The 144,179-nt window shown below is 44.1% G+C and overlaps 1 protein-coding gene across 1 annotated transcript; it reads left to right on the top strand.

Moving 5' to 3' along the window:
- Window positions 1-29,780: 29,780 nt before the first annotated feature.
- On the top strand, window positions 29,781-108,283 carry LOC143815673 (polymeric immunoglobulin receptor-like). The gene is made up of 11 exons (XM_077295174.1): window positions 29,781-29,885; window positions 71,713-71,812; window positions 79,269-79,613; window positions 80,486-80,818; window positions 87,428-87,754; window positions 87,848-88,159; window positions 88,372-88,474; window positions 101,598-101,713; window positions 103,990-104,109; window positions 104,206-104,228; window positions 105,578-108,283. The coding sequence occupies exons 2-11, from the start codon at window positions 71,758-71,760 to the stop codon at window positions 105,653-105,655; spliced, it is 1,812 nt and encodes a 603-aa protein (XP_077151289.1). The 5' UTR covers window positions 29,781-29,885; window positions 71,713-71,757; the 3' UTR covers window positions 105,656-108,283.
- Window positions 108,284-144,179: the final 35,896 nt, after the last annotated feature.

The following is a 144,179-nucleotide window of genomic DNA, read 5'->3' as shown; positions in this document are numbered from 1 at the left end:
TATCTACAGCATTACAGAATGCTGTAGATAAGCCCCTGATGCCGGTGGGCTTAGCTCACCTTCCATTTTGGGGGTGACAGGTTCCCTTTAATATTTTGTTGCACAACCTTTTGAGGCAATCACTGCAATTAAACGATTTCTGTAACTGTCAATGAGACTTCTGAATCTCTCGACAGGTATTTTGGCCCACTCCTCAAGAGCAAACTGCTCCATTTGAAGTTTGTGTTTGAAGGTAGCTTTATCCAGACAGCATGTTTCAGCTCTTTCCAAAGATGCTCAATAGGATTTAGGTCAGGGCTCATAGAAAGCCACTTCAGAATAGTCCAATTTTTTCCTCTTAGCCATTCTTGGGTGTTTTTAGCTGTGTGTTTTGGGTCATTATTCTGTAGCAAGATCCATGACCTGTGACTCAGACAAAGCTTTCTGACACTGGACAGCACATTTCTCTCTAGAATTCCTTGATAGTTGTGAGATTTCATTGTACCCTGCACAGATTCCAGACACCCTGTGCTAGATGCAGCAAAGCAACCCCAGAACATAACAGCCTCCTCCATGTTTGACAGTAGGGACAGTGTTCTTTTCTTGATATGCTTCATTTTTCCATCTGTGAACATAGAGCTGATGAGCCTTGCCAAAAAAGTCCAATTTTTGTCTCATCTGTCAATAGGACATTCTCCGAGAAGCTTTGTGGCTTGTCAACATGTAGTTTGGCAAATTCCAGTCTGGCTTTTTTACTATTTTTTTTCAAAAATGGTGTCCTCCTTGGTCGTCTCCCACGAAGTCCACGTTGGCTCATACAATGACGGATGGTGCGATCTGACACTGATGTTCCTTGAGCTTGAAGTTCATCTTTAATCTGTTTAGAAGTTTTCCTGGGGTCTTTTGTTACCATTCGCATTATCCGTCTCTTTGATTTGTCATCAATTTTCCTCCTGCGGCCATGTTCAGGGAGGTGGGCTACAGTCCCACGGATCTTAAATTTCTGAATAATATGGGCAACTGAAGTCACAGGAACATCAAGCTGCTTGGAGACGGTCTTATAACTTTTACCTTTAACATGTTTGTCTATAATTTTCTTTCTAATCTCCTGAGACAACTCTTTCCTTTGTTTCCTCTAGTCCATGTTGAGTGTGATACACACCATGTCACCAAACAGCACAGTGAGTGTCTGTAGCCCTATATACAGACCCACTCACTGATTCAAAGATTGTAGACACCTGTGATGCTAGTTAGTGGACACACCTTGATTTATCTAGACACCTGTGATGCTAGTTAGTGGACACACCTTGATTTATCTTGACCCCTTTGTCACATTTTCAGGGGTACCATCATTTCTGTCCAGGCCTATTTCAAGAGTTTTTTTTTTTTTTTTAATTCTGTGCATGGTTGAAAAGCAATGTCTGACTTTCATTTGTTCATTTTCATAGATCTTTTATTTATTATTACTTTTGTCAGTTTCAAAGTTATTTCTGTGATCATTGTGGGTTTTTCTGTCATTAAACGAGGGGTACCAACAATTTTGACGATGTGTGTAGATATGTGTAAGTTCTGCTTTTCTATTTTAACAAATAAAACAACAAAATGTCTATTCCAATACTTAAAATAAATACATATTTAGGAATGATTGTTCCAAAGTAGGAATTAGCAATACATCACAAACTGTTATTTTATTGGGAACAGTAAATGTTAAATTAGTGACATTTTTTGTATGCACCTGAAAAAATTGGAAAGGAAATTCCTGATATGATAAAACCAAAAGCAGTGCTATTCTTCGTTAAAAACTGGGGCTGAGCAGCAATATTAGAAACAGCCCAAAGTCAAAGATACAGTGCCTTTCAAACATATTCATACCCCATTCACTTTTCCACATTTTTTCACATCACACCAACAAACTTAAATGTGTATTTAATGGGATTTTTTTCTAATATACCAACACCAAGAAGCAAGTATTTGTGAAGTGTAAATGAAGTTATATATGGTTTTCTATTTTAAAAATATAATTCTGAAAATCCTGACATGCATTTGTAATCAGCCCCCTGATTCAATACTTTGATTGACCGCCTTTCACTGCAATTACTGCTGCAAATCTTTTGGGGTATGTCTTTAACGGTTTTGCACATTTAGAGGCTGACATTTTTGCCTATTCTTCTTTGTAAACTCACTCTAGTTCAGTGTAATTGGATGGAGAGTGTCTGTGAACCGCAATTTTCAAGTCTTGTCACTGAATCTCGCATAAAAAATTTCATAAAACCCCCATAAGATACATTTAAATTTGTGCATGTAACATGAAAAAAATATAGTAAGGTTCATGGGGTATGAATACTTTTTCAAGGCACTGTATGTCATGTTTCTTAAAAAAAGACAGATTTTTCCATTTTTAATTTTTCTTTCCTTTCTAGGATGAAATCTAGAGATTATCAGATGATTTGACGAATATTCCCAGAGATGTGCTTGAATTTGAGTTTGCATGGAAAACTTCCTGTCTGGTGCCGGTACCCAAGACTTCTCCTGCAACCGTAAATGACTATCGTCCTGTAGCCTTAGCATCTCATGCTATGAAGGCCTTGGAAAGATTAGTTCTTGCTCACTTAAGACCGAGGGTTAACGCCTTTATTGATCCCCTTCAGTTTGCTTACCGACATAGATTGGGGGTGGATGATGCTATTCTTTCCCTGTTACATAGTGTACATTCATTTCTGGAGACTGACGGAACCATGGTGCGAGCGATGTTCTTTGATTTCTCGAGTGCATTTAATTCCCTGCAGCCACCTTTACTACACAAAAAGATGACTGATATGAAGGTGGAGGTGGGGATGAGAAATTGGATAACTGACTACCTATCAGATCGGCCACAGTTTGTACAGATGGGAGCAGTTGTGTCAAGCAGATTACTGAGCAGTGTAGGTGCCCTCCAAGGAACGGTGCTTGCACCCTTTCTATTCACACTGTATACATCAGACTTTCAGTATAAATCTGATCTTTGCCACCTTCAAAAATTTTCGGATGACTCCGTGGTTGTGGGATGTATTAGGGGAGATCGGGGGGATGAGGAATATAGAAGGGTGGTGTCGAATTTCGTGGATTGGTGCAATGGTAACTATCTAAAACTAAATGCTAAGAAAACCAAGGAGCTGGTGGCCAACTATAGCAGGATTAAGTTGGAATGCTTACCGATCACTATTGCTGGTCAGGAGGTAGAGCAGGTGGAGAGTTACAAATATTTGGGGGTCCATTTGGACAGCAAACTGGACTGGAGATGCCATGCAGAGACTGTCTACAAGAAGGGGATGAGCAGATTGTATTTCCTAAGGAAACAGGTCTTTTAATGTGTGCAGCAAAATGTTAGAAATGTTCTACCAGTCTGTGGTGGCAAGTGCCATCTTTTTTGCAATCATATGCTGGGGTAGTAGTGTGCGGGCCTCTGATGCTAATAGGCTGAATAAGCTTATCAAAAAGGCAAGTTCTGCTGTGGGCTGCAATCTGGACTCTTGAGGAGGTAGTGGAGAGAAGAACTCTGAAAAAGTGTATGGCAATTATGAACAATAATGCACATCCACTATATGAGCTATTCATGAGACAGAAGAGCACCTTCAGTAACCGGCTAATACTTCTGAGGTGTAAGAAGGAAAAATATAGGAAATCGTTTGTGCCAACTGCTATGGGGATGTACAACAATAACATTAGGGTTAAATCATCAAAGTGAATGTCTACTTTATTCCTTCTACTTTTCAGTTCACCCGCGATGTATGTCCTATTCTAATGTATAATGTCCTTCTGTCAACAAACTGTCATGTCAAGTAATTCATTTTATGATTCTTATGATGTAAGTTGTGCTGCTATGATACCATAATTTCCCACGGGATCAATAAAGTGTATCGTATCGTATCGTTGCACTAATTTCCTGCCAGTAGATTATCCCAATTGTACATTCTGCTTTACTATTGCTATCTGACTAGTGTTCTGTATTATCAGCAACCCTATGTGTTTTGTCATATTTGGCTTCAATATATGGATAGTTCCCTGATGAACCCCAAGGACCACTGGGGGAAAACATGTCAAGACATGAATTTCTGGAACCTATAAATTTGACATAACAGCTAATTAGAAGTGTTTACAGAAAATTGTTCCATTTTGGGATTTATACTGTATATACAGTGGGGAAAAATGTATTTAGTCAGCCACCAATTGTGCAAATTCTCCCACCTGAAAAGATGGGAGAGGCCTGTAATTGACATCATAGGTAGACCACAACTATGAGAGACAAAATTGAGAAAACAAATCCAGAAAATCACCTTGTCTGATTTGGCAAGATTTATTTTTCAAATTATGGTGGAAAATAATTATTTTGTCACCTAAAACATGCAAGATTTATAGCTCTCACTGACCTGTAACTTCTTCATTAAGAGGCTCCCCTGTCCTCCACTCATTATCTGTAGTAATGGCTAGTGTTGAGCATTCCGATACCGCAAGTATCGGGTATCGGCCGATACTAGCGGTATCGGAATTCCGATACCGGGATTCCGATACTTGGCGCGTATCGGATACCGGAATCGGAAGTTCCATGATTCAAAATTCAGAAATTCAGCCAATGAGAAAGATTCCAAGTGTGGGCACATCCTGTTTAGCATGGAGGGCATGAAAGTACTGGCAAGGCTGTGATTGGCTGCTGAAATGATGTCATGATGCAGTTTAAAAGTCGCTGGCGCCATTTTGCGATCACTCTGCTGTGAATTCAGTTAGTGACAGGACGCTGTTTGCTGACTGAGGGACAGTTTAGAGATAGCGATTTGCTTCTTTGTGCTTTCCAAAGGCTAATTTAGCAACCGCTGTGTTCACCTACTATTCACCTTGCTTTTGCCTTGTAGCGCTGTTTTCACAGCGATCTGCAAGGTCTCTCTGTGTGTGTGTGTGTGAGTGCAGCCCACTCTCTAGTCTGAGTGCAGCCACATAGGCCATCCATAGCTGGTTGTATTCAGTTCAGGGAGGGTGGTTCATTGCCTCATACTGTCCTTTTTTTTTTTTTTTTTTGAAGTAGTGCAGGCTGCTGCACATTTTTTCAAATAATTCCTATTAGTGTCTTTCCACCCGTCTCCATCTAATTTGTGGAAAAACACTACATAGGATAAAGTAGAGGAGGGTTTTTGGGCCTTGCAGCGCCGTTTACGGCTGTCTGCACGGTCTCCGTGTGACTGCAGCTCGCCCTGTAGTCTGTGAGCAGCCGTAGCTTGGTTGTCTCCAGCTCAGGGTTGTTCACTGCGTCATACCGCCAAATCAATTTTAATTTTTTTTCAAGTACTGTAGTCTGCTGTTAATTAATTTAAAAAAATCCTATTAGTGTCTTTCCACCCGTCTCCAGCTAATTTGTGGAAAAACACTACATAGGATAAAGTAGAGGAGGGTTTTTGGGCCTTGCAGCGCCGTTTACGGCTGTCTGCACGGTCTCCGTGTGACTGCAGCTCGCCCTGTAGTCTGTGAGCAGCTATAGCCTGGTTGTCTCCAGCTCAGGGTTGTTCACTGCGTCATACCGCCAAATCAATTTTAATTTTTTTTCAAGTACTGTAGTCTGCTGCTAATTAATTTAAAAAAATCCTATTAGTGTCTTTCCACCCGTCTCCAGCTAATTTGTGGAAAAACACTACATAGGATAAAGTAGAGGAGGGTTTTTGGGCCTTGCAGCGCCGTTTACGGCTGTCTGCACGGTCTCCGTGTGACTGCAGCTCGCCCTGTAGTCTGTGAGCAGCCGTAGCTTGGTTGTCTCCAGCTCAGGGTTGTTAACTGCGTCATACCGCCAAATCAATTTTAATTTTTTTTCAAGTACTGTAGTCTGCTGCTAATTAATTTAAAAAAATCCTATTAGTGTCTTTCCACCCGTCTCCAGCTAATTTGTGGAAAAACACTACATAGGATAAAGTAGAGGAGGGTTTTTGGGCCTTACAGCGCCGTTAACGTCTGTCTGCACGGTCTCCGTGTGACTGCAGCTCTATCCGTTGTCAGTTCAGCCCCCAAAAAAGAAATAAATAATAAAGTTCACCAAACACACCAGTTACACCACTTTACATTTGTGTAGGCCACATTAACTCATATTAAAGTCTAGTCCACACTTTAGCTAATTAGTGTTTCTTATACCTGTTAGGAGGAGTTTTTCAGGAATAAGCACACAAAGCCGTTAGTACTTTTCTGCTTTTCTTTATCAGTCAACCACGATGAAGAAGGCAGTGAGTAAGGCACGTGGGCGTGGGCGCGGAGCAGGGAGGGGACGTGGGGATTCTGTGCCCGCTGCGGGCACCGGTGACTCATCAGCACCCACTTTCACGAGGGAACAGTCGTTCATGCGCAGCTTTGTCGCCGAGCGCCGTACACCGCTGCTGCGTGAAGACCAAATTGAAGCCGTTGTGGGATGGATGGCAGCTAATGCATCAACTTCCATTAGTGCCACATCCTCTCAGACACAGAGCACTGGAGAGCAGCCATCTGTCTCTTCACCACCTGCCAAATTGCCCAGGCAGACAGAGAGCCCAGGACAGGAGCCGTCTCTACTTCTGTTCTCTGAATCTCTTGGCTTGGAAACAGGGGGCCAGCCAAGCAGCATTGGAGAAATGGAAGAAGAGGCAGGGTGCAGTGATGCCCAACAGCTTTTTCTCTCTGAGTCTGAAGAGGCGGGTGGGCCAGTGGCTCCGTTCACCACATCGCAGGCCGCATCAGCTGATGATGACACTCAGGTGCCACTTACTGGTGCGTGCTCTGCTGCTGAGACTACCCGGGAGGAGCAGTTGGGGGCAGAGGGTAGTGTGGATGACGAGGTCCTTGACCCATCTTGGCGTCAGGGACAGGAAGGTGGTGGGAGCAGCTCTGAGGAAGAGATTCCCCGTACGGTCCAAAGAGGGAGAGGGAGGGGGAAGACTGCGGATCCTGCAGCCTCCGCTTTGGCACCCGTAAGGAGCATGTCTCTTCCAAAAGTCAAAAGGGGGGCTCCCAAGACTTGCAGTGCCTGGTCCTTTTTTGACACAGTTGCAGATGACATTTGCTATGTCAGATGCAAGGTGTGTCATCAAAAAATCAAAAGAGGTCAAAAAGTCGCCAACCTCAATACCTCCAACATGTGGAAACATGTGCGCAACAGGCACCCGGCGGAGTTAGACAAACACACTGAAGAGCTAGGCCAACCAACAGCGGCAGCTACCACCTCTTCAGCTCGTGTTGCCTCTTCCTCTAGCTCACACGCAGCTGGTTCGGCTTCCTCCCAGGATCGCCGTGGAAGAACCTCTGGCCCTGTTGTCCAGAGACCCGCTGTAATTCCACCCGCAGCACCACTTTCCCAGTCAACCACACACTCCCAGCCCAGTCTACAGCCATCGGTAGTACAGGCATGGGAGAAAAGGCGGCCTTTCTCGTCAAACCACCCACGAGCACAGGCTCTGACTGCAGGCATTGCCAAACTTCTGTCACTGGAAATGCTGTCATTCAGGCTGGTGGAGACTGACAGCTTCCGTGACTTGATGTCATTGGCAGTCCCACAGTACAGTGTGCCCAGCCGCTTTTACTTCAGCAGGCAAGCCGTCCCTGCCCTGCACAAGCATGTGGAGGGACACATAAAACACGCGCTACTGAACGCCGTCAGTAGCAAGGTCCACCTCACCACCGATGCGTGGACCAGTCAACATGGACAGGGGCGATACCTTTCCCTCACTGCCCATTGGGTTAATGTAGTTGAGCCGGGTACAGACCGTGCGAGTGGCGCAGGACGTGTCCTGCCCACTCCAAGGATTGCAGGAATCCATTCTGTACGCATTGACTCCTCCTCTTACACCAGTTCCTCAGAATCATCGCTGCAGGAGCCGTCACAGTCCACCTCCACATGGACCCGTGATGAACGTGTACCTGTTACGACCGACATGAGCACAGCCGTGGCCAAACGTCAACAGGCCGTCTTGAAATTAATTTTTTTGGGGAATCGTAGCCACACAGCGCAGGAGCTCTGGAATGCCATCAAGCAGGAGAGCGATGTGTGGTTTGAGCCAGCGAATCTCCAGCCAGGCATGGTAGTGTGTGATAATGGCCGAAATCTGGTGGCAGCCCTGGGCCTCGGCAACCTCACTCACATCCCATGTCTGGCACATGTGCTCAATTTGGTCGTGCAGAGTTTTTTGAGGGACTATCCGGATCTTGATGCACTGCTGCACAAGGTCCGCCTAGAGTGTGCTCACTTGCGGCGTTCCAGCACGGCAAAAGCGCGCATTGCGGCTCTGCAGCGCCGACACCGCCTGCCGGAACATCGCATCATATGTGACCTACCTACCAGGTGGAATTCCACGTTACATATGTTGGAGCGGTTGTGTGAGCAGCAGCAAGCTGTAATGGAGTACCAGCTGTATCAGGCGCACAAAAGTCGCAGTCAGCGCCGTACAGACTTCACAACCACAGAGTGGGCCACTATGAAGGATGTCTGCCAGGTTTTGCGTCCCTTCGATTATTCCACGCGGATGGCGAGTGCAGATGATGCACTAGTCAGCATGACTGTCCCCCTTATCTGCCTGCTTGAAAAATCACTGCAAGCGCTAAGGGATGATGTTGTGGAAGAGGTGGAGGATGAGGATTCACCACTTCCATCATCTTCTGGACAGTCAGCGCCACGTGGTTCCTCACAAACGCGTAGGCAGGGGACAGTTTGTGAGGAGGATGAGGAGGAGTCAATGGAGGAGGAAGACATCCGTCCAGAGGAGGGAGTTACACAATTGTCCAGTACTCAGTGTGTACAGCGAGGGTGGGGTGATGACGAGCGGGCAGAGATCACGCCTCCAGCTGGGGACAGCGTTTCTTGGGCAGTTGGCAGTCTGCAGCACATGGTGGATTACATGCTGCAGTGCCTGAGAAACGACCGCCGCATCGACCACATTCTCAACATGTCTGATTACTGGGTGTTCACCCTCCTCGATCCTCGCTACCGGGACAACGTAGAAAGCCTCATCACACCGTTGAACCGGGAGCGAAAAATGCGGGAGTACCAAGACACACTGGTCAGTTCCATCATCTTCTCCATTCCAACTGAGAGAAGTGCTGCTAGTGCATTCCAAAGCAGCTCAGTGCGTCCAGGCAGTGGTGGAGGCTCTGCACAAAGAGGGAGCAGAAGCAGTGCCTCTGCCCAAGGCAAGACCAGTATGGCCCAACTGTGGCACAGTTTTGTGTGCCCCCCACAAAAGTCTACACCATCACAGACGGCTCCAGTCAGCAGGAGGCAACGGTTCCGTCAGATGGTGACAGACTACATGTCTTGCCCTCTTGCTGTACTCCCAGACGGCTCTTCCCCTTTCAAGTTTTGGGTCTCAAAGCTGGATACATGGCCAGAGCTAAGCCAGTATGCATTGGAGGTGCTGTCTTGCCCTGCGGCCAGTGTATTATCGGAACGTGTCTTTAGTGCTGCAGGTGGTGTACTAACTGACCGTCGCATGCGACTATCCTCCGATAACGTTGACCGGCTTACTTTCCTGAAAATGAACAAGGCCTGGATCTCGCAGGAATTTGCCACTCCTCCTCCTGATTAAATAATTAGGTCACTGTATACGTTATCCAGGTCTCCTGTTGTGTTCATCTTTCAACCACCTGAACTTACATTCCTGGGCTCCAACAACGCCAGTTGAGGCTCAGAAGTGCCATCTGCACAGTCAAAACATACGACCCAGTGTTATTGGGTTTCAGTAACGTCAGCTGATCCCCAGCTGTGTAGCCGGCAATGTGTCCTGCGACCGCCACGCTGACACAACTGAAATGTAAGGGAACCTGTCCCCCCCCCCCCCCAAGGCGTTTGTTACTGAAAGAGCCACCTTGTGCAGCAGTAATGCTGCACAAGGAAAAGGTAGCTATTTTCATTATGCTCCTTGCACACGCAGAACTTAACACTTATAAAATGTGTCCACTGATACCGTAAAACCGTCCCGGAGGTGGGACTTTCCTTCGTAATATGACGCAGCACAGCTGTCATTCCTACCCCCTCGGCGCCGTGCCCCGGCTCCTCATCGTTGTTTGATTCCGTCCCGGAGCCTGCGCTGTTATGTTATCCCTTGGCCAGGCACACTTAGCGCTGCCCATCTTCTGACATCATTTGGTGTCAGGCTGGCTGCGCCTGTGCGGCCGCGCTGTCCGAGAGCCCGCCTCGCAGTGTGGTCTAATGTAATCCCACCGCGGGCCTGGGATCAGTGGCCATGCGCAGTGCATATCCTCGCCTCTCGCTCCACTCCCTACGGCTTCTTCAGACTGTGCGGTGCCAGCTGATCCGTAATAGCATGCCACGGCCGTGGCAGCGCACAGTCTGAAAAAGCCGTAGGGAGGGGAGCGAGAGGCGAGGATATGCACTGCGCATGGCCACTGATCCCAGGCCCGCGGTGGGATTACATTAGACCACACTGCGAGGCGGGCTCTCGGACAGCGCGGCCGCACAAGCGCAGCCAGCCTGACACCAAATGATGTCAGAAGATGGGCAGCGCTAAGTGTGCCTGGCCAAGGGATAACCTAACAGCGCAGGCTCCGGGACGGAATCAAACAACGATGAGGAGCCGGGGCACGGCGCCGAGGGGGTAGGAATGACAGCTGTGCTGCGTCATATTACGAAGGAAAGTCCCACCTCCGGGACAGTTTCACGGTTTCAGGGGACACATTTTATAAGTGTTTAGTTCTGTGCTTGCAAGGAGCATAATTAAAAGAGCCACCTTTTCCTTTTGCATCTTTTGAGCTGCACAAGCTGGCTCTTTCAGCTACAAATGCCTTGGGGGGGGGGGTTAAAGGTTCCCTTTCTCCAATCAGGCTTCGGCCTACATTGTGTTCCTCTGCTTCTACTGCTGTCCCTGGGCTCCAACACCGCTAGTTGTTGCCTGGTAGTGCTGTACGCACAGTCAACAGTCGCTCCTCTGTTATTGGGGTTCAGTAACGTCAGCTGTTCCCCTGCTGTGTGTGTGGCAATCCCTCCAACCTCCTCCAACCTCATCCAAACTCCTCCTCCTCCACCTGTCCCTGGGCTCCAACACCGCTAGTTGCCGTCCAGAAGTGCTGTACGCACAGTCAACAGTCGCTCCTCTGTTATTGGGGTTCAGTAACGTCAGCTGTTCCCCTGCTGTGTGTGTGGCAATCCCTCCTACCTCCTCCAACCTCCTCCTACCTCCTCCTCCTCCACCTGTCCCTGGGCTCCAACACCGCCAGTTGCCGTCCAGAAGTGCTGTACGCACAGTCAACAGTCCCTCCTCTGTTATTGGGGTTCAGTAACGTCAGCTGTTCCCCTGCTGTGTGTGTGGCAATCCCTCCTACCTCCTCCAACCTCCTCCTACCTCCTCCTCCACCTGTCCCTGGGCTCCAACACCGCCAGTTGCCGTCCAGAAGTGCTGTACGCACAGTCAACAGTCCCTCCTCTGTTATTGGGGTTCAGTAACGTCAGCTGTTCCCCTGCTGTGTGTGTGGCAATCCCTCCTACCTCCTCCTTCCTCCTCCACCTGTCCCTGGGCTCCAACACCGCCAGTTGCCGTCCAGAAGTGCTGTACGCACAGTCAACAGTCCCTCCTCTGTTATTGGGGTTCAGTAACGTCAGCTGTTCCCCTGCTGTGTGTGTGGCAATCCCTCCTACCTCCTCCAACCTCCTCCAACCTCCTCCTCCTCCACCTGTCCCTGGGCTCCAACACCGCTAGTTGCCGTCCAGAAGTGCTGTACGCACAGTCAACAGTCGCTCCTCTGTTATTGGGGTTCAGTAACGTCAGCTGTTCCCCTGCTGTGTGTGTGGCAATCCCTCCTACCTCCTCCAACCTCCTCCTACCTCCTCCTCCTCCACCTGTCCCTGGGCTCCAACACCGCCAGTTGCCGTCCAGAAGTGCTGTACGCACAGTCAACAGTCCCTCCTCTGTTATTGGGGTTCAGTAACGTCAGCTGTTCCCCTGCTGTGTGTGTGGCAATCCCTCCTACCTCCTCCTACCTCCTCCTCCTCCACCTGTCCCTGGGCTCCAACACCGCCAGTTGCCGTCCAGAAGTGCTGTACGCACAGTCAACAGTCCCTCCTCTGTTATTGGGGTTCAGTAACGTCAGCTGTTCCCCTGCTGTGTGTGTGGCAATCCCTCCTACCTCCTCCTTCCTCCTCCACCTGTCCCTGGGCTCCAACACCGCCAGTTGCCGTCCAGAAGTGCTGTACGCACAGTCAACAGTCCCTCCTCTGTTATTGGGGTTCAGTAACGTCAGCTGTTCCCCTGCTGTGTGTGTGGCAATCCCTCCTACCTCCTCCAACCTCCTCCAACCTCCTCCTCCTCCACCTGTCCCTGGGCTCCAACACCGCTAGTTGCCGTCCAGAAGTGCTGTACGCACAGTCAACAGTCGCTCCTCTGTTATTGGGGTTCAGTAACGTCAGCTGTTCCCCTGCTGTGTGTGTGGCAATCCCTCCTACCTCCTCCAACCTCCTCCTACCTCCTCCTCCTCCACCTGTCCCTGGGCTCCAACACCGCCAGTTGCCGTCCAGAAGTGCTGTACGCACAGTCAACAGTCCCTCCTCTGTTATTGGGGTTCAGTAACGTCAGCTGTTCCCCTGCTGTGTGTGTGGCAATCCCTCCTACCTCCTCCTACCTCCTCCACCTGTCCCTGGGCTCCAACACCGCCAGTTGCCGTCCAGAAGTGCTGTACGCACAGTCAACAGTCCCTCCTCTGTTATTGGGGTTCAGTAACGTCAGCTGTTCCCCTGCTGTGTGTGTGGCAATCCCTCCAACCTCCTCCAACCTCATCCAAACTCCTCCTCCTCCACCTGTCCCTGGGCTCCAACACCGCTAGTTGCCGTCCAGAAGTGCTGTACGCACAGTCAACAGTCGCTCCTCTGTTATTGGGGTTCAGTAACGTCAGCTGTTCCCCTGCTGTGTGTGTGGCAATCCCTCCTACCTCCTCCAACCTCCTCCTACCTCCTCCTCCTCCACCTGTCCCTGGGCTCCAACACCGCCAGTTGCCGTCCAGAAGTGCTGTACGCACAGTCAACAGTCCCTCCTCTGTTATTGGGGTTCAGTAACGTCAGCTGTTCCCCTGCTGTGTGTGTGGCAATCCCTCCTACCTCCTCCTACCTCCTCCACCTGTCCCTGGGCTCCAACACCGCCAGTTGCCGTCCAGAAGTGCTGTACGCACAGTCAACAGTCCCTCCTCTGTTATTGGGGTTCAGTAACGTCAGCTGTTCCCCTGCTGTGTGTGTGGCAATCCCTCCTACCTCCTCCTACCTCCTCCTCCTCCACCTGTCCCTGGGCTCCAACACCGCCAGTTGCCGTCCAGAAGTGCTGTACGCACAGTCAACAGTCCCTCCTCTGTTATTGGGGTTCAGTAACGTCAGCTGTTCCCCTGCTGTGTGTGTGGCAATCCCTCCTACCTCCTCCAACCTCCTCCAACCTCCTCCTCCTCCACCTGTCCCTGGGCTCCAACACCGCTAGTTGCCGTCCAGAAGTGCTGTACGCACAGAGCCAAACACCTCGCCAATGTGTTAGTGGGGTTCAGCACCGCCAGCTGTTCCCCTGCTGTGTATACGGCAACGTGTACTGCGACCGCCACGCAGACACAACAAGTTAAATGTAAGGGAACCTGACCCCCCCCCCCCCCAGGCGTTTGTTACTGAAGGAGCCACCTTGTGCAGCAGTAATAATGCAAAGGGAAAAAGTGCCTCTTTTCGTGATGCTCCTTGCACATGCTGAACCTAACACTTATGAAATGTGTCCCCACACAGCGTTAAACCGTCCGGTAGGTGGAACTTTCCTTTGTCGTGTGACGCAGCACAGCCATCATTTTTACCCCCTTGGCGCCGTGCGCCCACTCCTCAGCGTTGTTTGAATCTGTCCCGGAGCCTGCGCTGTTAGGTTAGCCCTTGGCCATGCACACATGTTGCGCTGCCCGTCTTCTGACCTCATTTGGTGTCAGGCTGGCTGCGCCTGTGCGGGTGCGCTGGTCGAGATCCCGCCTCGCAGTGTCGTCTAATGTAATCCCACCGCGGGCCTGTGATCCGTGCCCGTGCGCAGTGCATATCCTCTCCTCTCACTCCCCTCCCTACGGCTTCTTCAGACTGTGCGATGTCAGCTGGTCCCTAATAGCATGCCACGGCCGTGACAACGCACAGTCTGAAAAAGCCGTAGGGAGGGGAGTGAGAGGACAGGATATGCACTGCGCACGGGCACGGATCACAGGCCCGCGGTGGGATTACATTAGACGACACTGCGAGGCGGGATCTCGGCCAGCGCACCCGCACAGGCGCAGCCAGCCTGACACCAAATGAGGTCAGAAGACGGGCAGCGCAACATGTGTGCATGGCCAAGGGCTAACCTAACAGCGCAGGCTCCGGGACAGATTCAAACAACGCTGAGGAGTGGGCGCACGGCGCCAAGGGGGTAAAAATGATGGCTGTGCTGCGTCACACGACAAAGGAAAGTTCCACCTACCGGACGGTTTAACGCTGTGAGGAGACACATTTCATAAATGTTTGGTTCCGCATGTACAAGGACCATAATTAAAAGAGCTAAGTTTACCTTTTCCAGCATTAGTGCTGTACACAATGGCTCTTTCAGCTACAAACGCCTGGGGGGGGGGGTGTTAAAGGTTTCCTTTCAACTTGCTCGAGTGCAGGCTTCGGCCTACACTCCGCTCCCCCTGCTCCTCCTGCTGACCCTGGGCTCTAACACCGCCAGTTTTTGCCCAGATGTGCTAGCTGCACAGAGAAAAACACCAGCCAATGTGTCAGTGGGGTTCAGCACCGCCAGCTGTTCCCCTGCTGTGTAGCCGGCAACGTGTCCTGCGACCGCCACGCAGACACAAGAACTGAAATTGAAGGGAACCTGTCCCCCCTCCCCCAGGTGTTTCTATGTTTTACAGCTACCTTGAACAGCAGTAATGCTGCATGTGTTCAAGGTGGCTCAGAAACTTATTCTCCTTGCCCATGTTGAAGTGAACACGTCTAAAATGTGTCCTCTGTGACCATTAAAACGTCCCTCAGGTGTGATTTGACTTTGTATTGACACACGCAACAAGCTCCTTGGTAGCGCTGCCCGTCTTCTGGCATCATTGTTTGGCTGGCTGCGCCTCTGCGGCCGCCCTGACCCACACAACGCCCCTCGGTGTCTTATTTATTGGGACTGCGAGGGTGTGATTGATGGGCAGGATCAGTGCATCAGTTCGCCTGTCCCTCCTCTCCTTCCGCCTTCTTCGGACTGTGCGGCTTCATGGCCGTGGCATGCGATAAGGGATCAGATGACGCCGCACAGTCTGAAGCGGGTGTAAGGACCCGAGTGTGAGAGGCCAACATATGTGCTGCGCCAGGCCCTGAATCCCAGCCCCGCAGTGTTTTAACAATGTTAAGACACTGCGGGGCTGGGATTCATGGGCATCGCGAACCGCACCGGCCGACATTACATGATGCCAGAAGATGGGCAGCGCTAACGGCGCTAGGCCAGGGGATAACACGACAGCGCAGACTCCTGTACAGCAAATAACAACGCTCAGGAGGCTGCACCCAGCACCAAGGTGGGATTCTTGACATCTGTGCTGCGTCTCATTACAAAGGGAACTCTCGCCTCCATTACACAGTTTGACTGTATAAAGGGCTAAATGTTATACGTGTTCCATTCAGCGTGTGCAAGGAGAAAAATTACAAGAGCAACCTTTGACTTGCGCAGCACTACTGCTGCATAAGCTGTGGCTCTTCTACTTTCTAACCCCTGAGGGGGGGTTAAAGGTGACTTTTGAAATCGGTTCAATTAGGCTTCGGCCTACACTCTGCTCCACCTGCAGAGCCCGGGCTCCAACAACGCTAGTTGCTGTCCGGAAGTGCTGGCTGCACAGAGCCAAACACCTCGCCAATGTGTCAGTGGGGTCCAGCACCGCCAGCTGTTCCCCTGCTGTGTAGCCGGCAACGTGTCCTGCAAAAGCCACGCAGACACAACACACCCAAAGCTGCCGCCTGTGCAGGCTTCGGCCTACACTCCCCTCCCCCTGCTCCTCCTCCTCCTGCTCCTCCTCCTGCTGTCCCTGGGCTCTAACACACCGCCAGTTTTTGCCCAGATGTGCTAGCTGCACAGAGAAAAACACCAGCCAATGTGTCAGTGGGGTCCAGCACCGCCAGCTGTTCCCCTGCTGTGCAGCCGGCAACGTGTCCTGCAAAAGCCACGCAGACACAAGAACTGAAATTGAAGGGAACCTGTCCCCCCTCCCCCAGGCGTTTTTACGTTATCCAGCCACCTTGTACAGCGGTAATGCTGCATGTGTGCAAGGTGGCTCATAAACGTATTCTCCTCGCACATGTGGAACTGAAAACACGTCTGAAATGTGTCCTCTGTGTGACCATTTAACCGTCCCGGGGGTGTGACTTTCCTTTGTAATGACACGCTGCAACCCCCTTGGTAGCGCTGCCCGTCTTCTGGCATCATTGTTTGGCTGGCTGCGCCTCTGCGGCCGCCCTGACCCACACAACGCCCCTCGGTGTCTTATTTATTGGGACTGCGAGGGTGTGATTGATGGGCAGGATCAGTGCATCAGTTCGCCTGTCCCTCCTCTCCTTCCGCCTTCTTCGGACTGTGCGGCTTCATGGCCGTGGCATGCGATAAGGGATCAGATGACGCCGCACAGTCTGAAGCGGGTGTAAGGACCCGCGTGTGAGAGGCGAACATATGTGCTGCGCCAGGCCCTGAATCCCAGCCCCGCAGTGTTTTAACAATGTTAAGACACTGCGGGGCTGGGATTCATGGTCATCGCGAACCGCAACGGCCGACATTAAATGATGTCAGAAGATGGGCAGCGCTAACGGCGCTAGGCCAGGGGATAACACGACAGCGCAGACTCCTGTACAGCAAATAACAACGCTCAGGAGGCTGCACCCAGCACCAAGGTGGGATTCTTGACATCTGTGCTGCGTCTCATTACAAAGGGAACTCTCGCCTCCATTACACAGTTTGACTGTATAAAGGGCTAAATGTTATACGTGTTCCATTCAGCGTGTGCAAGGAGAAAAATTACAAGAGCAACCTTTGACTTGCGCAGCACTACTGCTGCATAAGCTGTGGCTCTTCTACTTTCTAACCCCTGAGGGGGGGTTAAAGGTGACTTTTGAAATCGGTTCAATTAGGCTTCGGCCTACACTCTGCTCCACCTGCAGAGCCCGGGCTCCAACAACGCTAGTTGCTGTCCGGAAGTGCTGGCTGCACAGAGCCAAACACCTCGCCAATGTGTCAGTGGGGTCCAGCACCGCCAGCTGTTCCCCTGCTGTGTAGCCGGCAACGTGTCCTGCAAAAGCCACGCAGACACAACACACCCAAAGCTGCCGCCTGTGCAGGCTTCGGCCTACACTCCCCTCCCCCTGCTCCTCCTCCTCCTGCTCCTCCTCCTGCTGTCCCTGGGCTCTAACACACCGCCAGTTTTTGCCCAGATGTGCTAGCTGCACAGAGAAAAACACCAGCCAATGTGTCAGTGGGGTCCAGCACCGCCAGCTGTTCCCCTGCTGTGCAGCCGGCAACGTGTCCTGCAAAAGCCACGCAGACACAAGAACTGAAATTGAAGGGAACCTGTCCCCCCTCCCCCAGGCGTTTTTACGTTATCCAGCCACCTTGTACAGCGGTAATGCTGCATGTGTGCAAGGTGGCTCATAAACGTATTCTCCTCGCACATGTGGAACTGAAAACACGTCTGAAATGTGTCCTCTGTGTGACCATTTAACCGTCCCGGGGGTGTGACTTTCCTTTGTAATGACACGCTGCAACCCCCTTGGTAGCGCTGCCCGTCTTCTGGCATCATTGTTTGGCTGGCTGCGCCTCTGCGGCCGCCCTGACCCACACAACGCCCCTCGGTGTCTTATTTATTGGGACTGCGAGGGTGTGATTGATGGGCAGGATCAGTGCATCAGTTCGCCTGTCCCTCCTCTCCTTCCGCCTTCTTCGGACTGTGCGGCTTCATGGCCGTGGCATGCGATAAGGGATCAGATGACGCCGCACAGTCTGAAGCGGGTGTAAGGACCCGCGTGTGAGAGGCGAACATATGTGCTGCGCCAGGCCCTGAATCCCAGCCCCGCAGTGTTTTAACAATGTTAAGACACTGCGGGGCTGGGATTCATGGTCATCGCGAACCGCAACGGCCGACATTAAATGATGTCAGAAGATGGGCAGCGCTAACGGCGCTAGGCCAGGGGATAACACGACAGCGCAGACTCCTGTACAGCAAATAACAACGCTCAGGAGGCTGCACCCAGCACCAAGGTGGGATTCTTGACATCTGTGCTGCGTCTCATTACAAAGGGAACTCTCGCCTCCATTACACAGTTTGACTGTATAAAGGGCTAAATGTTATACGTGTTCCATTCAGCGTGTGCAAGGAGAAAAATTACAAGAGCAACCTTTGACTTGCGCAGCACTACTGCTGCATAAGCTGTGGCTCTTCTACTTTCTAACCCCTGAGGGGGGGTTAAAGGTGACTTTTGAAATCGGTTCAATTAGGCTTCGGCCTACACTCTGCTCCACCTGCAGAGCCCGGGCTCCAACAACGCTAGTTGCTGTCCGGAAGTGCTGGCTGCACAGAGCCAAACACCTCGCCAATGTGTCAGTGGGGTCCAGCACCGCCAGCTGTTCCCCTGCTGTGTAGCCGGCAACGTGTCCTGCAAAAGCCACGCAGACACAACACACCCAAAGCTGCCGCCTGTGCAGGCTTCGGCCTACACTCCCCTCCCCCTGCTCCTCCTCCTCCTGCTCCTCCTCCTGCTGTCCCTGGGCTCTAACACACCGCCAGTTTTTGCCCAGATGTGCTAGCTGCACAGAGAAAAACACCAGCCAATGTGTCAGTGGGGTCCAGCACCGCCAGCTGTTCCCCTGCTGTGCAGCCGGCAACGTGTCCTGCAAAAGCCACGCAGACACAAGAACTGAAATTGAAGGGAACCTGTCCCCCCTCCCCCAGGCGTTTTTACGTTATCCAGCCACCTTGTACAGCGGTAATGCTGCATGTGTGCAAGGTGGCTCATAAACGTATTCTCCTCGCACATGTGGAACTGAAAACACGTCTGAAATGTGTCCTCTGTGTGACCATTTAACCGTCCCGGGGGTGTGACTTTCCTTTGTAATGACACGCTGCAACCCCCTTGGTAGCGCTGCCCGTCTTCTGGCATCATTGTTTGGCTGGCTGCGCCTCTGCGGCCGCCCTGACCCACACAACGCCCCTCGGTGTCTTATTTATTGGGACTGCGAGGGTGTGATTGATGGGCAGGATCAGTGCATCAGTTCGCCTGTCCCTCCTCTCCTTCCGCCTTCTTCGGACTGTGCGGCTTCATGGCCGTGGCATGCGATAAGGGATCAGATGACGCCGCACAGTCTGAAGCGGGTGTAAGGACCCGCGTGTGAGAGGCGAACATATGTGCTGCGCCAGGCCCTGAATCCCAGCCCCGCAGTGTTTTAACAATGTTAAGACACTGCGGGGCTGGGATTCATGGTCATCGCGAACCGCAACGGCCGACATTAAATGATGTCAGAAGATGGGCAGCGCTAACGGCGCTAGGCCAGGGGATAACACGACAGCGCAGACTCCTGTACAGCAAATAACAACGCTCAGGAGGCTGCACCCAGCACCAAGGTGGGATTCTTGACATCTGTGCTGCGTCTCATTACAAAGGGAACTCTCGCCTCCATTACACAGTTTGACTGTATAAAGGGCTAAATGTTATACGTGTTCCATTCAGCGTGTGCAAGGAGAAAAATTACAAGAGCAACCTTTGACTTGCGCAGCACTACTGCTGCATAAGCTGTGGCTCTTCTACTTTCTAACCCCTGAGGGGGGGTTAAAGGTGACTTTTGAAATCGGTTCAATTAGGCTTCGGCCTACACTCTGCTCCACCTGCAGAGCCCGGGCTCCAACAACGCTAGTTGCTGTCCGGAAGTGCTGGCTGCACAGAGCCAAACACCTCGCCAATGTGTCAGTGGGGTCCAGCACCGCCAGCTGTTCCCCTGCTGTGTAGCCGGCAACGTGTCCTGCAAAAGCCACGCAGACACAACACACCCAAAGCTGCCGCCTGTGCAGGCTTCGGCCTACACTCCCCTCCCCCTGCTCCTCCTCCTCCTGCTCCTCCTCCTGCTGTCCCTGGGCTCTAACACACCGCCAGTTTTTGCCCAGATGTGCTAGCTGCACAGAGAAAAACACCAGCCAATGTGTCAGTGGGGTCCAGCACCGCCAGCTGTTCCCCTGCTGTGCAGCCGGCAACGTGTCCTGCAAAAGCCACGCAGACACAAGAACTGAAATTGAAGGGAACCTGTCCCCCCTCCCCCAGGCGTTTTTACGTTATCCAGCCACCTTGTACAGCGGTAATGCTGCATGTGTGCAAGGTGGCTCATAAACGTATTCTCCTCGCACATGTGGAACTGAAAACACGTCTGAAATGTGTCCTCTGTGTGACCATTTAACCGTCCCGGGGGTGTGACTTTCCTTTGTAATGACACGCTGCAACCCCCTTGGTAGCGCTGCCCGTCTTCTGGCATCATTGTTTGGCTGGCTGCGCCTCTGCGGCCGCCCTGACCCACACAACGCCCCTCGGTGTCTTATTTATTGGGACTGCGAGGGTGTGATTGATGGGCAGGATCAGTGCATCAGTTCGCCTGTCCCTCCTCTCCTTCCGCCTTCTTCGGACTGTGCGGCTTCATGGCCGTGGCATGCGATAAGGGATCAGATGACGCCGCACAGTCTGAAGCGGGTGTAAGGACCCGCGTGTGAGAGGCGAACATATGTGCTGCGCCAGGCCCTGAATCCCAGCCCCGCAGTGTTTTAACAATGTTAAGACACTGCGGGGCTGGGATTCATGGTCATCGCGAACCGCAACGGCCGACATTAAATGATGTCAGAAGATGGGCAGCGCTAACGGCGCTAGGCCAGGGGATAACACGACAGCGCAGACTCCTGTACAGCAAATAACAACGCTCAGGAGGCTGCACCCAGCACCAAGGTGGGATTCTTGACATCTGTGCTGCGTCTCATTACAAAGGGAACTCTCGCCTCCATTACACAGTTTGACTGTATAAAGGGCTAAATGTTATACGTGTTCCATTCAGCGTGTGCAAGGAGAAAAATTACAAGAGCAACCTTTGACTTGCGCAGCACTACTGCTGCATAAGCTGTGGCTCTTCTACTTTCTAACCCCTGAGGGGGGGTTAAAGGTGACTTTTGAAATCGGTTCAATTAGGCTTCGGCCTACACTCTGCTCCACCTGCAGAGCCCGGGCTCCAACAACGCTAGTTGCTGTCCGGAAGTGCTGGCTGCACAGAGCCAAACACCTCGCCAATGTGTCAGTGGGGTCCAGCACCGCCAGCTGTTCCCCTGCTGTGTAGCCGGCAACGTGTCCTGCAAAAGCCACGCAGACACAACACACCCAAAGCTGCCGCCTGTGCAGGCTTCGGCCTACACTCCCCTCCCCCTGCTCCTCCTCCTCCTGCTCCTCCTCCTGCTGTCCCTGGGCTCTAACACACCGCCAGTTTTTGCCCAGATGTGCTAGCTGCACAGAGAAAAACACCAGCCAATGTGTCAGTGGGGTCCAGCACCGCCAGCTGTTCCCCTGCTGTGCAGCCGGCAACGTGTCCTGCAAAAGCCACGCAGACACAAGAACTGAAATTGAAGGGAACCTGTCCCCCCTCCCCCAGGCGTTTTTACGTTATCCAGCCACCTTGTACAGCGGTAATGCTGCATGTGTGCAAGGTGGCTCATAAACGTATTCTCCTCGCACATGTGGAACTGAAAACACGTCTGAAATGTGTCCTCTGTGTGACCATTTAACCGTCCCGGGGGTGTGACTTTCCTTTGTAATGACACGCTGCAACCCCCTTGGTAGCGCTGCCCGTCTTCTGGCATCATTGTTTGGCTGGCTGCGCCTCTGCGGCCGCCCTGACCCACACAACGCCCCTCGGTGTCTTATTTATTGGGACTGCGAGGGTGTGATTGATGGGCAGGATCAGTGCATCAGTTCGCCTGTCCCTCCTCTCCTTCCGCCTTCTTCGGACTGTGCGGCTTCATGGCCGTGGCATGCGATAAGGGATCAGATGACGCCGCACAGTCTGAAGCGGGTGTAAGGACCCGCGTGTGAGAGGCGAACATATGTGCTGCGCCAGGCCCTGAATCCCAGCCCCGCAGTGTTTTAACAATGTTAAGACACTGCGGGGCTGGGATTCATGGTCATCGCGAACCGCAACGGCCGACATTAAATGATGTCAGAAGATGGGCAGCGCTAACGGCGCTAGGCCAGGGGATAACACGACAGCGCAGACTCCTGTACAGCAAATAACAACGCTCAGGAGGCTGCACCCAGCACCAAGGTGGGATTCTTGACATCTGTGCTGCGTCTCATTACAAAGGGAACTCTCGCCTCCATTACACAGTTTGACTGTATAAAGGGCTAAATGTTATACGTGTTCCATTCAGCGTGTGCAAGGAGAAAAATTACAAGAGCAACCTTTGACTTGCGCAGCACTACTGCTGCATAAGCTGTGGCTCTTCTACTTTCTAACCCCTGAGGGGGGGTTAAAGGTTACCTTTGAAATTGGTTCAAGTAGGCTTCGGCCTACACTCTGCTCCCCCTGCAGAGCCCGGGCTACAACACCGCTCGTTGCTGTCCGGAAGTGCTGGCTGCACAGAGCCAAACACCTCGCCAATGTGTCAGTGGGGTCCAGCACCGCCAGCTGTTCCCCTGCTGTGTAGCCGGCAACGTGTCCTGCGACCGCCACGCAGACACAACACACCCAAAGCTGCCGCCAGTGCAGGCTTCGGCCTACACTCCCCTCCCCCTGCTCCTGCTCCTCCTCCTTCTCCTGCTGTCCCTGGGCTCTAACACACCGCCAGTTGGGGCCCAGATGTGCTAGCTGCACAGAGAAAAACACCAGCCAATGTGTCAGTGGGGTTCAGCACCGCCAGCTGTTCCCCTGCTGTGCAGCCGGCATCGTGTCCTGCAAAAGCCACGCAGACACTTGCTCTTGTACCTTCTGCTCCCCATCCTGGTTCCAGTACCGTCAGCTGGTTCCGGGCAGAGCCTTTGGCTTAGGTGCCTCCCTTTGGTATCCGAGTTCCACCAACGTCAGGTGGTCCTTGGTAGTGCTTTCAGGCACGGGTACCTCCTGCTTAGTAACCGGGTTCCAGTAACGTCAGCTGGTCCTCGGTAGTTCCATTGGCTCTTGGACCTTCGGCTACCCATCCGGGTTCCAGCACCGTCAGCTGGTTCTCGGCAGTGTCTTTTGCTCTTGTACCTTCTGCTCCCCATCCTGGTTCCAGTACCGTCAGCTGGTTCCGGGCAGAGCCTTTGGCTTAGGTGCCTCCCTCTGGGTATCTGAGTTCCACCAACGTCAGGTGGTCCTTGGTAGTGCTTTCAGCACGGGTACCTCCTGCTTAGTAACCGGGTTCCAGTAACGTCAGCTGGTCCTCGGTCGTTCCATTGGCTCTTGGACCTTCGGGTAGCCATCTGAGCTCCAGTTCCATCAGCTGGTTCTCGGCATTCTCTCAGCCTTCTTGTACCTTCTGCTGCATTTCCAAGTTCAAGAGACTAAACACGATGACCCGGAAGACCACCCCTAAGATGACGACGACACCAGAGACGACAACCACCGTGATGACGACGACCCTGGAGACGATGACCCTGAAGACCACCCCGATGACGACGACCCCGGAGACGACCCCGATGACGACGACCCCGGAGACGACGACCCTGGAGACGACGACGACCTGGAAGACCGAGAAGCAGAAGAACAAGAGGCTGCAGAACAAAGAGCAGAAGGACATTAAGCATAACACAAAATATCAGAGCAAAAAATATTATGTAAATTATAAGCAGAAGAAGACTAAGCAGTGTATGGGGGTGAGTCCGTTCCTCCTCGTGGTGCCCCTGGATAAAGCCTGATGCTGCAGGCCAAACTGAACGCGGACAAATGTAACTGTTTTGTGACAGGCAGAACGGAAGGTGTAATCTTCAAACTTTTATAGATAACAACTACGGGAATGCCTGTCACAAATAAGAATATGATGAAGAAGTAGAATATGATGAAGATAATAGTAAAATAAAAAGAATATGAACAATGTAACCCAAAAAATAATAGGTAGAAGATGAAGAAGAAGATGAAGAAGGTGAAGAAGTTGATGTCAAAGAAGCTGATGATGAGGATAATGAAGAAGAAAGCGTGGGAGAAGTAAAAAAGAAGGTGAAGGGCGTGGAAGTAGTGAAACATCAATATCTGACATAAAAAAAAAAAATAACATAGTCAAATTCTTTCTAACGCCGAACGTCATAAAAAAAAAAAAAAAATCCTGCTATTCTATTAGATTGGGCTAAACCTCTGTGCCTTTAATGTCTCCGCCACGTCCCCCAATACATCCTACATTATTCTTAGTTGTTTTCCTTCATGTAGAATGAACCTACAAGTGTATAAAGGGTTTATTTTAATTCCGATATTTTCGTCCCATTGACTTGCATTGGGATCGGGTATCGGTATCGGATTGGATTCCGATACTGTGACGGTATCGGCCGATACTTTCCGATTCCGATACTTTCCGATATCGGAAAGTATCGCTCAACACTAGTAATGGCACCTGTTTGAACTTTTTATCAGTATAAAAGTCACAAGCCAAACTCCACTATGGTGAAGATCAAAGAGCTGTCGAAGGACACAGAATCAAAATCGTAGCCCTGTACCAGGTTAGGAAGACTGGATCTGCAATAGGCAAGCAGCTTGGTGTGATGAAATCAAATGTGGGAGCAATAATAAGAAAATGGAAGATATACAAGATCACTGATAATCTCCCTTGATCTGAGGCTCCACGCAAGATCTCACCCCATGGGGTCAAAATGATCACAAGGACGGTGAGCAAAAATCCCAGAATAACACGATGGGACCTAGTGACTGACCTGCATAGAGTTGGGACCACCAAAACAAAGGCTACCATCAGTAACACACTACGCCGCCAGGGACTCAGATCCTGCAGTGCCAGACGTGTGTGTCGCCTTGCTTAAGCCAGTACATGTTCGGGCCCATCTGAAGTTTGCTACAGGTCATTTGGATTATACAGAAGAGTATTGGGAGAATGTCATATGGTCTGATGAAACTAAAGTAAAACTTTGGTAGAAAAAAAAACTCGTCATGTTTGGAGGAGACAGAATGCTAAGTTGCACCCAAACAACACCATACCTACTGTGAAGTATGGGTGTGGCAACATCATGGTTTGGGGCTGTTTCTCTGCAGTGGGAACAGGATGACGGATTTGTGTACATGAAAGAATGAATGGGGCCATGTATTGTGAGATTTTGAGTGTAAACCTCCTTCCATCAGCAAGGGCATTGAAGATGAAACCTGGATGGGTCTTTCAGCATGATAATGATCCCAAGCACACCGCTAGGGCAACAAAGGAGTGGCTTCGTAAGAAGCATATGAAGGTCCTGGAGTGGCTAGCCAGTCTCTAGATCTCAACCCCATAGAAAACCTTTGAAGGGAGTTGAAAGTCCGTGTTGCCCAGCAACATGCCCAAAACATCACTGCTATAGAGGAGATCTGCATGGAGGAATGGACCAACATACCACCAACAATGTGTGCCAACCTTCTGAAGGCTTACAGAAAACATTTGACCTCTGTCATTGCCAACAAAGGATATATAATAAAATATTGAGATGAACTTTTGTTAATGACCAAATACTTTTTTTCCACCATAATTTGAAAAATAAATCTTGCCAAATCAGACAAGGTGATTTTCTGGATTTGTTTTCTCAATTTTGACTTTAATAGTAGTGGTCTACCTATGATGTCAATTACAGGCCTCTCATCTTTTTAAGTGGGAGAACTTTTGGTGGCTGACTAAATACTTTTTTCCCCACTGTATATTGACTATATTTGACATTGCGTCTAGGTGTCTATGGGATATTGACAATTGATTTTATTGCTGAATATTCCTATTATTATTAATAATTCTGTATTGATTTTCTGTATTTACCATACTTTTATAGGGTAGTACAGGGTTTACAGAGAGGGTGCATATTTGGGTTCTGTAGGGCCATTCTACATTGAGCAGGGGTGCCATTACAAAATGATTTTGGGTGCCTACCTCTGTGGCTAGGTAGGGAATTTTTGAGGACCTTACTAGGGACCTTTAGATACTCTGCATTTTCTTCTACATGTAAAAGTTTGGGCACCCTGGTCAAAATGACTGTTATTGTGAACAATTAAGCAAGTTGAAGTGGGGATTCTGATTTGCCTCTCTAGTAATCCTTCGAGCAGCTCTCACTGAAATTTAGCTTGGTCTGCCAGACCTTATCTTGACCTCCACTGTTCCTGTTAACAGCCATTCTTTTATTATATTTTGAACTGAGGAAAGAGCAACTTAAAAATACTTTGCTATGTTCTTATAGTCCTCTCCTGCTTTGTGGGCCTCCACTATTTTCAGAGTGCAAGGCAGCTGCTTAGAAGAACCCATGGTTGCTGTTTTTTGGCAAAAGGTCAGAGGAGGCTGGATTTTTATAAAGCTGAGAAATTTGCATCACTTCAAATTGCTTACCTGTTCAGAATAACAGTAATTTTGACAAAGGGTGCCCAAACTTTTACATGCCACTGTAAATCTTTTTGGCCCTAGTGTTACCAAGACCTATGTTTCTATATTATTGACTTTCAGTATATATGTGTATTTTTAGAGTATATTTATTAAAGATTATATTTTATAGGGGTTTCTTGAAGGGTCTCCTCTAACTTCCTGATAAATATGCGGTGTAAGTGAGAACAGGTTGCAAGATGCAGTAATGGTTGGAGGCAGAGCAAGGGTTAATGAGGGGTTTACTTTTACAGGTATACTCCTCCAGGGAGAAAATGGGGAAAACAGTATAATTGAACAGAATGTCAGAATGGGGTTTTCGGGTTGTGTGCGTTGGCGCCAAGGCTGTGGTGCATATGGGGTCCTGTATAGTTCTGGAGAAGATGGCGTCCTGGATCCTCGCAGCGGCGGTGATTCCTCATCCGGTGGATGGTCGGCGGGGCGAGAAATGATGAGTAGGGTAGAACACAGTCTTTTTCCTTGTCAGAGTCCAGAGACAAGATTCGATGGAAAGCAAGTATAATGGGAAACCCCTCACGGCGGGTGACCCTGATTCCCCGTCGGTACGTGCGCGCTGCAACTCTTTTATCTTAGCCGCGCCCCCTACTCCAGAGGTCAAAGGTCGGTCTGGGACATTATGCTTTCCCACATGCAACCTGGGTGACAGTCCCAACAGTTCCGGATCTGTCACGGAGAAGGTTTGCCTGATCTGGGTCTTCTCCTTACATTAGGACCCCGATTATAATTTTTTGCTTGGTTCGTTATAATTCCCTAGACTGATCAATATAATTAGTAACAGAGTGCTATACTAGAATACAGAAGTTGGTGCATGCTGAAATCACTTATGTATCACATGCAGTCTGAAAAACATCTAAAAATATATATAATTACACGAGGACAGTTAAGTGACAACTTCTGTGACCTAGTAATTCTTTGCTAAATACTACTGAAAATATTTTTAAGAACCTTTTTACAAAAATCAAAACGTTTGTTAAAAAAATATAACAACAACAATTGGAAGAATAGACACTATAGAGATATTAATTTGTGTTTATTGTTTTCATTTGGGATTATATCTTTTGTCCTTGTGTCATTGTCTTTTTATGGCAATGACAGAAGGACACTAAAATACAGCCCAAAATTATGATTTTAAATGGACACATACATAAAGCTAAATTATAACATTCCAATTTTCAAAAAGTTTACCACAATTTATGCCAGAAATTGGCATAAATTGTAGAGCAAACCTACACTTGTTAATAGAAAGTCTTCTCTGCGCTGTACAGTGAATGCTCTTATGATCAGCAGGGTACTCTCTTTATTTCCTGTAGAGTTTAAGCTCTTATGGCCAGCGGGGTCCTCTCTCTATTTCCTGTAGAGTTAAAGCTCTTATGGTCAGCGGGGTTCTCTCTCTCTTTATTTCATGTAGAGTTTAAGCTTTTATGGTCAGCGGGGTCCTCTCGCTCTCTCTCACTTTCCTGTAGAGTTTAAGCTTTTATGGTCAGCGAGGTCCTCTCTCTCGCTCTATTTCCTGCAGAGTTTGAGCTCTTATGGTCATCAGGGTCCTGTCTCTCTCTATTTCCTGCAGAGTTTACGCTCTTATGGTCTGTAGTGTACTCTCCTCTAGAGTGTAATATTTTATGCTTAGCAGGGTTCTCTCTATTTCCTGTAGAGTTTAAGCTCTTATGATTGGCGGGGACCTGTGTCTCTCTTTTGCCTGTTAAGCGAAATCTCTTATGGTCAGCAAGGTCCTCTATCTCTCCTCTCCCCCACATGTATTTTCTAAGCAATTACAAGCTTTCCAGCATTGAAATCTACATGAATCGTTGTTACTCAAGTGGGCTGTGCAGTTGAATAATTTTTTTCATTGACTAATTGTGTGTGAAAAAAATTACAGCATACTCTACTTTCTTCCGAAAATTGGATGAGACTCACCCATGCAAGTCTATGAATGTGTAGAAACAAAATCAGATACCACACAGAGACACAGTTTAGCATCCAATTTTTATAAGATTATCTCAGCACAGGAACATTTTTTTAACACCTCCAATTGTGGAACTTATTCTTATTCCAAGATTTGTTGATTAAGAGGAACTTTTTTTGTAGGACAACCCCCTTTGAATTAACCAATACCCTTTTAACCATGGGTTACTATAGGAGTCAGTTGTTCTGTTCTTACTTTAGATATACCATTAAACTTAGGAATTAATTACCCCAAAATATAATGCTTTGAGGAGTTTTTCCAGGATGTTTTTAATACATGAGGTTGCAACTGTATAAAATTTCTAACTTAGCTATACTCTCATTACCCCACTCCAGTGCTTCGTCTTTGTGTTTTTCTAATCTTTGGTGAAATACTGCAGATGTAATGTAGCAGTAATGTAGCAACTACAGTGCACCTAACCAATGTAGCCAACCAATGGACTGTTGACATTAACAGCCACTAAGGCTACTTTCACACTAGCGTCGGGAACAACCCGTCGCTGTGCGTCGGGCCGACGTTCCCGACGCTAGCGTGGTCTCCGCCGCACAACGGGGGCAGCGGATGTATTTTTCCCACGCATCCGCTGCCCCATTGTGAGGTGCGGGGAAGTGCAGGGAGGTGGGGGCGGAGTTCCGCATGCGCGTTACATGTAACGTTTTTTTCTCCCGACGGTCCGCTACCACACGCCCAAGCGTCGCAAAACGGACGCAACGTTTGGCAATGCGTCGCAAATGCGTCGCTAATGTTAGTCTATGACGAAAAAACGTATCCAGCAAGAACTTTTGCTGGATGCGTATTTTCGGCAAAACGACGCATTTGCGACTTATTGCAGTTAACGCTAGTGTGAAAGTAGCCTAAGCATAGTGAATGGCGGTGGTCTATTCGTTACGTCACTGCTGCAGTCTGTTAGCAAAGACTGGAGCAGTGGTGGAGACATGGCACAGGATCTAAGGAAGGTAATGGATAACATTTATCCCAGCCAATCTCTCACTGCTCTTTAACAGAAAACTAAGCCCAAACTAATCCTGGGACCCTTAGAATTTCAATTCTAAGCACTGGTGCAAATGGCCGTAGTTCTCCAATCCCAGCTACCATTGAGAGGAACAGCAAGACTAAAGTATCTCAGCTGACCCACTTAAATGCACAATGGAATTTATTCATAGTATCCTATAACAACTAAGGTGTTGGGTGGAGGGCAGGAAGTATTGTGACCTGTGAGTGGCATCAAGAAGGCGTACCTGGGCATACTTAAGAAAAGGACTTTCACTTCTCAGAACAGACAAGAAAGAGCAGTGCATGGAAAAGAGATAGAAGAAGAGTAATAATCACTTTCTTCTCTTGGAAAACAGAAAAAGTGTTTCTAGTAAGTAAAGATACAGCACTGATGTGATTATTATATGTGCTGCATAACATTCTGTACTGTTATGTGTCATTCTGTTTGCACTTGTCTTCACTGTATTCTCTTTTTCTCATGGCCATATGGCATCCTCATAACTCTAACACTCTGCTTAGTGGATTAACAGAAACTTTTCAATAAAAGCTGGAAAAAGATTTGGAGCTGTAATTAATAAAGGGTATTGATTTATGAGTGATGCGATATGACAAGACTGGCTTCTGGTTTTACATTAGCTTGTAAATGCTTTATAGATATATGTTTACTGTTTAGCTATTGAAACTCTTTCTGGCACCTTTATGTACTTTTATGCCATTGCACAACATTTTCTCCAAATTTTATATTGATGGTCTATCTTTATTACCTATTATCAATATCTGATTGATGTGCGTGTAATACCTGACTCCTCTTCCGATCATGTGTTCCTAACACCAGCGGTGGCTTGATGTTCTTACAGCTGCATAGTGACTATGGCCGGGTGCTGCATATACACCCCCTACTTTAATTAATAGGGAGCGCATGTGTACTATGCCATTGACTGAGCCTGTGTGCACTGAGCGATGTAATATAGATTGCTCAAAGCGCATAATTTACTTTGGTCTGCCTGCATAAACAAGCATTTAAACGACTGCCAATCAGTAAAAGTTTGTCGATTGTCGGTTGTATTTTGCAGCCAGTCAGTACATGTAAATGGACCATAAGTGTCACGTATTTTTTGGCTTTCTTTATGGCAGTAAAAACATAACACTTTTTTATAAAGCCTCATGAAATACGCTTCTACGCTAAAATTCTAGCGCACCAGGCTCGGCGAGAAATAGCTGTTATCTGTACACTGAAGTGTTCCATGTGCTACAACTTTGTATTTTTATATTTTTGGAATAAAGCTTGTGAATTTTTACACACAAGTAACACATTTCCATTCATCTTCCCTGCATAGAACTTTTGCTTGTATTCATATGTGTACAACTTTCTAATGGTTGTTGCACTTGCTCATTACCCCTGTTCAATACATTTTTCCTATGACCAGTAAATGGCATTTGATGCAAAATCTGTCAGACACTATTCCATTGCAAATACATGTAATTGTTTGACCTGCCACACGGTATAATTTTTTCTGATTGGTAATAAAGCCTTTATATTCAATTTCTACCTGATTTTACACTACTCTCCTTATTTGTAGCAAGTGTCACTAGCTAATTGTCTTACAATCTTATGGCTGTTTTAAAATTACAATTTCATTTTAAGTATCGTGCCAAATGGGAAGTAGTTTGTACCTGATTTTTGTACCTTAACATCTGGTTCCACTTTATGTAAACCTCTTTTTCTACAGAATATTATAGCAAAGATTTTTGACAGTGCCATTATTACTACTTTTTACCCAAGCAATACACAACATGTAACATAGCACCGATCTAGTGATCAATTCTCTTTAATTGATAAAAATTCTGGCGGCTGGAACTATCACTAGCTGGGCGTTAGATGCTTATTCAGATGGATTTATTATTGAGATGAGTGAGGAACCATATAAACCTTTATGCAATAAGGTACCTTTAGTAGGGGTTGCAAGCAGTCATTAATTTGTTCTCATTTAAGTGACTGATTATTATCTTTGTCTCTATTATTATATTTGTATATCATTACATTCTAATTACAAAAATATAATTATGTAATGACATAATTATATAATTATAATCTGCATATACAGGTGCTTCTCACAAAATTAGAATATCATCAAAAAGTTAAATTACTTTAGTTCGTCAATGCAAAAAGTGAAACTCATATATTATATACAGTAGAGTCATTACAAACAGAGTGATTGATTTCAAGTCTTTATTTCTGTTAATGTTGATGATTATGGCTTAAAGACAATGAAAACCCAAAAGTTATTATATTAGTAAATTAAAATAATTAACAAAACGCCCTTGCAAAGTCTTCCTAAGCATTTAAAAAGGTCGCTTAGTCTGTTTCAGTAGGCTCCACAATCATGGGGAAGACAGCTGACTTGACAGATGTCCAGAAGGCCGTCATTGACACACTCCACAAGGAGGATAAGCCACAGAAGATCATTGCTGAAGAAGTTGGCTGTTCACAGAGAGCTGTATCCAAGCATATTAATGAAAAGTTGAGTGGAAGGAAAAAGTGTAGTAGAAAAAGGTGCTCAAGCATCCGGGATAATCGCAGCCTTGAAAGGATTGTTAAGAAAAGACCATTCAAAAATTTGGGGGAGATTCACAATTAGTGGACTGTTGCTGGAGTCATTGTGTCACGACTCAGGATGTGGCGGTTATGCTCCATCCTGGTCAGGTCAGGGTTAAGTTTGTCCACCTCTCTTTGGTTCTGGAGCGGCTATTTAATGCTGGTAGTTCCTAGGTCCAGTGTCGGTGATACTTCTGTTTACTCGACTAGAGATTGCTGACCCAGATTACTCATCTGTAATCACTGTTCATCTGCGTGTGTGAGTTTCGCTGTGTATGACCCAGTTTCTCCCTTTACTACTATCTCTGTCTTCCTGCTCGGTACTGTTTTGTCCCTATTTTGACCCCTTAGCTCGTCCCTGTTTACTCGTCTGTCTTGCCCTTGGTTACGTCATACTTGTCTAGCTTCTGACCCATGGCTTTGCTTTGCCTTCGTTATTTGGTTTGTGCACCTTTCTCCGTATCACGGTCAGCTCTCCGTCCACTCGTGGGGTAGCTCTGCCCCCTGTGGTCACGTGACCGGATTAGCTGCGTCCCCTGTGATCACGTGACCGGTCTAGCTCAGGTCCTGTGCGCTCTACACATCTCGGTCTTCTGGTTCCGTGTGTATCTGCTCACGTTCCCGGCTTGCGCCCCTGGCCTACACCCCGGTGACACTATTCACGTGTCACTACATTATCACTGACCCAAACATTTTTTAGGAACGTATAGATTTACTGCATATCATGGATCCGATCCATGCTCTGTCAGATCAGGTGGCTAATCTGGCTAAAATGATGCAAAGCCTGTCTGTTGAGCAAAGAGGTTTGGTCACTTCCCACCAGCAGGTGCAAAGGGAGTTAGCGGATACTGTTCACACAACTTGGGATGCCCCTTCCCCATCTGACAATGCGGGTGGTGCGGAGTCAGATGTCTCCTTGTTTTCTCTTAAACACTCTGTCAAACTGCCAGATACTTTTTCTGGAGATAAAAAGAAATTCAGGGTATTTAGAGAAAGTTGCAAATTATTGTTTTCCCTGCACCCTCGGTCCTTGGGTGATGAGAGTCAAAGGGTGGGAATAGTGATATCTATGTTACTAGAGGGGCCGCATGCTTGGGCTTTCTCCCTATCTCCCACTTCCCCTGAGAGAATGTCGGTTGATTGGTTTATCGAAGCCTTGGGTCTGATTTACGATGAACCCAATCGAGTGAGATTGGCAGAGGATACTATTCTGGGTCTCACCCAGGGGAAGCACTCTGTTGAGTGGTATTGTTCAAAGTATAGGCGATCTGCTTCAGAAGTGTTTTGGGGTAACCCTTGAAAGTCATGGCTATTGACTCTACTCCTTTCACCAAGGATGGAATCCACTCTGTTACTAAATAATTCATTCTTAAGGTGGGCCCTGTTCATCTGCAGCATATAGTCTGTTTCGTTTTGGACAACCTCCCTGCCGGGTTGGTCTTGGGATTCCCTTGGTTGCAATATCATAACCCAATCATTGAATGGGAGGCTTGTGAAATTGTTAAATGAGGTTCGAATTGTGAAAATAAATGTCTGATTTTTGCATCTGTGTCGTCGGTCTGGAGGGTATGCCAGAGTACCTGAAGGACTTCGAGGACGTGTTTTCTTAAAGTCAGGCCGGGGGGTTGCCACCACACTGTCCTTTTGATTGTGCCATTGACCTGGTTCCTGGGGCTACATTGCCTAAGGTCTGATTGTTCAACCTTTCTGGTCCCTAGCAGGTCACCATGAAGGAATGTATTTCTGAGAGTCTCCCCAAGGGACATATCCGCCTTCTGTGTCTCCTGTTGCTGCATGGGTTTTTTTTAGTAAAAAAGAAAGATGGTGGTCTCCTCCTATGCCTTGACTTTCAGGAACTGAATAAGATTACCATAAGAAACACATACCCCCTTCCACTCATTCCTGATTTGTGTAACCAATTGTCCGGGCCAAATGGTTTTCTAAGTTGAAAATCTTGTTATACCATTTGCTTTGGCCAATTCTCCTGCGGTCTTCCAAAATGCCATCAATTCTGTGTTCTCTGATTTTATTGGGCAATATGTGGTGATATATTTAGATGATATTTTAATCTATTCATCTGATAAGCAAGCCCATATTGGTCATCTTCGCTCAGTTCTCCAGAGACTCAGGGAAAACCAGCTCTTCACTAAGTTAAAGGGAATTTGTCACCCCAAAATTTGCCTATAACCTAAGGCCACCGGCATCAGGGGCTTATGTACAGCATTCTGTAATGCTTTAGATAATCCCCGATGTCACCTGAAAGATAAGAAAAACAGGTTATATTATACTCACCCCGGGGTGGTCCCGATGCGGTCCGGTCTGGTTCCAGTACATCCCATCTTCATACGATGACATCCTCTTTGCTTCCTGCCACGGCTCCTGCGCTGGCGTACTTTATTTGCCCTGTTGAGGGCAGAGCAAAAGATGGACCGAGAACTCCTGCAGCTTTTGTTTGTATTGGGGTGTAGATTTTAAACAGGAGTGTTGTTGCTTTAACCCCTTAGTGACAGAGCCAATTTGGTACTTAATGACCGAGCCAATTTTTACAATTCTGACCACTGTCACTGTATGAGGTTATAACTCTGGAATGCTTTAACGGATCCCGCTGATTCTGAGATTGTTTTTTCGTGACATATTGTACTTCATGTTAGTGGTAACATTTCTTCGATATTACTTGCGATTATTTATGAAAAATATGGAAATATGGCGAACATTTTTAAAATTTTGCAATTTTCAAAATTTGTATTTTTATGCCCTTAAAAAAGAGAGATATGTCACACAAAATAGTTAATAAATAACATTTCCCACATGTCTACTTTACATCAGCACAATTCTGGAAACAAAATTTTTTTTTGTTAGGGAGTTATAAGGGTTAAAAGTTGTCCAGCAATTTCTCATTTTCACAACACCATTTTTTTTTAGGGACCACATCACATTTGAAGTCATTTTGAGGGGTCTATATGATAGAAAATAACCAAGTGTGACACCATTCTAAAAACTGCACCCCTCAAGGTGCTCAAAACCACATTCAAGAAGTTTATTAACCCTTTATGTGCTTCACAGGAACTGAAACAATGTGGAAGGAAAAAATGAACATTTAACTTTTTTTTGCAAACATTTTAATTCAGAACCATTTTTTTTATTTTCGCAAGAGTAAAAACAGAAATTTAACTATAAATTTTGTTATGCAATTTCTCCTGAATACGCCGATACCCCATATGTGGGGGTAAACCACTGTTTGGGCGCGCCGCAGAGCTTGGAAGAGGAGCACCGTTTGACTTTTTCAATGCAGAATTGGCTGGAATTGAGATCGGACAACATGTCATGTTTAGAGAGCCCCTGATGTGCCTAAACAGTGAAAACGCTCCACAAATGACACCATTTTGGAAACTAGACCCCATAAGGAACTTAACTAGATGTGTGGTGAGCACTTTGAGCCCCCAAGTGCTTCAAAGAAGTTTATAAAGTAGAGCCGTGAAAATAAAAAATCGCATTTGTTTACACAAAATGATCTTTTCGCCCACAAATTCTTATTTTCACAAGGGTAACAAGAGAAATTAGACCACAAAAGTTGTGCAATTTCTCCTGAGTACGTTGATACCCCATATGTGGGGGTAAACCACTGTTTGGGCGCACTGCAGAGCTTGGAAAAGAAGGAGTGCCGTTTTACTTTTTCAATGTACAGGGTGGAGCGCGGTAATTTGCTTTTTTGCACTGCATGCTGTGGCGGCACTGTCGGTCGAAGAGAGGGGAGAGTGGGTGTGGCTTACAGTGGCTGATGGGAGATTTGTATTTCTCCGCCTTTCAGTTGCCATCATGCAGTGGACACGTGAGGAGAGGTCATTTTGTGTTGAAGCGTATTTTTCAAATGCCCACTCGATCATTGCAGTGCAGCGTGCTTTTCGTTTACAATTCGCTGTTCCTCCACGTGGACGTGTTCCTGGACGGCAATCAATTGTAAATTGGGTGAATGCATTCAGAACAGCAGGGAATGTGTCATGTGTACGAAGGGGACCTGAGAGAAGGATTACAACACCACGAAACATCGAGAGAGTTAGAGCAGCAGTGCTGCAATCTCCGAAACGCTCTGCTCGGAAGCAATCATTTGCTCTTGGCATTTCAAGACGTTCTCTCCACCGGATTCTTCATGATGAACTGAATTTTCACCCGTATAAAATGTGCGTGGTCCAACAAGTTCACAACTTGTGAAGACATGTTAGCAAAGATACCCCGTGATGCAATTGTGTTTTTTTCTGATGAGGCACATTTTCACCTCAGTGGGTGTGTAAACAAACAAAATATGCGTTACTGGAGTGAAACAAACCCCAGAGAAGTTCACGAGAGACCTCTGCATTCGGACCGCGTCACTGTGTGGTGCGCCATATCACGAGTAGGCATCATTGGTCTTTACTTTTTTCAGGATAACGGTCGTGCCATAACTGTGAACTCCGAACGGTACTTGTCTATGATACAGGATTATTTTCAGCCGGCTCTTGAGGCAATGGAACTAGAGGATACATGGTTCCAACAGGATGGTGCCACTGCACACACAGCGAGGGTTACCATGAATTGTTTGAGGCAAATGTTTCCTGGACTGCTTATCTCTTTGAGGGGAGATGTGAACTGGCCAGCACGCTCACCAGATTTAGCCCCATGCGATTTTTTCCTTTGGGGTTACCTGAAGTCTAAGGTGTATATCAACCGTCCCAACACCTTGGAAGACCTAAGGAACAATATTGAAGCTGAAATTGGCAGAATACCAGTGGACATGCTTGTTAGAGTTCATGAAAACTTCAGAAAACGTATGCAGCAGTGTGTGGATAGCGAAGGTCGACATTTGCCAGATACACTATTTAAAACCATGTAATTTAAAAATTCCATTACTGTTCAGTATAATTAAAATATAAAATAAATTTTTCTAATGATCATAATTTTTTTATTTCATTCCCAAATCAGCAAATTACCGCGCTCCACCCTGTAGAATTGGCTGGAATTGAGATCGGACGCCATGTCGCGTTTGGAGAGCCCCTGATGTGCCTAAACAGTGGAAACCCCCCACAAGTGACCACATTTTGGAAACTAGACCCCTTAAGGAACTTATCTAGATGTGTGGTGAGCACTTTAAACCCCCAGGTGCTTCACAGAAGTTTATAACGTAGAGCCGTGAAAATAAAAAATCACATTTTTTCTACAAAAATGATCTTTTTGCCCCCAAATTTTTATTTTCACAAGGGTAACAGGAAAAATTAGACAACAAAAGTTGTTGTGCAATTTCTCGTGAGTACGTCAATACCCCATATGTGGGGGTAAACCACTGTTTGGGCGCACTGCAGAGCTTGAAAGAGAAGGTGTGCCGTTTTACTTTTTCAATGTAGAATTGGCTGGAATTGAGATCGGACGCCATGTCGCGTTTGGAGAGCCCCTGATGTGCCTAAACAGTGGAAACCCCCCATAAATGACACCATTTTGGAAACTAGACCCCTTAAGGAACTTATCTAGATGTGTTGTGAGCACTTTAAACCCCCAAGTGCTTCACAGAAATTTATAACGTAGAGCCGTGAAAATACAAAATCCTTTTTTTTACCTCAAAAAAGATTTTTTAGCCTGCAATTTTTTATTTTCTCAAGGGTAACAGGAGACATTGGACCCCAAAATCTGTTGACCAGTTTGTCCTGAGTACGCTGATACCCCATATGTGGGGGGGGGGGCACTTTTTGGGCACCCATCAGGGCTCGGAAGGGAAAGCGCACCGCTTGGAATGCAGACTTTGATGGGATGGTCTGCGGGCATCATGCTGCATTTGCAGAGCTCCTGATGTACCTAAACAGTAGAAAACCCCACAAGTGACCCCATTTTGCAAACTAGACCCCCAGAGAGCTTATCTAGATGTGTGGTGAGCACTATGAACCCCCAACTGCTTCACAGACGTTTATAATGTAGAGCCATAAAAATAAAAAAAAACATTTTTTACACAAAAATGATTTTTCACCCCCAAATTTTTACTTTCACAAGGGTAACAGGAGAAATTGGACCCCAAAATTTATTGTGCAATTTATGCTGAGTAGGATGATACCCCATATGTGGGGGTAAACCACTGTTTGGGCGCATGGCAGAGCTCGGAAGGGAAGGAGCGCCGTTTTGGAATGCAGACTTTGATAGAATGGTCTGGGGGCGTTATGTTGCGTTTGCAGAGCCCCCGATGTACCTACATAGTAGAAGCACCTCACAAGTCACCCCATTTTGGAAACTAGACCATCCAAGGAACTTATCTAGATGTGATGTGAGAACTTTGAATGGCCAAGTGCTTCTCAGAAGTTTATAATGCAGAGTCGTGAAAATAAAAAATATTTTTTTTCCACAAAAAATATTTTTTAGCCCCCAAGTTTTTATTTTTACAAGGGTAACAAGAGGAATTGGACCCCAAAAGTTGTTGTCCAATTTATCCTGAGTACACTGATACCCCATGTGTGGGGGGGACCACTGTTTGGGCTCATGGCTAAACTCGGAAGGGAAGGAGTGCCGTTTTGGAATGCAGACTTTGATAGAATGGTCTGCGGGCGTTATGTTGCGTTTGCAGAGACCCTGATGTACCTAAACAGTAGAAACCCCCCACAAGTGACCCTATTTTGGAAACTAGACCCCCCCAAGGAACTTATCTAGATGTGTGGTGAGAACTTTGAATGCCCAAGTGCTTCACAGAAGTTTATAATGCAGAGTCGTGAAAATAAAAAATATTTTTTTTTCCACAAAAAAGATTTTTTAGCCCCCAAGTTTTTATTTTCTCAAGGGTAACAGGAGAAATTGGACCCCAAAAGTTGTCCAATTTATCCCGAGTACGCTGATGCCCCATATGTGGGGGTAAACCAGTGTTTGGGCACACGGCAGAGCTCAGAAGGGAGGGAGCACCATTTGACTTTTTCAGCGCAAAATTGGCTGTGGCGTTTAGAGACCCCCTGATGTACCTAAACAGTGGAAACCCCCCAATTCTAACTCCAACCCTAACCCCAACACACCCCTAACCCTAATCCCAACCCGATCCATAATCCTAATCACAACCCTAACCCCCAAAACACCCCTAACCCTAATCCCAAAGCTAACCATAACCCTAATCTAAACCCAACACACCCCTAATCCTAATCTCAACCCTAACCTCAAAACCTAATCCCAATACACCCCTATCCCTAATCCTAACCTTAACCCTAATCCCAAACCTAACCCTAATCCCAAATGTAACCCTAATCCCAACTCTAACCCTAACTTTAGCCCCAACCCTAACCCTAACTTTAGCCCTAAACCTAGCCCCAACCCTAACCCTAGCTCTAACCCTAGCCCTAACCCTAAGGCTATGTGCACACGTTGCGGATTTTGCTGCAGATCCGCAGCGATTCTGCAGCTGCGGGTCCGCAGCAGTTTCCCATGAGTTTACAGTACAATGTAAACCTATGGGAAACATAAAACATTGTGCCCTTGCTGCGGAAAAAACCTCGCGGAAACGGAGCGGTTTACATTCCGCAGCATGTCAATTCTTTCTGCAGATTCCGCAGCGGTTTTACACCTGCTCCATAATAGAAAACCGCAGGTGTAAAACCACAGGGGAATCAGCACAAAAACCGCGGTATATCCGCGATAAATCCGCAGGAAAAACGCAGCGTTTTGGCCCTGCGGATTTATCAAATCCGCTGCAGAAAAATCCGCAGAAAACCATTCTAAGTGTGCACATATCCTACCCCTAACCCTAATTGGAAAATAGAAATACATACATTTTTTTATTTTATTATTTTTTCCTTACTAAGGGGGTGATAAAGGGGGTGGTTATTTACTATTTTTTTTATTTTGATCACTGTGATAGGATCTCACAGTGACCAAAATAAAAGAAGAGGAAAAATCTTCCTCTGCCGGCCGGCAGATCATGGCGGGCGCACTGCGCATGCGCCCACCATTTTCTTACCGGAGCAAGAAGCTGGCGGCCAGGAGAGGACACAGGAGGACCCAGGGACACCAGTAAGTATAACAGGGTCCCCGAATCCCCCTATTTCTCTGTCCTCTGAGGACAGAGAATTACACATCACTTTTTTTTTTTTGCGGTTGCCGGTAAACAGTTAATTACCGGCGATCGCAAAACAGGGGTCGGTAAAAACCGACCCCGATCATGTTCTTTGGGGTCTCGGCTACCCCCGGCAGCCGAGACCCCAAAGATCTTCCGGGTGCCGGGCGGCGTTCGCACTGCACATGCGCCCGCCAATTTTTTCCCGGAAAAAGATGGCGGCGCCCATTGGGAGCCACGAGGAGCACCGGGGGAGATAGGTAAGTATCGGGGGGCTATCGGGGACCCCATTTCTCTGTCCTCCGATGTGCAATCACATCGGAGGACAGAGAAATTAAATGGCAAATCGCGTTTTTGTTTTTTGTTGTTGCGACCGCCGGTAAACGGTTAATGACCGGCGATCGCAACTCGGGGGTCGGTAAAAAATCCCCGAATCATGTTCTCTGGGGTCTCGGCAACCGAGACCCCAGAGAAAATCCGACTCTGGGGGGCGCTATTCACTTTTTCCACAGCGCCGTTAATTGACGGCGCTGTGGTTTTAGTACCCTTAACTGCCGCCGTTAAAAGGCGTATCGGCGGTCGTTAAGGGGTTAAGAGGAAGTTTAGATGTTTGTGCCTGGTGTATTACTGTGAGGAGGGTGGGGCTTATATAGGGGAGGCAACTCTGGCTCTCCCTCTTTTCTCTCACAGGATGGACAGGAGGAAACATTAGGGAAACATGTCTGCAGTTTCAGGGAGTATAATACTAATACTGGGGTTATCACCTCACATTATAGCTGATAGGAGTACATTCACCTCACACATCATGTATTAGTGTAGTATCTGCTCCTACATCATATATGGGATCAATTTTACCTCAGAAATTCATGTAGCCACCATGTTCCCTCATGTGTACCTCCCTGCAGACATGGCTGTTATACTACTCCATATTCATCATGTATTAGTGTAGTATCCGCTCTTACGTCTTATTTGGGAGCAATATTACCTCAGAGATTCATGTGGCCGCCATGTTCCTTCATGGGTCTGTTACAAGTTGCAGAGACAGCTCCTGTGTGATCTCCATACAGACATGGCTGCTGTATCATATTTCTGCTGTATTATACAGAGTCTTCATGAGTTTTGGGTATCGGTGTGATGGGTCAGAGCATTGACATATACAGTGTCTGCTATTCCTAGCATGGTGCTGGGCAGTTACAGGGACTAGTCACTTGTGAGAGGGAGCAGTAACGGGATGGTATATATATATATATATACCATATATATATATGATGGTAAGAGGCTTCATGTCTGTGCGTTGCATGCTGCTGTGTGCTGATTCCCCCCCTTCCCATTTATGGAGTCTGGTGACCTGTATGTGACCTCATCTCTGCTACAGTACAGTCTGATGATGCTGGGTGTACAGATCCAGCATAACAGGTTAGGCTACTTTCACACTCGCTTTTTTTGGAATGCGTCGCAATGCGTCGTTTTGGCGAAAAAACGCATCCTGCAAAAGTGCTTGCAGGATGCGGTTTTTCCCCACTGACTAACATTACTGACGCATTTGCGACGCATTGCCACACGTCGCAACCGTCGTGTTACGGTTGCGCCGTGTTGTGGTGGACCGTCTGCTGCAAAAAACGTTACATGTAACATTTTTTGCTACCGACGGACCGCCATTTCCGACCGCGCATGCGCGGCCGGAACTCCACCTCCACGCACCTCACAATGGGGCAGCGGATGCGTGGAAAAACAGCATCCGCTGCACCCGTTGTGCGGCGCAAACAACGTTAGCGTCGGTACGTCGGCCCGATGCTCTGCGATGGGCTGAGTACGACGCTAGTGTGAAAGTAGCCTTACTCTCACTATATATGTGATATATGAGTAAATGCTCCATCTCTGCTACAGTACAGTCTGATGATGCTGGGTGTACAGATCCAGCATAACCAGGTTACTCTCACTATATATATGTGATCTATGAGTAAAGGCTCCATCTCTGCGCAGCATGCTTATCATGTATACAGACTTTGAGTGCATGTTAGATCCTGGGTCTCCAGGTTATTTCCCTTGCTGCAGATATAATCTGTAGCAAAAAGAAAAGAAGCCAGCACTGCTGAAGGTCAAAACGCAATTTCCAAAGTGCATATGCACATAATAAATTCTGACTGTATTTCAAATATGAGATATTTAGCAAATAATTGATCAATTCTTTGAGCTACCCCGCCACTTCACGGCAATCTCATAATGGGGCAGTCCTAACTCTACGTTTTTTATTACATTGTGCCATTACGGCCTCCTAAATGTATTGAGAGTGAGAAAAAAAAAAAAAAGGACAAACCACATTATATAACATTACATGACAAACTGTACCTGGAGCATTGACAGAATCACTCCCTTAGTGCCAGGAAGGCGAGCGCGGATAGAGGCCGATCAGGTCCTGTGCTGACATATCAGATCTGGCCCCCACACTGCCAACCCAACACCAAAGTTAAAGGATGAAACTGGCTGAGGCACAGCTGCCTAATTAACTAGAGCCTGAGGCAGGGCAGGGCTGCTGTGTGTGTGTGTGCACAGCAGCCTATCAATCATAGTGAACCCAGACAGAATGGCGCATATGACCTAGCGTGCGCGGCAACAGTGGTGGTCAGCCACATACCAATACAGAAGCAAAAAGAAAAGAAGCCAGCACTGCTGAAGGTCAAAACGCAATTTCCAAAGTGCATATGCACATAATAAATTCTGACTGTATTTCAAATATGAGATATTTAGCAAATAATTGATCAATTCTTTGAGCTACCCCGCCACTTCACGGCAATCTCATACTGGGGCAGTCCTAACTCTACGTTTTTTATTACATTGTGCCATTACGGCCTCCTAACTGTATTGAGAGTGAGAAAAAAAAAAAAAAGGACAAACCACATTATATAACATTACATGACAAACTGTACCTGGAGCATTGACAGAATCACTCCCTTAGTGCCAGGAAGGCGAGCGCGGATAGAGGCCGATCAGGTCCTGTGCTGACATATCAGATCTGGCCCCCACACTGCCAACCCAACACCAAAGTTAAAGGATGAAACTGGCTGAGGCACAGCTGCCTAATTAACTAGAGCCTGAGGCAGGGCAGGGCTGCTGTGTGTGTGTGTGCACAGCAGCCTATCAATCATAGTGAACCCAGACAGAATGGCGCATATGACCTAGCGTGCGCGGCAACAGTGGTGGTCAGCCACATACCAATACAGAAGCAAAAAGAAAAGAAGCCAGCACTGCTGAAGGTCAAAACGCAATTTCCAAAGTGCATATGCACATAATAAATTCTGACTGTATTTCAAATATGAGATATTTAGCAAATAATTGATCAATTCTTTGAGCTACCCCGCCACTTCACGGCAATCTCATAATGGGGCAGTCCTAACTCTACGTTTTTTATTACATTGTGCCATTACGGCCTCCTAAATGTATTGAGAGTGAGAAAAAAAAAAAAAGGACAAACCACATTATATAACATTACATGACAAACTGTACCTGGAGCAATTGACAGAATCACTCCCTTAGTGCCAGGAAGGCGAGCGCGGATAGAGGCCGATCAGGTCCTGTGCTGACATATCAGATCTGGCCCCCACACTGCCAACCCAACACCAAAGTTAAAGGATGAAACTGGCTGAGGCACAGCTGCCTAATTAACTAGAGCCTGAGGCAGGGCAGGGCTGCTGTGTGTGTGTGTGCACAGCAGCCTATCAATCATAGTGAACCCAGACAGAATGGCGCATATGACCTAGCGTGCGCGGCAACAGTGGTGGTCAGCCACATACCAATACAGAAGCAAAAAGAAAAGAAGCCAGCACTGCTGAAGGTCAAAACGCAATTTCCAAAGTGCATATGCACATAATAAATTCTGACTGTATTTCAAATATGAGATATTTAGCAAATAATTGATCAATTCTTTGAGCTACCCCGCCACTTCACGGCAATCTCATAATGGGGCAGTCCTAACTCTACGTTTTTTATTACATTGTGCCATTACGGCCTCCTAAATGTATTGAGAGTGAGAAAAAAAAAAAAAGGACAAACCACATTATATAACATTACATGACAAACTGTACCTGGAGCATTGACAGAATCACTCCCTTAGTGCCAGGAAGGCGAGCGCGGATAGAGGCCGATCAGGTCCTGTGCTGACATATCAGATCTGGCCCCCACACTGCCAACCCAACACCAAAGTTAAAGGATGAAACTGGCTGAGGCACAGCTGCCTAATTAACTAGAGCCTGAGGCAGGGCAGGGCTGCTGTGTGTGTGTGTGCACAGCAGCCTATCAATCATAGTGATATAATCTGTGCATGACTTCCAATTCCGTGCTTTATTTCTGGAGATATGGCAGCCTTTAGTCCTATTATGTTGCATGCTGTCCTGCCTGATATATCCACCCCCCTTTTTCTGTATATCTAAGATGGTGGATAGCACAAGCGAGTGCATTACCTGGAGCCTTACTATATATATATTTTATCAGGTGTCAATAATTATTCAGGGAGTACTTCAGCACAGGCGTGGTGGTGAATGGAGCCCTAATAACGCAGCATATGGCGGGGGCAGTAAGTGGGCACTAATAACTCAGCACATGGCGGGCAGTGAGTGGGCACTCCTAGTGTGATGCTGCACCTTACGCTGGAGAACACATCATGGGCCCAGTTTTCAGCCCTGTCTCTCGTCTATTGTATGTAGGTGTTACTGACTGGGGACACAGACCTTGCAGTTTTCTGCACATACACTTATGGCTGCATGCAGCTTATACTAGACCTACATATTATATTTTCTTACGATGTATGTGCAGCTGGTGGTTAGAGAGCCTGTCTAACTGCTGTAGAGGAGCAGGCGGCTTCTTTATTGTTACAGCATATAACAGCATAATGCCCATCATCGAATTTATCTTCCCTTATGATGGGACATTTTCCAGTTTCAACATGTAATATACCTTGGTTGTAAACTTACATGGTGTTTTCATCTTCACTTATCCCACATCTTGTGCAGTTGGGGGGGTCCTTGAAGTTGGTTATAAATTGGTCTGGGGGATCCATTGGGATATGGATTCCTCTTTTTGGAATTTAATTTGGTTCTTGATCTGGTGAATGGTAGAGGGGATTTTCAGCAAGGGTTTGTTGAATTCTCAGGAAGTTTAAGTGAACATTGGAACCCTGTGGTTGTGGTGCTCCCGAGCTGGTGGTGTAACGGCTGGGAGTAATTGTTAGTACATTTTATGTTCACTTTTTGTTTGGTAATCGCCAGATCTTATGAGCTTCAAGGACTCCTCCCAGCATGTTAATGTTCTTTATGCTTTGATGTTTTATTGTATGCTGTTTTAATTCTAATATTGTCCCCTTCATATATTTGCAGGAATGGTGTATATCCACCGAGTGCTTATTTTTATATTACCTAAGATGGTGGATAGCACAGACTGAGTGGATTACCTGGAGCCGAGTCGTTGGGGGGGGTCCTTGAAGTTGGTTGCAAATTGGTCTGGGGGATCCATTGGGATATGGATTCTTTCTTTTGGTATTAAATATGGTTCTGGATCTAGTAAAATGTGGAGGGGAGTTTCGGTAAGGGTTTGTCGGATCCTCAGGAAGTTCAAGTGAACATTGGAACCCTGTGGTTATGGTGCTCCCGAGCCAGTGGGGTAACGGCTGGGATTAATTGTTGGTACATTTTATGTTCACTTTATGTTTGGTAATCGCCAGATCTTATGAGCTTCAAGGACTCCTCCCAGCGAGCTAAGATTATTTATGCTTTGTTGGGTTATTGTATGTTTGTTTTAATAAAGGTGTGTATTAAATTTAAAAAAAAGCACTTATTTGTTTCTTTTTTAGTGGGTCCTTGAAGCTAATTATGATTTGGTCAGTAGGGGTAACCATCTCAGGTATGGACCCTCTGTTTAGGGGGGTATTCATCATAGTATGACCCTATGTGTGGAGGAGTAAACATCTCAGGTATGGCCCCTGGATGGAGGGGTGTACATCATAGTATGACCTCCTGGTATGGAGGGGTAACCATCTTTGTTATGGCCCCCTGGTGTGGAGGAGTGACCATCACGGTATGGCCCCCTGGTCTCCAGAAGCATTTATGTCTTACAAGACCCAGTTAGGGTAAAGTCCCTGTGGACATGGCAATCATATTCTACATGCCTACAAATTAAATTAGGTCCTATGAGCTATGAACAATAGCTAAAAAAAAAAGTAGGCATGCATTTTAATACAATCTGTAGCTTCAAGGACGCTCTCTTTTTTCATGTGACTTGAGAATGCTGAGGCACAGATTTTGACTTTATATTGACCAACTCCTGTTTCTTTCAAGGTTGTCCTCTGGACAATGCAGTAATCTGGGGCATTAAACTGAAGAGCAATGTACCTAATATGGGTGCCCTGGAGTCAGTGGGAGTGACTAAGGGAAAAGTAATAAAGTGCATCCCGATGCCCTTGAGCCAGTGGGAGCGGCTAAGGGTGAAGAAATCAAGCGCATTAACACGAAGGGTGATGTGCCTATTCCCAATGCCTTTGTCCCAGTTGGAGAGGGTTAATGGTATTTGTTATCAAGTGCCTGTAAAGCAATTAACAATGGCGTGGCAAGGTTATTAATAATGCCTTTGTAGACTTTTCTGCTATAGGCTTATTTCATTTACTATGTCCAAATATTACAGAAATTAATTTAAATTATTTAATGATTGGTTATACTGTCGATATTATATTGTGTATGGCTTTTAATTACTCCTTGTTTATAATATCTTTCTCTTTATATACACTCATCACTTTTTGGGTAGTAATAGTAAGTGGGTTTAAGAATTGGTTACTACACAGCCCAGCAACTGTATGTAATGGTGGTTTCTAGAACTAAAATCTGTGAATTAGTGAGTTATTAGAGCTGGCTACAATACATGCGGTATAATAGTTTTTGAGGCATGACAGATGTCATCATACAGGTAGTCAGACTGTGGCTACCCCTTTATTATGGCTTAGTTTCTGCATTACCCATTACAGGATCCACATTGCAGGATGTTTAGCGGCTGTTATTTTGCTGTAGTTACCGTATTATCGATCTTAATTTGGTAGTGTTGCATTGTTAAAATTAATCTGTTGTCCTGGAATTTTGTTACTTATATGCACAGTCTTTCCATAGCCATAGCATGCAGAACTGGTTGATGACTTTATTAGGCATGGGTGATGGGGGTCGAGTCCATTCAAGGTGTCAAATGGCCTCGCTGGTGGAGGTTTAGGAGTCAGGTGGAAGTTGCAGACAAGTTAAGGTGGACTCATTTTAACTAATAGAGGATGTAAAACCTCATGGTGGTGAGCAGGCTCGGCTTTGGTGGCCAGCCTCAAGGACGTTGTAATGGTAACATCAATCAGGGGCGGGCACAGTGGTTAAGCACAGGAGTGAGGATAAAAGGGTCATTGGTGCCCTGAAAGTTTACTGGCTCTGCTTGAATGGCAAGCCAGTGCGTGCTGCCCCTTTATGGCTGTCTGTCCTGGTGCTGTATGTCAGACAGCTGGGGATATCGCAGTACTTGTGAATCCCAATGTACTAGCACTCCACCTGACTCCTACTGTGATTATTTAATCCTATGATTTGAATAAAAGCTGTGGCCATTATGACAACCAAAATAATGTGTTTTGCGTATTTATTTTAGTACTTAGGTTTACAGTAGTTATGGTGGTTTTAAGAAGGAGTGGGGTCCATCCCATATCCAAAAGTCAAGAAACCACCGGAGACTAGGCGGAGGTGGACATGACTTGGGGATGGGTGGACCGAGAACTCCTGCAGCTTTTGTTTATATTGTGGTGTAGATTTTAAACAGGAGTGTTGTTGCTTTAAGAGGAAGTTTAGATGTTTGTGCCTGGTGTATTACTGTGAGGAGGGTGGGGCTTATATAGGGGAGGCAACTCTGGCTCTCCCTCTTTCTCTCACAGGATGGACAGGAGGAAACATTACCCGCCCTCCTGCCCTGTTTATAATCTTTGTCCTTAAACTTTTTAATTATTGCTTGTATAATGATAAATGTTTTATTGTATTTTTGAATTTGTCATTGTATATCTTGTACCATGTTCAATTGTATATTGGCTATAAAGAGTTATTATTTGCGGTAACTTTCTAAGCCCAAGGGAAGGGCAATCCTTCAGCCATGGTTCCCTGGAGGTTTCCTCCACAGGGGGTTTTCCTCTCCTGAGTGCTATAGGATGAGTTGGGGGTTTGCCAAGTTTAGTCCCATTAATGCTTTTGCAGGGACTTCTAGTTTTTAAGTTTACAAAAATGATTTAATTATTTTAAAAAAACAGACAAGGTGGACTCATTTTAACTAATAGAGGATGTAAAGCCTCATGGTGGTGAGCAGGGTCGGCTTTGGTGGCCAGCCTCAAGGACGTTGTAATGGTAACATCAATCAGGGGCGGGCACAGTGGTTAAGCACAGGAGTGAGGATAAAAGGGTCATTGGTGCCCTGAAAGTTTACTGGCTCTGCTTGAATGGCAAGCCAGTGCGTGCCGCCCCTTTATGGCTGTCTGTCCTGGTGCTATATGTCAGACAGCTGAGGATATCGCAGTACTTGTGAATCCCAATGTACTAGCACTCCACCTGACTCCTACTGTGATTATTTAATCCTGTGATTTGAATAAAAGCTGTGGCCATTTTGACAACCAAAATAATGTGTTTTGTGTATTTATTTTAGTACCTAGGTTTACAGTAGTTATGGTGGTTTTAAGAAGGAGTGGGGTCCATCCCATATCCAAAAGTCATGATTTTTGGCTTTTCATTGGCTGTAAGCCATAATCATCGACATTAACACTTGAAATAGATCACTCTGTAATGACTATATAATATATGAGTTTCACTTTTTGTATTGAAGAACTGAAATAAATTAACTTTTTGATGATATTCTAATTTTGTGAGTGAGAAGCTCCTGTATAATACTTTTACGTAACATTTATCTGTATTATCATTATCTCTATAATTACCATATATATTAAAATAAGTAACGACATGATGTTTGCTTTTTTATATTTTGGATCTCTTAGCAAAATGGTGTTTAAATTAGGAATAACCCCTTAAATGTATTTTTGAGAAGCAAAAGTTTAGATAGAGGATATCATTTAAAAAATGTACCTTTAGAACAATATTAGGAAATATAACAAACAAAGTTATTTAAGTAATTGATGTTTGATCCTGACAAACTTTATAATATGGTGGTGGCGTACAGCATGTTTAATTATTATCTTAAGGTTTCACTAGTAACAGATCAGAATTCTCTGATTCTCAATCAATCTTGTATTCCAGAAAAAAAGAGTATTCAAAAAGAGAATTACAAAAGTTATTGCAGTTTTTTCCTTGTGTTGACATAGTCATATAAGTCATATAAGAGATTGATTTTTGCAGAATGAATTTGTACATCTTAGGCAACGGTCACACGTTCAGTATTTGGTCAGTTTTTTTCCATGTGTATTTGTAAGCTAAAATCAGGAGTAGGACATTCAAAGCTAAAGTATAATAGAAACACGTCACCACTTCTGCATTTTTCACCCACTCCTGATTTTGGCTTACAAATGCTGAGGGAAAATACTGAGCAAATACTGAACGTGTGAACGTGCCCTGAATGATGCAATTCAAATCGGCCCATAGGCGAGAAAGAAAATAAAGAAGCACATTTAACCATCCATAACTGAAGACAAGGAGCTGGACAGAGAGGCCCAATGTACAGTATATTGCTGCACAAAATGCCTAAGGGCTGATGTCACTATTATTTATAGCGTATTTTTCCTCTATTTCTTTACCAATGCATGGTTTTTATATTTTGACCAATGTCGCTGTTGTCAGTACACACCTCTAGCGTTCTTTTTCTTTTTGATTCTCTCATTATCCATTTCAGGCATTGAAATATTATATTTATTACACACCAATTCTTCAAATATACTTTTTAAGTGTATTACATTATTATTGGTGGTATTGTTTTGCACCCATTATTTTGGTTTGAGGATGTGGTTTAGTCATTATCTTGGGTTGAGATATCTTATCATATACTGGACACCCCTGATGTTTTTAATTGTTTTATATGTTCTCTTTTTTTCATAATAAAGTTTAATTTTCTTAGATGTGCCATCCTTATACTTTTTGTATATGTGCGTATACTTTTTTGCTTTCCATTGGTTCATTTTATATGCTTGACTGGCACCCCATACACATTTACAGTTTTGACCACAGCAATTTTTCTCTTCCGGAATAATTGCCCTTCACTGTGCTCCCTGCACAAAATATGACCCACACAAAATATGACCCACACACTGTCAATGTTATGGTACATGAACTTCGTACTGTCCTCTACTTTCCACATTGGGCTTCTTCATATTGTCCCTTTACACTGTGTCCTCCTATACTGCCCAGTCTCTATACTGTGCTCCCTGCTCACACTTTCTTCCTCTGCATGCATATTCACTTCCCCTAGGAAATTTTAACCTGTGATCTTTTGTACTCTTAGGCTCCAATAGTGCTACCTTTGACACCAAATTTGTGATTCATGTGAATCAGTTTGATGAATTTTGTGGCAAAAACAGCAACTAAAACCCCAAGTGCAAAAAGATAATGTCATTGCCCGTGAGACATTACTGCAAGTAACATATTAAGCATCGTTCTGTGGGAACTTCGGGGATTATGTCTGAACTACCGTGATTATTTTTTAAGAATAAATTGGTGAACCAGGAAATATGTGGGGGAGTCTTTATTCACATAAACTTTTTTTTTTCTGTGTGTGTGTCTTTTAAATTTTAAATAAGGGGGTCTGATAGACACCTCTTCATTACTAACCCCCCCAGCTGGCATTACACAGCTGACACCAAGCACCCCAAAAATGACCCCAATTGCCACCACAAGAAGGCAATTTGGAGGAGCCGAGGCTAAGTGCCAAAATTGGCGCATCTAATGGAGGCACCATTTCTGGGGTGGCTGAGGGCTGGTCTCATTAAGCTGGGAAGGAGTTAATATACATGGACATTCCAAGCCTATTAACATCCACCCCAGCTGTCTGTTTTGCCTTAGCTGGTTATTAAAATTAGGGGGACCCACGTCATTTTTAGTTGGATCCTCACATTTTTAATAAACAGCAAAGGCAAATCCTTTAGCTGGGGGCTGATATTAATAGGCTGGGAAGGTCCATGGATATTGTCCCTTTCCCAGCATAAGACCAGCTCATAGCTGTCTGCTTAAAAAGTTATTAAAAATATGGGGGACGCCACGCTGTATTTTTAAATTATTTATTTATTTTCCACTGTCTGTACACTAATTAAAGCACATTGGCGGCTCCACCCATGATCTGACATTTTTACAGGTCACATGTTACCCCAGCCAATCACAACAATGCCAAAACTTGGAATGGCTGTGATGGCTCCAGAATTGCCCACAGTCTAAAACCTTGTTGATTGGCTGCGCTGCAGCTGTTCAAGAAATTTTATTAATCACAGAACCTGAACAGTTAAACGGACGTCTGAGAAAAAGTCCATTTTCAGAGTTTGGTACCGGACATTAGGTGTTTGGTACAAAACCTGAACTTTACAGTTCAGGTTCCCTCATCTCTACTTGCTACATGCATCACCGAACACATCAATACTATCTTTGACTCCGTCACTAAGCACAAACACTGTGAGTGATGCTGAGCAATGTAAGCACACTCCAGTGACTCATTTCTATTGTTGGTGCTCGTACTTCTACCTAGTTATATTGTGGGCATTACTGAGCTCTGTTATTAGATCCCATTTGGGGCACACCCTATTTATACCCCAAACAATCTGCTAGAAGCTGCCAGTTATCAGTGTATTCTACCTCTGGTCTGTTGTTTGGAGCTATTCTGCTGTCTGACCTGCTTCTTACACCCGTTGCTATCTTTGGACCAACTTAGCCCTCTGATTTCCTAGTAATCCTCACCTTGACTCATGATTTTGACTTTTGCTATACCTTGGCCTTCTTCTTGTATTTTAATTTTCCCCTTTATTTTCTCTGTATGGTTAAGACCCGGCTAGGTGATCTTCCTCTGCCAGCTCCCTCCACCAATCAGCAGCAACCCCGTGAACATAAACCATGGTGCCCTGCATAAGTCCAGATCTCTTTATAAAGGATAAAGCATGAAGGACAGGATCCTCTGAGATCTGCAAAGTAGAGTGGCTTGAACAAAGCCTTTCCATGGAAGCCCTATTAAGAAATGCTAGGCTTCTATATTCAGCTTACCCTATTCAGGTCTTTGTTTGGTCGATCCTCTGTTATTCCTTCTAGAAATGTACTGTTCCAACTCATTATTAGCACTTATTGGTTGGTGTAAGGTGTTAACTTTTCCCATCCTCAAGTAGTAGCACCAATTCACAATGTGTCCTCAAATTTGTAGCAGGATTAATAGAGCAATAGTACAACAAGGATTCGTCTGAAAAGAAGCTATAGTACTTTTATTCTATGGAGAATTCAATTAATAATCTTTATTTTATATAGCGCTAACATATTTCGCAGCACTTTACAGTTTGCACACATTAACATTGCTGTCCCCAATGGGGCTCACAATCTAAATTCCCTATCAGTATGTCTTTGGAATGTGGGAGGAAACCGGAGTACCCGGAGGAAACCCATGCAAACACGGAGAGAACATACAAACTCTTTGCAGATGTTGTCCTTGGTGGGGTTTGAACCCAGGACTCCAGCGCTGCAAGGCTGCTGTGCTAACCACTGCCCAATTATTTACTAAAGCAAATCTGTCAGGAAAGGGGACAGTTCCTCTTTAAGTCATCAAGGTAATGTTTGCCGATTACAATATCTATAAACTATTTGAAAATATCTATAAAGATATGACTTTGCTGGGGCTGCAAAACAGACATTGCTGTGATTAGACTGACTCAAGTTATAAAGTTGTTTGTATAAGTCTATTTGGCTGCCCTACATAAATATTGCCGAAAGTCAGTGCAACCAGGAAGAAGATTGTGCCAATGCAAATTTACATTGCAATTCTTATGAACTAGATTGATTGGGTACATGGAGGAACATCAAAGTAGTGCACCTGGCAGAAACCAGATAATTGAACGATGTTTAGGCACATTACAGGAGATTGGGTAATATTAAACACCTAAGCAGTAAATGTTTGTTCAATTCACTTTGACCTATTTCTGCATTCAGGGGCGAAGAAAACATAAAGCTATGTAATAAATTACTGAATAGGGAGAAGTCTGCCAGGGCAAAGCTTCAGATACTTACTATTGTAATATAACTGTCGTGCAGGGTAAAAGGTATGGCAAGGTCTATTTTGTATTATTACATTTACCTACAGCAATAAAGAAAATGGCTTATTGAAACTCCAAAAAGTTTGAAAAAAGTAAGATGCTGAGACACTAGGACACTGTAACTGGTTTACAAGTTGGCATGAATGGCACTTTAAATAATCCCCATTTGCATTATTTCACATTTAGGCTATGTGCACACATAGGAAATGTGGTGCAGAATTTTCTGCACAAAATCCGCATCTCCTGGCAGAATCCGCAGCTGCGGATTGCCGTGGATTTTATGCGGATTTTGTGCAGATTTGCAGCGGAATTGATGCGGATTTTGTGCGGATTTTATGCAGTGTTTGCCACTGCGGATTTCTATCATGGAGGGGTGCAGAAACGCTGCAGATCCACACAAAAGAAGTGACATGCACTTCTTTGAAATCTGCAGCAATTCCGCACTGATTTTTCCACACCATCTGCTCAACTTTTTTTTTTAACCATTGATTTACATTGTACTGTAAATCACAATGCAGATCTGCGGCGTTTCTGCGTGGAAGAATCTGCTGCTGATCTGCAGCAAATACGCATCGTGTGCACATAGCCTAAGACTAAACCTACACATAGGTTCAATGTAGCACAAATTTATTAACCCCTTAATATGCGCACAGGAGCCCACTCCATAGAGTAAACAGAAAGTGTTGATCTCTATTGTAAGTTCCCATGATGAGTTTTTAATGCAGATTTTCTGCCGAATTTCTGCACCAATTAGTTAAAGTAGGTTATTTGCATTTTTTCATTGCGTTTTTGAAGCGAACCTGTCAGGTCACCATGCCATCCAATCCACCAGCATTCACCTATGCATGAGTACATTATCTGCCTAACCAGCCCTGTATAATGTTATTCAGTGAAAATGAGGCATAAAAAAGCATTTATAATGTCATTGTTTGCTATGCTAATTAGGGCTTTGACTAGTCGACGGGGCGCTAGTTGCCCCAGACTAGTCAGCGGTCTTTCCATGTTGTGTGGGCATGATAACATAATTTGAATGAGCTGGCGTTATCGCTGGCTCATGCAAATCTCAGGCATGTGCGCCTCTTATTTCGGCAGCTTCACTGAACCTCTGCAGCTGAGTGTACGCTTCCTGACTCAATATGCACACTGCGCATGAGCAGAAGGCATCCTCTGAACTTCCGGTCATGCGCAAGGTACCTTTGAAGCTGGGAAGCGTGGACCTGGCATACATGCGCGAGATTTGCATGAGCTCACAATGACGCCAGCTCATGAAAATGATGTTATCACGCCCACAGGTAAGTGATAACATGGAAAGAGGGCTGACAAGTCTGGATCAACTAATGCTCCATCGACTAGCCAAAACACTAATTAGCATAGCAAACAAGGACATTATAAATGCTTTTTTTTATACCTCGTTTTCACTGAATAGCATCACACAGGTTGGGTTAGGCAGGGTTGGGCCATGCCTCTGAGCACATCAAGTTCTGGAACATGTCAGTGCTGGAGGATGATGGGTGTCTGGTTGATTCTGACTCTTCTTAAACCATTGGCAACTAATGTGGTGGCTATTTACAACAAAACATTTGATGTTTCTGTAATCATGCTGTATTTTTTTAGCAGTTGAATCCCTCTGTAAGATTTGTAGCAATTTTTGATTTTTCAGAGTCAGATAAAGCTTTTTTGCGGCCCATTTTGCATGAGAAAAACAAGCTGTCTAAATATTCTGCACATAGTTTAAAGCATCTAAGTAGTTGAAGAGGGGGAGTAAACTAGGTGAAAAAAGAGTTTCTAGCTTTGCAGAGTGCCAGGTAATGATTCCCATAGCAGGTGAGTGGTATTATAACAATACACTGCAGTACAGAAGTATTGCAATGCATAATGCAAGCAATTAGGCAATCTCAAATTTAAGTTCCGTAATAGGGACTGTTAAAAAGAAATATAACTAAATACAGTTATTGAGTCAGCAGATCATTTGAGATTTTATGCCTTATGGGCTTTGGCACTTGGAGACCATTCTCTTTACTTTTATATGGTTTCTAGTGACTGAATTGCTGTGGTTTCTAAATGATTCTATTTTTCAACAATATCACTCACAGTTAATTATGGAATATTTAGGAGAGAAGAAATTGCTAGAAATAACTTGTTGGAACATTGGCATCCTACTACAGTACCACACCTATGTTGAGCGCTTGAGAATCAGTGTCTCTTTCAGAAATGTTAATAATAACAATAATTAATAAATCAATCAATAAATAGTTTTATTTCTACAGGGTGTACCTGAAGTCTGGACACAGGACACATAGGCAAAAGTACATATTTTCAAGAAATGTAATGCCTTAAAGGGAACCTGTCCCCCCCCCCCCAGGGCATTTTTAAGTAAAAGAGCCACCTTCAGCAGCACTAAGGCTGCATTCTATGAATGTGGCTCTTATGGTTAATATCAATAGGAATGCTGATAGAATCACTTTTATACACTTCGCGCCATACCTCTATTGAGTCAGGGAGGTATAACTTCTCCCTGACTCAAGCGCCTCGCAGCTGTCCATCATCCCACCGGGCGCCGCCTCCTCTCTGTCTTGTGCCGTCACCCGCGCCTGCGTTCTGCAATTATTTCTCAGGTATGAGCCATGAGCGCTGCCCTGGAACTTACAATAAGTGATGTAAGTAGATTGTGCCTGCGCACAGCGCCAGATTCCCAGCCCCGCAGTGTGAATACATGATAACACACTGTGGGGCATGTGCAGGCGCGATCTACTTACATCACTTATTGTAAGTTCCAGGGCAGCGCTCATGGCTCATGCCTGAGAAATAATTGCAGAGCACAGGCGCGGGTGACGGCACCAGACAGAGAGGAGGCGGTGCCCGGTGGGATGATGGACGGCTTCGAGGCGCTTGAGACAGGGAGAAAGCATACCTCCCTGACTTAATGGAGGTATGGCGCAAAATGTATAAAAGTGATTATTTCAGCATTCCTAGGGATACTAAGCATAGGAGCCACCTTCACAGAATGCAGCTTCAGAGCTGCTGAAGGTGGTTCTTTTACCTTAATAGGCCCTGGGGGGTGACAGGTTCCCTTTAAGAACATTTTATTCCATTGGAATATTAAATAACCTCTTCAATATGATTTTCATTATTCGCTGCGCAAAGGTTGATGTGCTTTGAAAAATTATAGTTAATTAAATTAATTAAAATTAGAATTCCAATGTGTCCAGACTTTAGGGACTCCCTGTACACCGTCAGTACATTTTGTAGCACTTTACAAGTCAGAATTGCAGACTGAATGGCTGAAAGGTTTGGATTTTATACACCTGTTGCAATGGGGCTGAAGAGAAAACCTGAAAAAGGCCAAACATTTTTAAAAAGATTTCCATCTACAAATTACACTAAAATTTTGCATTATTTCAAAATGTTTAATGCTAGATTTCTGATACAAACTGATTGATGAATGAGTTCTAAGATGCCGTTTTGCTTAGTAATGGCACATTGTCAAACATACAGTATAAATTACCTGTCATTGAAATTTATGGCACTTCTAAAGAAGTACTTTATCAGTGTTGTGGAAATTTCTAATGCGTGCTATGTGAGCTATCATATTCTCACTGATGTGTTACATTGACATGTCATTAGTTGACTAAAAATAGAAAACTTTTTAAAAACTAGCTCCTGATTTTGTGCAATGCCTTTATGTGTGTAAGTACCACAACTACACTTTCTTAATTTTTTTTATGAGGCCCTTCAGTTGTTGCTTTCAAGGGTGTGTGAATGACCTTGAGTTTTAATTATTGGCAGGCTTTGCACTGTATGCAGAGCTTTTATTAGTGTAGGAGTAACACAGCTACACTTTGTTCACAATATTTGAATGAGGCAATAAAGTTGGTGCCTTTAAGGGTGTATGGATGACCCTGCTTGCTTTTTGGAATAATTTGAACTTAGAGCATAGTTTTTATGAGTCTAGTAGAGATGGGCAAACCCGAACAGTAAAGTTCGGCATCAAACACCTACTGTTTGGGCACGGACAGGGAACAAGGATTTCATCAGGAAGTCCGTGTTACTGTTCAGGTTCGGCTGCCCGAACACCAGGTGTTTGTTGTGCTGTCATGTGCATGACAGCGTGGCAAACACCGTTTCTGATCGGCGGTGAAATAATCCCTGCCGGCCAGAGAGCTGTGGTTCCAACACTGTCAAAAGACAGCGGGAGCGCTCAGCTATGATCGGAGGTATAAAGTTTACCTCCCGTTACTGATGGAAGCAGGTGTCCCATCAGCTGAAACCAGTGACTGGAGGTAAACTTTATACCTACAATCACAGCTGAGCGCTCACGCTGTCTTCTGACAGCATGGGAACCGCAGCTCTCTGACTGGCGGGGAAGATTTTGCCGCCGATCAGAAGCGGTGTTTGCAGCACTGTCATGCACATTACCGCCCAGCAAACACTGGATGTTAGGGCCTCCCATTCAAGTGAATGGGGACCAGGTTTGGGTTCAGGTCCGGGTACTGTTCTGGTACCCGAACCCAAACTTTCTGTAACTGTTCGGCTAAACCCCAGGTGTCTGCCAATCTCTAGAGTCTAGGAGTACAGCTACATTACAATTTGAACAGAATGTATATGAGTATTTCCTTTTTTTCTAATACAGGGTGTATCTAGAGTCGCTCTGAGTCCCTAATTTTTGGCACTTCTTGCTTCCTTCATGAATTACACTGAAATTAAAAAAATGTAATAAAAAAATCAGTTTTAGTTTACGTAACCCCTTCACGACCTTGCCCTTTTCCGTTTTTACCTTCTCGTTTTTCGCTCCCCTCCTTCCCAGAGCCATAACTTTTTTATTTTTCCGTCAATATGGCAATGTGAGGGCTTGTTTTTTGTGGGACAAGATGCACTTTTCAACAACATCATTGGTTTTAGCATGTCGTGTACTAGAAAACGGGAAAAAAATTCCAAGTGCGGTGAAATTGCAAAAAAAGTGCAATCCTACACTTGTTTTTTGTTTGGCTTTTTTGCTAGGTTCACTAAATGCTAAAACTGACCTGCCATTATGATTTTCCAGGTCATTACGAGTTCATAGAAACCAAACATGTCTAGATTAAGTTTTATCTAAGTGGTAAAAAAAATTCCAAACTTTGCTAAAAAAAAATATAAAAATTGCGCAATTTTCCAATACCCCTAGCGTCTGTTTTTCGTGATCTGGGGTTGGGTGAGGGCTTATTTTTTGCATGCTGAGCTGGCATTTTTAATGATACCATTTTGGTGCAGATACGTTCTTTTGATCGCCCGTTATTACATTTTAATGCAATATCACGGTGACCAAAAAAACATAATTCTGGCGTTTTGAATTTTTTTCTCGCTACGCCATTTAGCGATCAGGTCATCATTTTTAGATGTTTTATTGTTAGTCCTTAAAGTGGAGTAAAACTATGACTCTGTTGTTACCAGCAGGCATCTGGGAGTCACAGATACTTCCAGGGGTCTTCCCCATGCTGTTCTCCTTCCATTCAGCATTCCTTGTAGGGTCTGTTGGAAAAATGTTCGGATTTCCCATTCACTCCCATTATATGCATTACTTGAAATGAGCATCCGAGTATTAGAAATTGCTCGATTCAAGTAACGAGCATCTGAGTTTTTTAGTGTTTGTTCATATCTAATAGCGACCAAAACATTCTGCAAAAACATGTAGAATGAAGGAATATTCTTCAATCTGATCTCAATCTAATTAAGTAAGCCTTTTACTGAAGGAACTAAAACCCACAATCAAGCAGAAACTGAAGATGACTGTAGTAAAATGGAAGCAAGTGAATAAGAGAGATATACAAAGACATGTGTATATTTTTTACATTGAAAATAGAAAAAAGAACAAATACAGCTTTTTTTTTTAATCTATTGCACATATCACCCCAGTAGAACCTTAATCTGAAGTGAACAATTAAAGAAAGATGAAGTATTAATACTTGGACATTGTACAAGGAAATAGTTCCAGGGAATTACCCAACAAAAAACAATCGTTCTAAACACAAGGTTGCTGGCACTGTTCTCTTGGCTTCAATTCTGCAAACTTCTTCTATTCATTGGGCTCTTTCTTAATTTTGGTGATGTTTCCGGGAGTTTGTATTTGCATCACTGACTTTGTTTATTGTTTTATTACAAATAAAGAAGACAATTACCACACTCCTCTCATTTACTATTATGCCAGATGGTTTGAGTTAAAAATAAATTAAATAAAACTATATTCCGTTTAACACAAAATTTCAAGAAACTTTCTCAAAAGGGTTGTCTGTCAATAGCATAGCTTGAAAAAACAAAAAAACAAAAAAAAACCCATACTCACTGAATGATCCACTTGCAAATCTTAGATTCTCATTGCTCTCATTGTTTTCTTGCCCAGCAAGGGCAAACATGATTTCCAGAGTCTCTGTACAAGTATTTGTGCCGCTTAGTCTTTTGCCATGGAGAGACTTACCACGTGACTCTGAAGATGGAAAAGAACTCTCCTCATATGTAAAGCGCCATGGAATAAATGGCGCTATAACAATAAATAATAATAATACTGTAACAACTGTTCTCCATTGGGAAACACTGATGTGTGTTGGTCCAGATACGGAGCACTATTAGGGTATGTGCACACGTTCAGGAGTTTTCGTGTTTTTGGGGCGTTTTTTCATGATAAAAATGCTATAAAAAAGCATAAAAAATGCTTAGATATGCATCCTATCATTTAGAATGCATTCCACATTTTTTGTGCGCATGATGCGTTTTTTTCCGCAAAAAAAAACACATTGTGGGAAAAGAAGCATCATGCTCATTATTTTTGCAGATTTTTTGCGGATTTCCCATTGTTTTGGAGTGTCAGGGAAAAAATCTGCATAAAATCTGCAAAAAAAAACAAAACGTCAAATCTGCTCAAAAAACTCGCAAAAATCGTGCAAAAAACGCATGCAGAATTCCTGCAGAAAACCTCAGGTTTATCTCAGGAAAATTCTGCGTGCATTCTGGACGTGTGCACATACCCTTATACAATGTATGATAATCTATAAGATTTCATAGCTGTAGGGCATTATGGGGTTTCAGCGGTGCGACAAATGGTGCTGTGCAAGTTTTTTTTGCAAACCACGAATGTAATCTCAAAATGTTACAATTCGAGTGAAACCATAAATTTTAGGAAATTTGACTCAAACTTGCTGGCTTTTTTCACGTGACGGATTTCCTTTTATACTAGAGACAGGTTAGGATCGTCCCGTTGGGTACACCATGTCGTGATGGGATGGCAACTAAGTAACCTATGTTACTTACATGTACTATTACTATCTACCTATTTACTTGCTGCATGCTTTATGATATTTTTTTTCTTGGATTGTAGCTGTGAAATGGCTGCAGTGTGAACGTGCTTTTACGCTCTGCATGCATTCCAGCTTATAATCAGGCTCATTTCTGTGGTTTTAATATATTATCGCCTGTTAAAATTGGAATTAGAATTAGGCCGTATGCACTCTATCATTTTATTGTATTCTATATGAATCTAACTAAAAAAATATAATGCTATGTTAATGGTATGTCAGATAATGCTATACAGAGGTATTCTGATTCTCGCATGAGGGCAGAGATGGACATATTGTTGGTTCAATCTATCCGGTTGCACAGGGACCCAATATATAAGGGGACCCACTTTTGCCTACAAAATAACAGGCGACCTTTGTCACAGACACAGGTGAGTGTTTAATGATGAACTAGTTGACTGTAAAGAGACCATTTTTACAAATCGTTGTCTCTTGGTGAAGATACCTCTGTAATACAGTGCCTTACCATATGCTTCCAAAAGCTCACGGTTTCCATATGCTTCCGAAAGTTCAATTTACACAGAAATGTTTTATTAATATAAGCTGATATTTTGTGTCTCTATTGTGAGTATTACTCATGATTGAATACAGAAAAGAAATATATTGAATAGTGAAGTATTCGGATTCGGGAAAATCGGCACAAATAATTTGTAATATCCATGTATTCGTACAGAATAATGAATCCAATGCAAGTCAATGAGAGAGCTGAATATTTTTCTGCTCGACTCAACAAACAGGTCTGGGAGCATGAGAAAAAAAGCTGAACTGGATGGGAAAGAGTTAAAACTAAATGGGAACAGCATGAAGAGGATTCCTGCATGCCTTTCTGACTCACATATGGTTTTTAGGAATAATGTTGTCAGACTATTGTGCTGGTTTTACAGATTTTTAAAAAGACCAAACCCAAAACCAAACCCCCAACATTTTTTAAAGGTAAAAATGCTAAGAAACATTATTTCCTTCACAATTACAGGTATATCTCCCTTTAACATACAGTATTTTCACACAGAGCGTTTTTGGTTTATTTTTTACTTTAACATTTGCAAGGGCTCTCCTACATTTGGGCGGACCCTCCCTCATGCAAAATAGTTAGCAAGAAATTGGAATACATATTCCCCATCACTTTACAATGCCAGCTAAAATATGCCTATTTGAATTTTGGGCTTTGCCTGCCATCACCACCATGTTCACTACCATGTCATTATGCGTTCCTCACTGACAATTAGCAGAGTGTCAGCAGGTGCCGTGAAACCTGAGTTTGGTAAGGGTCCACAGGTAGCTCTGTATCATACATTTGGGAAAGCTCTCACTCCTACTTTCGGGAAGTCCCTCCCTCATGCCAAATAGTTTGCCAGATAGTGGAATACATATTTGCCGTCACTTTACATTGCCAGGTAAAACATGACCTTTTGAATTTTGGGCTTTGCCCTCCACCACCACCATGTCCACCGCCCTGTCATTATGCGGCCTTCGCTGACAATTAGCAGAGAGCCACCAGGTGCTGTGAAACCTACGTTTTGTAAGATCCACAGTTCATTTTTGTCACCGGATCCCAATTAAACAACTGTCATAGTGGGTGAAGCCGCTGTAAGGTGAATATGATACAGGAGTTGGGGGAGCAGTATGATCAATGTCAGTAAATTGGATTCTACCAGACACCAAAAGCATTAGAATTAAATTCTGAATACAATATATGCAAGCCAGGGCCCGTATTGTGGTCAGTGTGGCAGGCCTGAAACCCATGTCAGGAATATGTACAAGCTTCACTTTACTTTGAAGCAGCCTCCTTAAGGGAAAGAGACAGAAGTGCCATTGACCAATCTGCACAAGCCTACGCATTTTCTTTTGGTTTAATAAATAGCATATCTTTATCTAGCAGTTGTGCAACTGGCGCAAAGCCTGCAGAGATTCGCAAATGTGACTATCTCTAATTTTCGTGAGTCTGCTGTTGCCATGTGTAATAAAGCTATATAGTAATCTTCGGCACTCAAAAAGATTCAAAACCGTTCATGAGTTCATATTTCATTCCATTTATTATATAGCTGTCATAGGAAAATATAGACCTCAATCCATCCAACATTTCGGCATAACTGACTTTATGAAGGAGGTCTATAAATATAGATAGAATAGATAAAGCAAATGATAATACTTATTAACAAACCAGAAAAACAATTCTGTCATCATATCCCCAAAAAATAATTCTAACATGACCTCAGGTCACACAAATATATCAGGAAGTAATCATTATCCCTAGCTTTAATAGCAAAATAATGATAGCAAAAAAAATATTATCATATCTATTAGAACGTTTAAATAGCCCACAATATGTTCCGCAACTATAAGTATTAAATAAGACCAGCAAATAGGTCCATATGAGTTGCCTAAAAATAACACAAAAGAAAAAAAGAAAGAAAAGAAGAGAAGAGAAGCAAATAACAAACAGGGACCCCCTAGTGGAGGAAAATGGAAGACAAAATGGCAATTGCTAATTGCTTCATAATAGTAAAGATTATATGGTCAGTTAGTCCAAAGAAATTATCTTAACAATAAATGAAAAAAAGCAAAAAGAAGGAAAAAACTAAATACTACGAGGAAGTATAGAAAGAAAAAGGAGGCAAACATAATTACCTATATTAGTAGGCTTAATTGATTATCATATGGAAGTTGTCAATTCATGACAGGCAAGAAGTGATCCCCTGTTGAAATGAAACGTCAGTGATGCTAGTGAATACCAGTGTATCCAGAAATGCAAGCAAGAGAGACCTTACCTAATGGGTGGAAAAGTCGGCGTGCCAGCGGCAATTGCATGCGGTGAGTGAAGGAGGAGATCAGGACTCCCTTAAATGCAGGCCCCTATTGACATCATATACTGTGAGTTCGTGCAGAGAAGAACCGCTTGGAGATTGTCGAGGTGAACAGCACGGACCGTGCGTGCGCAGAGAGGGTCCCGAAGTGCAGTGTACTGGTAACATGAAAAAATGAAAGTGCGCATGCGCCGCTAATGCCCACAGACTAAGAGGGAAATACAAACCATATGGAGTCAGGAACAGGGAAAAATAAGGAATAAATAAGGAGTAAAGCTAGGATATGAAAAGGGACAGAAAAATAAAAGGAATAAGATGGGAAAAATGGAAAAGAAAAAGGAGCAAAAAAGAGGGATCTTAAAGGAAAACTTAGTAAAAGGGGAGAAGCAAGGAAAACATGGTAACAGGGGAAGGAGAGTGAAACTCAGTCAGAAGAATATATAAAGGAGGTCATTAAATTCAGTAGGGAATCTACAAGAAAAAGACAAAAAATAAGGATTAGTGTCTCTTACATACTGTACATCGATGGTCAAAACATTAGCTAATAAGATTATATTAGTATACCACACAAGAGAGCCAGAAGAGAGTACACAAAGTCCTGATTAAAATCAAATAATTTATTCAATAAATACAAATACATTAAAACAATGACCAACAAAGGTAATCATATATAGACAAGGTGAAAAAGATCGACTTCACAGGTATAACACCCAGGGACAGCAAAACTGTGTGGATGGGAGGACACAATAACACAAGACCTATAATTAATAGATGCCACTATCACATTTAATGGCGCAGCCGCTATAAAAAGCCAGGTGTGATAAATTGATACTATTTTTAAAGTGCCAAGTGCATAGGAATATCCCCAAACTTTGTAGTGCTACTAATCCAAAAGCAGCCAAGCCATTCAACATCTCATAAATCCAGTATTTGCATATATATACACTACAAATGAGGTCATAATATTAAGAAAATCTGTTAGTGTCCTTACCTTACCCATAGTCTTCACTGCTGGAACCTGAGCGATGCAGCCCCAACGCGCATTTCGTGTGGGCTTCCTTTTTTTTATTTATTTGTATTTATTGAATAAATTATTTTGATTTTATTCAGGACTTTGTGTACTCTCTTCTGGTTCTCTTGTGTGGTATAGTTATTCGAGAGGGTTCTGAGCTAAATTTAGCATCCCCATGATGTTAATGGAGGGGAATTGATTTCTTAGGAAATGTCTGCTCTGGAGTTTGTGTTTCTTAGATTATATTAGTATGTAATAAGTCATTTCGGAAGAGATTCATATTCTCTATTAATGCCCCATGGATGAAGCGTCTGGAGTGTAAAAATCCAGAATGCCTCACGTTCTTCAGTCTACGTAATAATACTGTCACCCCCTCGTCTGGATTGACTTATGCTTTCTAAAACCTGGAATTTCAGCTAGGATACCGTATGTCCCATAGAAATAAAATGTGCTGATACTGGTAACATTACTGTAGACTTATGCTGTGAGATGCGGTCTTGGATATGCTGGGTGGTCTCAACAACATACCCGAGACCGCATGGACACTTAATCAGATATATAACATATGAGGAATCACACATAAAAAAATCCCTAATGGGAAAACGTTTACCTGACCTGGGGTGTGAGAAGGTATCCCCTTTTGTAATGTTAGAACATTGGGGCAATGTAGACAGGGAAAAGTTCCCTTCTTTTGGGTCATTAACGTAAGTTGTCTTTGTGTTTGTCTCTCAGAGCCAAAATCAGCCCTGACCAGTAAATTCTTAATATTTTGAGGTCTTTTATGACAAATGAGAGGGGGATCCCTAAACTCTGGGATGGTAGGGTAAGCCTTTCCTAAGAGTGGCCAATGATCCAAAACACACTGTTTAAAGAAATTAATATATGGATGGAATGTGGTGACAAAAGCCATCTTATTGATTATAGCTGTATGGGATGGATTAATCTGTGTGACCCCCTTCAGGATTCTATCGGGATAACCACATTTTGAAAATTTATCACACATTTCCAAGACCAGTTGTTCTCTTTTTATGGCATCAGAAACAATGCGATTCACTCTGTGTATCTGAGATCTAGGTAGTGATTTTTCATATGATATGGATGACACCTGGTGTAGTAAAGTAGACTATTCTTATCCCTTGGTTTAGTATAGAGGTCAATATCAAAACGACCATCTCTTATTGTCACCAAGGTATCAAGAAAACTAACACTATTCAGATCTTTGTGTAATGTAAAAGTCAAGTTCGGGACCTGGGAATTAATAAAATGGCAGAATTCCATTAAGGAAAGTTCATCTCCATTCCAAATCATAAAAACGTTGTCAATGATTCTCTTCCATTAGAGGGAATGTCTCAGAAAAAGTGGATGGGTATATACATATCTCTCCTCAAATGACGCCATGAATATATTTGCATAGGGAGGCGCCACATTGGATCCCATTGCTGTACCGACCTTTTGGACAAAAAAATGATCCCCAAAGAGAAAAAAATTACGAGTAAGTATCAGAGACAATAAGGCCAAACAGAAATCTTTCTGATCTCGTGAAAATTCTGTATAAGTATCCAAAAAGAGGGTCACAGCCTCCATGCCCTGAGTATGATCAATGTATAAACTCTTAACGTCCATAGTTACAAGGATACATCCTTGTGGTAATAGATGTACTGTACGAAGACCATCCAAAAAATCAGAGGTGTCCTTAGTAAAGGAGACTGCATGGATCAAGAGGGGAGTTAAAATTTTTTCCAAGGTCCTAGCTGCTGGTGACAATAAAGAATTAGTGGACGCAACAATTAGCCGTCCCGGAGGGCGCTTCAAGTGTTTATGTATTTTTGGCAATACATAGAATACTGGAATAGTAGGACTTGGATTAATCAAAAACTCGCCTAATTTAGAATCAATAACTTTCTTGTTACTAAAAGACTCAATAATCTGATGGATTTCATTAGCAATCTCTAAAAAAGGATTCCTTGTTAGGGGTAGGTATGTGTTCCTATCATTAAGATGTTCATAGACCATGGAGATATAATGAGAGCTATCAAGTACAACTATTGCTTCCCCTTATCTGCTGGTTTAATTGTAATAATTTTGTTGGATTGAAGGCTAGTTGAAGCTCTCTTCTCTAATATAGTACAGTTATGTTTAATCCTAAAAAGTCCCTGATTTACCTGTGTACATCTAGTCTGGACATCCTACATGATCAATGAAATAAATGTCTCTATAGGATGATAACTCTTAGGTGGATTGTAAGTACTTGGTAAAGACAAACCTAATTGTCTAAGACCAAAAGATGAGTCCATTAGTTCACAAGGAGTGGTTATAGAAGTGGAGGCCAGATCTAAGTTCTTATTTGCAAAATTTGGATATATGATGACAGAATTGTTTTTCTGGTTTGTTAATAAGTATTATTATTTGCTTTATCTATTCTATCTATATTTATAGATCTCCTTGATAAAGGCAGTTGTGCCGAAACATTGGATGGATTGATGTCTATATTTTCCTATGCCAGCTGTATAATAAATGGAATGAAATATGAACTCATGAACGGTTTTGAATCTTTTTGAGTGCCGAAGATTACTATATTGCTTCTACTACTATATTGTTCTTTGGGCACCATTTTTTCAAAGAGTGCACCGCTCTTGACTTACTATTTTATTTTAATAAAGCTGATATCTTTTTTTTAAAATTGCCACACATTGCTAGATATATTGAATTTGTACATAACACCTCTGTGAGGGTACTTGGCAAAAATAAAGCCAGGAATTTTTTTTTCATAAGCATAAAGCATTCAATATGAGAAAGGGTGACGTTAAGGGATGTGGATGTGATGGTGCCCGCCAAGGCTATGTTACAGATCAGAAGGTGACTGGATCTCGTTCTAGCTTCCTGTCAAAATGTGATCAGCGCGGTACACCACTGATGAACGCAGATGATTGCCAGGATGTTGTGGGTTGGATGGCAGACAAAGGCTCCAGTGTGTTGACAAGCAGCAGCAGGAAGTCTTCCACACGGTCCAGTCTCAGTAGCCAAGAGACTGGGCCTCTGGATACTCAACCTGCTCCTCCTTCCTCCCACCATCAATAGTCCCAAGAGACATATGAACCCAACGCTGGCCACTCTGAGGAACTGTTTATGTTCCCTTTAAATTTGTCAGACCTCTCAACGTGCACCATTAAAGAGGGTCATGAGGATGTGGAATGCAGTGATGCCCAAACATTTGAGCACCACCAACAAGGAGAAAGCCATGTTGTGGAAGGTCAATTCATGTCTGAAGAGGTGGAGGATAATCATGACGCACATTTACTATCATGTCAGCCTAAAATCGCAACTAAAAGGGAGGATCAGATTGAGGAATTGGAAGATCACCTGGCACGGTGGCACGCCTAACGAGCATGGGAGTGCAGACAGGGATTGGTCCGTAGCACAAAAACAGGCAGAGGTAGTGGTTGGACCAGAGGGAGAAGTCAGTCAACTGTTCCACAGAGCCCCCCCCACGCACACGGCTAGATAATAGGCCAAAGGTGCTTTGTTCCCCTGTATGGCAGTTTTTTTTCTGAAACTCCTTCAGGCAAAACAACTGTAATTTGCATTACCTGCCAAACCAAGCTAAGAACATGCAGGAACACTGCCAAACTTAGCACCATCAGCATGCAAAAGCATATGACAGCCAAGCACCCCAGTAGACGAGAGGAACGCCTGGGTACAAAATCTATGTCTGATGGTGAAAGCACTGCCCCTTCCCCTGTGTTATGGCCTTACCAATCTGCTGTCCATGAAGTAGGCTCTGATGCCTCCTGCCCACAACCTACGGTTGCACAGACATAACAGTCAGCAACCAGGTCCAGTTCTTTGTCCCAGAGCAGCGTTCATTTGTCCCTGCCCCAGACGTTTAACAGAAAGCAAAAATATGGACCCATCCACAGGCCAAAACGCTAAACAAACACATAGCCAGATTGGTAGCCCTGGAAATGTTGCTGTTTCGACTTGTGGGAACTGAGTCTTTCTGTGACCTCCTGGGGGTTGCATCCCCATGGTACTTGATTACCATCCAACACTATTTTTCGCGGTGTGCATTCAACGTGTTACATAAGCACGTCTTGCACAAAATCAGCCCTGCTCTAGCCAATGCAGTCGCAGGGAAGGTCTACTTTACCACAAACATGTGGACAATTTCTTGTGGACCAGGATGCTTCATTTTCCTTATGGCACAATGGCTGATTCTGGTGGAGTCTGGGACAGAGTATACGGCTGGGACATCACACATCTTACACTAGGAATAGCGGTCCCAAATTCCATCAGAGTTTCAGTCTCCTGGTATTACAGTTCCTATCTCTCTTCCTCCTCACCGAAAGTAGTATCCCCATCACTCCCCAGCTGGAAGGTCTGCAGCACTGTATTAGCAAAGCGGCAGCACGCTCTGCTGAAGCTTATCTGTTTAGGTGATAAAGCTCACAATGTAACTGAGCTGTTGAAGGTGATAAAAGAACAAACCAATTATTGGCTCTCCCCGCTGAACCTCCAACCAGGTCTGGTTGTGTTCGATAATGGGTGTAACTTGGTGGCGGCTTTAAAACTTGGCAAGCTGGTAAACATGTTCCATGCATGGCCCACATGCAGAACTTGGCTGTACAGCATTTTTAATAACATACCCTGATGTGTCAGCGCACATTTCTGAAAGTCATCTCAGGCTTCCAGCAGACTATCTTTGCTGCAGCAGTGCTTTAATTTGTTTCATCACCAATTGATTTATGACTTGCCCACATTCTATAATTCGACCTTTTATAATAATAATAATAATAATAATAATATAAGTAATAATAATAAAAAATAATAACAATTTTACATATTCAGCAGCATTTTACATTTACATTGCTTTCATTGTTCTAACCAGCCATAATATAAGAAATCGGGTGTTCATGTAATGCTGCATGAAACCGGTTACCAACCAGTATGTGTAAAAGTACAGACACAAAGGGCTGTTAAATGCCTAAAACGTGTGAGATCAATATACAAGGATCCTGTTATGAAGAAAATTTTGAATGGGCAACACAGGGATAGTTAGATAAATGTGTTGAGGCGGTAGGCGTTTGCTATGTTGGCAAGGCTTAGTGAGCAGCAGAGAGCAGTGTCTGAATTCCAGCTTCTCAATGCCCGTCAGAGTAACACTCAGCCCCCACACATAACAACTTACTTTGGATTGAATTGTGGTTTCTGGTTGTCACTTTGCTCTGAGCTGTGCTCTCTGGATCTCACTTTGGGCTGAGTCGTGCTGTCTAGCTTTCACTTTAAACTGAGCCATTCTCTCTGGCTCTCACTTTGAACTGAGCTGTGCTTTTTGGCACTGACTTTGAACTGAGCCATTGTCTCTGTCTCTTTCTTTGGACTGAATTGTGTTTTCAGGTTCTCACTTTGGACTGAGTCGTCCACTATCTGCAGTATGAATGATGAGGGAGAACCAGATGTTCTCCCTCATCATTCATACTCTATTTTGAACCACACCTTCCTGCAGACTGTCTGGTTGTGTTGCTGAAAGCGCAAGTGGTGGTACCCATTAAGAGTCGTTGCAGGAGGTGATCATAGTGAGGAAAGACTGCTATCTGCTGGCTAAATGCAACCATGTGGAACCCATTTGTACTGGAAGGAGTTTGCGAGTAGCAGCTTCATGTACTGGACCTGGTATGGTGACACACAAGGCAGAGCCCCGGGATATAAAATCCTTGAGCGAGAAAACAGCTGGAGATTTGGTGCCAAGAGCTAGAGAGAAGAAGATGCGGACCTGGGATGGTGAGGAGACCAGCTTGATAGGCATCAATTGGAAGTCTGCACCACCAGGGTGGTGGACATTGCCTTGTAAGGGTCAGACTGCGTTTGGTAAGACCCAGGGACCAGACTTCGCCAGTCAAGATGCGGACCTGCACACTACGGTGATCCAAACCCGACTTCATCAGTCAAGACCCAAGTCCCAGTCCCCTCCGCTTTGGCCATCAGATATTTGCCGAAGGTCAAGCTATGAAGATTCACGAGGAGGCGATGACAAAAGACGTGCTACAGTGACAGCAGTGTGACAGTGCGAGTGAGCAGGGCTATCATTTCCAATCTTGACATACAGTACTGGTGTAGGCTGGGGTCAGGACAACAGGCTGAGAGTGGGCCAGTTTGGTCATGGGAGGCTCAGCCCGCATTAATAGACTTCGCAAGAGAGAGACTTGCGGCCTAGCAGGAAAACCCAGTGACCCTTGCTAGAGCCAGAATTCCAGAAAGCGAGTTAGAGAACCTACATGGTAAGTCCCATGAGTAGGTGTACCGCCTTTGTGCAAAGAACTTTTAGTACTGTATGTGAAGAACTTCCGTTTCTAATCCACTCATTGCATTATCTGGATTATTGTTTGATTTGCCTTGGTACTATTACCAATTGTTTAGAATTTATGTAAATTGTTATTGTATTTAAACAAAGTTATATCATTCACTGACTGTCTCCGCATTGTGTTTTCTGTGCGTTACTTTCAGTCACCTACATTACATTACATCACTCCAGTAAGAGTCTCCCATTGGTTCAATCAGCCTTCAGTCATTCAGGCATCCCAAAGAGAACGCCTGGGCTACTGTCCCTTCAAGACTAAATTGCACCTTAACCAACCAAATGGAACCACTCTAAACAATTTAATTTTCCACTAGCAATTATTATTTTTGCAGGTAAAAAACCTTTATTATACGGTTCTCCTGATGTGAATAACAACTGGATCAGCTTTTTAATTCTAGAGTTCTATGGAACTGTATTTCTATGGTTACTTTTACAAGAATAGCAGTCTCAGCATAACAAAAAAGAATGGATAATGCATGATGACAACGTGTACATCTGCCATTATTGCCCAAAGTTGACTCGAGAAGTGGTCTTCTAGGAGGATAGCTCAAACAAAATGTGTAGCAAACGGTGGAACTAAAAATCTGTCACAGGAAATCTGATCTGGAATACAGGATAGTTTTATTAAAGATGTCATCTTTTGGAGAGGTTTACGGTATACTAAGTGTACAAAAACAGATTTCCTGTAAGCATAATTAATTTAATTGAAGATGTGTGTTGCATGTGCCTTTTGTTTTTCACTGCTAACTCATTACTATCTTGACATTGACAATGAACAATTTCTTTATTTTTACTTACAGACTTAATTAGAAGGTGAAGAAGGAACGCCTATTTTCTGGAACACAATGACGCCTGTAATGTTTTTGTTTGGCATAGCTTGCGCCATAATCCAAAATGTTGGTAAGTCATCCAAAATAACCAAGCCAAGTGAAAGTTTGTCCATCAAGTATTGACAAATTACAACACTTACTACTAAGATCTAATTCGCCAAGCTTGGCATGCGTAAATGTATCATTGGCAGAGGTACTAGAGATTGCACCACAATGCTTTCAATAGCACCAAGTCATTAACAATACATATAAATAATAAACCTTCTGTAAAAAGTGTTTTGTATAACAATCCTACACAAGACAAAAATGTGATTTGTCAGGATAATTTTTTTTGGCCATTGCCAAGTAAAAATACAAGTGTACAAACCAATTTTTTATGATTATTTGTCACTTTGCACAAGGCCACTCTGTGTTGTTTTCTTCTTTTTCAAGACAGTCTCCCTAATCTACCATTTTAGTCCACCATGTTAAAAAGCTTGTCTACTTCTTTTACATTAATGACCTATCCTTAGGCCACCCCGCACCCCAGCTGAGCATCTGTTATCGGTGCCAGTAGCGGCTGCTAGCCAAAAGTACTCACTTGCCAAGCTGTTCCATCTTCTGGTAGTGGCCCAGGCTTTGTCCTGCACATACACCGGCTGCCGCAGACACTGAGACACCGAGACTTCGGTAGCAACTGATTGGCGGGGGTGCTGGGTGTCAGACTCCGGCCTATCAGACATTGATGACCTATCCTAAGGATAGGTCATTAGTGTAAACGAAGTGGACAACCTATTTAAAGTTCTGATGGATAACTGATCAATTATCCTGGCTGATTATAAGCTGGCCATTTAGCTGCCATAGCTGGCAGATGAACAGTCGATCTTTCTCTTTTTCCAATGGCAAAATGTTGGCTCATTTTCAGTGGCAGAGGAGAGAAAGCCACTGCCAGGCACCTTTCTTATAGTAGTTTATCTTATCTAAAAATAAAAGATCAGACATTTGAACTGATTGCTTGGTTCACATCAAGAGGCCTCCATTTACATCAGACAATCATCCGCCCCCCCCCTCCCAAATATTGGTTGATAAAGGCAACTTTTATCTATTGAGTATAGGCTTTAGGTTTATAAATAGCTCTAAAGGGTCAGAAATTATGTCTTCAATGGCACTCAATGTATAGGCGGGCATACAATTCAAAGAAGGTAGGAATGTGGAGCAGGAGGGCTGAAAATTGTCAATTTAAGTGGTTAAAACATAAAAGAAACAAGTTAAACTGCATTTACATTGAAAGATTTACAATTATCTTTCCGTATAAACATGATGACAATCACCCGTTAAACAAGTAAATTGCTCGTTCATTAGGTGAACTGACCTTTTGTGCAGCACAAAATATCATCGTTCTTGGCGGTGCATCAGTCTTTGTAAGCAGAATTTGCGCTGCCAAGAACAATGGCAGCCTAGCAATCTATGACAGATTGCTTCATACTGATCAATTGATATGGTCAGCCAATGAAAACAGGCTATTAAGTGACAGCAGATCATTAAAAGTTCACCGACCGGAATTTATTTAGGACTAGCTGTACTACCCGGGGTAATAACTGCTGTTAGCAAAATAGAATGTGTTAACAAAAATTTATTCTGCACAAAAAAAACACAAAACAAATAGATAGAAATGTAATTATTAAAAGGCAAAAACTAAGCTAATAGAAGCATTTTACAACATATATTTCAACACCAGAGATATTCCACACAGATTTAACTAAATTGGCCAAGTAATGTGAAGTAATCTTCTACTACTTATTCGAGAGCCTTTTGATAAACGACATTCTTAGTTTTTCCTTCAGGTGCAAAGACAAACAGATTTTTGGCTGTTCCAACTCTTGAACAGGCCACATAAAGTTGACCATGAGAAAAGCATGGAGATTGTAAATCTAAGCTAGCTGAAGAGCCCGGCGTTGCCTGGGCATAGTAAATATCTGTGGTTAGTTATAGCACCTCACTTCTCTTATTTTCCCATCACGCCTCTCATTTTCCTCATCACATATTTCATTTTCCCCCTCTCATCTCTCATTTTCTCCCTCACACCTCTCATTTTCCCCCTCACTCCTCTTATTTTCCCCCTCACTCCTCTTATTCCCCCCTAACACTTGTCATTTCCACCTCACATCTGTCATTTTCCGATCACTCCACTATTTTCCCTCACTCCTCTCATTTTGCACTCACACCTTTTCATTTTCACCTCACACCTCTCATTTTCACCTCAGTATATACATGTTTGTCATCTCCCTTATATATAGTATACACCTGTATGTCATCTCCTGTATATAGTATATACCTGTATGTCATCTCCCCTGTATATAGTATATACCTGCTGTGTCATCTCCCCTGTATATAGTATATACCTGTATGTCATCTCCTCCTATATATAGTATATACCTGTATGTAATCTCCTCCTGTATATAGTATATACCTGTGTGTCATCTCACCTATATATAGTATATATCTGTGTGTCATCTCCTCCTGTATATACCTGTATGTCATCTCCTCCTATACATAGCATATACCTGTATGTCATCTCCTCCTGTTTATACTATATACCTGTAGGTAATCTGCTCCTGTATATAGTATATACCTGTGTGTCATCTCCTTCTGTATATAGTATATACCTGTATGTCATCTCCTGCTGTATGTAGTATGTACCTGTATGTCATCTCCTCCTCTATATAGTATATACCTGTGTGTCATCTCTCCTGTATATAGTATATACCTGTGTGTCATATCCCCTGTATATAGTATATATCTGTATGTCATCTCCTCCTGTATTAGACCTCGTTCACACGTTATTTGGTCAGTATTTTTACCTCAGTATTTGTAAGCTAAATTGGCAGCCTGATAAATCCCCAGCCAACAGTAAGCCCACCCCCTGGCAGTATATATTAGCTCACACATACACATAATAGACTGGTCATGTGACTGACAGCTGCCAGATTCCTATATGGTACATTTGTTGCTCTTGTAGTTTGTCTGCTTATTAATCAGATTTTTGTTTTTGAAGGATAATACCAGACTTGTGTGTGTTTTAGGGCGAGTTTCGTGTGTCAAGTGTGTGTGTTGAGTTGTGTGTGGCGACATGCATGTAGCAACTTTTTGTGTGTCGAGTTGCATGTGACAGGTTAGTGTAGCAAGTTGTGTGCAGCAAGTTTTGCGCATGGCGAGTTTTGCGCGTGGCGAGTTTTATGTGTGGGGCCTTTTGAGTATGTGCAAGTTTTGTGTGAGGCAACTTTTGCATGTGTTGCAACTTTTGTGCATGTGGCAATTTTTCCGCGTGTGCAAGTTTTGCGTGTGGCGAGTTTTCCATGAGGTGAGTTTTGCACGTGTGGTGAGTTTTGCATGTGGAGAGTTTTGCGCGTGGCGAGTTTTGAGCGGCGACTTTTGTGTTTCAACTTTTATGTGGCGAGGTTGGTGTATGTGTGGTGAAATGTGCGCTGAGGGTGGTATATGTGTTCGAGCACGTGGTAGTGTGTGGCGCATTTTGTGTGTGTGTTCATATCCCCGTGGTGGTGTGGTGATTATCCCATGTCGTGGCCCCACCTTAGCAACTGTACAGTATATACTCTTTGGCGCCATCGCTCTCATTCTTTAAGTCCCCCTTGTTCACATCTGGCAGCTGTTAATTTGCCTCCAACACTTTTCCTTTCATTTTTTCCCCATTATGTAGATAGGGGCAAAATTGTTTGGTGAATTGGAAAGCGCGGGGTTAAAATTTCACCTCACAACATAGCCTATGACGCTCTCGGGGTCCAGACGTGTGACTGTGCAAAATTTTGTGGCTATAGCTGCGACGGTTCAGATGCCAATCCCGGACATACATACACACACACATACATACCCACATTCAGCTTTATATATTAGATTGACTGTCAGTTTTTGTCAAATGGACCATTTTATACTTACCTCCTGTTAACACAAGCTTGTACTGGAATTTTACTATATGTGACTAGAGGTCACATCGTCTGTACACGGGACGAGGCTCTTCTGGAGAAGGGGATGGTGAAGGTGCTCAAGTACTTTTCTATCATTTATGCCAACTTATCACAGAAACTTGGCACTCAATTTAATATGCAAAGTAAATTCTTTATTTAAAGATGCTATCTCAAGAGGAAAGTTGATTTTAATAAATTGATATTGGAATAATAATAATTTCCACAATTGAATGTGTTTAAAAAAAATGTTCCTGTGCTGTGATAATCTAATAAATGTGTCCATGTTGTGTATTGTGTAAGGGTGAGTTCATTCTCAGCATTTTTCTGTAGCAAAACCTGATCTCTTGGCAGGAAAGATGCTGAAGAAATAAAAGCATGTTTTCTTGTTTTTTCTTGTTTTTTTGCTGCGGTTTTGGCATGCTAGATTTGTCTCTTGTGCATGCTGATAAAGTTTAGTGTTGAAAAAAAACTCTTATTCTATAGAATCAGGTTTTGGCACAAAATGCAGCAAAATCCGATACCAAGGTGTGAGATATCTGAAATCTCAGAGCCTTTGCTGGTACTGTAAAACGCAGCTGAAAATTTGCATAAAAAAAGAATTAAAAAAAGTTGCAAAAATGCATAGTGTGAACTCTGTTGAGTCTAAGGCTAAGTTCACACGTTGCAGAATTGCCGCGGAAATTTCCGCGGCAATTCTGCGCCTCCTGCTGCGGGTATATCACATGCAGAATTTGCATGCATATACCCGCAGAAAACTAGCGTTTTGCAAGCATAATTAGCTTGCAGATTGCTAGCGTTTTCCAAGCGATCTGTAGCATCGCTTGGAAAACTGTTTGACAGGTTGGTCACACTTGTCAAACATAGTGTTTGACAAGTGTGACCAACTTTTTACTATAGATGCAGCCTATGCAGCATCTATAGTAAAAGATAGAATGTTAAAAATAATAAAAAAAAGAAAAAAAAAAGGTTATACTCACCTCAGCGGCTTCCGTTCCTAAGGCCGGTTTCACACGTCAGTGGCTCCGGTACGTGAGGTGACAGTTTCCTCACGTACCGGAGACACTGACACACGTAGACCCATAAAAATCAATGCATCTGTGCAGATGTCATTGATTTTTTGCGGACCGTGTCTCCGTGTGCCAAACACAGAGACATGTCAGTGTTCGTGGGAGCGCACGTTTTACACGGACCCAATAGAGTCAATGGGTCCGCGTAAAACACGGACCTCACACGGACATTCTCCGTCTGGGGTCCGTGTGCGTGCAGGAGACAGCGCTACAGTAAGCGCTGTCCCCCCCACATGGTGCTGAAGCCGGTATTCATATCTTCCCTGTAGCAGCGTTTGCTATAGAGAAAATATGAAGAATAGTGTTAAAAATAAAGATTTAGGTGTCCGCCGCCCTCCCACCCCCTGTGCGCCCCCCCGCTGGTCAGAAAATACTTACCCGCTCCCTCGCTCCTTCCTGGTCTGGCCGCGCCTCCTACTGTATGCGGTCACGTGGGGCCGATCATTTACAATCATGAATAGTCGGCTCCGCCCCTATGGGAGGTGGAGCCACATATTCATGACTGTAAATGATCGGGCCCACGTGACCGCATGCAGGAGAAGCCGCGGCCAGAGCAGGAAGGAGCGAGGGAGCGGGTAAGTATTTTCTGACCAGCGGGGGGGCGCACAGGGGGTGGGGGGGCGGCGGACACCTAAATCTTTATTTTTAACACTATTCTTCATATTTTCTCTGCAGCAAATGCTACTGCAGAGAGGATATGAATCGCAGCTTCAGCAGCTTCAGCACCATGCAGAGTGGGTACCACACGCTCCGTGTGGTACCCACTCGCCATACGGGCGGCACACGTGTGCCGCACGTATGGCCTCCGTGAGTTCCCAGGCACACGGACACGGATAACTCCGGTACCGATTTATTCCGGTACCGGAATTATCTGGACGTGTGGGACAGCCCTAATGCTGTGTGTTCAGGACCTTCCATTGACGTAGCGGTCACGTGACCGCGGGTCATGTGACCGCGACGTCATCGCAGGTCCTTCACATACACCTCGGAAGCCTCTGAGAAGGTCGGGCCGCCAGAGGGTGAGTATATCGCTATTTTTTATTTTAATTCTTTTTTTTTTTACCACTCATATGGTGCCCAGTCCGTGGAGGAGAGTCTCCTCTCCTCCACCCTGGGTACCAACCGCACTTGATCTGCTTACTTCCCGCATGGTGTGCACAGCCCCGTGCGGGAAGTAAGCAGATCAATGCACTCCTATGTGTGCAGAATCGCCGCGATTCCGCAATTTGAATGAACATGCTGCGTTTTTTTCTGGATTGCGATTCCGCTCAGGAAAAAAATGCAGCATGTGCACAAAAAATGCGGATTGCATTCTGTTACATAGGATGCTTAATGTTAGCGTTTTTTTCGCGGTTTTATAGCGTTTTTATAGCGAAAAACCGTGAAAAAAACGCAAAAAATCTGCTACGTGTGCACACAGCCTAATGGTTGTGTCTGACCATACAAGATCATGGTCTGAACATACCATATCTAATGGTCAGGGGAGGACACAAAAGAGTATGCAGACAGGACCGCAGGGGATCACAGCTGATTATTTCTGTGAGATAAAACACTGCTTAAAAACAGGCAGGGAAATGATTTGCCTCACAAAAAGAATCAGCTGTGATCCCCTGCTGTCCTGTCAGTATACTCTTTTGCTTCCTCCCCTGCCTAAGAGATGTGGTATGATCAGATCATGTCCCTGTACGGTCAGACACAGCCATTACACAGTACACAGCAGGGGCACATTTATAAGATTATCTCAGCACAGGATCAATTTGAACACATCAAATTGTGGAACTTATCATTATTCAACTATCATTTTATTTATTTTAGCTATAGATTATTTCTAATAGGTACCACTCCAGATTTTTTATTTCAAACACTGAAGAAACACTGACCAAAATGACCTGATGTGTGAATGAGGCCTTATGCAAAATACTCCTTTAAGAGTAATCAGTCACCAGGTTTTTGCTATGTAATCTGAAAGCACCATGATGTAAGGGCGAAGTCCCTGATTCCAGTGATGTGTCACTCACTGTGTAGGGTTTTACTGTGTCAATACAATGAGTGTTTTCTCAGCAGGAGATGATCACTTCAGGACTTGCTTTCTTGTGCCTCCTAGTCCTACCACACCTTCATCACCTATTAGAAGCTCTGAATATACATTATAGACAGAAACATGCGAATCAGAGGAGTAGGCGGGGTTATACACAGTTCAACAACTGAACTCTGCTAGATCTGCTATTGAAAAAACTGTGACTCTATCATAACTGCAGCACCCAGTAAAGTAAGTGGTGCATCACTGCAATCAGGGTCCCTGCCCCTATTTCATGTTTCTGTCAGATTACATAGCACAAACCTGCTGACAGATTCTCTTTAACATATATTAGGTGTTAATTCTCTATTGAAGCTATTAATAAGTGGTTGTCCGGTAGCAGACAACTTTTTAAAGAAACTCCTGCCTTCTAAATGTAATGAAGTGTAACCCAATGTTGACATATTCTCTTAAATGCAGAGTCGGATAAAATTGCCTGCCCAACACATGTGACTGGACAATCAGAAGGGTTAGTAACCATCAAGTGTGAATACTCAGTAATTACCAAGGCCAATAAGTATAGCCGCAAGTATTTTTGTAAAGAAGGAGGAAGAAGAGGAACATGTGCAAATGTTATCGCATCTACGAATGACTACAGACATCCGAACTATGAAGACCGTGTTATAATTGAAGACAATAACAAAGAAGGCTCAGTTATCGTGAAACTTTCAGACTTGAAAAAAACTGATGAAGGCACGTACGTTGTTGGCTTGGGTACAGCTGCACATGGATTAAAAACTATGTTCACTTTAGCCATTACTGAAGGTAATTATCACAAGATAAATGCACAAATGGTCTTATAAAATCCCTCCAGTTATCACTTCTATGTGCTTGGGCAGCCTGAAGATGGCAATACACCTCATATAGTTGTCAGAAAATTACTTCTCCAGCCAATGGCTACATCCTGATTCCACTGTACATATAAAAGCTCAGCTTAGCGTTCATATGTTCCCCTATGGCAGATAGAAGAACAATACATGGACTCTTTGTAGTCCAATAATTCATAATACTCTTAGGGAGAACTGATTACAAAACCTTTCTCTTGAAGGAAATCATATACAGAATGTAGACACTGTTCATTTTGTAAGTTGTTGTACAGTATACAGTGAATGATATTGACTTGGCTTCTGGTTTACATAGAGTTAAACACTGTATTACTTGTAGAACGGATTATGTTGTTTGCTCTTTTCATTTCATTTATATAGGGAAGACGACCTGCCTATTGTTTAAAAGTATCAGTGTCATTGTTAACTAGTTAATATCGGGCAAGGTGAGCCCCTCCAAAAGAATGAAACTGAAAGGTAGAAGACAGATTAGATGTTAGAAAAAACTTTTTGACAGTGAGGGTGATCAATGAGTGGAACAGGCTGAAACGAGAAGTGGTGAGTTCTCCTTCAATGGAAGTTTTCAAACAGAGTCTGGACAGACATCTGTCTGGGATGATTTAGTGACTCCTGCTTTGAGCAGGGGGTTGGACATGGTGGCCCTGGAGGTCCCTTCCAATTCTAACAGTATATGATTCTATGAAGGCACCTGAAAAACTCAGTGTGCATATATCAATAGAAGCTTTTATGTTGATCAATGGAGTTATGCATTAATATATTGTACTTTAACTATTTTGAACAATTAATTCACAGACTCAGTCATTCCAAATGAGGCAAAACTGGTCTATGGTCAACTGAGGGGAGCAGCAAACTTCCATTGTGAATTTGGAGATGAATATGCCAAACAGAGGATGTATCTTTGCAGAATAGGAAAGCTTGGCTGCCAGACTATTATAGACAACACACAGGAAATTGATCCTGCATACTATGGAAGAATTATTCTGCAAGAAGATGAAAAGAGGCCAGGAAGTTTCACCGTAAAAATAATACAATTGAGAATGGAAGATTCTGGGAGTTTTTCTTGTGGTGTGGGTCATTTTGGAGGAGATGGAGAAACTATTGATTTTGATTTGAGAATCAATGAAGGTGAGAAAAAAATACTGACATACACTGTTCATCAACAAAAACCATACCAATCTCTAATATTATCTCTAATATAGACTATTATAAAAGTACCAAGTTTGAGTACCAATCAGCATACCCAGATATGACAGTCATACAGACGTATAAAAGCAATAGAAAAAACAGTCTTCAAAAAATCTAAACGTTAATTTCTGTGAAGTATAAATGAACTAATACTATAATAATGGAATACTTGTTTTTTATGTCTGAGGGAGATGGGCCATCCCTTCAAAAAGTGTTATGATAAGACTATTAACAAAAGTATTATATTTCAAAGAAGTACTAGGGTCTGTGTTTTCTGAAGACCTCTTTGTCTACTGCTTAGACTTGCTGGCCAGCAACCTGTGTAAGCTCCCTACAGTGCCCCCCAGAAACACCTACACCTCCCAAAAAATAACATTCAAATGAACGATTAGAATGATGCTTTAAATATATATATATATATATATATATATATATATATATATATATATATATATATTAACCTACGATGCAACTATTTGTACAACATAGTGGCATTAGGTGATTGGTGACAGCTGTCACTCAGTGTGATTGTCAGAACATTATGCAGGATACTCCCTATTTTAAGATACCTAGAATTTTATTGGTTTAGATAAGAGGCACAGAGACTCTATACATGTGACTTATTTGGCCGGCCACCAGTCTAGCTAGTGTCCCAACACCTGAAGATGCTGCCTTTACAGTGAAACATGTTGGGGGGGACACTTGTGCTGTTCTAATAATTTGTCCTATCTTGCCAATAGAGTTGACATTTGCAGTGCCACCATCAGATAATTTTGATCCATGCCTCTCTATACAATTGGAATGATTTAGGCAGTGCAGGGACAAAAACGTCTAAATATCTAAATACCCCACTTCTTAAATATCAATAAAAGTTTTAGGGCTTGATAGTGAGGGTTCTTCTGGGGTTTCCCAAATTTGTCTAGATTATACATATATACAGTATGTGTATATATATATATATATATATATATATATATATATATGTATATATATATATATATAGAGAGAGAGAGAGAGAGAGAGAGAGAGAGAGAGAGATTCAAAGAAGAGGCAGCACTCCACGTTTCAGCTCAATCTGGCTGATAAAGGCTCAGATTGAGCTGAAACGTCGCCCGGCTATGTGGGTCGATTAAACCTACCACATGTTTCACTTTAACTATGGAGTGCTGCCTCTTCTTTGAATCTCTGTGAATCTGGTGCAATCATTGGACTGGTTGCCTGGGGCCTTACCCGAAGATAAGTACAAGTGTAGTGCTGTTCCTTTTTCTTCACTATATATATATATATATATATATATATATATATATATATATATATATATACTGTATATATATATTTGTGCTCAAAAGTTGACATACCCAGGCAGAATTTTTGCTTTCTTGGCCTTTTTTTCAGAGAATATGAATGATAACACCAAACCTTTTTCTCCACTCATGGTTAGAGGTTGGGTGAAGTCATTTATTGTCGAACTACTGTGTTTTCTCTTTTAAAATTATAATAACAACCCAAAACATCCAAATGACCTTGATCAAAAGTTCACATTCCCCATTTCTTAATACCTTTTATTGCCCCCTCTAATATCAATGACAGCTTGAAGTCTTTTGTGGTAGTTGTGGATGAGGTTCTTTATTTTTTTCAGATGGTAAAGCTGCCCACTCTTCTTGGCAAAAAGCGTCCAGTTCCTGTAAATTCCTGGGCTGTCTAGCATGAATTGAGAGCTTGAGATCCCCCAGAGTGACTCAATTACATTGAGGTCAGGAGACAGAGATGGCCAATCCATAACCTTCACTTTGTTCTACTGTAGCCAATGACAGGTCAACTTGGCCTTGTGTTTTGGATCATTGTCATATTGGAACATCCAAGTACGTCCCAGGTGCAGCTTATGGGCTGATGACTGCATTATTTGCTGATAATGTGCTGCATTTAACTTTCTTTCAACTTTGGCCGAGTTTCCTGTGAATTTGTAGCTCACGCATCCCCAAAACATCAGCGATCCACCTCCGTGCTTTACAGTAGGAATGTTGTTCCTTTCATTATAGGCCTTGTTGACCTCTCTCCAAATGTAACATTTATGGTTGTGCCAAAAAGTTTAATTTTGGTGTCATCACACCAAAGTACCTTGCTGCAGAAGTTCTGAGGCTTGTGTCTGTGCTGTTTTTCGTATTGTAGGGAAGATACTTTGTGGCATTTGCGCAGTAATAGCTTTCTTCTGGCGACTCGACCATGCAGCCCATTTTTCTTCAAGTGCCTCCTTATTGTACATCTTGAAACAGCCACACCGCTAGTTTTCAGCGAGTCCTGTATTTCAGCTGATATTATTTGTGGGTTTTTCTATGCATCACAAACAATTTTCCTGGAAGTTGTGGACGACATTTTTGTTGATCTACCTGACCGTTGTTTTGTTTTTCCAGAGCCCCTGATTTTCCATTTGTTAATCACAGTTTGAACGCTGCTGACTGGCATTATCAATTCCTTGAATATCTTTTTGTGTCCCTTTCCTGTTTTATACAGTGCAACTGCCTTTTCCCGTAGATCCCTTGATAATTTTTTTGCTTTCCCAATGACTCACAATCCAGAAACGGCAGTGACAGGATGAAAGCTGCAAGAGTCTGTCTGGATCCCAGAAACTCACTCAGTTTTTATGCACACACTGATTACAAGCAAACAGGTCATAGGTGAGGATGTTACCTTTAGTAGCCATTCAAACCCATTTGTGTCAACTTCTGTGCATGTTATCAGGCCAAAATGAACATTTATTCAGGGTCATTTGGATGTTTTGGGTTGTTATTATGATTTAAAAAGAGAAAACACAGTGGTTTGACAATAAATAGCTTCACCCAACCACTAACCATGAGTTGAGATAAAGTTTTGGTGTTATCATTCATATTCTCTGAAAAAAAGCCAAGAAAGCAAAAATTCAGCCGGGGTATGTAAACTTTTGAACACAACTGTATATGCCTCCCATGCCTTTAATGTTGTTCCCTTTTATGTAATTTTCCTGAATGTCACTTCATCCTCTGCACTTAGTTTGTTTACATCTGGTTTGACCAGATCAGGCAGCTCCCTGAGCCTTTTTTACCTAATCTCACAGCCAGAGCAAACCTCTCCCCTAGCCTTAGTGTCTCGCACCGTCGACTACATATATATATATATATATATATATATATATATATATATATATACACTGCTCAAAAAAATAAAGGGAACACTAAAATACCACATCCTAGATATCACTGAATGAAATATTTCAGTTGCAAATCTTTATTCATTACATAGTGGAATGTGTTGAGAACAATAAAATATAAAAATGATCAATGTAAATCAAAATTAATATCCCATTGAGGTTTGGATTTGGAATGATACTCAAAATCAAAGTGGAAAATCAAATTACAGGCTGGTCCAACTTCAGTGGAAATGCCTCAAGACAAGGAAATGATGTTCTGTTGTGTGTATGTGGCCTCCACGTGCCTGTATGACCTCCCTACAATGCCTGGGCATGCTCCTGATGAGGCGGCAGATGGTCTCCTGAGGGATCTCCTCCCAGACCAGGACTAAAGCATCCGCCAACTCCTCAACAGTCTGTGGTGCAACGTGACATTGGTGGATGGTGCGAGACATGATGTCCCAGATGTGTTCAATTGGATTCAGGTCTGGGGAATGGATGGGCCAGTCCATAGCTTCAATGCCTTCATCTTGCAGGAACTGCTGATACCCTCCAGCCACATGAAGTCTGACATTGTCCTGCATTAGGAGGAACCCAGGGCCAACCGAACCAGCATATGGTCTCACAAGGGGACTGAGGATCTCATCTCGGTACCTAATGGCGGTCAGGCTGCTTCTGGCGAGCACATGGAGGGCTGTACGGCCCACCAAAGAAATGCCACCCCACACCATTACTGACCCACTGCCAAACCGGTGATGCTGAAGGATGTTGCAGGCAGCAGATTGCTCTGCACGGTGTCTCCAGACTCTGTCATGTCTATCACATGTGCTCAGTGTGAACCTGCTTTCATCTGTGAAGAGCACAGGGTGCCAGTGGAGAATTTGCCAATCCTGGTGTTCTGTGGCAAATGCCAAGCGTCCTGCACGGTATTGGGCTGTGAGCACAACCCCCATCAGTGGACATCGGGCACTCAGACCATCCTCATGGAGTCGGTTTCTAACCATTTGTGCAGACACATGCACATTTGTGGCCTGCTGGAGGTCATTTTGCAGGGCTCTGGCAGTGCTCCTCCTGTTCCTCCTTGCACAAAGTCTGAGGTAGCAGTCCTGCTGCTGGGCTGCTGCCCTCCTATGGCACTCTCCATGTCTCCTGATGTACTGGCCTGTCTCCTGGTAGCGCCTCTGGACACTATGCTGACAGACACAGCAAACCTTCTTGCCACAGCTTGCCTTGATGTGCCATCCTGGATGAGCTGCACTACCTGAGCCACTTGTGTGGGTTGTAGAGTCCGTCTCATGCTACCATGAGTGTGAAAGCACAACCAACATTCAAAAGTGACCAAAACATCAGCCAGAAAGCATTGGTACTGAGATGTGGTCTGTGGTCCCCACCTGCAGAACCACTCCTTTATTGAGTGTGACTTGATGATTGCCAATAATTTCCATCTGTTGTCTATTCCATTTGCACAACAGCATGTGAAATTGATTGTCAAACTGTGCTGCTTTCAAAATGGACAGTTTGAGTTCACAGACGTCTGATTTACTTGGAGTTATATTCTGTTGTTTAAGTGTTCCCTTTATTTTTTGAGCAGTGGAAATATATATATATATATATATATATATATGTGTGTGTGTGTGTGTGTGTGTGTGTGTGTGTGTGTGTGTGTGTGTGTGTGTGTGTGTGTGTGTGTGACCACAAACCTCACCATCTGCAGAACAGCACAATACATATCTCAGCTACTACAGAACCTCATTATACAACTTAGCTGCTGCAGAACATCATACTACACACCTCAGTTGCTGCAGAACCTCACAATACACACCTCAGCTGCTGCAGAACATCATAATACACAACTCAGCTACTGCAGACCCCCATAATACACATCAGCTGCTGCAGAACATCATAATACATCTTAGCTGTTATCGCTGCAATAAATTGATAGAATGGCTTTTATTTCCACATTAAGCCATTACACAGTGATCTGGAGACAGCAGTATGCAATGTATGACACTGAGGCTTCCAATGCTATTTTGCCACATGATAAGGAACCTGCCAGCTGATATCTCCTGCAGGAGACCCCGAGCAGCAGGAATCAGACATTGACCCTATTATTGCAGACTTGCAGTTGTGTAGGTTTTTCTCTGATGCTGTCATGTTTCTGATGAAACATACATTTAATATTATCATCCGGCGACTATGATGACTATCTCAAGAGTACGGTCCCTTGAGGCTTCTCCCTGCCTTGCTCCCCTAGACTGACAGGTATCCCCCTGTGTTTATAATTTTGTAATTTGACACTGACATGGTGAGTCCTAAAGGTGTGTAATATGCTCTCTGTTTCATTCTACTTGCTGATTCGAGCAGTCATCATGTGATCGCTCACATACGATTTGCAGACTTGTGATCATGTGATGACTGATATGGATTATATACGGCACTCAGCGCTTATCACAGGCGACGCAGCTCGCCATATAATAAATTGGAACCCTTTTTTCAACACGATACATTTTGAGTGCTGAGTTTTCTACTTATATTACATGTGATGACTGATGTTCCTCCTGATTCTCTCAATTAAAATTAGAACAAAGTGAGAAGCAGTTAAGAACACTATATAGACCACTAAAGCAGAGGAACAAAGGCGCAGAAGAAGTGTATGTTTGAGCTCAACCACCCAGGATACAATGTGCACCATTGAACCCACAGATGAGGCCTAGTTCACATTTATCTTGTGTTCTGTGGTGAATACTGCATCAGGGTTTGAGATGAAATCCCCCAAAAATGTGATTCACCCCCTGAAGGAGATTGTTTGCGGCAGACATAATTACTTTGGACTAGCGAGTGTTATCATGGTTTCCATATTGCTTATATGGGCACAAAGGCATGAAAGACCACATTTATATGTCTGCCTAAAAAGACGGAAACCAACAGAACAAAGGTGAAACAGGTTCCAAAGTTACTCCATGTGTTTTACGTCTGCTTGTCTTGCCTGTGTTCTCATGGCATCCATATTTTTTAGTTGTACAAAATAGCATGGTAGACCATGATTTTGTGCGTGCCTAAAATGATGGCTACCTGGGAAAGGAGGCCAAATCGAGTCCAAAGTTATTATGATTTCCTGATTATACTACATTTTTCTGTCTGGGTTCTGACAGGGGTTTTGCGTAAACCCATTTTTGAGGATATAGATGGAATGCCAATGCTGTGCTCAGTGTAGAGCACAGGATAAGTGTGAATCTAGCCTAAAACTTTCATAAAGATGCCTCTCATTCCATTAGTGAATTCCACCTTTAATACTAGTCCAAAACCACAAAAACAGAAAAGAAGCAGCCCATCTGGTCCATTATTACTACTAACTGTGATGTGATATTGGTGTTTGTCTTCAACAGAGACTGATATACCGCAAGGATCTAGATTACTGTCAACAAGTTTGGGTGGATCAATATCTGCTCTGTGTAACTATGATTCTAAAAAGGATTACACTCTTAAGTTTTGGTGTAAGTTGGAAGGTTCAGTCTGTACTCCACTCATAAATACAGATGGCTATGTGAAGGATGATTTTGAAGGGAAACTTGCCATTTATGATGATCCCATTAATGGCACTATGCAGGTCCTTATGAACCAAATAACCAAAGAAGATGAAGGCTGGTACTGGTGTGTGCTGACAGATGGAAAACATGATCAAACTTCAACTGTGCAAATCAAGATTTCTGAAGGTACAAGACATATTCCTGATATCAATAAATATGACTTTTCAGTATCTCTTCTATATTTTGACAACTGTTTTAATCATACTATCGTTATTTTAGGAAATCTTGAAGGACTGACCGGTGGTCAAATAATAAATGTAAAGACTGGGGAAACTATTAAAATCCCATGCTCCTATCCATGTCGATTTAACACTCACCAAAAATATTGGTGCAAATTAAGTGGCATTAATTGTAAGGAAGTAATCTCTCACGTTAATGATGATGAACGTGGTCTTAGTGTATCATGTGAGACTCGGGAACTAGTCCTCACCATTGAAACAATATCCCAAAAAGACAGCGGATGGTATTGGTGTGGAGTCAAAAAAGATGGAAAATTTGGAAACACTATAGCAGTGCGAGTTATAGTGGATGGTGAGTTTTTGTACTGATTAACCAAATGTCAAGCACATTGGGACATAGTTGTTTGATATTAACAATTGCAACTAAGAATTAGACAATGTTTGTATTTTCAGTTTCTGTAGCCCAATCAGCTACAGCTAAAAGCACAGACATAACATGTTTTTGTTAGTCTGTATGCTTTTAAAATATAAGAATTATTAAAATATTTTATTTTGTTAAATTAGAAGCAATCCAAGATGTTGCTGACACTGAAGAAGCTGTAGATGTTCCTAATTCTGACACTGGACGACGTGCTAATGTACCCAACAAGGAGATATCCCCTACCAGGTTAACATTCAATAATATTTCTGTAGATAATTATTCACTTAAGCCTGGGGTGGGGAACCTCAGGCCCTCAGGCCATTTACGGCTCTTGATTACCCTTTTCATCTTCCGCGGAGATTCCTGGGACCACAGTGCTTGGGCTGGCAGCTGTATTCTGATGGCCGACTGCCCGTTAATTTCTTCTTGCTCCGTGAGCACACACACGCAGTGTCTTCTACTGCACTCTGAGGCACGTGCAATGAAACGTCCTGACACCAGTGCCAGCTTTAGGATGTACTTTGTGGGTGGAGTTAGCGTGCAATCTGTATGGCCCCCAAGGATGATCTAAATATTCAAATGGCCATTGCCAGAAACAAAGATTCCCCACCCCTGACTTCAATTTCTATATTAGCACTGTGGAATATGTTGGCGCTATATAAATAAAATTATTATTATTATTATTATATTAGTATCTATGTAACATTTTCAATTTTTTTGGTTAATTATTGCTTTGTATAATTTTTTTATTTATCGGTACTTCTTTTCTTCAATATATACAGCAAGGCTTTATTAAAACCTATCCACACAAGGAAAAGAATCACCATTGTAAGAAAGGGGAATCATGCCAATTGTTCCTTTATGTTATTTGTTCTAAGGAAGTACACTGCCGTTATTTATAACTTGCAGAAAGCTGTTTTAGGATTATCAGGTTCCACAAGTGCATTTCCCTATTCCCCTTAAAAAAATTGAATTTTTTTTCTACCCTCATTTACATCTGCATAAAACCTTAAATAAATATAGTTACTTAGATGAAGCATATATGATATACTTAAATTGCAATGTTTATAATCACAATGATGCCGACACTTGAAGGCTAGATATCTGTATAAGGACTCCAGGGCACAGCTTGTAAATTTATCAGAGGCATGGGACCCCTGTGCACCCTTTCTAAATATGTGTTTTCCATTTTACATTTTTATGCCAAAAGCTTATGCTAGTGAAAAATATCAAAGTTGCTCAAAGTTCTTGGATACTGCCCTGGTCTATGTTCATGTTCACAGGCTGCAGTGGTGACATATTAAATAGAATACCCGTGACCACCTTAGGTAATCAGTCGGCTCAGCAGATAGTGCCATCTACCTTAGCACGACTGCTGAGCTCAGTAATTGACTGCAACAGTAGTGTGTGCTGCAGTCATGATGTCGCCGTTGTAGCTGGTAAACATAGACCGCAGTAAAAGCTGAGAAGAATTTCCGGTCACAGAGATGATGAGTAACTCTGATTTTATTTTTTTTTTCCTAGCGAAAGCCTGTGGGTATAGAAAAAAAAATGAAATGAAAAATCCCTTCAAGTAGCACATTTTATAAAAACTTGCTTGAGACACAAAAGACAATCCCCGGAATACATCACACACTATGAGGCACACATCAGGCAAGCATATCACATATGTCCCACAAGCACAGCGCATGCATCACACAAGCATAATGCACACGTTACACAAGCACAGTGCTCACATCATACCAGCCACAAAAGGACAGGACACATGCAGAACATGTACAGTACATCAGACAAGCATAAAGACAAACATCATATACATTTTGTCACAGGCAACTAAGAGCTGCATAAAGCGGGCTCAGCAGATGAGCCTGCTTCATACCACCCATATACTCGTTGTGTTACTTAGCCAGCATCTCCCTGAAACTTAAGGAACTGAAGCTTCCTCTGATCTATGCAGTTTAATCATTTATATGCAACTATCAGTGACTTACAAAGAGTTACTATGGCAGCAAGGGGAATTTTAAAGGCCACTGTGTCTGCCATCGTAGTTCTCCTGCGAAGCCTAGAGATACAGGTGCTTCTCATAAAATTAGAAAATAATCAAAAAGTTAATTTATTTCACTTCTTCAATACAAAAAGTGAAACTCGTATATTATATAGAGTCATTACAAACAGAGTGATCTATTTCAAGTGTTTATTTCTGTTAATGTTGATGATTATGGCTTACAGCCAATAAAAACCCAAAAGTCATTTTCTCAGTAAATTAGAATACTTTATAACACCAGCTTGAAAAATTATTTTAAAATTTGAAATGTTCGCCTACTGAAATGTATGTTAAGTAAATGCACTCAATACTTGGTCGGGGCTCCTTTGCCTCAATTATTGCATCAATGTGGTGTTGCATGGAGGCGATCAGCCTGTGGCACTGCTGAGGTGTTATGGAAGCCCAATGTAATGACACCGATGGTGTCACTGGTGCACGGGAACAAACGCAAGAGGGCACGGGAACGAACGCAAAAGGGGGGAACACGGCTCAGCACACAGTATCACACAGGATAGGATTAGATACACGGTTCACCAGACAATATCACACAGGATAAGATTAGATACACGGTTCACCAGACAGTATCACACAGGATAGGATTAGATACACAGCCCAGCAGTCAGTATCACACAGGATAGGATTAGATACCCAGCTCGGCAGTCAGTATCACACAGGAGAGGATTAGATACCCAGCTCAGCAGTCAGTATCACACAGGAGAGGATTAGATACACGGCTCAGCAGTCAGTATCACACAGGAGAGGATTAGATACATGGCTCAGCAGACAGTATCACACTGAGCCGTGTATCTAATCCTCTCCTGTGTGATACTGACTGCTGAGCCGTGTATCTAATCCTATCCTGTGTGATACTGTCTGCTGAGACGTGTATCTAATAATCCTCTCCTGTGTGATACTATGCTGAGCCATGTATCTAATCCTATCCTGTGTGATACGGTCTGAGCCATGTATCTAATCCTCTCCTGTGTGATACTGACTGCTGAACCGTGTATCTAATCCTATCCTGTGTGATACTGTCTGGTGAACCATGTATCTAATCCTCTCCTATGCACTCCTCTCCCCCCTGCATGTCTTTCTCCATTGCACACACAACTCAATGCATGCGATAACAGGAGCTGACTAACTGACTAAGCAGTGAGCACAGGACCTGGAACAAAGCAGTCACGTGATGACAGGGGACAGAGTCACTGCGCGTGCCACTAGGGAAAGCAGCTGAGAGCACGGAGTACAGGACACAGAATGTAAACATAGTCAAAGGAGAGCCGAGGGTCAAAAGCCAGACAAAAGCATGGTACCTAGGGATGAGACAGAGCGTAAACCGAGACGAGCCAAGGGATCAGATAACCAGGAAGGACAAAGACAGTATGTCATGATATGTACTTTTGCCCTGTCCTCCTGTATTTGAATAATATGCCATTTGATGTATGTAACTGTTCTCTGGTTTCTATTAGCTGTAATATATGTATTTTCTTGTGCTGGGAGTTCACCTGTAACAATGTCTCCTTCCCCCAATACTTGCAGCCCTAAGCTATAATGTAATTAAGCTTTGTCAACTAGTGAGGGAATAGCCATTGTTCCTCACAGCAGCTGGCTAGTCAAATGTACATACTAGCTAGACTAAGCGGAGCCCACTAGTCTAGAATCTTCTGATGGACCCAACCATTGAATAGAAGGTGTGACCCCTACCCCCCTTCATGGGCGGCGGATCCCAGGAGCTCAGACAATCCATTCTTATTTTGAGATCAGATGTGAGTTGACCTTTGAAGGAGAAGGAGTGGGGATTCTTAGCTGAGGCAAGACCCCATGTCCATCTGTGACTGCGGAAGCGAACGGGGCGAGACTTGAGCTGAGGACATATCTCGTCGTTCGTGGGATTGTTTTGTGATCCCTTGGACTCGTGTGGACTATTGTTTTGTTAGCTGGCACAAGGATTATCGGGAGGTGCCCCCGAACCTGTTCTGTTGGACTAATTGTGGACTCTGTAGATCTACCTGCATGTGTTGTTCCAGCGTTCTTGATAATAAATCTGTGGAATCATCCCTTGGCCTGTTGTCCCTTCTTGCTCTGCCGTACACCCCGTCACAAACTGGTGGCAAGCAGCGGGATCAGAACAGAAGGAATGGAGGACAATGGCCCAACATCGGGAACCAGCACTGCAGAGTACAAGAACTGGACTTTGGGGAGCCTGCAATCAAAGGCCCGTGAAGTAGGAGTCCGTTTTAAAGGACTCTCCAAGGAGCAGCTAATTGAAGCTTTAGAAGGAGTTCGCCTGCAAGATGACGCTGAGGAAGGATCCTCACAGCAAATGGAGGAAAGACTGCAGCCGGAGGTAAATACCCCAAAAAGTCAGTGGGTTGTGTGGTACGAGGAGGAGTTTGCATTGCTGGGAGAGGAGGCCACCATAGACGATAAGAGGGAGGCCATTCACAGAGCTCAGGAGAGGGAGGCCATTCACAGAGTCGAGGAGAGGGAGGCCATTCACAGAGCCGAGGACAGAGCTCAGGAGATGGCATTGCTGGAGAGGCAGATCGCTTTGGAAGCAGCTAGAAGCTCCAGACAGACTGTAACCCCAGCACCCACCATGAGGGAACTTCCCAGAGTGTCCCGCAAAGACTTCAAGCCGTTTAATGAGGCTGCAGGCGACATTGAGGGCTTCTTCCAGGACTTTGAGCATCAGTGTCGATTAATGGAAGTCCCGGAAAGGGAGCGAGTCCGACATCTTGTGGGGCTCTTAGAGGGTGGAGCTGCCGAAGCCTATAGTGCTATGGAACCTCGGGGGAACCGTGAGTATGCGGAGATTAAACAGACTATTCTAGAACATTATGCTGTGACGCCAGACACTTACAGGACTCGGTTCCGAACTTTAGCATGTGATGGGGAAGTGTCTTTTAAGATATATGCTCATAGACTCAAACAAATATGTCATCGCTGGCTGGAGGCAGAGGAGGCCTTAACCTGGGAGACCTTCCTCCAGGTTATCCTAAAAGAGCAGTTTTACTTCAAGTGCCCTGCTGAGATCCGGGAATGGGTGCGTGAGAGGAGACCAGTGACAGTGGAAGAAGCTGCATCTCTCGCTGATGAGGCTCTCACCATCAAGCCTCAGTGGAGGGTTCTGTTGGAGGATGAAGAGAGGCCTACCAGCTCCACAACACCGGTGGCCCCCAGTTCTTCTGTCCCCATTGTTCCCCGTTCCTCTAAGCCACCACCTCATGCTGATACCCGTGTAAATGTGCCTCCAGTTGCTTCTGTATTTTCTGGAATACGACGAGGAGAGGAAGTAGCAGAGCACAGGTGTTATGGTTGTGGGCATCCGGGGCATCTGCAGGCCTCATGCCCAGCCAGCCCATGGAGGAGTCATCCTCAAACCCCTACAGCACCTTCAGGTGGGAGCCGGCCTCCAGGTTCCCTTACCCCTCGCCCAAGAGGACGCCTTGGATGGAGTGAGACCCAGCACAGATGCTATCGATGTGGGCAGCCGGGGCATCTGCAAGCCTCCTGCCCAGCTGTTCAAATGAGGATTGATCCTGTACCCAGTCGTATTATTAATTATGTACAGCCAAGTGCCATGGAGGAAGACGTGTCACCACTACGTGAGGACTGGCCTAGTGCCTCACCCACCCATGTTGCACCACTAGGAGTTTATGGTGTGCGACCTGCAGCTATGACGACTTCTGCTCATCGAGGTAAGCACTTGCAGGAGGTCGTGCTGGATGGACAGAGACTTATTGGATTTTGTGACTTGGGGGGCTTTCCTCACACTGGCTGATCCCCGAGTGGTTCGGCCTGAGGCAATCCATAGAGGACCTGGGATTGTCATTGAACTGGCTGGTGGACAATGGAGGACTATTCCCACAGCCACTGTGGATCTGAACTTTGGTTTTGGGGTCAGGCGATGTGTGGTTGGGGTGATGGGTGGTCTGCCTGCAGATGTTCTCCTGGGCAATTATGTGGGAGAGCTACGATGCCAATTCGTGGCTGCATGAAGCCACATGTAAGTTACCCTCTGCCTGTGTGTACTTAACCAGCGACCTGTAGAGGTCCCTAGTACGTACACAAATTGGGAGGGGAAGGGATTGTCATGATATGTACTTTTGCCCTGTCCTGTATTTGAATAATATGCCATTTGATGTATGTAACTGTTCTCTGGTTTCTATTAGCTGTAATATATGTATTTTCTTGTGCTGGGAGTTCACCTGTAACAATGTCTCCTTCCCCCAATACTTGCAGCCCTAAGCTATAATGTAATTAAGCTTTGTCAACTAGTGAAGGAATAGCATTGTTCCTCACAGCAGGTGGCTAGTCACATGTACATACTAGCTAGACTAAGCGGAGCCCACTAGTCTAGAATCTTCTGATGGACCCAACCATTGAATAGAAGGTGTGACCCCTACCCCCCTTCATGGGCGGCGGATCCCAGGAACTCAGACAATCCATTCTTATTTTGAGATCAGATGTGAGTTGACCTTTGAAGGAGAAGGAGTGGGGATTCTTAGCTGAGGCAAGACCCCATGTCCATCTGTGACTGCGGAAGCGAATGGGGCGAGACTTGAGCTGAGGACATATCTCGTCGTTCGTGGGATTGCTTTGTGATCCCTTGGACTCGTGTGGACTATTGTTTTGTTAGCTGGCACAAGAATTATCGGGAGGTGCCCCCGAACCTGTTCCGTTGGACTAATTGTGGACTCTGTAGATCTACCTGCATGTGTTGTTCCAGCGTTCTTGATAATAAATCTGTGGAATCATCCCTTGGCCTGTTGTCCCTTCTTGCTCTGCCGTACACCCCATCACACAGTACAATGTAGGATACAGAGGCAAAATTCAGGGGACAAACTGGGTCATACACAGCAAAAGCTCACATGCACAGAGGCACAGCGATTACAGACGAGTAACCTGGGTCAGCAACCTCAAACCGAGTATATGGAAGTATCACCGACACCAAATCTAGTAACAACCAACATTAAATAGCCACCCCACGACCAAAGAGAGGTGGACTAGAATTAACCCTGACCTGACCAGGATGGAGTCATGACACCCAGGTTGCTTTGATAGCAGCCTTCAGCTTGACTGCATTGCTGGGTCTGGTGTCTCTCATCTTCATCTTGACAATACCCAATAGATTCTCTATGGGGTTAATTTCAGGCGAGTTTGCTGGCCAATCAAGCACAGTGATACTGCTGATTTGAAACCAGGTATTGGTACTTTTGGCAGCATGGACAGGTGCCATACATGAGTTTCGCTTTTGAAATCGATTAGTTTTTGATGATATTCTAATTTAGTGAGAAGCGCACACACACGCACACACACACACACACACACACACACACACACACACACACACACACACACACACACACACACACACACACACACACACACACATATATATACAGGGTGGGCCATTCATATGGATACATCTAAATAAAATGGGAATGGTTGATGATATCAATTTCCTGTTTGTGGCACATTAGTATATGGGAGGAGGAAAACTTTTCAAGATGGGTGGTGACCATGGCAGCCATTTTGAAGTCGGCCATTTTGGATCCAAATTTATTTTTTTCAATGGGAAGAGGGTCATGTGACACATCAAACTTGGTTTTAACGTAACTTTATTCTTTCATGAGTTATTTACTAGTTTATGACCACTTATAAAATTTGTTCAAAGTGCTGCCCATTGTGTTGGATTGTCAATGCAACCACCTTCTCCCACTTTTGACACACTGATAGCAACAGCGCAAAAGAAATGCTACCGCAGGCTTCCAGTATCCGTTGTTTCAGATGCTGCACATCTCGAATCTTCACAGCATAGACAATTGCCTTCAGATGACCCCAGCATCTGAAGGCAGTTTTAAATTTAAACTTTTTTTTCCATTCTTTACTTTATTTAATTTATTTAATAGTCCCCTAAGGAGACTTTAAAGGGAAGGTGCCGCAATTTTGTTTTTGTATTAAAAATGATTGTTTATATAACAATTATTTTTAATACAAAATTATTTTTTTTTAACTCTAATATCTTTTTTATTATTAATTATTTTTGCAGCCACTGGGCGCCGCCATTTTGCTTTGCAGGAGTGTAAGTGTAGCTGCACAACACTTACACTCTGCAAATACGGCAGCCCTAGGCATAGGAGGCTGCGGTCGGCATCCGACCCCATACCTATCATTGTGCTGCTCCCTGCTGTGATCTGGCCACACCCCCTGGGCTGTCTCCACATCACAACAGAGGCAGGAGGTCGGCGCCATCTTTCTTCAGCCCACAGTGTATCTGTGAGCTCCACTGTGACTTGAGAGCTGCGCTGTTGGAGGGGTAGCTCCATCTATCTCCCCTTTCACACTGTCAGCAGCGGCTGTTCCCTGTCCTCTGCTATGCTGCCTGGTGCCCTGGCTGTAATCTCTAGAATCGCTAGAGAGGATGAAGTGCTGCGGTCTGATGTCCTCTTATCAGGAGCTGCAGAGGTAACAGAGGGGGGGATGGGGGAGGCTCTGTGCTGCTCTGACCCTGCCTCTCACTGTAGCTCCTCATCAGGACATCAGACCGTGTATCTATCACTATACTGTGCTGAGCAGTGTATCTAATCCTCTCCTGTGTGATACTGACTGCTGAGCCGTGTATCTAATCCTCTCCTGTGTGATACTGTCTGCTGAGCTGTGTATCTAATCCTATCCTGTGTGATACTGTCTGCTGAGCTGTGTATCTAATCCTCTCCTGTGTGATACTGTCTGCTGCGCCGTGTATCTAATCTTCTCCTGTGTGATAGTCTGCTGAGACGTGTATCTAATAATCCTCTCCTGTGTGACACTGACTGCTGAGCCGTGTATCTAATCCTATCCTGTGTGATGCTGACTGCTGAGCCATGTATCTAATCCTATCCTGTGTGATACGTTCTGAGCCATGTATATAATCCTCTCCTGTGTGATACTGTCTGCTGAGCCGTGTATCTAATCCTCTCCTGTGTGATACTGACTGCTGAGCCGTGTATCTAATCCTCTCCTGTGTGATACTGACTGCTGAGCTGGGTATCTAATCCTCTCCTGTGTGATACTGACTGCTGAGCTGGGTATCTAATCCTATCCTGTGTGATACGTTCTGAGCCATGTATATAATCCTCTCCTGTGTGATACTGTCTGCTGAGCCGTGTATCTAATCCTCTCCTGTGTGATACTGACTGCTGAGCCGTGTAACTAATCCTCTCCTGTGTGATACTGACTGCTGAGCTGGGTATCTAATCCTCTCCTGTGTGATACTGACTGCTGAGCCGTGTATCTAATCCTCTCCTGTGTGATACTGACTGCTGAGCTGGGTATCTAATCCTATCCTGTGTGATACTGACTGCTGGGCTGTGTATCTAATCCTATCCTGTGTGATACTGTCTGGTGAACCGTGTATCTAATCCTATCCTGTGTGATACTGTCTGGTAAACCGTGTATCTAATCCTATCCTGTGTGATACTGTCTGCTGAGCCGTGTATCTAATCCTCTCCTGTGTGATACTGGCTGCTGAGCTGTGTATCTAATCCTCTCCTGTGTGATACTGACTGCTGAGCCGTGTATCTAATCCTCTCCTGTGTGATACTGACTGCTGAGCTGGGTATCTAATCCTATCCTGTGTGATACTGACTGCTGGGCTGTGTATCTAATCCTATCCTGTGTGATACTGTCTGGTGAACCGTGTATCTAATCCTATCCTGTGTGATACTGTCTGGTGAACTGTGTATCTAATCCTATCCTGTGTGATACTGTCTGCTGAGCCGTGTATCTAATCCTCTCCTGTGTGATACTGGCTGCTGAGCTGTGTATCTAATCCTCTCCTGTGTGATACTGTCTGCTGAGCCGTGTATCTAATTCTCTCCTGTGTGATGCTGTCTGCTGAGACGTGTATCTAATAATCCTCTCCTGTGTGATACTATGCTGAGCCATGTATCTAATCCTATCCTGTCTGATACGGTCTGAGCCATGTATCTAATCCTCTCCTGTGTGATACTGACTACTGAACCGTGTATCTAATCCTATCCTGTGTGATACTGTCTGGTGAACCATGTATCTAATCCTCTCCTATGCACTCTTCTCCCCCCTGCATGTCTTTCCCCATTGCACACACAACTCAATGCATGCGATAACAGGAGCTGCAGGGGTCATGCTGTATTATGGCATTATGTGTGATCTATATGATGGTATTGTGTGATCTGTATGGTGGTATTATGCTTGATCAGTATTGTGAGAATTATATGGTGGTATTGTGTGTGATCTATATGGCGGCATTGTGAGAACACTATGGCGGTATTATGTGTGATCTATATGGCGGTATTATGTGAGAACTGTATGACAGTATTGTGTGATCTATTTGATAGTATTGTGTGTGATCTATATGGTGGCATTATGTGAGAACACTATGGCAGTATTATCTTCACAAAGGGGACCCATTCTAGACTGAGCACCTGCACATGGGTCTGGGGTAATAGAGGGGGCAGTGTGACCTCCAGTTAGGTGCAGTCGGGGGAAGGCTGGTGAGGCACCTGAAGAGAAGGCATCTCATTTTTATCGTTAGTATATGGCTATTTCCCCCCAGCATCACCCCGGACTGCGCCTGTCGCCTCACTTTCACACATCGCCAGGACAGGATGGAGAAGACAGGATCTGAGGAGGGGAATGGGGTCTTAGTATGCAATGTCTGGATCAGAACAGGCCATCAATCCGCAGAAATGTTTCCTGGATTTCTGTGGAGCAGACAAGCAGACGGTCCATCCATGTGTATAAAAGACAGCGCTCTATGTACAATCCCTGGCTGCTCCGCCACCGAACAGGGTGCCCCCCATAGACCAGCACACTGCTCTCCTGAAATACTCTGTGCTGCTGTCACCCTGCTCCCTCCACCATATGTCTCCCAGAATCCTTGCTGCCTGCCATCCTCGGTGACTGTCTACTTGTCAGTATAACTTTGCAGTCACCAACAAAATGGCCGCTCACTGGGTTCCTGAATATCTCCCTCTCTTATTCCTTAGCAAACACCCAGAAGGGGAGGAGAGGAGTGACATCACACATATCAGCAGACTCCGCCCATAATTACTGCAGTGCTGTAATGTGAGCTAGGTTTTTGTGAAATTTCAGCAGCTGCTCCCCCTAGTGTTTAAAAGTGGAAATTCCAAAACTTTTCAAATTATTTTTCATATTTTACTAAATTATAAACAAATGATAATGTTTTTTAATAAAATGTAAACATTAATTCTTCACATTTTTTCAATTGCTGTAAAAAAAATTTTTTGGGATGGCACCTTCCCTTTAAAGCTGCAATCGTCTGATCACCAGTGCTGCACTGCTATGTAGAGCAGAAATCACGTTCTCCTATGAACGTCGACCACGAGTATTGTAGTGACAGGCATGGAGGTCTTCTGCAGACCCCCAGTTGTCATGACAACCCATCAGTGCCCCCCGATCATGTGATGGGGCGCTGATGGGAGGGATTAATAATGCCCTTCGGTCTGGCGAATGTTAATGGAGCGCCCCCATAGGACCGTGGGGTACTCGGTACCGGGTCTTTCGGTTCTCTTGGCGGGGGATGTCATGGTGGCTGACCCGGTCCGTGGCCCTAGGGGAACATCCGTTGTAAAATAAGGGAAAGGTCTTTAAAGGGGAAATGTTCGTGACACCACCTGTGGTATTCAGTCAGGGTGACCGACGCTGCTTAGGGGTCCGCTGGGGTGATGTTATGGCAGCTTGATGGTATCCCTTCCCACAGGTGAAGTGTATCACCAGGGCTTCCCAGAGTGTGGATGGTGAATGGTGTTACGCGCATTGAATAACGAGGACACCAGGTTGCAGTCTCTTTACCTTTACTGAAGGCTTCAGTGTCCACAGTCCATAGTACGGACCACAGGGCAGGCAGAGTCCGGCCGGTCCGAAGGCAAATCCAGAGTCCCCTTATCCAGGTGGAAATCAATAGCCTTCCTCTGGCGCCTGGGTGTTGTAGTACCTCCCTGCTGAGCTTCTCGGTAAGGTCCTCAAAACTATTCTGGATTTTAAGTCTCTTTCTCTCTGTCCCTCTGATGGACAGGATAGGACAAACCAGTATGACTGGTGGCCTGAGGCTTTTTACAAGGACTCTATCATGCCCCGGCCCCCACAAGTTGCCACCGTGCCTCCTGGGTATAAGGTCGGGCAGCTAACGTGGAATTAACTGTCCTGCCAGTCTCTGAAGTAAAGCGTAGAGATCCTTACTCCCTCGGTATGCTGGCCACCGGATTCTTGCGCCTCAGAAGGAGGCAGCCTTTCACAGGGCAGAACTCCTTCCGGTTTCCTCTCCTTGTTGCTATGACTTCGCTTCTCACCCTCTGCAATACACTTCTCTTCTAATGTCTCTTTCTTAGGATGCTGCCGCACGTGGGGCAGGCGCAGCTCCGTGGACCCTCGTCCTCCTCAGACCACAGTCTGGATCTGGCTCCTACTCCCTCCAGCCAGCTTCTGCCCAAACTCTCCTGACTACCAGTTTTACCTACTTGTGAGGAGTGCCCTAATAGATAGAAGCATAGCTCCCCCTGGCGGCCTGGAGTGTGAAGTGTGTTGTGTGGTTTGTAATACCTGGTAAAGAGATCTCCTTTATTGCCTTCAGATGTAATATCACTCCCCCTGGTGGAAGAACGACATTACTGCAAGGACCAGGACTCTGGGGCACTGCATTAAATCTTGTTGTCAGAGATTACAGTGGAGTATAACTTGTTAACAGCCGAGGGCAGAGCACAGCTCCACCTGCGGCTGTTAAAGGCACATTACAGCTGATTAAATCAACTGTCATGGTATTGGAAAGATGAGGGGTCAATGTCAGAGCTGCATCAAACTCAGGGACAGGACATATAACGTATATATGTCACATGTCATAAAAGGGTTAATGATCTGGATACGAGGAATTTGGGAAAGCTGGAGGATTGGGATTTTTAATAAGGACATAGCTGAACTAGAGCGGGTGCAGAGAAAAGCAACCAAGATTATTAAGAGAATGTCAAGACAGGTTATCAATCTTGATGTTTTAAAGTTTGCAAAAACAAAGGCTTGATGGTGACTTTCATACAAACTACAAATAAATAAAGGAATAGACATTACAGAGATCTTTCTAATGATCTCTGTACATCTAGGCCTGCAATAATGAGAAAGGGCCATCCTGTACGCCTAGAGGAAAGAAGGTTTACTTATTATCATAGGTTCAGATTCTCTACTGTAAGAGCATTAACATTATCTCTCTGCCATGACATATTGTTGTTTATTAGCAGCTTTCTTGAATAATATAAAAAAAAGTTTTAAATTATATTTGTCTTCTTTTAGCATAACTGTGAACAACCAGAACGCTTTGGTTCCTGCCATTTTGTCTGTTTGTGCTGCAGTCCTGGTGGCATGTGGTGTTTTCTTCATCATTAGACTCAGAAGAAAGAAGAATTCAGGCACGTATGAACAGTAAATATGTATTGAGCAAATATTAACATGGGCGCTTTGCTCAGAGCATGCTGGCAGTAAACTTGCTTAGTTCCTTAACAAACCATTAGTTGGCAGAGATATTTGTGGCACTTTCACAAGACAATATGCACCTACAAGAAAACTGGAAATGTATGCCAAATATACAAAAAATCTTTATTAAGATACATATACAAAAAATCATATAGATAAAAGAATTACAGAAATATAAAAGGGATATAAATATACAGAGAATGCTGCATACATAAAGTGCATACCATAACCCTGTTCAAGAAAAGTATCCAAAAGTAAGGGATTTATCAATGCCTATTTGTATAGTATGTGATCCTAGATGGAATCCCCATATTGCTGCAAGGTATTGAGGGGGTAGACAGATTACTACTGTATATGTTCACCAACAGGAGATTAATGCACTGAAAATGTATATACATATGATTAAATACTCAGGCCAGTAGACCTATGCAATGAGTGAATAAAGAGCCAAGTAACTCATGCACCCAAACAAACAGTGTATAAAAGTTTAAAGATACATACAGAGGTCCAAGTACCGTTCTAGAAAAAAATGAAGATGTAGGCAAGATGCTAGGAGATGGACATTTATGTTACTAAAGATTTTTTTCTTACTTAGTTCCTTGTTTCAGTTTTTTCAATGGCGTAAAAAGAGGAAAGATGTTCCCGATCATTTCTGGTAAAATGAAAAATGCGAAATTCTCATTTCCCCCCTCCCATTCTTCAGCACCTATTGGACATCCTCCAAACATATTAGATAGTCTTCAGATATTCAGATATCTAATATATTAGACAGTCATCATAATTTGGGGAAAATAGATGAATCTGTGAAAATTAAAGTCTTTTACCATTTCAGTAATACATGGCTCAAATGGGAATGTCTGTATCAATGAACCGGCCATAGGAGGTCATGCTTGCTGTGCTGTGATGTTTCCGTAACTCGCATTCACTTATATAGGAAATATGGAAATGAGCACAGACATACATTTTCCCTTCTCAGTTAAGAACCAATAGTCTAATTTATATGAGAGGTCACTGATGGAAATGTTACGGAAAGTATGGCTGAGATTTGATTTGTCACATTTTTAAAACTAATGTGGAATGGATAACATCATTGACCGTGTGGATATATGTGTACATATGTCTTTACATGATATAATGGTAAAGAGTTTGAAAACATAGGGCACTTTAATGTACAATGAATATGTTTGTATGGTGCATGTACAATGAGACTATATGGTTAAAACGCACATACATAAGATTTTAAGGGGATGTCTTAAGAAGGGAGACAAACCTAGTATTTTTGCATTATTAGCACATTTACACTTCATATAGGGAGGGAAACTGACTTGGAATCTTACTTAATAAGCCAGAACAGAAAGCAGCTCCGTAGACTAGCAATTTGTCTCGGAGCTGCTACAGGAAAAACTTCTGACAGCCTAGGGTTCTGTTTGCCAAAGTTTCCGGAAGTGGATTCACAACAGTCAACAGATGGTCAATGATCACTGGAAATCTAAACAGGTTCGATTTCTGTGGATTGACCCCCCAAAAAATAACCTGAGCCATTTCTTACACTGCTGAAGAGTCACCAAATAGACTAATAATGACAGGCACAGCCAGGCGGGTTTCCTCATAATGCTCGGCACCTATCACATCACCTGGTCTAGTGCAGCCAATCATGAAGGACTATCCAAGCCCGTATAAAAGATGGGGCATGGCCAGTGAGCGTCATTTGATGCTTTTACAGTGCAGGGGTAGAGGTCAGAGCATACAGAGAATTCCACAGAAGGACAGAGAAAGGCAATAGTGTTGAAGAACATTTATTTGTATCTCTTTGTCTCTCAACCCTAAAGCTATGGTAACAATAAGAGATTGGATACACTATTGAGGAACCGTAAAATGTGCTACACACCATTCCAAAGCACTTCAACTTCTTGTTATTCACTGTAATTTAACTTTTTACGAAAATGTTTCAAAACCTCGAAGAACTTGAATTTCAAAAGGTTCAATCATCTCTCCTGTGTTGTCTTTAATAGGACCCTCTATAATAAAACACTTTGGTTCAGGCATCTATTAATGTGTCTTTCCTTCAGTTGAATCAATGTCAACTCCACTTTATAATGTGTTTAGCTAGTTAGTAAAATATGTAACGTTGATAAGGATGATTGTATTTGGACTACAACGTGATTGATCATGGTTGATCCTTTATTTGTTTGTTTCCATTTGTTTGTAACAGATTTGGTTTCTGTCGGAAGCTACAGAACTAACATAAGTATGACTGACCTGGATAACGTTATAGGCAAGGACAACCTTGCTGTTATTGATACACAAGAAACTGATGTCAGTCACTCAAAAGGTAAGAATTAAAGAATTTAGTTGACTCCTTAAGAATCACATACAGAATATCTGCAATGATTTTCTTCTTTATTAACTCTGATTCATTATATTCTAGATGGAGAAAAGAATAAGAAAAAGGTAAATGACAATCTGTAACATTTTACAAAAGTATTTCAAATTATTTAAGCCAGGCCACTCAGATGTGAATGGTCCTTATTTCATCCATGCATGTGCTGGGGGTACATGTTTTGGTTACTATTTAGAAATTTAGGAAGTACATGACATATCACATGGAGTCTTGTGTAATAACGTCCTGCATAGACAAATTATCAAAAGAAATGTCAAGCTTGCAATAGTGGAGAGAATCTGAGTCAGCACTAACAAATCTGAGTATTATTGTGGAACCACTTTCAAATAATAAGTGACTGCAAGCTATACTAATTTTATGTCAGGGAATTGCAATGTAAACAGTTGCTGTACAGTGGCGTAACTTGAAGGAAGAGGGACTCAAAGGACTTTGTGAATCATCTGATAGGAAATAGACACTGGTGAAAAATGAACGGCTCTAATTAACTCCAACTGGAGTGGTCTTCTTTTGGATCTTAGGAGCACGTTATTATTTCAGAATCTGAACCCTTCAGTGGATCCGTTAGTATTGTATTGGGCCTGTCTGCTACTGCTTGGAATCTGCATTTGGACTTGTTAATGTTGGTGAATTTTAAATTCCAGGAGGCCTCATCTGTAATACTGGTCAGGCCTCATCTGGAATACTGTGTCCAGTTCTGGGCATCACATTTTAAAAAAGACTGGAGCAAGTTCAGAGAAGAGCTACCAGGATGGTGAGCGGACTGCAAAGTATGTTCTACGAAGAACGGTTAAAAGATCTGTGAATGTTTAGCTTGCAAAAAAGAAAGCTAAGTCTAGGCTTAATAGCTGTCTACAAATATCTGAAGGGATGTCACAGTGTAGAGGGATCATCAATATTCTCATTTGCACATGGAAACAAGAGAAGCAATGGAATTAAACTGAAAGGGAGAAGATACAGATTAGATATTAGAAAAAACTTTTTGACAATGAGTGTGATCAATGAGTGGAACAGGCTGCCACGAGAGGTGGTGAGTTCTCATCCAATGGGAGTCTTTAAACAGAGACTGGAAAGACATCTGTTTGAGATGGTTTAGTGAATTCTCCATTGAGCAGGGGTTGGACACAATGACCCTGGAGGTCCCATCCAACTTTAACATTCAGTGATTCTGTGATTCTAAGACACATTTGATTATTTTATTGGAAACTTTGCACATAAAATCTTGGAAAGATTACCAGTGTAATGTTTGTAATAAAACAATGGAGTTGTGAATATTATTCATGAATGTTAAGGGTTAAAGAGAGCATATTAGAGTATAAGGGCAAAGCTGTAAAATAAAACTACCCAAAGTATGTTTGTTTTTTTCTAATTAAATTCATAACATTCTTTTATGTTTCCACAGGGGTCTCATGAAAATCTTGATTATACCAGCTTCCTGATCCATCACAACGGATCTCCAAATGAAGAAAATACCGCTTAAACTTTCTTTGGAATTTCCAAACAAGTCAGACACAAATCAAACAATAAGGCTGGGTTCACATTATGTTTACAGCAGCCCGTTCAGCACATATGGTAACGGGCTGCTGTAAACGTAAGTGCCGGTATGGCAGCAGATAGAGCATCTGGTAGCTCTATCTGCGCTACCAGTGACGGACCCGGAAACACTGCAGCCCGCGTCTCAGGGTCCGTGACTCAATGACGGCACATGGCTAGCGCACGCCCATTGTGGGCGGGCGCTAGTGATGCGTCCGACATTCGAGTCAATGGCGGCGTTAACGGACTATGTTACACAGCGGCACAACGCGATGAAACGTAGTCCGTCTAACGGACGCCAGCAACGCAGTGTGAACCCAGCCTAACATATGTATGCAATATATGTGCAATCAATCATTAATCATTGCAGCTACAACTTTTCTCTGTCCCGTATATGTGAATCTCTACTTAAAAATGCTTATGTTGCTAAAAACATCTGTTGAATCAACAGAAGAATGAAGAACGGGAAGGATTCACACTTCGTAGGTTTAAAGACAGTACAGGGTATGGACAATCAGCTACATTTGCACTAAATTGCAACCTCAGAGCCAAAGATTAAATATTTGAAGGAATTAATTAATTCATCAGTTTACAAAAAGAAATCTCACAGACAAGACATGAATATTGTCATTATTGTATTCTTTTTCAAATAAAACTAGTGTTTAAAGGGAGTCTGTCACAACCAGATTGCTCATTAAACTCCTTATACAGGTGAGTACAGGACTATAAAAACCTCCATGTGGTATAGATTTTATTGATTTTATTGCCTTAAAAAAACCTATTTGTTTGTATGCAATGAGGGGGCTTTGTGATCTCTTGGTGTGGTCAAGCGCTCAGTGCCCCATTATGCCCCCACAACTTGCATACTAGACAATATTCCATGTCTTGTTTGACAGTGCTGTCTGAACTCAATCAAGAACGGACCCTGCAGCCACGATGACATCATGTCATTACTGGTTCTCAACGCTGCCCCCTGTCTGTAGTAGAGTATCGAGTGGTGGCCACAGACAGGAGCCATTGATGAGAACCTGCAATGACACATTGTGTTGCGTCAATACTGTGCCGCTGATTGATTTCAAGCAGCGCACGGTTGAGTGCTGTCAAGCAAGATATGACAGTGCTCAGTATGCAAAATTGACGAGGCATAACGGCCACTCCAAGGGTGCACCAAAGCCCCTTCATATGCATAAATAATCATTTTTATGGCAACTAAAGCACTAAAATCTAAACTAAACCTATAGTAGCGGTATGATTTTTTGGGAGTGATAGACTGCCTTTAACATTTTAAGAGATGGAAGTGTATCTTTTGAAATGCAAAATGCAGATCAATTACAAGTACATAAATCATTGGTCCAAGTCACATACATGTTGTATTGCCCTAAACTATCATATTACAGGACTGCTTGCTTCTGCATTTTCGTAGGGTAGATCAGTGCTATAATAGTATTAATGGGCCTCACATTACTCTGACTACCTAGAAAATATAAGCTACGTTAGTTGTTAGAAATCAAAAACGGCTTGTGATAGATCTGCAGTTCCGAACCACAGGAAGATTTGTCACAAGTAGTGTTGAGCATTCCGATACCACAAGTATCGGGTATCGGCCGATACTTGCGGGTATCGGAATTCCGATACCGAGATCCGATACTTTTGTGGTATCGGGAATCGGTATCGGGATTAATATCAATGTGTAAAAGAAAGAATTAAAATAAAAAATAGGGATATACTCACCTCTCCGACGCAGCCTGGACTTTACCGCCGTAACCGGGAGCCGTTGTACCTAAAAATGCGCGCTTGAAGGGCCTTCGATGAGGTCACGGCGCTCTGATTGGTCCGTAGCGGTCGCGTGACCGCTACGGACCAATCACAAAGCAGTGACGTCACCTAAGGTCTTTCAAGCGCTTGACTTGTATTGGTATCGGGTATCGGTATCAGATTAGATCCGATACTTTGCCGGTATCGGCCGATACTTTCCGATACCGATACTTTCAAGTATCGGACGGTATCGCTCAACACTAGTCACAAGATTATTGCTTGGCTCAACTTTATTTTAATTTTTAACACAATTGATCTGTACAAGATGCTTTCACTGAGATTACGTCATGCCTTGCAAGGGTAGCACATATTACATTGTATGTGCTATTTTGGATAACATTTTTATTGGAACTTACTTTTGAAGATTGAGAATAATCGTATTTGTCTGTTTTGGTCGTTTATTAATTAAACTGATTGATAATTATTAGTGATAATTTAATTTGCACTAAGTTTTCTAAACTGATTACGCACATGAAGATTCTGAGATTTAGTCAATTGTTAAGGCTCATGTTTTGCACATGTTAATTTTTGGTATTGTCTTATCAAGCAATTTAGCAAATAAATTATCCTTAAAGGAAAATGGTCCAAGCATCATTTATGTCCTGGCCATTCTCATTTATTTCTGGAATTTCTTTATATACAGTATATGCCATCAAAATGTACTTTGGGTATGTATACGTATACGCATGTATTTGAATGTTTAAGTGACTAATAACCTGAAGCATTTATCTTATATAATAAAGTAGATTAACAAGAAGCCATAGAAAGGGTTCAACAAATTAGTATTGAATATTATTAGTGTATATATACGGTATACTGTATGTACAGTGGGGAAAAAAGTCAGCCACCAATTGTGCAAGTTCTCCCACTGGGGAAGATAGTGCATACAGTGACCTGGGCACAAATAACGAAATTTGGCATGGCATGGGGGTGGAGTTAGTATAGTTGATATTATAATAAAGAATAGAGGTAAAGACAGATACATAAAGTGCGTGTATACTAATGCCAGGAGCTTCACCAACAAAATGTAAAATGGAGGAATTAGAATTAATTTAGTTGGAACATAATTGTGACATGATGGGAATATCTGAGACATGGCTGGCAGAGAGCCATGACTGGGCTGTTAACTTACAGGGCTATAGTCTGTTCAGAAATGATCGTACAGGTAAGTGAGGGGGTGTTTATATGTAAAATCATCCTTAAACCCCATCCTGCATGATAATATATGTGAATCTAATAATAATGTAGAGTCGCTGTGGGTGGAGATAAGGGAAGGGGTAAAAGTAAATTACTGATAGGGGTTTGTTATAAGTCCCCAAAAATAATGGAAGCAGCGGAGAATATCCTCGTAAAGCAAATAGATGAAGCTGCGACTCAAGGAGAAGTCATTATTATGGGGGACTTCAACTACCCTGAAATACATTGGGGAACAGAAACCTCCAGTTCCAGCAAAGGTAATCGGTTTTTGACAACTATGAGAGATAATTTAACAACTGGTTCAGGACCCAACAAGAAGGGGAGCACTGCTAGTCCTTATATTAACCAACAGGCCAGACCGCATAGCAAATATAAGGGTTGGGGTTCACTTGGGGAATAGTGATCAATAAATAATAAGTTTTCATGTATCCTTTAATAAGATGTGTAGTAGAGGGGTTACAAGGACACTAAACTTCAGGAGGGCAAATTTCCAACGAATGAGAGATGATCTTGGTGCAAATAAATTGGACGATATCCTGAGACATAAAAGTACACAAAGAAAATGTGAGACGTTTATTAGCACCCTGGATAGGACCTGTGCACAGTATATAACGTATGGGAATAAACATACTAGAAATAGGAGGAAACCAATATGGCTAAATAGAGCTGTAAGAGGCGCAATAAGGGACAAAAAGAAAGCATTTAGAGAATTAAAGCAAGTAGGTAGTGATGAAGCATTAAATAAATACAGAAAGTTAAATAACGTGTAAAAAGCAAATCAAGGCAGCTAAGATTGAGACAGAGAGACTCATTGCCAGAGAGAGTAAAAATAATCCCAAAATATTCTTTAACTACGTAAATAGTAAGAAACTAAAAAATGATAGTGTTGGCCCCCTTAAAAATAGTCTGGGTGAAATGATGGATGAGGATGAGGAAAAAGCCAATATGCTAAATGACTTTTTTTTTTTTGCTTACAGCCGGGGGGATCGCGGATCCATCTGTGGCTGTTATAAGCACATGACAGCTGATCAGATCTCCAGAACCCGCATCCAATGCAATGAAATCACCTTGGAATTAACTATAAGCAGATAAATGCAGCAGGATATATGCAAAATACTTAAGTGATAAACCACATTGAGTTTGGTGCTGCTGGTACATGCTCTGTAACTCTCCCTACCTATCAATTGCATCTCTGCATTTTTATCTGTATTATTCTCTCTGTATTATTCACAGACTACTTTTCACATATTTTTTTTACTGCTGCTTTGTGTAACTGTCTGGAGCATTTTTCTATTGTCTTAAGGATTTCTCTTCCTATTTCTATTGCTGAAGCTGTGAGGTCTATCAATCTCTCGGTCCACCCTCTCTCAGCACGGAAGCCATCCATCGTGCAGTTGTGGCCATGATGCGCCCACAGGGCCGTGTGGTACTCAGTACCTGGTCCTGTGGTTCACAGGAGGATGTCACGGTGGCGACCCAGTCCGTGGCCCTGGGCCCCAACGTTAAAGGGGAAGGTCTTTAAAGGGAATAAAGTTTGTGTTCGTGATGCCACCTGTGGTATTCGCTCAGTGGGGACTGACGCTGCTTTAAGGGGTCCTCTGGGGTGATGTTATGGCAGCTAGATGGTATAACTTCCCACAGGTGAAGTATATCTCCAGGGCTTCCGGTGTGTAGATGGAAGATGGTGAGGAGTGCAGTAAAGAACGAGGACACAGGTTTGCAGTCTCTTTACTTTGGTTTACTGAAGACTTCAGCATCCACAGTCCAGAGCACCAGATCACAGGGCAGGCAGGGTCTGGCTGGCTTGAAGGCAAACTAGGAGTCCCCTTACCCAGGTGGAAATCAAAAGCCTTCCTCTGGCGCCATGGTGGTGTAGTTCCTTATGGCTTAAAGCTCCAAATAAGGTCCTCACAGATGTTATCTCTCTCTCTGTCCCCCGGGTAGGATAGGACATAACCCGTATGACTGGTGGTTTGAGGCTGTTTATAGGGACTCTAGCACGCCCTGGCATCTGAGGGGTGCTACCGTGCCTCCTGGGTGTTAGGTCGGACAGGTAACATAGAGTTCAGCTGTCCTGCCGGTCTCTGATGTAAGTCATAGAGGTCCTTACAACCTCGGTGTTCCGGCTACCCGTCTCTGCGCCTCAGAAGGAGGCAGCCGGCTCGGGGCTGGTCTGCCCCTGGTATTCTCTCATGTGCTTTGCTCTCCTGCATGCTCTCTGCAATGTATTCGGCTTTCCCAATGTCTCTTTCCAGGAGCTGCTGCACTGCGGCGGCACAGCTCCGTAAAACCTTCTGCTGCCTCAGACTGATCCAGTCCATCTCCTGACTGGACCTTCCTGGAACTGACTAACGTTCCCTACAGACTACCAGTTATATATATATGGGGAATCACCTAGTATATAGGATCAAAAGCTCCCCTGGTGGCCTGGAGTGTGAATGTGTTGCATGTTTGTGGTACCTGGTTGCAGTTATCCCTTCTTGCCTTCAAGCGTAACATCACTCTCCCCATGAAGAAAGCAATGCTACTGTGATGACCAGGACCCTGGGGCGCCACAGCCACGTAAAAGAATGTTTCCTCCTACACATGCCTAAGCTCATACCTTGAACTCCGCCATCTCTAATCTTTTGGCTATGGAAATGCTGCATTTCTGCATGGTGAGTACAGACAGTTTCAGAAAGCTGATGGCTGTGGCAGTCCTCCAGCACCTGTTGTCCAGTCACTATTACTTGTCTAAGAAAGCTGTGCCTCTGTGTCACGACCCAACAGGAGTCGGTACAGCGGATGGCACAACACACACACACAACGGAATAGTAAAAGGGAGAGTAAGACGTAACAATAGGAAACAAGGGATGGGGCACCTCCTAAACAACAACAACCTGTGCCTATCCCTAAGCTCCCCTTTAGGCCCTATGCAGGTCCTTCCACCCGCGGCCATCACGTGCCTAGTCCCTAGCTGTCACTTCACTATATAATGACTAGTGCACTGGCCGGCAAGGACACTAGCCTCACCATTGCAGATGGTATCAACACAGGGGGTAGTGGCAAGCACGAGACAGACATGGAGAGGAAAAATGAAAAATATAGCTCAAGCTTCTGCTGCAAGCTCCATACAGCAGTGGATATGGAACCAGGACCTCAAGCTGATACACTGATGGCACTAGAAAGCTTACAATTCTGGCTGGTCTCCAGAGAAAAACTCTAATACCAACAGTCAGCTGATGCATCATGTGGCTATTTAAAAGATAGTGGGAGTGGTCACTACCCACATTAGCTGACCAGCAACCAGGGGCTGGCACTTTTCATCCTGGGGGCCAATCACAAGGCAGTGGCCCTCGAGTTGCTGTGTCCCTCCTTTTCCCTGCTTATCTCTGGCCATTGCATTAAAGCAGCAGAGATAACAGGCTTTAAAAACAGGCTGGTACGTAGATATGGGAACAGCAAGGAGCTTGCTGCATAGATTTAGGAGCAGAACCAAGCTTACTCCAGAGATATGGGAGCAGAATCAAGCTTATTACTGAGATATGGGAGCATAACTGAGCTTAATACAGAGATATGGGAGAAGAACCGAGCTTACTCCAGAGATATGGGAGCAGAACTGAGCTTACTTCAGAGATATGGGAGCAGAATCAAGCTTACTCCGGAGATATGGGAGCAGAACCGAGCTTACTCCAGAGATATGGGAGCAGAACTGAGCTTATTTCAGAGATATGGGAGCAGAACAGAGCCTACCCCCGAGATTTGGGAGCAGAACAGAGCTTACCACAGAAATATGGGAGCAGAACAGAGCTCACTCCAGAGATATGGGAGCAGAACAGAGCTTACTCCAGAAATATTGGAGCAGAACAGAGCTTACTCCAGAAATATTGGAGCAGAACAGAGCTTACCACAGAATTATGGGAGCAGAACACAGCTTACTCCAGAGAAATGGGAGCAGAACAGAGCTTACTCCAAAGATTTGGGAGCTGAACGGAGCTTACTCCAGAGATTTGAGAGCAAAACGGAGCTTACTCCAGAGATTTGGGAACAGAACAGAGCTCACTCCAGAGATATGGCAGCAGAACAGAGCTTACTCCAGAAATATGGGAGCAGAACAGAGCTTACTCCAAAGAAAAGGGAGCAGAACAGAGCTTACTCGATAGATTTGGGAGCAGGACAGAGCTTATTCCAGAGATATGGGAGCAGAACAGAGCTTACTCCAAAGATTTTGGAGCAGAACGGAGCTTACTCCAGAGATTTGGGAGCAGAACAGAGCTCACTCCCGAGATATGGCAGCAGAACAGAGCTTACTCCAGAAATATGGGAGCAGAACAGAGCTTACTCCTGAGAAAAGGGAGCAGAACAGAGCTTACTCCAAAGAATTTGGAGCAGAACGGAGCTTACTCGATAGATTTGGGAGCAGGACAGAGCTTATTCCAGAGATATGGGAGCAGAACAGAGCTTACGCCAAAGATTTGGGAGCAGAACGGAGCTTACTCTAGAGATTGTGGAGCAGAACAGAGCTTACTCCAGAGATTTGGGAGCAGAACAGAGCTTTCTCCAGAAATATGGGAGCAGAACAGAGCTTACTCCAGAGAAATGGGAGCAGAACAGAGCTTACTCCAAAGAATTTGGAGCAGAACAGAGCTTTCTCCATAGATTTGGGAGCAGGACAGAGCTTATTCCAGAGATATGGGAGCAGAACAGAGCTTATTCCACAGATATGGGAGCAGAACCGAGCTTACTACTTAGATAAGGGAGCAGAATCAAGCTTATTTCTCAGATGTGGGAGCAGAACCAAGCTTACTTCCAAGATATGGGAGCAGAACAGAGCTTACTACAGAGATATGGATCAGAACGGAGAATACTCCAGAGATATGGGAGCAGAACGGAGCTTACTATAGAGATATGGGCACAGAACCAAGCTTACTACAGAGATATGAGAGCAGAACCAGATTAGTACAAAGATAAGGGAGCAGAACAGAGCTTACCACAGAGATATATGAGCAGAACTGAGCTTGCTATAGAGATATGGGATATATATACAGTATATATAGTGCAATGGCCCCAGTTCCCACTATAAATATAGTGCGATGGCCCCAGCTGCCCATATATATATTATGATGGTCCCAGTTCTCCCCACATATCTATTATGATGGCCCCAGTTCTCCCCCTCATATCTAGTATGATGGCCCCAGTTCTCCCCATATATATAAAGTATGATGGCCCCAGTTATCCTCATATATATAGCAGGATGGCACCAGTTCTCCATATTAAAAAAAATGAAGTTTATACTCGTCTCATCCTGATTCCCGGCACTGCAGCCTCCATTTTCTCTTCCGGTTCACAGAGCGGCAAGAGACAATAATGTCATCACGCCACCTGCATGAGCACAGCAAAGTCTCAGGAAGCTGCAGGCTGCAGCTTATGAGACAGACCAGGGCTTCCACCAGGAATTTTGGGGCACCATCCTGGCAAAATTTTTGGGTTCACTTGAGACTTCGCCCAGGTTTCACACCAGCTCCATCTCCACCGTCCCACCACTCAGTCTTGAAAAAACTCAACTTCACCACCACATTCTCACTGATCAGATATTAACAGTTCCCATCGAACACCAGATCACATTCAAAACCAGCAGCTTTTGTTCTGGACAAAATAATTTTTAAGATGATACCATGACACGGTTGGTCCCTACTCTAAACTATTAAAAATAAATATATATATTTATGTATTTTTATTTAAGGGAATGAGTCACAAACATTTAATTTTTTTTTAACAACCATTAGTACCACATACAAGGGACAAATATCATCACACCATAACCAGACCAAATATTACGACCTCATAGTGACCGAATAATACCACATACAAGGAACAAATACCGCCACACCTTGGCCAGACCACATATTACCACCACATAGTGACCAAATAAAACCACATACAAGGAACAACTAGGGCCACACCATGACCAGACAACATATTACCACCAAATAGTCATTGAATACTACAATACTGATCATTAATTAAAAAAACAAAACACCATACTAAGTGCCATTGTGTACAGGAACTCTATTTACTGTCAGTCTACAGGTAATACAGTGATCACTGGTGATCTTATACACAGGAGCTCTGTATATAGTGTCAGTGTACAGGTAATACAGGGATCACCACTGACATTATACACAGGAGCTTTGTATGTAGTGTCAGTGTGCAGGTAATACAGTGATCACCGGTGATATTATACACAGAAGCTCTGTATATAGTGTCAGTGTACAGGTAATACAGTGATCACCAGTGACATTATACACAGGAGCTCTGTATAAAGTGTCAGTGTACAGGTAATACCGAGATCACAAGTAACATTATACACAAGAGCTCTGTATATAGTGTCAGTGTACAGGTAATACAGTGATCACCGGTGATATTATACACAGAAGCTCTGTATATAGTGTCAGTGTACAGTTAATACAGTGATCACCAGTGACATTACACACAGGAGCTCTGTATAAAGTGTTAGTGTACAGGTAAAGCTGTGATCACCGGTGATATTATACACAGAAGCTCTGTATATAGTGTCAGTGTACAGGTAATACAGTGATCATCAGTGACATTATACACAGGAACTCTGTATATAGTGTCAGTGTACAGGTAATACAGTGATCACCGATGATAATGTACACAAGAGCTCTATATATAGTGTCAGTGTACAGGTAATACACTGACTCACCAGTGACATCTCTAGTTGAGGTCCTTCATCTTTGCTTTTCCTTTTTCATCCAGCACAGACCGCCATCATATTTTCCAGACAGGACTGGCCTCTGCATAAAATAACACAGTTACCTAGAGCACCACTTCCAGAGCACATTCCCCACTTTTTCCCTTTCTTCAACACTACACATCTGAATACAGAGGTGCACCCAAATCAATATATAATTGGTTATTATGCAACCCAAAATACCAAATATAAATTATAATCCACCACTGTGCACCCACTAGCTATAAATAGCCATTTTCCCCATTTAATACATAAATTAATTCGCACCTGTACTGTTGTGAATTTGGTTTTTGGGCTCCCCCGGTGGTCACTGGTGGTACTGGACTTGTGTGCTTCACTTTCTCTGTTCACCTGTTTCCATCAGGATATGGGAGTATCCTATTTAGCCTTGCTGCTCAGTTATTCTAGTGCCGGCCATCAATGTAACCAGAGCCTTTCTGTTGCATGTTCCTGCTTCTAGACTACTATCAGCTAAGTTGGACTCTTAGTCCTAAGTTTGTTTGCATTTTTGTTCCAGTTCACAGTTATGTTATGTTTCTGTAGCTGGAAGCTCTTGTGGGCCGAAATTACCACTCCGGTGTCATGAGTTGACACATGAGTCTTAAAGTAATTTCTGGATGGTATTTTAATAGGGTTTTCAGCTGACCGTGAAGTTCCCTATTGTATCTTCTTACTATCTAGTAAGCGGACCTCGCTTTGCTGAACCTACCTTCATACTGCGTATGTCTTTTCCTCTGAACTCACCGTCAATATATGTGGGGGGCTTCTGTCTCCTTTTTGGGGGAATTTCCCTAGAGGTAAGCCAGGTCTGTTTTTTCCTCTATTAGGGTTAGTTAGTTCTCCGGCTGGCGCTGGGCGTCTAGGGATAAAACGTAGGTACGTCACCCGGCCACTGTTAGTTGTGTGGTAGGTTTAGCTCACGGTCAGCTCGAGATTCCATCACCCAAGAGCTAGTCTGTTATTTAAGTTCTCTGACGTTCCCTTGCCATTGGGAACCATGACAGTATGGCCGGCCAAGGGTTAAAACCGTTGGCAGAAGAAAGGAGAGAAAAAGAAGTCTGCAGATTTTTTTTTTTTTTTTCTTCTGAGCTTGCTCTATAGTTGACTCAGTTGCATTTCTGCTCTAATTGCAGCCTTTGCCTCTCTCTCTCCTTCTAATCCTTGAATGGCTCTGATCTCACCTGATTAAAATGGATCCTCAGAGTTTGGCTACAGGTTTGAATAATCTTGCTACGAAGGTTCAAAATTTACAGGATTTTGTTATTCATGCTCCTATATCTGAACCTAGAATTCCTATACCAGAACTTTTCTCCGGGGATAGATCTCGTTTCCTGAATTTCAAATATAATTGTAAATTATTTCTTTCCCTGAGATCTCGCTCCGCTGGAGATCCCGCACAGCAGGTTAGGATAGTAATTTCCTTGCTGCGGGGTGACCCTCAGGATTGGGCATTTGCGTTGGTACCCGGGGATCCTGCGTTGCTCAATGTGGATGCGTTTTTTCTGGCTTTGGGGTTGCTTTATGAGGAACCTAATTTAGAGATTCAGGCTGAAAAAACCTTGATGGCCCTATCTCAAGGGCAAGATGAAGCTGAAATATACTGCCAAAAATTTCGTAAATGGTCTGTGCTTACTCAGTGGAATGAGTGCGCCCTGGCGGCGAATTTCAGAGAGGGTCTCTCGGATGCCATTAAAGATGTTATGGTGGGGTTCCCTGCACCTACAGGTCTGAATGAGTCCATGACAATGGCTATTCAGATTGATCGGCGTTTGCGGGAGCGCAAACCTGTGCACCATTTGGCGGTGTCTTCTGAGAAGGCTCCAGAAAATATGCAATGTGATAGAATTCTGTCCAGAAGCGAACGGCAGAATTTTAGGCGAAAAAATGGGTTGTGCTTCTATTGTGGTGATTCAACTCATGTTATATCAGCATGCTCTAAACGTACAAAAAAGGTTCATAAGTCTATTTCAATTGGCACTTTACAGTCTAAGTTTATTTTGTCTGTGACCTTGATTTGTTCATTATCGTCAATTACCGCGGATGCCTATGTCGACTCTGGCGCCGCTTTGAGTCTTATGGATTGGTCCTTTGCCAGGCGCTGTGGGTTTGATCTAGAGCCTCTGGAAGTTCCTATACCTCTGAAGGGTATTGACTCTACACCATTGGCTAGTAATAAACCACAATACTGGACACAAGTGACTATGCGTATGAATCCAGACCATCAGGAGACGATTCGCTTCCTTGTGTTGTACAATCTACATGATGTTTTGGTGCTCGGATTGCCATGGTTACAATCTCATAACCCAGTTCTTGACTGGAAAGCAATGTCTGTGTTAAGCTGGGGATGTCAGGGGGCTCATGGGGACGTACCTTTGGTTTCCATTTCGTCATCTATTCCCTCTGAGATTCCGGAATTTTTATCTGATTATCGTGATGTTTTTGAGGAGCCTAAGCTTGGTTCACTACCTCCTCGCAGAGATTGCGATTGTACCATAGATCTGATTCTGGGCAGTAAATTTCCAAAGGGTCATTTATTTAATCTATCTGTACCTGAACATGCTGCTATGCGAGAATATATTAAGGAGTCCCTGGAAAAGGGACATATTCGTCCTTCTTCATCTCCCTTAGGAGCCGGTTTTTTCTTTGTATCTAAAAAAGATGGCTCTTTGAGGCCGTGTATTGATTATCAACTCTTGAATAAAATTACAGTCAGATATCAGTATCCTCTGCCACTGCTGACTGATTTGTTTGCTCGAATAAAAGGGGCTAAGTGGTTCTCTAAGATTGATCTCCGTGGGGCGTATAATTTGGTGCGAATTAAGCAGGGGGATGAGTGGAAAACCGCATTTAATACGCCCGAGGGCCATTTTGAGTATTTAGTAATGCCTTTTGGTCTTTCAAATGCCCCTTCAGTCTTTCAGTCCTTTATGCATGACATTTTCCGGGAATATTTGGATAAATTCATGATCGTGTATCTGGATGATATTTTGATTTTTTCGGATGACTGGGATTCTCATGTCCAACAAGTCAGGAGGGTTTTTCAGGTTTTGCGGGCTAATTCCTTGTGTGTGAAGGGTTCTAAGTGTATTTTTGGGGTTCAAAAGATTTCTTTTTTGGGGTACATTTTTTCCCCCTCTTCCATTGAGATGGATCCTGTCAAGGTTCGGGCTATTTGTGATTGGACGCAACCTTCTTCGCTTAAGAGCCTTCAGAAATTTTTGGGCTTTGCTAATTTTTATCGTCGATTTATAACTGGTTTTTCTGATGTTGCTAAACCTTTGACTGATTTGACCAAAAAGGGTGCTGATGTTGCTGATTGGTCCCCTGCTGCTGTGGAGGCCTTTCGGGAGCTTAAGCGCCGCTTTTCTTCCGCCCCTGTGTTGCGTCAGCCTGATGTTACTCTTCCTTTTCGGGTTGAGGTCGATGCTTCCGAGATCGGAGCTGGGGCGGTCTTGTCGCAGAAAAGTTCCGATTGCTCTGTGATGAGACCTTGTGCGTTCTTTTCTCGAAAATTTTTGCCCGCCGAGCGAAATTATGATATTGGTAATCGGGAGCTTTTGGCTATGAAGTGGGCTTTTGAGGAGTGGCGTCATTGGCTTGAGGGGGCTAGACATCAGGTGGTGGTATTGACCGATCACAAGAATTTGATTTATCTTGAGTCTGCCAGGCGCCTGAATCCTAGACAGGCGCGCTGGTCGTTGTTTTTCTCTCGGTTTAATTTTGTGGTCTCATACTTACCAGGTTCTAAAAATGTGAAGGCGGATGCCCTTTCTAGGAGTTTTGAGCCTGATTTCCCTGGTGATTCTGAACCTACAGGTATCCTTAAGGATGGGGTGATATTATCTGCTGTTTCCCCAGACCTGCGACGGGCTTTGCAGGAGTTTCAGGCGGATAGACCTGATCGTTGCCCGCCTGGTAGACTGTTTGTTCCTGATGATTGGACCAGTAGAGTAATCTCGGAGGTTCATTCTTCTGCGTTGGCAGGTCATCCCGGGATCTTTGGTACCAGGGATTTGGTGGCTAGGTCCTTCTGGTGGCCTTCTCTGTCTCGAGATGTACGAGTTTTTGTGCAGTCTTGTGATGTTTGTGCTCGGGCCAAACCTTGTTGTTCTTGGGCTAGCGGATTGTTGTTATCTTTGCCTATTCCAAAGAGGCCTTGGACTCACATCTCTATGGATTTTATTTCTGATCTCCCTGTTTCTCAGAAAATGTCTGTCATCTGGGTGGTGTGTGACCGTTTTTCAAAGATGGTTCATTTGGTGCCCTTGCCTAAGTTGCCGTCCTCTTCCGAGTTGGTTCCTCTGTTTTTTCAAAATGTGGTTCGCTTGCATGGTATTCCGGAGAATATCGTTTCTGACAGGGGGACCCAGTTCGTGTCTAGATTTTGGCGGGCGTTCTGTGCTAGGATGGGCATTGATTTGTCTTTTTCGTCTGCGTTCCATCCTCAGACTAATGGCCAGACTGAGCGAACTAATCAGACCTTGGAGACTTATTTGAGGTGTTTTGTGTCTGCGGATCAGGATGACTGGGTTGCCTTTTTGCCGTTGGCGGAGTTTGCCCTCAATAATCGGGCTAGTTCTGCCACTTTGGTTTCTCCTTTCTTTTGCAATTCGGGGTTTCATCCTCGCTTTTCTTCTGGTCAGGTGGAGTCTTCGGATTGTCCTGGAGTGGATACTGTGGTGGATAGGTTGCATCGGATTTGGGGACAGGTGGTGGACAATTTGGAGTTGTCCCAGGAGAAGACTCGGCATTTTGCTAACCGCCGTCGTCGTGTTGGTCCTCGTCTTCGTGTTGGGGACTTGGTGTGGTTATCTTCTCGTTTTGTCCCTATGAGGGTTTCTTCTCCTAATTTTAAGCCTCGGTTCATCGGCCCGTATAAGATTTTGGAGATTCTTAACCCTGTGTCCTTTCGATTGGACCTCCCGGCATCTTTTTCTATCCATAATGTCTTCCATCGGTCATTATTGCGCAGGTATGAGGTACCGGATGTGCCTTCCGTTGAGCCTCCCGCTCCGGTGTTGGTTGAGGGTGAATTGGAGTACGTTGTGGAGAAGATCTTGGACTCCCGTGTTTCCAGACGGAAACTTCAGTATCTGGTCAAGTGGAAGGGCTACGGTCTGGAGGATAATTCTTGGGTGACAGCCTCTGATGTTCATGCCTCTGATTTGGTCCGTGCCTTTCATAGGGCTCATTCTGATCGCCCTGGTGGTTCTTGTGAGGGTTCGGTGCCCCCTCCTTGAGGGGGGGGTACTGTTGTGAATTTGGTTTTTGGGCTCCCCCGGTGGTCACTGGTGGTACTGGACTTGTGTGCTTCACTTTCTCTGTTCACCTGTTTCCATCAGGATATGGGAGTATCCTATTTAGCCTTGCTGCTCAGTTATTCTAGTGCCGGCCATCAATGTAACCAGAGCCTTTCTGTTGCATGTTCCTGCTTCTAGACTACTATCAGCTAAGTTGGACTCTTAGTCCTAAGTTTGTTTGCATTTTTGTTCCAGTTCACAGTTATGTTATGTTTCTGTAGCTGGAAGCTCTTGTGGGCCGAAATTACCACTCCGGTGTCATGAGTTGACACATGAGTCTTAAAGTAATTTCTGGATGGTATTTTAATAGGGTTTTCAGCTGACCGTGAAGTTCCCTATTGTATCTTCTTACTATCTAGTAAGCGGACCTCGCTTTGCTGAACCTACCTTCATACTGCGTATGTCTTTTCCTCTGAACTCACCGTCAATATATGTGGGGGGCTTCTGTCTCCTTTTTGGGGGAATTTCCCTAGAGGTAAGCCAGGTCTGTTTTTTCCTCTATTAGGGTTAGTTAGTTCTCCGGCTGGCGCTGGGCGTCTAGGGATAAAACGTAGGTACGTCACCCGGCCACTGTTAGTTGTGTGGTAGGTTTAGCTCACGGTCAGCTCGAGATTCCATCACCCAAGAGCTAGTCTGTTATTTAAGTTCTCTGACGTTCCCTTGCCATTGGGAACCATGACACTGTACTCTTTCCCCTGGAAGAAGGCTCATTCAGCTGAAACGTGTGTAGGGATTCTTTGGCGCCACAGCAGGTCATAGGTAAGTGCAGCGCCCCAGAGTCCTGGTCGTTGCAGTGATGTCGCTCTGCCACTAAGGGGAGTGATGTTACGACTGATTGCACTAAAGGAGTTCACCTGACCAGGTATCACAGTCACACATTACACTTCACACTCTGGCCACCAGGGGGAGCGAAGGGTTCTATGTATTAGGCCACTCCTCACACTCTGGTAAAACTGGGGGTTGAATAGGAAGTTAGAGAGAAGCTGACTGGGTTTTGCCCAGGCAACATCCTGTGAGAGAGGGAGTTCCTGGGAAGATTCAGGGGGGTCTCTGTCAGGGGTGGGATCCTGACAGTGGCCTAGCGAAAAGGACAGATCGTTACGGAGCCGCGCCTGCACCCGTTGCGGTGGCATCCTAAGGAAGGACATGAAGCGAGGTTTATTGTGGAGAAGTGAGAAACGAGATCACAGCACAAAGAATAGAACCAGTAGGAGTTGTGCCCTAAGACCGAGGCAACATCCTACTGAGGCGCGTAGTTGGTGGCCGGAACGCAGAGGAAGTATTGGGCTCTAAGCATTACTTCAAACAGCGGCAGGACAGTTAACTTTAGGTTGGCTGTCTCACCTAAATCACCTAAGCAGACAACAGAGGCAATTGTTGGAGAGGGGCATCTCTAGGGTCCCTATAAAATAACTCCAGGCCTACCCCATCATACGGGTGCATCCTAGCCATATCATCTGGGGGACAGAGAGAGAAAGAACATCAGAAACAGACACAACAGTTGTGAGGACTATCTCGTGGTGCTCAGCAGGGAGGTACTACAACACACAGGCGCTAGAAGGTAGGCACTGATTTCCACCTGCAAAGGGAACTCTGGATGTGCCTTCGGACCGGCCGGTCTCAGCCATCCCTGTTAGCAGTGCTCTGGATTGCGGATCCCGAAGCCTTCAGTAAAGAGGTAAAGAGACTGCAACCCTGTGTCCTTGTTATTCATCGCACCTTGCACCACGCACCATCATTACACCTTTCATTGGACGCCCCTTAGCAGGGTCACGGACCGGGTCTAGCCACCGTGACAACCCCAGGACCGAGACAGAGAGGCTCGGTACCGAGTACCCCGCGGCCCTGCGTCTGGGGGCGCTCCAACTTGGCGTCATGAACAGGATCTACTTAAGCCTGAAGAATCAGGTCATGTGTGCCTTGGAACTGTGTCTGGATTGTGCTTGAACTGTGATTTATTGCAAAGACTGTGTATTGCTATTTGCCGCCAAAAATTCCCGCCAAAACCGCCGCCATTACAGCGCTAAGAGGAGCGCAAGAGAAGAAGAAGGGCGTGGAGTGGGCGTATGTAAGCTGAAGAGCGCGAAAGACAATGGCCGCCCAGTCAAAGTATTACTGTATCCTGAGGACATGTCCGTCAGCCGCTGAGGTCTGCCTTCTCATTCTCTATGGAGGGTGGAGACCATGGAGACGGGGCCGCCCCTGAAAACAAGCACGGGAAGAAGATCCAGAGGAGGGGACAAATATGGCAACTTCCAGGACACCGCATGGGGACGACACGGCCCGGCGCAGGGCTGCATCACCCACAGCAGTCCCGGATTCACCGTTGCTGCAGGGACTGACCATTGTGGAGCTGCCAATGGGTAGGCCCAGCAGACAGTCGCCTGATGACTGGGAAGCCGCAGCTGAAGCCCGGCAGCTGGCTCGCTGCCGAGAGGCCCACACTCATGTGAGTTCCCGGTTGGGCCATCCTACGGAGATCCGCCTGTCCCCCGTGTCCCCCACTCTACCCGCTCCAACCATGGCAGACCCACGAACCCTGCCAGTGGATTGTGAGCCGCAGGAGCCGGACCTGAGGATCCTGCCAGTGACGGAACGCCGACGACACCTGGTGGCGGCGTGGAGGAAACAGCCCCGACCTGTGGCCACGATCGACCTAACGGGTGATGTGGAGGTCCCACCATCGAAGTGGGGTGTGGTGGTAATCTTTAACTCCCAGGAAGGAAGGGGAGTCATCCAGGAGATTGGGGAGCCACTAAAGGTCCACGTCACCCGGAGCGAGGTGAAGCCGCTGTCGCCAGAACCAGAGTAAGCCTCAAAGTCATGGAACTGTAAATAGTTATTTGTTTGTCTTCTACTGTTTTGCTGCTAGTACCTGACCAGGGTTGTCCTTAAAGGGATCCCTTCGTTTACCTGGGATCCCTATTGTTTTTGCTTTTTGTTTTTGCTTTTGTTCACCATTGTTTACAAAGACTGCTGAATCATGGACGGTGAATGGTTCACAAACTGTGTTGTAAATAGTTCGCACCTTCTTAAAGGTGCCCCCTACTGGTTTTACAAAAAGGAGAACTTTTTGAAGAGACTGTTCTTGAATACAGCGCAGAAGTTCTTGCCTTAAACGGACTTGCAGATAGAGAGTCTGCACTACTTCCAAAGAGACTTGGTTCCCTCTTAAAGGGAATGTTCATGTATTGCACTTAAGTATAATGTTACTTTAAGAACGTTGAATAGTATTGAATAGTGTGTAGTTATTTAAGAAATAATAGGAAATGTTCGATCATGTTACTAGAGATTGAGGACAGGAAAGAGTTGAAAGCCGAGTTTCAGTGAAGTGGACCCGTAGGGGTTAGTGATTCCTCCTGGAAACCATAGAGAGATGGTTGATTGATCTTATACTGTGAATAAAAATTGAGCTTGTAGAAGAAAAGAGGCAGTAGGCCCGGACGAGTAGCCAGGCGGTCCTGCATGTTCGAAGTTAGAGAGTAAAGAAAAGTGTTGCATTTAGAAAAGAGAAATAAAGACAAAGTTAATTTATATTTTAGAGTTTTATAGTAAGCCTTTAGTGGGTTCAGCTTATACACCCTTAAAGGAAAAGTTAAATTATTGTTCAAACTTTGCACTTAGTAGATAGAATACCCGGCTGGGTAATGATGGTTATTTATAGTCGAGTTAGTCATAAGTGTTATTTATAACCTTGAGTAAAAATGTAAATATGTTTCCGTTTGTAACGTTCAAGTGTCCTCACCTCCCATAAAGGGAAGCACTGTTAAATTTACTTGTTCATTGCATTTCAAAATTTTGTATGTCTTTTGCTAACGTGTATTGTTGTTCTTCTTCCCAGTCCGGGAGTACTGGATTTTACTGGGGGGGAGTGCAGCGCCCCAGAGTCCTGGTCGTTGCAGTGATGTCGCTCTGCCACTAAGGGGAGTGATGTTACGTCTGATTGCACTAAAGGAGTTCACCTGACCAGGTATCACAGTCACACATTACACTTCACACTCTGGCCACCAGGGGGAGCAAAGGGTTCTATGTATTAGGCCACTCCTCACACTCTGGTAAAACTGGGGGTTGGATAGGAAGTTAGAGAGAAGCTGACTGGGTTTTGCCCAGGCAACATCCTGTGAGAGAGGGAGTTCCTGGGAAGATTCAGGGGGGTCTCTGTCAGGGGTGGGATCCTGACAGTGGCTTAGCGAAAAGGACAGATTGTTATGCGCCTGCACCCGTTGCGGTGGCATCCTAAGGAAGGACACGAAGTGAGGTTTATTGTGGAGAAGTGAGAGACGAGATCACAGCTCAAAGGACAGTAGAACCAGTAGGAGCCGTGCCCTAAGACCGAGGCAACATCCTACTGAGGCGCGTAGCCGGTGGCTGGAACGCCGAGGAAGTATTGGGCTCTAAGCATTACTTCAAACAGCGGCAGGACAGTTAACTTTAGGTTGGCTGTCTCACCTAAATCACCTAAGCAGACAATGGAGGCAATTGTGGGAGAGGGGCGTCTCTAGGGTCCCTATAAAATAACTCCAGGCCTACCCCGTCATACAGGTGCGTCCTAGCCTTATCACCTGGGGGACGGAGAGAGAAAGAACATCAGAAACAGACACAACAGTTGTGAGGACTATCCCGTGGTGCTCAGCAGGGAGGTACTACAACACACAGGCGCTAGAAGGTAGGCACTGATTTCCACCTGCAAAGGGAACTCTGGATGTGCCTTTGGACCGGCCGGTCTCAGCTAGCCCTGTTAGCAGTGCTCTGGATTGCGGATCCCGAAGCCTTCAGTAAAGAGGTAAAGAGACTGCAACCCTGTGTCCTCGTTATTCATCGCGCCTTGCACCACGCACCATCATTACACTTTTCATTGGACGCCCCTTAGCAGGGTCACGGACCGGGTCTAGCCACCATGACAACCCCAGAACCGAGACAGAGAGGCCCGGTACCGAGTACCCCGCGGCCCTGCGTCTGGGGGCGCTCCATAATTACTTTACTTCACTGGCATTTCCCTGTCTCTGTTTTGTGACTATTCACTTGACTGATTGTTATTTTTTATGATACTTTTCACCTTTAGTAATTATTTCAGTCACATCACGTTAGCAGGAGTTTTTTTTCATTTCAATTCCCTCTACAAATACATTGTAACATTGCTGTTGGCGCCATCTTGTGGCTATCTCTGGTATATACATATATTTTTACCTTTTGTTTTTGTTATTTATCTTATTTACCTCAATAAAAATATTATTTTAACACATTCTATTTGTAATTTGGTTTATTCACACCTCTTTTTTTATATGATCCCTCAATTCATTACCAGTCACTTCATCCTCAACGCTTTCCACTATGTACCTCCCGCTCTAACCCTAACCCCGATTCATTATATTTACATGCTCCTCCCGCCCCAATTCATTGTCATGTCTTTCTCTCCCACCCTCTATTCATTATCAACTGCTTTACCCCACATTCAATACATCATTTACTCCCCCACTCTCAAAATTCATTATTTGTTCTCCCCCTAGATCATCATTTACTCTCCCCAGCCCCCACCTTCAATTCATCATTTGCTATCCCCACCCCCACCTTCAATTAAATTGCTGTGCCCCATCACTCACACTGAGTTCTTCATTTGCAGTCCCCACACTTTAATTTGATGTCCCCTTACTTCATCCATTGCAGTCCCCTATCACCCCCTCACTTTATCTGCAATGCCCCTTCATCATTTGCAGCCCCCTATCCCCCTTCCTTTTCATCATGTGCAGTACCCTTGCAGACACTTCATCATGTGCAGTCCCCTTCCCCCACTTTATCATGTGCAGTCCCCCTTAATAACCCACTTTATCATGTACAGTTCCCCTAACCCCCACTTCATCATGTGTAGTCCCCCTTACCCCCCACTTTCTTGTACAGCCCCACTCCCCTTCATCATATGTAGTCCCCTTTACCCCCAGTCATCATGTGCAGTGCCCCTTACCCCCACATTATGTGCAGTCCCCCTTACCCCATTTCATGTGTAGTCCTCCTTACCCCAACTTCATATGCAGTCTCGCTTACCCCCCCTTCATCATGTGCCGTCCCCCTTACCCCCACTTCATCATGTGCCGCCCCACTCCCCCCACTTCATCATGTGCAATCCCCCTTACTCCCCCCACTTCAACATGTACAGTCTCCCTTACCCCCACTTCATGTGCAGCCCCACTCCCCGTTTATCATGTGCAGTCCCCTTTACCCCACACTTCATGTGCAGCCCCACTCCCCCTTCAACATGTACAACCCAACCCCCCCACTCCATCATGTGCAGCCCCATGTCATCATGTGCAGCCCCACTCCATCATGTGCAGGCTGCCCCACTCCATCATGTGCAGCCCCACTCCCCCCACTTCATCATGTGCAGCCCCACTCCATCATGCACAGCTCCACGCTTCCCCCATTTCATCATGTGCAGCCCCACTCCCTGCATTTCATCATGTGCAGCCCCACTCCCCCCACTTAATCATGTGCAGCCCCACTTACCCCCCCACCCCATCATGTGCTGTCTCCTTTATCCCCCAAACCAAACTCCATCATGTGCAGTCCCCCATACACCCCCCCAGTTCATCACTTGCAGTTACCCTCACACATTGAATTCATTTCATAAAGAAAACAAAAAAGTTTTCCATGCTTACCTAACAGTCGCTCCCCAGCAGCGCCTCTCTGCTTCCAGTGCCGGTACATGTCGGCACGTGCATGATGATGTCATCGCGCATGCCCGACACCTGACCCTCAAGGACTCTCTCTACATGGAGGGAGCAGGAGTTGTGCAGCCATCAATGTTAGATGGCCAGGCACAGCTCCCAGCCCCGGCGTGATAGCACTGTGATGTCGGACCGTGTCCGCTGTACAATCTGTGACGTGGCCAGCAGAAGACACAGCCGCCCGTGTCACAGACTGTACAGCGGACACGGCCGCACATAATTTTCTGTGCGGCCGGCCATGTACAGCTGCTGGGGGAGCAGCCTCTCTGCCACCAGGCCCAGCCTGCCCCTGCCAGCAACACAGCAGCTGCCAGCAAGTATCCTAACTGAAATTAGAACAAACTTTTTCTGTTTTAGGTCAATTAGGATTACCATAATTATTAATGTTTGCTAAATGCCGGAATAATGAGAGAGATTGTTTTAAGGCATTTTTATTACTTACTGCAAAGTCAAAAGTTTATATGCACCAAGATTACTATGCCTTTAAACAATTCTGGACTTCCGATATGATGAGGTCATGTGTATACAGTATCTACTATATAATTGTCTAAGGGTCACTTCTGTCTGCCTGTCTGTCCTTCTGTCTGTCTGTCTGTCACGGATATACATTGGTCGCGGCCTCTGTCTGTCATGGAAATTCAAGTCACTGATTGGTCGCGGCAAAACGGCCATGACCAATCAGTGACAGGCACAGTCCGGCGGCAAAATGGCCGCTCCTTACTCCCCGCAGTCAGTGCCCAGCGCCCGCTCCATACTCCCCTCCAGTCAGTGCTCACACAGGGTTAATGGCGGCGGTAAGAGACCGCGTTATGCCGCGGGTAACGCACTCCGTTACCGCTGCTATTAACCCTGTGTGTCCCCCACTTTTTACTATTGATGCTACCTAAGCAGCATCAATAGTAAAAAAATGTAATGTTAAAAGTAATAAAAAAACAAAAAACCTGCTATTCTCACCCTCCGTAGTCCGCCGAGCCACACGCGGCTGCCGCCATCTTCCGTTCCCAGAGATACATTGCGAAATTACCCAGAAGACTTAGCGGTCTCGCGAGACTGATAAGTCTTCTGGGTAATTTCGTAATGCATCCTGGGAACGGAAGATGGCGGCAGCCGCGCACGCATCGCCAGAGCTTCGGTGGATCCCGGTGGGTGAGTATATCACTATTTTTTATTTTAATTATTTTTTTTAACAGGGATATGGTGCCCACACTGCTAAATACTACGTGGGCTGTGTTATATACTGCGCGGGCAGTGCTATATACTACATGGGCAGTGTGATATACTGCGTGGGCTGTGTGATATACTGCGGGGGCTGTGCTATATACTACATGGGCAGTGTGATATACTGCGTGGGCTGTGTGATATACTGTGGGGGCTGTGCTATATACTACATGGGCAGTGTGATATACTGCGTGGGCTGTGCTATATACTATATGGGCAGTGTTATATACTACATGGGCTGTGTGATATACTGCGGGGGCTGTGCTATATACCACATGGGCAGTGTTATATACTGCATGGGCTGTGTTATATACTGCGTGGGCTGTGCTATATACTATGTGCCCTGTGTTATATACTGCGTGGCCTGTGTTATATGTTATATACTGCGTGGCTGCTATATACTGTTTGGGCTGTGTTATATAGTATGTGGGCTGTGTTATGTACTGCGTGGCCTGTATTAACGCATCGGGTATTCTAGAATATGTATGTATGTATATAGCAGCCACATAGTATATAGCACAGGCCACGTAGTATTTGTCTGCTATATACTACATGCCTCCTATATACTACGTACCCCACGGCCCTTGGGGGGCGATCCATTGGGACCATCAGTTGTGTTGTGCAGAAGTCTGGTGGATACACAGCTGATAGCCCTACTGAATAGACTGTTAGAATTTGTATTATGGCAAGAAAAAAGCAGCTAAGTAAAGAATAACGAGTGGCCATCATTACTTTAAGAAATGAAGGTCAGTCAGTAGGAAAAATTGGGAAAACTTTGAAAGTGTCCCCAAGTGCAGTGGCAAAAACCATCAAGCGCTACAAAGAAACTGGCTCACATGAGGACTGTCCCAGGAAAGGAAGACCAAGAGTCACCTCTGCTTCTGAGGATAAGTTTATTCAAGTCACCAGCCTCAGAAATCGCAGGTTAACAGCAGCTCAGATTAGAGACCAGGTCAATGTCACACAGAGTTCTAGCAGCAGACACATCTCTAGAACAACTGTTAAGAGGAGACTTTGTGCAGCAGGCCTTCTTGGTAAAATAACTGCTAGGAAACCACTGCTAAGGACAGGTAACAAGCAGAAAAGACTTGTTTGGGCTAAAGAACACAAGGAATGGACATTAGACCAGTGGAAATCTGTGCTTTGGTCTGATGAGTCCAAATTTAAGATCTTTGGTTCCAACCACCGAGTCTTTGTGCGACGCAGAAAAGGTGAAGGGATGGACTCTACATGCCTGGTTCCCACTGTGAAGCATGGAGGAGGAGGTTTGATGGTGTGGGGGTGCTTTGCTGGTGACACTGTTGGGGATTTATTCAAAATTGAAGGCATACTGAACCAGCATGGCTACCACAGCATCTTGCAGCGGCATGCTATTCCATCCGGTTTGCGCTTAGTTGGACCATCACTTATTTTTCAACAGGACAATGACCCCAAACACACCTCCAGGCTGTGTAAGGGCTATTTGACCAAGAAGGAGAGTGATGGGGTGCTACGCCAGATGACCTGGCCTCCACAGTCACCAGACCTGAACCCAATCAACATGGTTTGGGGTAAGCTGGATCGCAGAGTGAAGGCAAAAGGGCCAACAAGTGCTAAGCATCTCTGGGAACTCCTTCAAGATTGTTGGAAGACCATTCCCGGTGACTACCTCTTGAAGCTCATCAAGAGAATGCCAAGAGTGTGCAAAGCAGTCATCAAATATTATACTACGTGGCTGTGCTAAGCGCGACGTACATACATACATACATATTCTAGAATACCCGATGCGTTAGAATCGGGCCACCATCTAGTTTAATATAACAGTATAATAACTGTTGACTTGTGTGTAAAAAATATCCTTTATTGATACATGATTTCATCTCAGTTCATAGCCATTCATATATTACACAGCAAAAGAATCGGAGAATATTAAGGTGTGAAATATTAGCCAAATATTAGTTATTTGAAGTCAAGCCTGACATTAATAATTAATATCCAGAGCCCCCATTTAACAGCATATAATTAAATGACTCTAATAACAAATGTGGTTTTGCAGTAGTAATGAAAAACTTCAAGACCATATGTTTATATAAAAATTAATAAAATACAATGTTGACAGCATTCATCCTAAGCTTGTTCACTTTTTCATATAATATCAATATATTTTACATCAACACTAAATCATATATCTCATATAGGATGTACAGCAGTCAGTGTATGATAGAGTTTGATAAGTTCTATTATCTTCTTTTGTATTTATAACATACTTGGTTTTATGTGAAACCAGCTTCTCCTTCCTGTACATATAAACATTATGAACCCTGGTTAATTTTAGGGTTTTAGCTATTTATCCTTACAAGATTCAATTGATGTCCAAAATACTCCACTTTTTTGTCATATTGCTATTCCCTATGTAGTAAAATGAATTAATTTAAGAAAGCATTTTAGACACTTTCCAAATAAAGTGATCCACGGGTTAAAAAATGTGCACACAACCTGGCATTGATGATCATTCAGGTGCAGAGGCTATCTCTAAAAACTTTTATGCATGTAATACCTGAAGGAGACTGGTGAGGAAATACTCATAAATCTCTAATGATGGTGCTGTTTGCACAGGCCATATTGGAAATTCTTAGGAGCAGCCTATGGCTCCTTTTCATATTGCGTACGAACTCCCCATGAAATGGGATTCAAGTGTGTGTACCTATGGGGACATTGACTATAATTGTGCCAACATTTGCTTTATTGTGCATCATTTTCAGGCCTATATGCCTACTGGAGATGACGTATGCATACAAAAACGATGCACACGTTGACTCTGTCAATACCATTATAGTCAATTGCCCTGTGGGCACATACGCCCAAATCCCATTTTGAGGAGGGTTCAAATGCAAGTCCCGACTAGACTACTGAATGTGGGCAGGAACCGACTGTGAAAGGTGCGTAATGCACAACTGGAGAGTTTATGGACTTTTTACTGGAGATCATGGTTGCCTATTAAACATTGAGGGAGGCTGGTTAACAGCCTAATCACAGACTATTCAATTATGGACAGCCTCACCAACAGTGAAGAAGAAAATTCATATCCCACATCTTCCCTTTCTCCTTTTGGCATGTCTGTTTTTCATCAATAATACTTCAGGACTCTGACTCTTCTACTACTACTTCCGATCAACCATCACTTGACTGTGGCTTATTGTTTGATTTGTAGATTAATGCTATTATTGTGCAGTGTGTAAGGTATTGTGCTGAATTTCTATTTTTGCTATGCATTATGTTATTGTGCTGTGGAGCATTTCTGTGAATTTTATAGAACTGTGTTCTTGTCTACGTTAAATCACAGTGTATCGTATGTTTGTTGTTGATGCTGGATTGTCAACTAAGCTATTTTCAGTGCAAGAAAGATAGATAGTTTGTAGAGTATAACTTGACTTTTGGATATGGGATGGACCCCACTCCTTCTTAAAACCACCATAACTACTGTAAACCTAGGTACTAAAATAAATACACAAAACACATTATTTTGGTTGTCAAAATGGCCACAGCTTTTATTCAAATCACAGGATTAAATAATCACAGTAGGAGTCAGGTGGAGTGCTAGTACATTGGGATTCACAAGTACTGCGATATCCCCAGCTGTCTGACATACAGCACCAGGACAGACAGCCATAAAGGGGCGGCACGCACTGGCTTGCCATTCAAGCAGAGCCAGTAAACTTTCAGGGCACCAATGACCCTATTATCCTCACTCCTGTGCTTAACCACTGTGCCCGCCCCTGATTGATGTTACCATTACAACGTCCTTGAGGCTGGCCACCAAAGCCGAGCCTGCTCACCATCATGAGGTTTTACATCCTCTATTAGTTAAAATGAGTCCACCTTAACTTGTCTGCAACTTCCACCTGACTCCTAAACCACAAAGCCGTGACGGGTTAAATATTCCAAGTCTCATTTGACACCTTTTTTTTTTTTTTTTTTTTTTTTTTTTTATAAATAATTAAATCATTTTTGTAAACTTAAAAACTAGAAGTCCCTGCAAAAGCATTAATGGGACTAAACTTGGCAAACCCCCGACTCACAAAGAGTCATCCTACAACGCTCAGGAGAGGAAAAACCCCCTGTGGAGGAAACCTCCAGGGAACCATGGCTGAAGGATTGCCCTTCCCTTGGGCTTAGAAGGTTACCACAAATAATAACTCTTTATAGCCAATATACAATTGAACATGGTACAAGATATACAATGACAAATTCAAAAATACAATAAAACATTTATCATTATACAAGCAATAATTAAAAAGTTTAAGGACACAGATTATAAACAGGGCGGGAGGGCGGGTAATGTTTCATCCTGTCCATCCTGTGAGAGAAAGAGGGAAAGCCAGAGTTGCCTCCCCTATATAAGCCCCACCCTCCTCACAGTAATACACCATGCACAAACATCTAAACTTCCTCTTAAAGCAACAACACTCTTGTTTAAAATCTACACCGCAATACAAACAAAAGCTGCAGGAGTTCTCGGTCCACCCATCCCCAAGTCATGTCCACCTCCATCTAGTCTCCGGTGGTTTCTTGACTTTTGGATATGGGATGGACCCCACTCCTTCTTAAAACCACCATAACTACTGTAAACCTAGGTACTAAAATAAATACACAAAACACATTATTTTGGTTGTCAAAATGGCCACAGCTTTTATTCAAATCACAGGATTAAATAATCACAGTAGGAGTCAGGTGGAGTGCTAGTACATTGGGATTCACAAGTACTGCGATATCCCCAGCTGTCTGACATACAGCACCAGGACAGACAGCCATAAAGGGGCGGCACGCACTGGCTTGCCATTCAAGCAGAGCCAGTAAACTTTCAGGGCACCAATGACCCTATTATCCTCACTCCTGTGCTTAACCACTGTGCCCGCCCCTGATTGATGTTACCATTACAACGTCCTTGAGGCTGGCCACCAAAGCCGAGCCTGCTCACCACCATGAGGTTTTACATCCTCTATTAGTTAAAATGAGTCCACCTTAACTTGTCTGCAACTTCCACCTGACTCCTAAACCGCCACCAGCGAGGCCATTTGACACCTTGAATGGACTCGACCCCCATCACCCATGCCTAATAAAGTCATCAACGAGTTCTGCATGCTATGGAAAGACTGTGCACATAAGTAACAAAATTCCAGGACTACAGATTAATTTTAACAATGCAACTACCAAGTTATGATCAATAATACGGTAACTACAGCAAAATAACAGCCGCTAAACATCCTGCAATGTGGATCCTATAATGGGTAATGCAGAAACTAAACCATAATAAAGGGGTAGCCACAGTCTGACTACCTGTATAATGACATCTGTCATGCCTCAAAAACTATTATACCGCATGTATTGTAGCCAGCTCTAATAACTCACTAATTCACAGATTTTAGTTCTAGAAACCACCATTACATACAGTTGCTGGGCTGTGTAGTAACCAATTCTTAAACCCTCTTACTATTACTACCCAAAAAGTGATGAGTGTACATAAAGAGAAAGATATTATAATCAAGGAGAAATTAAAAGCCATACACAATATAATATCAACATTATAACCGATCATTAAATAATTTAAACAATTTCTGTAATATTTGGACATAGTAAATGAAATAAGCCTATAGCAGAAAATTCTACAAAGGCATTATTAATAACCTTGCCACGCCATTGTTAATTGCTTTACAGGCATTTGATAACAAATACCATTAACCCTCTCCAACTGGGACAAAGGCATTGGGAATAGGCACATCGCCCTTCGTGTTAATGAACTTGATTTCTTCACCCTTAGCCGCTCCCACTGGCTCAAGGGCATTGATCAGGATGCACTTTATTACTTTTCCCTTAGTCACTCCCACTGACTCCAGGGCACCCATATTAGGTACATTGCTCTTCAGTTTAATTCCCCAGATTACTGCATTGTCCAGAGGACAACCTTGAAAGAAACAAGAGTTGGTCAATATAAACAGTCAAAATCTGTGCCTCAGCATTCTCAAGTCACATGAAAAAAGAGAGCGTCCTTGAAGCTAACGATTGTATTGAAATGCATGCTTTTTTTTTTTTTTTTTTTTTTTTTTTAAGCTATTGTTCCTAGCTCATAGGACCCAATTTAATTTGTAGGCATGTAGAATATGATTGCCATGTCCACAGGGACTTTACCCTAACTGGGTCTTGTAGGATATAAATGCTTCTGGAGACCAGGGGGCCATACTGTGATGGTCACTCCTCCACACCAGGGGGCCATACCAAAGATGGCTACCCCTCCATACCAGGGGGTCATACTATGATGTACACCCCTCCATCCAGGGGTCATACCCGAGATGTTTACTCCTCCACACAAAGGGTCATACTATGATGAATACCCCCCTAAACAGAGAGTCCATACCTGAGATGGTTACCCCTACTGACCAAATCATAATTAGCTTCAAGGACCCACTAAAAAAGAAACAAATAAGTGCTTTTTTTTTTTTTTTCTTTAATACCTTTATTAAAACCAAACATACAATAACCCAACAAAGCATAAGTAACCTTAGCTCGCTGGGAGGAGTCCTTGAAGCTCATAAGATCTGGCGATTACCAAACATAAAGTGAACATAAAATGTACCAACAATTACTCCCAGCCGTTACCCCACCAGCTCGGGAGCACCATAACCACAGGGTTCCAATGTTCACTTGCACTTCCTGAGGATCCGACAAACCCTTGCCGAAACTCCCCTCCACATTTCACCAGATCCAGAACCATATTTAATACCAAACGGAAGAATCCATATCCCAATGGATCCCCCAGACCAATTTGCAACCAACTTCAAGGACCCCCCCAACTGCCCGGCTCCAGGTATTCCACTCAGTCTGTGCTATCCACCATCTTAGGTAATATAAAATTAAGCACTCGGTGGGTATACACCATTCCTGCAAATATATGAAGGGGACAATATAAGAATTAAAACAGCATACAATAAAACATCAAAGCATAAAGAACATTAACATGCTGGGAGGAGTCCTTGAAGCTCATAAGATCTGGTGATTACCAAACAAAAAGTGGACAAAAAATGTACCAACATTTACTCCCAGCCGTTACCCCACCAGCTCGGGAGCACCATAACCACAGGGTTCCAATGTTCACTTGAACTTCCTGAGGATTCAACAAACCCTTGCTGAAAATCCCCTCTACCATTCACCAGATCAAGAACCAAATTAAATTCCAAAAAGAGGAATCCATATCCCAATGGATCCCCCAGAGCAATTTATAACCAACTTCAAGGACCCCCCCAACTGCACAAGATGTGGGAGAAGTGAAGATGGAAACACCATGTAAGTTTACAACCAAGGTATATTACAGGTTGATACTGGAAAATGTCCCATCATAAGGTCAGATAAATTCGCTGATGGGCAATGCTGTGTTATATGCTGTAACAATAAAGAAGCAGCCTGCTCCTCTACAGCAGTTACAGACAGGCTCTCTAACCACCAGCTGCACATACATCGTAAGAAAATATAATATTTAGGTATAGTATAAGCTGCCTGCAGCCATAGGTGTATGTGCAGAAAACTGCAAGGCTGTGTCCCCAGTCAGTCACACTACCTACATACAACAGACAGGGCTGAAAACTGGGCCCATGATGTGTTCTCCAGAGCAAGGTGCAGCATCACACTAGGAGTGCCCACTCACTGCCCGCCATGTGCTGAGTTATTAGTGCCCACTCACTGCCTCCGCCATGTGCTGAGCTATGTCCACTCACTGCCTGCCATATGCTGCATTATTAGTGCCCCACTCACCACCACGCCATGTGCTGAATTACTCCCTGAATATTTATTGACACCTGATAATATATATATAGTAAGGCTCCAGGTAATGCACTCAGGCTTGTGCTATCCACCATCTAAGATATATAGAAAAAGGGGGGTGGATATATCAGGCAGGACAGCATGCAACATAATAGGACTAAAGGCTGCCATATTTCCAGAAATAAAGCACAGATTTGGAAGTCATACACAAATTATATGTGCAGCAAGGAAAGTAACCTGGAGACCCAGGATCTAACATGCACTCAAAGTCTGTATACATGATAAGCATGCTGCACAGAGATGGAGCCTTTACTCTTATATCACATATATATAGTGAGAGTAACCTGTCACACTGGATCTGTACACCCAGCATCATCAGACTGTATTGTACAGAGATAAGGTCACATACAGGTCACCACACTCCATAAATGGGAAGGGGGGGAATCAGAACACAGCAGCATGCAATGCACAGACATGAAGTGCAGCCTCTTACCCTCATATATATATACGGTATATATATACCATCCCATTACTGCTCCCCCTCACCAGTGACTAGTCCCTGTAACTGCCCAGTTCCGCGCTAGCAATAGCAGTCACTGTAGGTGTCAATGCTCTGACCTATCATACAGATACTCAAAACTCATGAAGACTCTGTATAATACAGCAGAAATGTGATACAGCAGCCATGTCTGTAAGGAGGTCACACAGGAGCTGTCTCTGCAGTGTGTGAGGCAACTTGTAACAGACCCATGAAGGAACATGGCAGCTACATGAATCTCTGAGGTAATATTGCTCCCAAATAAGATGTAAGAGCTGAGACTACACTAATACATGATGAATGTGGAGTAGTATATCAGCCATGTCTGTAGGGAGGTACACATGAGGGAACATGGAGGCTACATGAATTTCTGAGGTAAAATTGATCCCATATATGATGTAGGAGCTGATACTACACTAATACATGATGTGTGAGGTGAATGTACTCCTATCAGCTATAATGTGAGGTGATAACCCCAGTATTATACTCCCTGAAACTGCAGACATGTTTCCTCCTGTCCATCCTGTGAGAGAGAGAGGGAGAGCCAGAGTTGCCTCCCCTATATAAGCCCCACCCTCCTCACAGTAATACACCAGGCACAAACATCTAAACTTCCTCTTAAAGCAACAACACTCTTGTTTAAAATCTACACCGCAATACAAACAAAAGCTGCAGGAGTTCTCGGTCCACCCATCCCCAAGTCATGTCCACCTCCATCTAGTCTCCGGTGGTTTCTTTATTTAAGTCGTTCATTAAACATAATACATATTAAATATTAAATTACAAATATAAATAAATATTGACAGGATAAATAATACAATCTTAAAAACAGTGATGTGTTAATAAATTATGTTAATAAACAAATATTAAGAAGTCATAATTTTAAATGACAAGTTGCAATTATATTCATCGTAAAAAGTTCTTCTCTATCCAGTGAAACAAAATGTTTAATTCAACAACGGCCTTAACAGCAGCGTTTGCTGTAGTAATCTGGTGAAAATAAGAAAAAAATACTTAAGCTGAATTTAAATAAATAAGTGTTGATGATTATAATAAAGTGGTTGTCCTGCAAATAGTATTGTCCGAAACGCAATATTGAGATAGAAATAGATACATAGATGGATAGATACATAGGTTTGGGATAGATAGATAGATAGATAGATAGATAGATAGATAGATAGATAGATAGATAGATAGATAGATAGATAGATAGATGTGAAGAGAGGAAAACTAATAAACATTAAGCTTCAGAGTGGCAATTTTTTTCTACTGATATGTAATATTCTGTAATATTCTGATTTATCGCACTGCATTTTATTTTTATTTCTTTCCAACAAATGTGAAGCTTACCTTAAAATAATTCTCTTTGAATTGTTTCATAATCACATGTGATTGCTCACCACAAGGACATCTGAAAGCAGCATTCTTTGTAAAGGAAAATGTAAAGAAATTGGGATAAATTAATAATTCCTTTAGTATGTAAAGTAAGTGGCAGCTCACAAAAAAACAAGAAATGTTTATCATCCATAGGCAAACAACAACTTTTTTTAACCCCTTAGTGACAGAGCCAATTTGGTACTTAATGACCGAGCCAATTTTTACAATTCTGACCACTGTCACTTTAGGAGGTTATAACTCAGGAACGCTTTAACAGATCCTGCTGATTCTGATGTTGTTTTTTCGTGACATATTATACTTCATGTTAGTGGTAACATTTCTTCGATATTACTTGCGATTATTTATGAAAAAAACAGAAATATGGCAAAAAAATGTAAAATTTTGCAATTTTCAAACTTTGTATTTTTATGCCCTTAAATCAGAGAGATTTGTCACAAAAAATAGTTAATAACATTTCCCACATGTCTACTTTACATCAGCACAATTTTGGAAACAAGATTTTTTTTGTTAGGGAGTTATAAGGGTTAAAAGTTGACCAGCAATTTCTAATTTTTACAACACCATTTTATTTTAGGGACCACATCATACTTGAAGTCATTTTGAGGGGTCTATATGATAGAAAATAACCAAGTGTGACACCATTCTAAAAACTGCACCCCTCAAGGTGCTCAAAACCACATTCAAGAAGTTTAATAACCCTTTACAGAGGACAAAGAATTACACATCGCTTTTTTTTTTGCGGTCGCCGGTAGGGTTGAGCGACTTTCATTTTTTTAAGATCGAGTAGGGTTTTGGGAAACCCGATTTTGTCCAGAGTCGAGTCGAGTGCAGTCGGCCGATTATCGCTAAAAGTCGGGGATCGACCGAAACACGAAACCCAATGCAAGTCAATGGGGAAGCATAGTCGGCAGTGAGTGGAGGCCAGGAAAACACCTACAGTGCCCATTTTAATGCCAAAAACATCCATTCTTGTTTCTGAAGCTTGCCAATCTTAATTAACTGTATAATAATAGTTGGGCATAGGGAATTGGGGGAAAGTTGTGGGGGGAGTAGGGCTGGCTCAAGTTTTTCGTGGGCCCAGGAAATGCGGACTACGTCACGGCGGTGTTGCAGGGAAAGGTAAGTATTTAAAAGTTGCAAGTGCTGTGATCCTGAGCAAGCAGGGGGGGCCCACTCGTTCGCATTGCCACTGGCACAGGGCCCCTCAAAGTACGGCGGTGTGTTTGCATGGCGGGGGCGCCTCCCACCAGCAGCGACACTTTTGCGTACTCTGAGGGGCCCTGTGCCAGTGACGTCGCCAACGAGTATGCCCCCCCACCTGATGAAGGAACCTGCACTTTCATCTGCACCTTCCTCTTTGTCCCTGTGTAAGGTGGTATAACATGCGGGAAGGGGAACCTTACTTTCAGCAGGGACAGATTCTGGCTGTGTAGAGTACAAGGGGAATGTAGTGGTCTAGGTCAATGTACCAGCAGACTCATTTAGCAGTGGCTGGGCAATGGGCAGGATGAGGAGGAAACAGATATAGGGCCAAAGAATAAAGTAGGCTACATGCAGTTCAAAATTGGTAACAGGACTAAACAGGCGGCATTGCTTTGTTCAGTGGAGTAGCAAACCCAAGAGCAGCAGACACTGTTTCAAGGGCCTAACCACACTAGTAGGCCAAATGCAGTTTAATATCTGATAGTATAGGGCGAAAGCCAGAATGTGGAAGCTCAGCTTTGTTCAGTTGAGGACAACACCAGGGAGGGGCAGACACCTTTAGTAGGCCGGAAAAGCCTATTGCATTTTTTAAAATGGTAATTTGGAGCAGAAGGTTGAAGCTCAGCTTTATTTAGTTGAGGGCAACACCAGGGAGGGGCAGAAGCCGTTAGTAGGCCCTAACCACCATTTTTTTTTTTTTTAAAACCACTTAATGAGAGCCGGAAGGTTGAAGCTCAGCTTTATTTAGTTGAGGACAACACCAGGGAGGGGCAGAAGCCGTTAGTAGGCCCTAACCACCATTTTTTTTTTTTAAACCACATAATGAGAGCCGGAAGGTTGAAGCTCAGCTTTATTTAGTTGAGGACAACACCAGGGAGGGGCAGAAGCCGTTAGTAGGCCCTAACCACCATTTTTTTTTTAAAACCACTTAATGAGAGCCGGAAGGTTGAAGCTCAGCTTTATTTAGTTGAGGACAACACCAGGGAGGGGCAGAAGCCGTTAGTAGGCCCTAACCACCATTTTTTTTTAAAAACCACTTAATGAGAGCCGGAAGGTTGAAGCTCAGCTTTATTTAGTTGAGGACAACACCAGGGAGGGGCAGAAGCCGTTAGTAGGCCCTAACCACCATTTTTTTTTTTAAAACCACATAATGAGAGCCGGAAGGTTGAAGCTCAGCTTTATTTAGTTGAGGACAACACCAGGGAGGGGCAGAAGCCGTTAGTAGGCCCTAACCACCATTTTTTTTTTTTTTAAAACCACTTAATGAGAGCCGGAAGGTTGAAGCTCAGCTTTATTTAGTTGAGGACAACACCAGGGAGGGGCAGAAGCCGTTAGTAGGCCCTAACCACCATTTTTTTTTTTAAAACCACTTAATGAGAGCCGGAAGGTTGAAGCTCAGCTTTATTTAGTTGAGGACAACACCAGGGAGGGGCAGAAGCCGTTAGTAGGCCCTAACCACCATTTTTTTTTTTAAAACCACATAATGAGAGCCGGAAGGTTGAAGCTCAGCTTTATTTAGTTGAGGACAACACCAGGGAGGGGCAGAAGCCGTTAGTAGGCCCTAACCACCATTTTTTTTTTTTTTAAAACCACTTAATGAGAGCCGGAAGGTTGAAGCTCAGCTTTATTTAGTTGAGGACAACACCAGGGAGGGGCAGAAGCCGTTAGTAGGCCCTAACCACCATTTTTTTTTTAAAACCACTTAATGAGAGCCGGAAGGTTGAAGCTCAGCTTTATTTAGTTGAGGACAACACCAGGGAGGGGCAGAAGCCGTTAGTAGGCCCTAACCACCATTTTTTTTTTTAAAACCACATAATGAGAGCCGGAAGGTTGAAGCTCAGCTTTATTTAGTTGAGGACAACACCAGGGAGGGGCAGAAGCCGTTAGTAGGCCCTAACCACCATTTTTTTTTTTTTTAAAACCACTTAATGAGAGCCGGAAGGTTGAAGCTCAGCTTTATTTAGTTGAGGACAACACCAGGGAGGGGCAGAAGCCGTTAGTAGGCCCTAACCACCATTTTTTTTTTAAAACCACTTAATGAGAGCCGGAAGGTTGAAGCTCAGCTTTATTTAGTTGAGGACAACACCAGGGAGGGGCAGAAGCCGTTAGTAGGCCCTAACCACCATTTTTTTTTTTAAAACCACATAATGAGAGCCGGAAGGTTGAAGCTCAGCTTTATTTAGTTGAGGACAACACCAGGGAGGGGCAGAAGCCGTTAGTAGGCCCTAACCACCATTTTTTTTTAAAAACCACTTAATGAGAGCCGGAAGGTTGAAGCTCAGCTTTATTTAGTTGAGGACAACACCAGGGAGGGGCAGAAGCCGTTAGTAGGCCCTAACCACCATTTTTTTTTTTAAAACCACATAATGAGAGCCGGAAGGTTGAAGCTCAGCTTTATTTAGTTGAGGACAACACCAGGGAGGGGCAGAAGCCGTTAGTAGGCCCTAACCACCATTTTTTTTTTTTTTAAAACCACTTAATGAGAGCCGGAAGGTTGAAGCTCAGCTTTATTTAGTTGAGGACAACACCAGGGAGGGGCAGAAGCCGTTAGTAGGCCCTAACCACCATTTTTTTTTTAAAACCACTTAATGAGAGCCGGAAGGTTGAAGCTCAGCTTTATTTAGTTGAGGACAACACCAGGGAGGGGCAGAAGCCGTTAGTAGGCCCTAACCACCATTTTTTTTTTTAAAACCACATAATGAGAGCCGGAAGGTTGAAGCTCAGCTTTATTTAGTTGAGGACAACACCAGGGAGGGGCAGAAGCCGTTAGTAGGCCCTAACCACCATTTTTTTTTTTTTTAAAACCACTTAATGAGAGCCGGAAGGTTGAAGCTCAGCTTTATTTAGTTGAGGACAACACCAGGGAGGGGCAGAAGCCGTTAGTAGGCCCTAACCACCATTTTTTTTTTAAAACCACTTAATGAGAGCCGGAAGGTTGAAGCTCAGCTTTATTTAGTTGAGGACAACACCAGGGAGGGGCAGAAGCCGTTAGTAGGCCCTAACCACCATTTTTTTTTTTAAAACCACATAATGAGAGCCGGAAGGTTGAAGCTCAGCTTTATTTAGTTGAGGGCAACACCAGGGAGGGGCAGAAGCCGTTAGTAGGCCCTAACCACCATTTTTTTTTTTAAAACCACATAATGAGAGCCGGAAGGTTGAAGCTCAGCTTTATTTAGTTGAGGGCAACACCAGGGAGGGGCAGAAGCCGTTAGTAGGCCCTAACCAAAGTTGAAGGCCAAATGCAGTTTAATTTCTGATACTATAGGCCGAAAGCCAGAAGGTGGAAGTTCCGATTTAGACAGTGGAGGACAATTTGAATTAGGGACTGCAGACAGACTTAGTAGGCTGTCCCCTGTGGACCATGCATCCACCACATTAACCCATTGCGCCGTAATGGACACGTAATCTTCCGTGGCCATGCCTACAGGTCCATGCGTCTGTTGTCAGGTGCACCTTTGTACTCACAGATTGCCAGAGTGCATGGACAATGCGGTCTTCTACATGCTGGTGGAGGGTTGGGATGGCTTTTCTCGCAAAAGAAGTGTCGACTGGTTAGCTTGTAGCGTGGTACAGCGTAGTCCATCATGGCCTTATTAATAGTAAATAAAATATATAACTAGGCTCTATGAACTTTTAAATAGGTTCCAGGGGTACACGGGCAGCATTGGTGTGGTCAGTGGAGGAGTATTGCAAGTAGGGGCTGCAGACAGGCTATCAAAGGCCTAAAATAACAAACAGTAGGCAGTCATGGCAGTTTTACATCGGTTACATGGATACACAGGCAGGCACTCCAGGCAGCATTGTGCTCAGTGGAGGAGTATTGCAAGTAGGGGCCGCAGACAGGCTATCAAAGGCCTAAAATAACAAACAGTAGGCAGTCATGGCAGTTTTACATCGGTTACATGGATACACAGGCAGGCACTCCAGGCAGCATTGTGGTCAGTGGAGGAGTATTGCAAGTAGGGGCCGCAGACAGGCTATCAAAGGCCTAAAATAACAAACAGTAGGCAGTCATGGCAGTTTTACATCGGTTACATGGATACACAGGCAGCTAGGTGGTGAGTGGAGGAGTATTTAAAGTAAGGACCGCAGACAGGCTATCAAAGGCCTAACATAACAAACAATAGGCTCATGGCAGTTTTACAGCGGTTACATAGATACACGGGCAGGCAGCTTGGTGGTGAGTGGAGGAGTATTTAAAGTATGGACCGCAGACAGGCTTCGAAGGCCTAACACAATAAAATGGGCTGGCTGTAGGCACTTTAAAATTGGTTCCAGGGGTACACGGGCAGCAGTGGTCTGGTCAGTGGAGGCCTAGTGGAAGTATGGACCGCAGACAGGCTTCGAAGGCCTAACACAATAAAATGGGCTGGCTGTAGGCACTTTAAAATTGGTTCCAGGGGTACACGGGCAGCAGTGGTCTGGTCAGTGGAGGCCTAGTGGAAGGAGGGACCGCAGACAGGCTTCGAAGGCCTAACACAATAAAATGGGCTGGCTGTAGGCACTTTAAAATTGGTTCCAGGGGTACACGGGCAGCA

Source organism: Ranitomeya variabilis, chromosome 3 (assembly GCF_051348905.1).
Source record: "Ranitomeya variabilis isolate aRanVar5 chromosome 3, aRanVar5.hap1, whole genome shotgun sequence".
Lineage (NCBI taxonomy): Eukaryota > Metazoa > Chordata > Amphibia > Anura > Dendrobatidae > Ranitomeya > Ranitomeya variabilis.
Note: the sequence above shows the minus strand (reverse complement) of the source record. Positions and strands in the feature narration are given on the sequence as shown.

Coding starts and splice junctions, on each gene's coding strand:
- LOC143815673 (XM_077295174.1), top strand. CDS start 71,758: ATGACGCCTGTAATGTTTTTGTTTGGCATAGCTTGCGCCATAATCCAA. Junction 87,755..87,847: donor GCAAATCAAGATTTCTGAAG/GTACAAGACATA, acceptor TCGTTATTTTAG/GAAATCTTGAAGGACTGACC. Junction 88,475..101,597: donor AAGGAGATATCCCCTACCAG/GTTAACATTCAA, acceptor GTCTTCTTTTAG/CATAACTGTGAACAACCAGA.